At 30.4% G+C, this 130,034-nt stretch overlaps 3 protein-coding genes across 7 annotated transcripts in view; 2 read left to right on the plus strand and 1 right to left on the minus strand.

The window, feature by feature from the left end:
* The window catches only part of Jhbp12 (Juvenile hormone binding protein 12), an 18,757-nt gene extending 7,964 nt beyond the window's left edge, over window positions 1–10,793 (plus strand). Inside the window, exons 4-7 of the mRNA XM_075361709.1 lie at window positions 2,875–3,008; window positions 8,960–9,002; window positions 9,144–9,316; window positions 10,624–10,793. Coding sequence (XP_075217824.1) covers window positions 2,875–3,008; window positions 8,960–9,002; window positions 9,144–9,316; window positions 10,624–10,793 — 520 coding nt within the window. The remainder of the gene's footprint in view (window positions 1–2,874; window positions 3,009–8,959; window positions 9,003–9,143; window positions 9,317–10,623) is intronic.
* Window positions 10,794–26,602: 15,809 nt separating this feature from the next.
* LOC142322632 (uncharacterized) lies at window positions 26,603–27,007 on the plus strand. The gene has a single exon (XM_075361710.1). It carries the CDS (start codon window positions 26,603–26,605, stop codon window positions 27,005–27,007), a length of 405 nt encoding a protein of 134 aa, XP_075217825.1.
* Window positions 27,008–38,425: 11,418 nt separating this feature from the next.
* On the minus strand, window positions 38,426–104,580 carry Lztr1 (Leucine zipper like transcription regulator 1). 5 transcript variants are annotated; one of them, XM_075363207.1, is made up of 16 exons: window positions 104,442–104,580; window positions 96,048–96,215; window positions 92,303–92,474; window positions 88,554–88,690; window positions 87,273–87,390; window positions 81,776–81,939; window positions 79,169–79,481; window positions 75,792–75,992; window positions 69,232–69,367; window positions 63,832–63,896; window positions 59,952–60,228; window positions 56,149–56,327; window positions 54,743–54,892; window positions 52,040–52,174; window positions 47,703–47,842; window positions 38,426–40,920 (listed from the first exon to the last, which is right to left on the minus strand). In XM_075363207.1, exons 2-15 carry the CDS (start codon window positions 96,182–96,184, stop codon window positions 47,708–47,710), a joined length of 2,319 nt encoding a protein of 772 aa, XP_075219322.1. In that variant the 5' UTR covers window positions 96,185–96,215; window positions 104,442–104,580; the 3' UTR covers window positions 38,426–40,920; window positions 47,703–47,707. The 5 variants fall into 5 exon arrangements, with proteins under 5 accessions (XP_075219322.1, XP_075219321.1, XP_075219325.1 ...); XM_075363206.1 differs by having other exon boundaries at window positions 38,426–40,924; XM_075363209.1 differs by lacking the exon at window positions 38,426–40,920 and adding an exon at window positions 43,257–43,437.
* Between the last annotated feature and the right edge of the window lie 25,454 nt (window positions 104,581–130,034).

A 130,034-nucleotide genomic window follows, 5' to 3' on the forward strand; every position in this document is an offset into this window, starting at 1 on the left:
CTCTGCAAAATTAGTTAACGAAGATAACAAAAGAGGATAAAGCAGTAAGTGAAAAAACTTAATTTTAATAAAATAATTTAATTCTGCCGCTAAGGAAGCAATCTGCTGAATTATTTACTAGAAGCGAGCTAGATACAATATGACAATATAATTTTATATTATTTACACCATGTCAAATGAGGAGATGAATATATTTCAGCAATGCATTCTTCAATTCAAAATAAGTAAAAAAATTTCATACAAACATGGGTCTGAAAATATTTTGTTTTTCAGTTCTGGCTGCTGAAAGATATTTTCAAAATTACTACCATAAATTTAATTTAATTTAATAACATACCACATTTCTATGGATGTCAGTTATGGGGCAAATTTAACAATTTCAAATGAAATTTAACTTGAAGAATTTAAACAATTTAATCTCAAAACCATATCAGTTCTATTGAACGATAATTTATTTTACAAAATCAATAAAAACTATCCAAAAATTCTGCTTTTCTTTGGAGTAAACAAACTTTGTTAAACTCCCAATTCACTTAAAAAGCTTAGTTGATTTTTTTAAAAATATTAGTTTTTAATTATTCTATTTACATTAATTTGTTCAAAATCAATTCGGTACATACTTTTTGTTAAGTTATTAACAATTAGTCTTAACATAAAGAGTGTTATTGGGGATGTAAATAGCATTGTATTATAACATAGCATTGTGTAAATAAAATCTTTGGGTCCAGATTTTTTCAAATTAAAGTACACTTAAAAGCATAAAATTTATGCCATAGAAATGTAATGACATTAATTTACATTTACAGTAAAAATTTGGAAAAATCTTTTAGCAGCCATAAATGGAAAATTTTAATTGATTACCAACAATACTAATTGTACATCAATTAATTATTATATTAACAATATTAATTATTTGATTTTACATGTAACAATAATAATGCAACTATTTTATAAGTGAATTCATGGATTCAAAAAGCTTATAATATAAATTGACAAGTTTATATTAAAGTTGCTATTTTGGAGTTTTCATAGGTGATCTTTGTTAAAAATTATATATTTTAGTATAATTTCTTGCAAATCCTCACTGATTTGAAGTATAATTTTATCCTCATGATTTTTAAAGATTTCATTATAGTAAAATAATTATGAACTTTAAGGCACATATTTTAAATTCATTTGTATAGATTTCAATCTATGCAATATAATAAAATCTGATGGTATATCGGCGAATGTGATCATTTATTGGAGTTTTTCAACAACCTCTTTGTTTCATCGATAAGATTAAAATGATGGTGGTATAGTTCCCATTTAAAATGTATGAATTACCCCTAATCATCCCAAAGGGTGCTGCTTATTCCACATTGGGCCAAGCAACAGTATATGTGCCTCAAGGGGCAAATTATTCTACAGAGTATAAATTTAAAAACTTCACGAGGATAAATTTTATTCACAGTTAGTAAGGACTTTTATGCATATATTTAAAAAAAGATCTCTTACTATGTACAATTCAGAATTAAAAGTGGAAAAGTGTGATAATCTGGATAAAAGAAAAATTAACTCTACATTATTATATAAACTTTAATCAATCATAAATAAAAATTAAATACAGTGTAATCCTGCTTAACATAATCTAAGCAATGAGGAATCTCATTTAGAAGAGCTCGTACTTAACTTTTTGTGAAAAATTCTGCGATAAAATTCTAACATAGTTTAATAAAACAGATCCAGTACATATTTAATAACTATAAAATTAACAAGAAAATATATTGCAGCATTTTAATTTATTTTTGCAGCAGCAGCAGTAAATATGTAGACTCCTTACAGTCTATAGATAAAAAGATAAAAAATCTTGTACTGAAATAATGTCTTCTTGATTGTCAACTTAACATTACTTTTGTATGAAATAACATATCACATTAACTATGAAACTGTTAATTTATGTAATATAATGGTTAAGAATGACTTACATTCTTATCACTTCTGTAGATCAAATGAACAGTTTTCCTATATAATGCTGCTCTTTAAATTATCTGAATCTTCATTTATCTAAGACAAGTCAACAATTAGTTGTTTCTTTTTTTTGTAGGGGTATTTAATATCATAAAACTTTAGGAGTATTTTTAATTCCAATAAATCAAGCTAAACCAACATATTTTTAATACTGGTGTTATCACACAGTTAGGGAATATATGATGTATTCTCCACTAAAATGCAACTATTAATACAAAATAAAAATATGATAATCGCAATACTGACATACTTCTGGCAACACCAGACAGACTTCTTAATATGTTGACCATTATAGAACCAAATTATAATATTGTAGAATATTATATTTTCTATAATATAGAATATTATGGAACAAAAAGCCAAAATTTACCTGAGGCAAAAAAAAAACAACATATTTTATTGAAAATCTTTACATATTTTGTAAAAGTTTTGGGGCAAAAACATAATTAGCAAAATTTAGAAAAAATCCAGGATTTATAAAGGATATCAGGTAGACAGGGTCTTCACTATTTATCAACAGATTATGGAGACAACAAATTAATCAACAAAGCTAAAAATATTTATTCTTGTAGAAAATATATCTAATCTTAAATTTTGAAATTAATAAAAAAATTAAGATAATCTTAAAATTATCCTGAAAACTATTTTTATCACTATTTTATTAAGTGACTATTTTATTTTAACAACTTTTTACTCGCTCCTCAATGAAATTAATCTTAAAAGTTATGTAATATAATCATTGAATTTAATTCTTCAGTATTTACTTATATATTGTGTATTAAACTCTAAAACTTAATTTAAAAAAAAAACTTTCCTAATTTGTGTTTTTTAAATATTTATGTTTTTCATATATGGTTTTTCAAGGGCAAATTTGAAACAATACATTCTGGAAACCGAATCATATACGGATCAGCTGTCAATGGAAGGAGAGTACACAATTGCCGGCCAAATCCTCATTTTGCCAATTTCAGGAGAAGGAAAATCAAACATCACCCTAAGTATAAATTTACTTGGCACTTATACATTTTTCCATCTGCAACAATATTTTAATTTTATATTTCTGTGAAGACCTATTTGAACTAGTACATGTTTCAGTCCCAAATTGTGAAGTAAAAGTCAATAATAATACAGTTTATAATTCCAAAAGGTCAGGGTAGTTTTCCATCAAAGTATTAGCTTACATTCTGGTTCATATATACAACAGATAACTCCAAAAATGACTTACCACTTATAGAGAAAATTAAAAGCTGTTGCATAAGAGGCTGGTCACTTGATTAATTTTTGTACAGTTGACTGAAATCAGGCAGAATTTTCAGCTTTACAAATAAAGTAAGGATCCCTCGTGTAGAGTCTCAACTGAGTATGAGGACACACAGTTTTTTTAATACTTTTTGTAACTACAATTCTGGGTAATTAAGTTATTACTTTCTGCAGATATTACAATCTCACTGATCACATAGCATTCTAGAATTTAAAACATTTATTGATGTCTCCTGGATAAAAGAAGATACCCCAGACAAAAATTTCAATAGAGAATTCTGTTTAGGATATGCAAGTGTTAATAGAAACCATAGACTTAAATTTGCTGGAAACTGAAAAAGCAACATACTTTGAAGCATTTTTAAACATAACATTTTCATCACATACATATGAAAATTAAAATGTAAAATAAAAATCACTCGCAGCACAGTGGTTTTACGAGAATATCACCATAATTTCTTACAAAATAAAATATTAACTTCTTCCTTAAAAGGAATAGCTGTTTAGCAGCTGCTTCATTCTATTAAGGAAAAACTTATTTTCTAGTGTAAATGGCGTTTCTTGGCAACAGCAATGTAGTCAAATATATATTGGTCTTTTGAGATAGCATTTTATTTACTTCATCTCTACGCCATAACAATAATTTAGAGCAATACCCATTTTTCACATTATATGTCAATCCAAGAATGTAATCATTTATAAAAAACAAACTTCATATATTAAAATAAAACAAAAAGTTTTAAATAAATTGCAATGTAATATAATGAATCATCCTCTATAAACTTTTAAACTACTGAAAGATTTGGCCATTCAGGAAATGTTCCATAGGAGTAGCTGCCATTTAAGAGATAGTCCTTTAATGAATTCCTAAAGTTTTTGTCATTTATTACTATTTTGTTTACAAAGATTGCTAAAGAAAGAAGATACAAGCGTATAATTTTCAAGAGTACTTAGAATACTTAGAAGTATTTAAGTATCTAAGTACTCAAGAGTACTTAGAATACTTCAAAGTACTTAGAGTACTTTGAATAGGATAATAATAGTATATTTCTGCCTTGGATTTCAGTTGCTTCTTTTACAGCTGCATGCAGTTTTTTTTTTGGAACTTCCTATTTTACAAATGTTTGAAAATTATTTTCTAATCGTTAATGTAAGCAATAAATTATATATAATATATATATATATATATATAATCTTCACAAAACTAACTTTCTCTACTTGATTCACTATTTCTAATGCTAGTAGTAATCCAAGGTTTAAATGCATTTAAAATGTTGTTTCAACATCTCTTGTTTAGAAAATCTGATTCAAAATTAATTTTAAGCATACAAAAAATCACCTACAATATCATTTATGTTATCAGAACGTGAATTAAAAACCAAATTTTACTCGTTAATGGTATGAAAAATGCCTGAATACCTTGACTTCAAATGCTACATTGAATACAACTTAATTCCTTGTTTGAAATGCAAACAATTAAGAGTTACTGAAAAAAATCTGACAATAGAATTGTAGGACTTTCCCGTCACATGGCTTTTACCAATGTGGGTTGATCTGATGCACGGCTTATACACACAACTTAATTTAAAATACTTATAATTTTATTTAAATATTTTTTAGTTTATTTAATTCAATGATTCTAATTAAAATCCGCGTGTAGACCATATTTAATTTCCGCAGACAAATACAATAGCTGTACATCAGTGCTACCAACCTTTGAAATATTTACTAAATAAAATAAAATAAATAATTAATATTTAAAATGTAAAAAATATTCTGGTGGCAAGCCTGTGGAATTTCAAATTTCCCGATCCAAGAGTTTGCGGTAAAAGGGAATTTCCCACAGGGAAAAGGAAAATTCGAAGTTGGCTGACTGCAACACTAGTGCTCCTTGTGGTAACAGGGGTACTATTGAAGCAATATGTCCACTTAGGCACTAGTCTAGAGCATTTTTTGGGGTAGGAGTGTGATTTTACAAAAATTGTTAACAAATGTGCCTAAGAAAAATATTACCTTAATTAAGCGAAATCTTGCGATACTGAGGGTGATCTTGCTCTACAGCCTTGACTTTTTAATTTGAAATTTTAATGGCATCAATGCTCCGCATATAGAAGTAATCTGACCAAGTTTGGTTAAAGTAGGTCCAGTAGCTCTGGAAATGTAAGGTGATTTAGGGGTGAGCACTGAACACACACACATGTGTAGCTGAGCAGTTATAGCAAGGCGTTTGTGAAGGGGAGAAGACGTATGGCTGTAAGTAGAGGTAAAAGCGCCTTGCTAGAATTGCTCTGCTATACATACCAACATTAACATCTGGAAAATGTTTTGGTTCCTTAGGTATCAAAACGTCAAGATCTGGTGAAAACACATATGCCCAAATTGGACCAATTACAATGCTTTCCCTTCTATAGCTATAGCACTATCTAGACGGGATAGTAAAATTTATATTGCTATCAAAACTTCAGAAATTTATAGTAGCAATGGGACAAAGAAAAGCAAAGTTCAGATAGTACTTACCAGTAAAAGTACATATATAATTATAAATTAATAATTACTTAAAAATAATAATGAGAGGAAATATCCCATAATGGTATTAGCTTACTGTGCCTCCAGCATACATATGGAGAGGTCTGATAAAAGATTATATCTTAAAGCAGGTGGCAGCTCCAGTAGTTTGTGAAAATACAATCTAATTAAGAATCTATAAAATCTGAATAACAAAAACTTAAAGTGCAATGTTTGCTAGGCTATGAGTCATAGACAGTTGTAAGGGATGGGGCATCACAGTTGTAATTTCAATATTTTCTTTTGCAAAGAATACCTTCTTAAAAATTTTTGTTTTATGTTAATGTTGCAAGATTAAAAGGATTGGAGAACAAATAGTCCACAATATTCCGAAATTCTAACAGAAGTATTTTAGTCAGAATAGATTCAAAACCTAAACTGACTAAACTATTGTTACTAATACCATGGCCATTAAAACCACACTCAGAACTTGGCCTCATGAATACTAGGTGGTGAACTCTGATTTTCTATATTTTTCTCCCTTCATCCCATCTTTCCCATACCCTTCAGCACTCAATGCCAAATTTTGTTCCAACTTACTGCTAGCCATTTGCCTTCCAGTTTCCCTCACTGTGGTTCCTTTATTTAGGCTCTATAATCCTCTCTCTTTATCCACTCTACCTAATTCAAGCAAGCTTCCACTCTTGACCTCAGCCACAATATCCAGGTTATTGTATAGATCCTTTAATGCTTTGTTAATCTATTCTCCATTTCTCTTCTTCAAAACATCACCCAAGAGTTTTTCATAACACTTTATTCTAAAAGCTAATAGTGTCCTGTGACTATCAAATCAAAATCCAGTTTTCTGCAATATATAATAATATGCTACTTATTATATGCATATTTTGGTCTGATAAGAAAGTATTTTGAACTGAGACTAAACACCTGTGATTAAAGTGTTATAGGTTTATACAACTCTTAAAAGAGTAAAGAAAATCTGATAGATGGAAAAAATGTTTGATATCTTGGAGGAAGAGAAAAAAATTCATATTATCTGTGATAGGAAAGAACTTCAGTCTGAAAATAAATAAATGTAGATGATGAAATGTGGCAAAAAGGAAAATTATTATATGCTAACTTAACATACAGAACATAAGAGGATGATTTTCTTATTTAGGCAGTAAGCTCATAAAGACTATGACAAAAGCAAGATATTAAAAATAGATAACTGTAAGTAAGGGAAATTCCAAGCAGAGAAGAAATTTGCTGATATTAAATGTACATTTAGGATTAAAAAGAAAGTATATCTTTTTTCTAGAAAAATATCTGTAAAGAATGTAGCTTTACTGCTGTGAAATATAGATAACAGGAAAGTAAGAGAAAAAATGGTTCTGATATGTGTACCAGGAGTTTGAAAATCAGGTAAGTCAATAAAATTTAAAATAATGATAATGTTTAAACTAAAATTACAGAAAAAAAAAGATTGTGGCAAAGTCTTACTTGAACAAGTAAATTTGCAGGTCATCTATCAAGGCACCCAGTCATACAATTTATTATAAACAAACGTGCAGGAGGGAAAATCTATAGGGGAAGGATTAAAACATATAAAGCAGGTAATTAAATATGTATAAATCAGTCAATAAAATGATGTTCAAAAATTATAGCAGAATAAAAAGGATTAGAAAAATTGTCAAATTGATTCACAACTGATGATCACACAAAACACATTCAAATTAATACATAAAATATAACGACCTAAAATCTCAGTCGAGTTAGTTAATGGGCAAAATCGAACCATGGGGATGAAAATGGGGGGCTTTTCCCAAAAAACAAAACACTGCTATAACTTTCTTATTAAGAAAAATATTGAACTCGTTTAAAGTTCTTAGTATTCTTTGAATAAGGGCCTAAAACTTATCTAGTTTTTTGATATCACCAACCATTGGCCCAGGGGGTGGAAAAAATGAGGTTTGAAAGACAAAACATCATACCTCCCTTAATAGGCACAGTATTGAATCGGTTTAAAGTGGTGTTAGTCCTCTAAAGATTACCTAAAACTTTTGTCTGTAACAATTTTTGATATGACCAACCCTTACGGCAAGGGATGACCAAAATGTAGCTGGAATTGTAAGAAGATGGGGTTTGTCATATGCCAAACATGTGAAAATTTTTTTCACATGCAACCATTGTCGTATTGACTAAATTTGAAGTTTTTCTTAACTTTAAGGTGGAAATCTTTTTTATCCCCTATTTAGCACCAGTAAAATCTACCTCCGCCTTCCAGCGTGCTGAAAGGATTTTTTTTTTAATTTTTCTAGGTATTATAACAAAAAAATTCTAATAAAATAATAAAAAATATTCTAACAAATAAATTTTAAATATGAATAATTTATGGAAATATTTTTGTAAGCATTAATAATACTTATTACTTAAAAAACAACTTATTCATAAGAATTGTAATAAAACAACTATTTCTTCATAAGTTTTTTGATGTTAGCAAATCTCCCTTACTCATTCCAGTGAGTAAAGGTAAAAAATTTACGAAGTGACCATTTTCATGAGCCCATTTTTATATCATTATCAGAATAGGGAAAAAAATTTCACTACAAGGAGCAATAATTCCTCATTTTGAATGAGGCATTATTTTATGTCTATATTTTTTCACGGTCACTGTACTTAGACTCTCATTTCACTGTTAGTATTTTTACAAAATCTACAACTTTTATAAAAAATGAACAATTGAATTTCATATGTTTCACTCATTTACTGTGATATGTGATAATTTTAAAGCTATATTCATGGAAGAAGTTTCATAGACTGTTGAAGATGAAAATCAGGAAGCTGATCAGTCTATCTTGGCATGCATAGAATGTATGCTAAGAAGGACTTATTAATACACCATCAAATAGCAATCTGGCAAGGAACCTATGGCAATTATTCAATTTTTTTTTTTAAATAGGCATAATTTGTGTCTACTGTATCTCACTTCCATATAAAAATGAGTTTTCTTGGTCCAATATCTGTATTAAACAGGTAAATATAAAAATTATAAGAACGATATAAATGAAAATATAAATAAAAAATGTAGTATTGAAGAAATAATTTAATATCAGGACTGATGATTTACAAAAATAAATGCTAACATTAATTGTAACATGCTCTCAGAAATATATATTGTTTGCAGTACTGGGTGATGCTGCTGTCACAGCACAGTCTGAAAGTGATAAGTATATTTATTACACTATATCAAATTTATAAAAACTACAACCAATTGGGATTATGTAGTATTTAATAAATTAACTGGAAAAGATACATATGGACTACTAAAAACTGCAAAAACCATTAATGAAAAAATATTATTTCAACAGTCTTTTTTTTATATTTATTTCAGCTGAGCTTCACACTAATCATACTTTAATTGGTGAACCAGTTATGAAGGATAATAAATTACATATGATTTTGAAAGAATACATCGTCAGCTTTAAACCAAAACTAGTTACATTTAATTTTGAAAACCTGTTCAACGGTAACAAAAGACTGGGTAAGTAATATTACTAATATAATGACTGTATTTTTATACTTTTACACAGAATAATAAATCAATAACTTTTATAACTGATTCCATCTGAGTAAATGATGAAAAGCTGGAGGATGTTAAAAATAAAATTATTTCCAAAAGATTAAATACAAACCAAGCAATTCACTCTTTCGATAAATCTCTTAACATATTTCTTACAATAAGTTTATATACTTATTACACTAATAACAACTTAATTGTCACTGATAATTTTTTTTTATGTTTATACCATTGCTGCTACAATGAACAATGTAAAAAATTATAGGCAAGACCACCAAAACATATAAACTCTTACATAAAAGTAAATTTAAAGAATATTACTGAAGTGAATTAACAAATAATGTAGACAAAAAAGTACTTTTAAGAAGACGCCCGCAGCCAATCTGTAGCTGGTCAGTTAGTTGTTAGATGGCACTACTGAAAGAAGAAAATAAATAAATAAAAATTATAATCTAGCTTTATATAACAAATAAATATAATCTAACGATACTTAACCCACGCTCGCTAACCTTGACTAGCGAGCGTAGGTTAAGTTTGGTTCGATTACATTTACACTTTTCGATTTATTTTATAAATTTATTATACAGTGCACCTTCAATTTACGCGATTTCATTATACGCGGAAATTTTCCGGAACATAACGCCCGCGTATATTGAAGGTGTACTCACATTTAACGCAAAAATACAGAAAGTTCTTGTTAAGTAATACAGTAAATTACTGTACTCTGAAAATACTGTACTTTATTTTACTATTACAGTATCATTGTATTATTTCAAAGATATTACAGTACAATGTATGTATTTAAAATGAAAAAAATATGTGCTATTTACTTATTTTCTTCTTTCAGTGGCGCCATGTAACAACTTACTACAGATCCACACACAGTTTATATGTAATAAAATAAAACTACAAAGATCAAGATAAATTTTAGACCCCGCTGAATGAAACACAAGTTTCTTAAATGTTTTTTCAATATTTTCTGTTGGATTCTAGTGTTAGTTTCTTAATCTGTAATATATACTCTTGTTTCATAGTCTTTAATCTTAAAAAAAAAACAATAAAATAAAATGAAAATGTATTCTTCAACATGATGATTTGCGTGATCCATCAACCAATTCTCATGACTCAGAAATGGTTGGTTCCACCTAGAAAAGGGTAATTAATTATTCAGACTTTTAATTTTATTATTTATATTTAACATTATAAATAATTAAACCTACATATTTCCAAAATTCTTACTAAAATTTTTAAAATGTGTTTTATTATTTCAGGAGATACAATGAACAAATTTATGAATGACAACTGGCAAATTATGTTTAATGAACTAAAAGGACCATTCCAAGTTGCATTTGGTGAAGTGTTCAAAGAAATCTCAAACAGATTGTTCAGTAAAATACCATTTGATAATATTTTTATCAAAGCAAGTGAACACAAACCATAATACAAAATATTTATGTATACTTTCTAAATCTCATGGAATAAAGTTTAAAAAGTGTAAATCTAATTTAATTAAATTATTGTGTAAAACTATTTAACAAGATTTTTTTCTCCCTTACATCTTCACAATATAACTCTATTCTTATACAAACATTTTTGAACACAGCACTCTTTAACTATTCTTTTCCAATATAACAGTTTCTCGTAAGTATTCGTAAAATTTTAAAGTTTTTTTTTTATTTTCACCAATGAACTGCAATACTCCAGTCATTTATGGCTTGTAAAATGTCTTAATTGATATTCAATTTGTAACCACACAGCGGACTGACATTTTACTGTTAATAGTTCAAATCCCTTTCTTCACTTACTCTTTCCTTTATAACCTAAGTTTTGTAGCATATAAACAATGTTTTCATGACAAAGAAATCACAAAGTAAAGGTAAGAATAACTTAGAGATAAGGATACACGGGTGCTTTGACTTAATGATCTGTACATTTCTTATTTAATGCCTTGCCAACTATAACTTTAAAATAAAGTATAGCACCATTTTGATGGTAATAACGCTGCGCACATTGTCAAGTTAATCCATTATAGGTAAACAATTGCTAGTTAATATATAACATACAAATTATCATTAACACTTTTTTCTATAAAAAAGTCACATTTCTTGATTTTTTATTAAGCCACTTCAAACATTAGTTTTTTAAGCATATTCAAATGGGTGTGTCAATTTTTAGTTGCTGTTTTCATGAATTATGTTTAATAACAAATTCAGTTGAGTGAAAAGTTAGATTGGCTGTAAAAACCTTTTCCTTGTTTTGTCTAAAATCAAATAAATTATCAAACTGGGAACATTTTTTTACTTTCAGTTTGATTTCTTGCAGAAAATGAATATAATATATATCTGTGTAAAAGTTTTATGCAGAACTTTATGAACCATGGCTGTTTTTTGAATTTGTAAATGGAAACCTTGGTGAGAGATAGAAGCATTAAAATTCTTTATATGATTCTAACTAATGCATTCACAGTTTCTGATAACAATGATCTAATCACTGGTATTAGAAGACTAGTGATCATAATTATCGGTATCGCAAACAGTTAAAATAGAAACAGTGTAATCTTGTGTCCACTGTAAACCTGTTTCCTTCAAATGATCATATGGTTGTTGTACATTTCTCATGAAGTGGCTTTGTACCATACGTATACCAAAATGAATGTTGAATTGAAATCAATCACTAGAATTTAAATAAGTCATGATTTTAAAAATTAAGGATTAATAAGCCACATTTTTAAAAACCTATCACTTCCAAATGTGTAGTCTATTTTACAATAAGTATTTCCTACGAGATCACCTTTGATTTTAGTGATGTCAATTCATTTGTAAATTTTATTGTGCAACTTCATACTGAATAAAACTTATTAATCTAAAAAAAAAAAAATGGTTATTTGGAATAGGGCAGCTTTTTAAACAAGCTATGTAGGCTTCAATAAAAATATATCCCATAATTTTTAAAATTGATCATTAGCTTTTTTCTGAGAAACTGATACTACTAATTCTGTTATTTATTTAGTTTATTTTTTTCTAAGCTTAACCCTGGAAATCTAAAACTCACACATCAAAGGCAGTGAGCTTATATAATTTCATGCAGTTTCATTTTACCAACTGTTCAAATTAAAAACATTGTTTTTTTTTGTAAATTTTTCCTAGTGTAATTAAAAAAAAATTATTTTGATAAGGGATTACTTAGAAATGTAACTGTGATAAAATATTTTCAAGTAGGTTTTCCAAGAACATAACTGAAAAACTAAAGAAGTTACTTCAAAAAAAACATTTCATTAACAAAATGAAATGTCCACCCATTTTTTGAGTGGGCATTTGTTTGTTGGTCCATGAATTAACCCACCGGGTTGGTCTAGTGGTGAATGCATCTTCCCAAATCAGCTGATTTGGAAGTTGAGAGTTCCAGCGTTCAAGTCCTAATCAGTTATTTTTATACAGATTTGAATACTGGATCGTGGATACCGGTGTTCTTTGGTGGTTGGGTTTCAATTAACCACACATCTCAGGAAGGGTCGAACTGAGACTACACTTCATTTACACTCATACACATAACATCCTCAGAAGTAATGGCTGAATGGTAATTCCCGGAGGTAAAACAGGAAAAAGAAAAATGAAAGGATTATTAAAAGGAATGGTCTATGAATTAAAGTTCAACATGAAATAGGGTGGTTGAGATTGAGTGGTACTGAAAATTAATTTATAATTCAGTTTTCTTTGTTTGTTTTAAAAAAGTATCTTTACAGGATACATTAGTAAGGGACTGGGTTTTGTTTTTATATAGTATTTAAGTGATTGGTGTATATGTTATTTATTTGCGATTTTTTGGTTGTGTGGGTAGCCTTTATGGTTTTCTTGGCGACTTATATTAGTAGTTGTCACTGGGACTGACTTTTTGACAGTTTAGTATTAATTTATATTTAAGTTATAAATATTTAGTTAAATTTAAATCATTAATTTAATTATTATTTATTTTGGTATTTATTATAAGTTATTGTTTATTAGCAACCATTTTGTTTACATTGTTTTTTATTGGTTGCAATCTTAGTTTACTTGTGTTTCTATTGGTAGTTATTTTGTTAAGATGTTTCGCAATTGGCTGTTGTTTATTTACATCATTGTGCATTTTGTGTTTAGGATACTATTTTTGTTGTGTTTGTGATTGCAGAAACGTCTGAGATTGAAGGAAAAAAGGGTAAGTCCAAGTGGGCTAAACCTTGTGAGGAGATTTACAGAACCAATTGATGACCTTTTATCCTCTTCTGGGGATGAGGAGTCACGAGCAAGTGCTTCTGATTCTTGGCGGAAACTACTAAAACTAAGAAGATGAAGGATGAGTTTCAGGTTGTCCTTTGACAAAAGAGGCAGAACTTTAGAATTCGTAATATTAGAGAGAAGAAAAAGGGTTTAGTCATCATTGCTAACAACAAAGAAACTGTGCGGGTCATCTCTGACTCCTTTGAAGTTGGAAAGTCTGACTTAAAAGTCGACCATAAAGGCAAGAGGCTTCTTAAAATGATTGTCTATGACGTAGATTGACGGCTGTCTGAGGAAGAATTAATGACTCTCATTAGGAAGCAAAATATTCAGATGGATGCAGCTACATTCAAGTCTGAATGTCGATTATTATTTAAATCGGGTAGTAGCGAGGCAAAATGCTACCATGGGATTTTTGAGGTTAGTCCTAAACCTTTCAAGAGCTTCACTGCAGAGGGCAGGTTATTTGTAGACTTTTCTTTGTGTAAGGTCAAGAAGTATTTAGATGTCTAACGCTGCAGATCTGGTCACAGGGCTAGGTTCTGTGAACATCCTGCAGTTTGCACTCATGCGTGAGAAGTGTCCAGAGAAGTTGGAGGGTCCAACTTGTGTTAATTGCAAATGTCTTCAGAAAGATCATAAGCAACTGCCAACGGTAAAGATTGTGGGTTTATCAGAGCTCTCGATATGGACTATAATTCTATTTCGTTAAATTAGATTTGGTCAGTTAAATGCACAGGGTGCTTACATTGCTTAGGATGAGTTTGGAGAGATTGCATTATATAGAGGATTGGATATTGTTTTGTAGCAGCATCCATATATTGTGTCTGGTGATCTGCCAGGTTTTTCTTGTTGGAAGAGGTTCTGAAAGCATGTCCGCTGTTTTGTGCAGAAGGGAACTTGTGTTTTTATTCTACAGGTCTCGAATAATCATTATGTCACTGTCCATGTGAATGTTCAGAACTTGCATCTGTATGGTGCTAGTTCATATTTCCAGTATAGAGATCCTGCTAATCGTCATCTTGTGATCTGGGATAAAATCCTATATTCTCTGACATTGGTCCAGTCCTTATAGGTGCGGTTGTGAATACTAAGTCACTCTTGTGGCATAGTGGTTTCACCGATGATGGCAGTGAATTAATAGAGGGCTTTTTTGTCCAGCATGATCTACAGGTATATAATGTACCTGGTGAGTTGCCCACCTATGTAGATATGGTAGATGGACGTGGATTGTTTGGTGGAACGAACATCGATGTTACTGTTGGAAGGTAGTTTGATTGCTCAAGTGATCATCAATTGATTGTTTATGAGAATACTGGTGGCTTGAGTGAGCGCTACCAATGTAACCTTCTGGTTCAGTAGGGTCATTTCCTGCACAGGCATGCAGACTGGAAGAGATTTGTTGATTTTCTTTCGACCAGGCTCTGAGTTTTGGATTTGGAAGATCTGGCAGTTGGTTTGTCGGCAGCTTTTCTTGATGCCGTTGAGTGTTCAATTCCCCAAAGATCAGGTTGAGAGAGGATTACATCATGGTGGAATAGGGAACTGTCAGGCATGAAGAGGGCCATTTGTCGTTTGCGGAGAACTACTCAACGTGACGGTGATCCGGAACAACGGGCAGTCCTCGTTGCTGAATACAGAAATCTGAGATCTCATTGCTTTCATTAAGTCTGGACTGTGAAAAGGGACTCCTGGCATTCCTTTGTTCATAAGCAGAGGAATAGGGATCCCTGGGGCGTAGTGTATAAGGTGTTGGGACACAAATGATGAAAGGAGATTCTTCAGTCTGCTCTCTCGACCAGGTCTGGTATAATTTCAGATACTTCTGAAATTTTACACACATTACTAGACGATTTACTACCTGATGATAGTGAAGCTGTTGAGACTGCATTCCATTTGCGGGTGTAGTGGAGGTCACTCAGTTCCGCAGGGGTACAGTGTCCTTAGAAATTACTGAGTTTGAGATGCGTCAAGCTATCTGTAGCTTAGGTTGGGGCAAGGCCCCAGGCTTTGATGGAATAATGGCGGATCTTCTTGTTCAATCGGTTGGGGTGAGTATGAGGGGCCATTACCTCTTCGTATAGGCCCTTGATGTTGCTTCCGGTTATTGGTAAGATCTTTGAAAATGTTCTACATCTGCTTATAAATGAGAAAAATTGTTGTTGGAGAATCAGTAGAGGTTTTGTCCCGGAAAGGGTACAAAGGACGCCATACTTCGTGTGATAACGACCAGTGATACGGCATATGTCCTGGGGATTTTCCTGAATATTTCCGGAGCATTTAATAATTTATGGTGGTCTTCTGCTATTTACCAACTCCAAAAAAGAGAATGTGTTGTAAGTGAAGTTATTTCAGTCATCAGAATGTGCTACTCTGCGAGGGTAGCCATGAGGTTAGCAAGATGCTGTCCAAAGGTTGTCCCCAGGGCAGTTTGTTGGGTCCTTTACTGTGGGTGGTGTAGTTCAATTTTCTCCTGCGGCTGAGGTTGTCCAGCGAGTGTTGCATCATAGCTGATGCGGACGATGTGCTCCTGCTGGTTGAAGGAAGATTGAACTCCAAGCCACTCAAGCTTGCAGGATGCTTGAGCTGTGGGGTTATCAACACAAGATGACGTTTAGCCTGGAAAAGACCACACTGATGCTCTTCAAAGGCCGTTTGGCAGTGAGTCGTCAAGTCCGTGTTTCAATGGCAGGCCAGCGTATAAAGTACCTTGGGGTGTTTCTTGATGAGAAACTGCAATTTAAGAAGCACCTTCAATACGTCGTGGAGAAGGCCTGAAATGCCTTCTTTGGTATTCAACATGTGGTCAATCCTGATTAGGGTCTTAATTTTAAGACCATGAGCATTTTGTATAAAGGCGTGCGCAAGACTATTATGATATATGTGGTGCCTGTTTGGGCAGATAGGCTAAAGTAAAAGTTATCGTAACATATTATTAAGGGCTAAACCTAAACGTCTAATATTGTTAACAGTAAAAGGTGGCTACCGCACAATTTTTATTTATTTTTATTTCACAGGAGGCAGTCTTGGTGATTGCAGACGTGAAACTGATAGACTTGACTGTAACTGTAAAGCAGCAGCGGCATGTTGCTAAGAAGTCCGGTGAGTTGACTTAAGATAAAGTTCAAGAAATTGGACATGGCAATGCCTTATGACAGGCCAGATGGGATGAGACAGAGAGTGAGCATTATACGCATGATCTTTCCAAATGTAGTTGGTTTGCTGGACGCCTTTTGGGTACACCCTAAAAAATATGTGATGCAATTTCTTTCCAGACATGGTGCTTTTAGGGATAGACTGCAGAGATTTCGCTTGGTAGATTCTCAGTGTGAACAATTGGATGAAACCTACCGTGTCCTTTATGAGTGCTCGAAGTAAGAGTTAATGCGCACAGAGACCATCTGTCAGTGCTGGATCTCTGTGTAAACTGGAAGCAGCCAGGACGAAAGGGCAATAGTGTAGAGTTTTATTTTGTACTTGGCAAAGGAAAGGATTGCTGAGGGTATCTAAAGCCCTGCTTGGATTTCTCTTGTATTTTGTTTTTGTTGTATAAATTATGTTTTTTTTTCAATGTTATTGTTCTGTGTAATATTTTTATGTTTTGTGTTGAACTCACTTCTACCTTCTACAGATAGGTAGTTCAGTTCCTTTGTTTACTTAAGTCCTTTCAGTCTTAAGACTTGGTAAGATGTTTTGTTTTGAGTTCATTAAATAGTAGTACATGGATGGGAATATCACTCGTGACATTCCCATCAGTGGCATCCTGGCCAAGGCAGACTGGAATATGTCAAAAGCCGAGGTTTCAAAGATGACCTCAGGTAATGCCCATAAGGTGTGGAGGGTGTCTTCCCCTACAGGGGTCAGGATGGTCCATGAATTTGGCATACAGTGTAACCTTATGCCAAATTTCATGTTATCATAAAAACATGAACCATTAGTAAAAAGTGACTTAATTATCTGCATTTGATCAGTTACTTTAAAATTATTTGTAACCTAAATATAGCTAACTTTTTTTTAATACTATTGTGCAATAAATAAAACTTAATTTAAACATGGCCTTTATTGAAAATATTAATATTAAAAACACATTTACAAGATTGAGTGGAGTCCATAGGAAGTTGGTTGACCAAATTTTCTTTCTTGTTCACAGATTTTACAGTTTTTTTAACAAAATCTGTTTAAAATCTTTAAGAATACATCTTGTATTGATCTACATTTTCCCAAATTAAAAGTCATCATTTCTTGATCCTCACATTTTATCATCTTTCAGAACACAAGATACATTTAAACCTATGTATGTCTCTCTCAACACCCTTAAATAAAACCTGCACACAAAATGAGAAAAGAAACTCATCACAAAGGCATATTTTCTCATTCTCTGAAATTTTTATATTGAAAGCACAGCTTGAAGGTTCATACCCTAAACTTTTATTCCTAATATTTTTAGCAGAATTCCAGAAAACCAGTCTGTAGAGATAAATGAACATGCAGCAAAGGTATTGACAAACGGTTCTGACTAAAGAATCTTTTTTTTTTGACACAGAGGTTGTGTTCAGTGACAAGAATTAAGTTAGTTTTTAGAATAAAAAAAAACTTCTATTTTAAATTTCGCTCACTTTCAATTCACTTACTGCCTATAACATGCCTCACCCACGTTTCATCTCATATTTTTTACCATTCAGTACATTTTGTTCTTCCTCTATCCTCCTCAATATTTTCTTATTCTTCATTTTTTGTCCACTTTATGTTCAATGATTTTCTCCAGATCCAAATTTTGGATTCCTCTATCCTTCCTTCAAGCCTCAAGCCTCACAATCAAACAACAAAAACATTACCAATCTTTCCCTCAGCCTTAATTCTTATTCCTCAGAACCTTCCTTTTTTTTTAAAAAAAAAGCACTTTTGTTCTGGAAATCTCTACTTTCTGAAAATAAATTCATGGACTCTGGAAACTTTACACATATTATGTTTCTTTAGTTCATTCTATTCCTAACTGCACCTTGACAGATACAGTAGGGATAAACAGCACATAACTCACGTGTCTTGGAATTCCAAACCATTTTTACTCCCTATTCTCATTGAATCACAGCCTCTTTTAACTCAAATTCACATTATACCTTCATACGCATTAATTATAACATTATATTAAATATCCAAAATTATTTATTCACTTCTCTCTTCTGTGAAAGCAAGAGTAAAATGTGCTGTTTTTTCTATGATGAGTCAAATCAATGACCACCTGATATGTCTATCAGATGAGTCATTGATTTCATATATTCATTAGTTGCTCATTAAAATATAAGTCTAAAGTATTAATAAAAAAAAATACAAGACCTGTTATTTTGTTAGTGGTTACTATGATTTCTACTCAAAACAAAACACAATTTGTTTTTTGATTTGCTCACTTTAAATGTGTAATCTATTATTTCTTTTAACATTTTTCACTCTGATGTATTAAAGATTTGTAATGTAATGTTATTAAATTTGTTTATATTAGTTTTCTCTTTGGATACTTTGTATCCGCCATCCTCACTTGAGGACATTAAGTGCATGTCACATTTCTTAAATTTTAAATCAAAAAATGTTATTCATTTTAGGTCTTGCTAAACTGAATCTAAAATAAATAAATATATAATAAAACAATAAAGATGCACTTTTTCTCACTTTCTCTCTGTGTATGTGTATGAACATAATACTTTTACATATATATATATATATATATATATAATTCTATTCCTTTTTTCAAATATGCTCATGCTGTTCAATACCTAAAATCCTTTACCGAATGTTATTTGGTAACTTTTTTATACACAGAATACCTATTCACTACACTTATGTAATACCTTGTGAACAGAAACAGGCATCAGGTTTTCCTGTGTACAATAACTCCTTATTTCAAGGAGTAACATGTGATGGATTAATACGTCCATAAATTTTTTATCAGTACTTAAAACTCTAGGTTAAGGGGCACTTAACTAGACACTTTGTGGCCGTTCCACTCTACCACAAAGATTTAATTTTTTTTCTGAAAACCACCCTTTCCTTTCGTTTCAAATCTTTGTTCAATAGTGGAGGGAATTTTTATATACACTCTTACCATCATGTGTGAACAGAATCTCTTCTTTTTTTAAATCATTAAACAAATCATGGCTAAAGGAAATGTTATTAAAAGAGATTCTATCGATCTCATAAAACTATCAATTACAGACATCTTCTGTGAAACTACTCCAGTGTCACAGGGCTTTACATTAACACCTCCACTAAAATTTTTACTAAGCAAAAGAAAAAAATTATAATAGCAGCAATCAGTCCCAAAACCTTTAAAACAAACACTGCAAGTTTACATTTAATGAACTTTCACAGTATGTGCCAATAGTATCAAAACACAATTTCATCAATGACTATATTTTTATGTAAAACATGTCATTTTCTAAACGTTTCTTATAAGTTATTTAAATGAAGATTTTATTCAAAATGATTATCTTCTATTTTTTCAGCTTTAATGATATCAGTAAAATGAATGATGAATAATTATTTTTATTCTTTACTTCTGACAAATTGGACAGTAAATCATATTTAAAATAGTAAACTCTTTTGGTAGATAAAATGTGGTATTCAGTGAAAACCAATTTTAGCATTGTATTCTATAGCAGAGTACTCTGAAATGTTAACTGTGTTAACATTTCAAACAGAAACTTAAAAAGTTTATCACTTTTTTAATTATTGTGCTTTAACTCTAAGCATTTAGATGTCTTACCTTTTTGCCCAGGAAAAGAAAATAAACACAGGATACTCTGTTTTCTGTGTTCTTTAGGATAACTATTTTTGCAGATTCCTTTTATGTCATTAAACATGTTTATATATATGTAGTTTGAGGTTATAACTTACCTAGAATGAGAATGGGCACTGTTAGGTTAATGATTTTAGTCTCTCTCAAAAATTTATTTTGATTGTTTTAATATCAGGATTACTCAGGAAAACAAGATAATAAACTATTTCCTTGAGGGTATAAAACTCGTAAATTTACAGAGAACCAAGAGTAAACAAATAACAAACACCACTAACAATAAAAGCACTTTTATTCATAATGGCTATCACAACAAAAATTAAAAATATTAGAATGTACAAAATTATATAACAAAATAAAAAATTAGTAACCATCAGTTTTTTAAATGTAAACAAACTTTAAAATAAATTATCACAAGTGTAGTAAGATCAGTAGCTAAATTCAAACCATACAAAAATATTTTGAGACTTGCACAAACATACACAAAATCATTTTTTCATAGGCAAGCTGTTCTATTATCAGAAGTGCTAGACAGACGTCACATAATGGAATTCGGGTATAATGAGTACCCATTAAATAATTTTACTGGGACAATTTCTGACCTATAATAACTTCTGTCATTTTTGCACAAATGAAAGAATCACATGTTCAGAAACTAGAATCAATTCTGTTAATTTTAATCAGGATTTTAACAGCTACAGCCAATATAATAAACCATAGAGAACAATTTCTCACTGACATTTTGAGTGTTTATTTTACATTAAACATAAGTGAAGTATAAGCCATAAAGTACCTTCTATTATCCCCGATGATCTCAACCATTATACCTGTATTTGACCTGAATAATACTAATTTTACCCATTATCAGTGACTACACCATTATAACATTTCATTAGTTGTAACACTTTCTTTTTTTTTTTTTATGTTCACTAAATATGGTGAATTTTATAATGATAGTATTTCACATTCACTGTAAATTATAACAATGAACGAGAAACTGTACTGAAAATACAGTGAAAAAATCCTGTAATCAGTAAATAAAAATCCTGTTATGTTCTCTGTTGTGATGAGGCAAAGAAGAATTTATAACAATGTGCACATATGCATATTTGTATGTGTGTACAAGAATAAAAAAAATTGTAATAATGTTTCAAGATGGATATATAGATGTTATGCAGTGGTCCAGGTCCAATGAACTGTTACAGTGAAAAAAATGATATACTTAAGTTGTAAAAGTAAGTTGGAGCAATTTGAGCAACAGTGTCTGGAAATTAAAATATCAGAGTATATTACGATACACCAATGAAATTAACACTGATTATTTTTAAAAAAAGAAAAATTGGAAACTGAGCTACAGAATAATTTGCTGTTTATGAATCTGATGTAAGCAGAGGAACAAGGATTTAATTTTCACCAAAAAATCAAATGTAAACTCTTCAAAAGACCAAAGACAAGTAAAACAACTGGCTACACATAAATTCATAAGTTGATGAGGGTGTTTTACATTTTGTGACTGAAATGTGAACTCAAGTAATCAAGCATTCAAATTATTTTGGTATTAACACTTTTAAGACTACCAGAACTATGTGACTAACATAAATTGACAAGGACTCTCTAAGGCATCATGGAACCATTTCTAATAGATTTTGAAAAAACTTTAACATTTCCAACGTAGTTTTGTTCAGACTCACTGCATATTATTAAAGATTTATTTAAAAGGACTAAAATTTAAAGGTCTTTCTATCAGTTCACACTCAGCTGCTGTTGGCTGCACTCAGCTCCTGACGATTCAACAGCTCTGTACACACTATGTAAGCCAGCTCCGCACTACATTCAAGCAGTCTTCTTCTATCAATCTTCATCAACTCAACATACAAACTTACAAAATATAATATAATATATATTCTTTAACAATGTATCCTTTATGGAATTATTAAAAACATTTATATATACTCACACATAATCTTGTATTATTCATTCAAACATTAATGAATCATATCTAATTATGAAGTGATAAATGTCTATATTTATTTATTATTTGAACCCGCGGTAAATACATAGAATAATTACCCTAACCAAGGTAGATATTATCTCAACAATGTATTCAATTATGAACCAAGAAAAATTATACGTTTATTAAAACAGGAAATGCAGATTAATTCCTTTATTTTTTATGGGGTATAATTACACTGTAAGTTAAACAGTTATGAAAGAATTAGACATAAAAACTAAATGGTTTTAGAAAATTATATAACAATTATGTTATCATATGAATGTTATGAACATCAGTAGAACTGCTTACTAACTGTAAGCTAAAGTTTAGTTTTTTTGCACTTTGAACTAGTTTTTTGTAACAGAGGAACCCCTTGTCATCTCATTTATTTTATTTTATCATGGAACAAGTATTTAAGATATTAAATGAAAATCCTAAAGACTGAAAGTTAATGGTATCATTTCTTAAAAAATAATATTTGCTGATGATTTTATCCTTATAGCTTCTGGTAATGAAGACCTGATGTGAATATTTGATCTCTAACAAGGTTCCGAAGCAGGTTTAGAAATAAATTTTGATAACATTGTCTATGCTACAGTGATAAAAGATAAATCATACTAGAAGGAGAACATCGAAAATAGTCAGACAGTGTAGTTTATTTGGGTCAATTGATGCAGGACCTTATCAGTAGAGAAATTCAAAATAGAAAAATAATGGATAAATTTGGGAAAGGCCTATACTCAAGGACAGGCCTAGTTTTTTGTAAACTAAATTTTTTTGCTTATTTCAATAAAGGCTATTAATATTTCCTACTGATGGTGTCAGCTTGGGAGGGCTTGAAGGATAGTTCTATGAGGTGAAGGGTTATGCCGGCGGTAGCGTTGCTGCTGGCAGAGCCTCTATTGCCAGAATAGTCTGATTATAAAAACATCACCAGATCAAAGAGCATTGCAGTACAGTGATATAGCACAAGCAGATACAGCAATGAGAGTAATTATATCTGTGACCACCACCCTTCACCCTGAGGCACTGCATTCAGACACAATCCTGGAGAAACAGAAGCGAAAAGTGGATAATCTAACTACCATAATAAATTTATCAAACACCAATGAAGAGGCAGATCATCAAACACTCAAGACTGTGGCGTCCCCCCATCCAGTTTATGATACGGAGGATGATGCAATCCTGGCTAGAAGAAAGGAATATACTGTATTCCAGAAACAACAACACAATATCAGCAATGACATCAAGAAGTTGCTATCACAACAGGAGGAGGCATTAATGTCATTAAATTTTGAAGAACTACCCACAGTTTACCATTATATCCAAAGTAGCAAGAGAAATTGAAATCAAATGTACCTTTAACCCCAATCACTTTTCGGGGTGGGGGGTGGGGGGAGCAGCTTCTTCCTTTCCAACTGAGCAAAAGGAAGGGAAGGAAAATAAGAGTAATAATTACTCTAAGGGGACAGAAGTGATGTCCAGAGAAGTGGATTGCCAGAAAAAGTATATGCATTCCCAAATACTTCAAGAAGTCTCCAGCGCAAAAGATATCTCTTCCAATTGAAAAAATAAGAAAAAGACAAAGAAAGAAAAAAGAGGCTGGCCATAAGGCAATGACCTGAGGTAATGAGACCTGAAGAGGCTGAGAATGTGGTATGGACAGTTCAACAAACCAGGACTGGGGATGTTTTCATAGAGGTGGGGAAAGGCACAAAAAAAAAGGAGAAACTTGGACAAGTATTAAGGAACATCTTAAGTGAGAAAGCAGGCGTTTGAACTCTACAGCCCAAAATGTCCCTTGAAATATGATACATTGATACTTTCACTACAACCAAAAAGATGCAAGAGGATGCACAGGAAAAGTTGGAAATCCCAGAAGAAGAAATCAAGGTTGCAATAAAAAAAAATAAAATTTTAAGTTATTCGGACACGGACTTACTTTTTTATTAACGTTTTTCGTTATACAACTGTTTTCTGTGAAATAATTATTTTTATGTTATTATATCTTGGTTTTTATAACATATAGAGACGAAGTAAGTTATAAAAAGTACGAAGAAGTATTGTGACTACACTGAAATATCACATAAGTGAGTAAAAACTACCTTTTAAGTGTTTTTTATATAGTCTTTGGAGGTTTGAATAAGACATTATAAGCAAAAATTTTCTAAGTTAAAAGACAAATTACTACGAGCAAGTAATTTAACGTAAACAGCCACTTAGAGAATTTTTCAATATTTCTTATAAGAGAGGAATTCGAGTGAAATTTTTCTAAGTCAAATAGAAGTTTTATTAGGTGTGTTCCTTTTTATCAATAACTCCTGTACCTTACATCCTATTTCAAAAATTCCTGTATATAAATTCCGATCATAGTCTTCTCCAACCCCTGAACCCCCCCCCAAAAAAATTATATCATTTTTGGGTCCATACATTTTACCTATACCCCCCACCACCCAACACCCCAAAATTTTTTTCGGGGCACCACCCCGAGTGGGTACTCGTTCGACTCGGGATTGTCCCCTGAGTCCAACAGAACAGAATGAGACGACGAGACTCGTTGCCTTTATAAGGGACAACGTTCCAAAGCTCTAGCACACAAAAAATGCCAACAACAAAGAAAGTCGAGGTTAAAGGAAAGAAAAGGGCTAGGCAAGGGTCCTCTGAATAGGAGGAGATGCTCCCCGACACCCTTGGTAACTTGATCTACCAACTGGGTATAAAAATTGTGTCGTTAAAACAACAAATGGGGCCCGGTTTGGCGAAGTACATCTCAGTACATGAACAAGAGTTGAAAAGGATTTACGAGGGTCTAAACACCCTGACAGAAGTATCGCCACCGATAACTAAAATCACACAGGCCATTCAGACAGATTTAATATCAAAGGAAGATGATATGGAACTACTACTCTCCAGAGAGTTAGGAGACGATGAGCTCTTGGAGTTGCTGCCTCGAAGGTGGCCTAACGCCTTAAGAGGCAAAATAAATACAGTTACTGAGCTGCCCACAGATGCTGGGGATACTTGTGGTCTTAGCGATCTAAATAAGATACATACAGGTGTGAACGCTGAAAGTAGGAGAGTTCATTATAAACCGGGTGATATTCTTAAAGAAGAGCAGTCCATAATGGGCGACCAAACAGAAGTTAAGAGGTGTAAATATAGAATTTACTATGACTCCACGGCAGATGACAAAAGTAACATGGGTATCATCTTGAAGGCATTAAGGAAAATTATATCACATTCGCATAAGTTGGCATTTATTTTGCCAAATAACAATATTAGAAATTACACTAGGAAATTAGTGTCTTACTTGTTTAGAGATAGCGCGGATACGGTTAAGGTGCTAATTTTGCATGGTGACCCAAGGGCGACACAGACTAGACCTGGACAAGCACAAATTAAAAAAGCGACTCCTTCGGTAGAGGACAGCAGGACCGTGGTGATAAAAGCCACAGGTAAAACATATGCGGAACTCCTAAGATCCATGAAGTCCGCCGTTGACTGCGAGGAAGCAAAAGATGTTATTTCCTTAAGAAAGGGAAGAAATGAAGAATTATTTGTCAGAATACAAGGGGCACAGCGCGCGGCAGAGTTTACAAACACCCTAAGAGATAAGGCGGCTGATCTGCAAGTCGACCTTAAGACTAGAGCAGGCAGACGCACTGTGGTGCATATAAGGGATGTTGAATGCGATACAACAGAAGATGAGATACTGGCCGCAGTCATGGCGAGAATTGGTGAAAATGAGGAAGCCAAGATCACATCAGTAAGACCAGGTTTTGCAGAAACACGGAACGTTTCTGTAGTTACCACGTATAGAGCCGCTTGTAAACTTGTCGAGCAACGAATTCGAATCGGCTGGGTGAATTGCAGCGCGTATATAAGAGAGGACGGTGATAAATGCTATCGCTGTTGGGGCCCTGATAGGCTAGACTTGTGTTTTAATTGTAGTGGCCACAAGATCGCCGACTGCCAGGAGCCCAAGGAATGCCTAAGTTGTGACAGCGCAGAGCATTGGACAGGCGCTTGGCAATACAGTAAGAGGACTAATGCTTAAAGCACTTTTGATAAACGCAAACAGAAGTTCTCTATCACATGATTTGATAGGTGAACTTGCAAGGGAAAATAACGTGGATTTCCTCTTGGTTACCGAACCAAATATTCATGTGGCTGCCAGAGCGGAGTGGATTGCAGACACCGATGGGGACGTCGCACTAATGGATGTTAGCGGTAACATAGCATGGAGTTTAAAATACAGGACTAAAGGAATAGTAGCAATAGAGACAACATCGGCTTTGATAGTGGGAGTATACGTGTCGCCTAATGTCGAACACATCGTGTTCATAAGCTTCATGGATAGACTACAAAGAATAATAGTCAATACAGACAAGAGACTGATATTATTGGGTGAGTTTAATTCTAAATCGATTGCTGCCGGTAGTAACTATACCAATAGAAGAGGAGAGGTATTAGATGATCTCATGGAAACCGCCAGGTGTCATTGTATTAATGACAATGCACCCACTTACAAGGCCAGAGGGCACTCCTCCGTTTTAGACTTAACCATATTAGACAATAGATGGAGGAGTGATCAGTGGGAATGGAAAGTCTTACCTGACTAAACAGCTAGTGACCATCATGCTGCTATACTAAGTCTCAATGACTCAGATTTTAGAATTCGGAATAAGACCCCTTTTCTCAGATTAACCGCAGTCCAAATAAATGATATTGTGGACAGAGTTGCTGCTAGACTTGAAGGCACAGAACACCAAACACCTGAAACGATGTCCAATATTATAAGGCAAAAAATTGAAAAGAAGGCGAAAAGAGGCGAGAGGAAATCCACAGTATATTGGTGGACTAGAGACATAGAAAAATTGAGGCAAGAACTTCAAACACTTAGAAGAAAGAAACAAAGATTGTTAAGGTCAGGGTGCCAAGGTCTGCATGACATGGCACTTAAGTATGTGGCTGCCAGGTGTGCCCTCAACAGAACAATTAAGAAGGAAAAAATGGAAAGATGGAGAAGATTGTGTGAAGACATCGACAACGATCCATGGGAGCAAGCATATAAGATAATCACAAAGAGATTCGGTCGGAGGCTACCCGTCCTCTCCGTGGAGAATGCGAGACAACAATTAGAGAGGTTGTCCCCTTGCGTGCAGGTAGTAGAAAGCAGAAACATACACTGCGAGCCCAGAAGATTCAGCTTCACAGAACTATATAGTGTGGCGTCCAGTATGGCTAATAAGAAAAGTCCAGGCCCTGACAGAATCCCTGAGGCGATCATAAAGGGCCTAGTACAAAAAGCCTCTTGGGAAATGCTAAATTTGGCCAGCTACGGATTGGAAAATAAGATCTTTCCAAAATGTTGGAAGGAGGCGAGGGTGGTTTTCTTACCAAAAAAGGCAAGAGATGAAGGAGTTCAAGAATACAGACCCCTGAGCCTCCTTAATACAATGGGCAAACTAGTCTAAAAAATGCTGGCCAAATGCATTATCCAGGAGCTGGAAGAAGGGGTTGGAATTAGCCCCAGTCAATTTGGCTTTTGGCGTAACCGCTCCACTGTGCAGGCCATAATGAAAGTCATCAATTGGGCCAATGAAGTTAAGGCAGGTACATGGAGAACGAGAGGTACCCCTCTGATGATCTCTCTCGATAATAAAAAACGCTTTCGGATCGATACAATGGGATCACATTAAAGAAGCATTGGTATCAGCAGTTATTTACGAAACCAAATAGAGGGATACCTTTCAGAAAGAAGATGTACAGTGGAGGCGCAAGAAGACAACATAGAGGTCTATATGTGAGGAGGTGTGATGCAGGGATCGGTGTTAGGGCCGTTGTTATGGATAGTGGCCTTCGGTAGCATGCTACAGAAGGAGTATCCAGCTGAAGTCAAACTAGTGGCATACGCGGACGACCTCGCAGTTCTTATACAAGGTAGATCTATGCTGGAATTACAAAATAAGGCGGATGAGACCATGATTATAATAGGCCAATGGTTGGTCTCCAGGGCATTGGAACTGTCGGTTGACAAATGCAAATGCATAACATTTACAGGCAAAAGACATCTAGACCTGTTAAACATCAGAATAAATGGAAGCGTTATAGAAGAAGTGTCATCTTTGAAGTATCTGGGCGTTATCGTACAGAACAATTGCAAGTTTACAGAGCATATAGACAGTGTATGTAAAAGAGCAGAAGGCATGGTCAAGGGCCTCAATCTAATCATGTCTAAGCAGAGAGCGCCCAGAGCATCCAAGCGCAAGCTGCTAGCCACCTCTGTGGCATCTTCCTTGATGTATGCGGCACCAGTTTGGTGGCCTGCGATAAATATAAAAAGAAACAAATAAAGTTGACGAAGATACACAGAAAGGTACTTCTGGGGGTAGTCTCAGCGTATCGTACGGTCTCGTACGATGCGCCGTGTGTGGTGGCCAGGGTAATTCCTATAGATCTAACGGCAAGAAAACATGTAGAAAAAGCGAACGGAAAGGACGAGCAAGAGATTAGAAATGAAGTCATGAGCAGCTGGCAAAATAGGTGGATGGAGGCGGGAGTAGCGAGATGGATGAGGGGACTCATCCCGGACATTAAGACCTGGATTGAGAGAAAACATGGTGAGGTGGACTTTTTTGTCACTCAGTTTCCCACAGCACATGGTAATTTTAACCATTACCTGCACAAAGTAGGAAGACGCGTAGATTCGACGTGTATGTACTGTGAGGGACTCGATGACATCGAACACACCTTCTTTGCGTGTAATAAATGGGCCACCCATAGAGCAATAGCAAATATTCAAGGGAAGAGTCCCCTCGACACAGTAAAAGAAATGTTGGAAAATGAAAATAAATGGAAGGATATCTCCGATTTTATTAGAAAGGTATTAACACAAAAGAACGAGGATGAGTGACTTCTGGGTTTTTAGCGTTAGGGAAGGGTGGACAGCCTCAACGGGGAGAGTTGGCATGCCGAGGTATGCTGGTCTTGATGAACCGTTGGGGACTCCAAAGGGCTGGATAGTTGTAGGGGATACAAAAGACCTGGCACCACACCACTATGATCAAGGTATGGTGTGGTGTCAGAAAAAGGGCATCACGATAGTCTCAAAAGATCTGAGCCGGTAAGCCGACCTGCCATGCCGGTATATAGCTAGTAGGCGGGGAGGCTTATTAGAGTCTATAGACACTCCCCTGGGCGGCGCAATACCAACAAGTCGGACCGGCCCAGGGGAATAGACAAAAAAAAAAAAAAAAAATGGTTCAGGGGGCTTCAGTTGCACAGACAAGCTCTGACAATATCTACAAAATGGACTCCAAATCATCATGAGGATTGTACCAGGAGATTGTCATAGAAGTCGAATAGTGGCAGATGACCTTCTCTGTACTAACTTATTTCTAACCTTGACGTTGCTCTTCATAAGTAAGCAATATTGGGATAGAAAAAATAAGGGGTAGTACACAAAGCTTACAGGAACTGTGGCCATTTGGATTCCACAAACTGGAAACCTCCAGGTTGCACAACATGGGGCTAAAGAAATCTTAGTGTAGGTGAAGAGCAGAAGTATTGTATACTATAGCATATACTTTACACCAAATGAGAAGACTACAGATTTTCAGGTGAAAGTAAATGCTTTGGAAGTTACCATACAAGACAGTGAAGAACTTGCAATAGTAGCTGCAGATTTTAATGCATGCCCCATTTAATGGAGCATACCAAAAACAAACTCCAGAGGTAGATACATGTTACAAATGGCAAGAAGGCTAGCTTTAATAATCATGAGTAAAGGAACAATCAACACTTAGATGCCTTGGATACAAATGGACTATTCCCAATATCATCCTTGTAGTCAAGTGCATAGCCTAAAAGATTGATGGCAGGTTATAAAATTCATCAGAAGCGATCATCAGTACGTAATATATGAAGTACTCGTGGAGACTCTTACTCACATAAATGTAACACAACCTGTATGGAATGTGGCAAAATTAGATAAAAACAAATTGATAGCTGAAATCGAGAATGGGAGGAAAATGTGTTCGAAATTACAGACCCCTCTGACAAGATCATTTACAAGGTACAATGAGTCTTATTGTACACAATCTGTGTACCAGCTAGTACCATTGACCTCTTGCCCATCTGTGAGAGAGGACAATACCACATAAAAATGGCTAAATTTGGACAAAAAACCAGTTCATTGGTGGAATGAGGAGATTGCGGATCTGAGAAAGCACTGTCTACGGTTAAGAAAAGCAATGTCAAGAATCAGCAAAAAGAGAAAATATGCTACAGAACCTGCAGGGATTGAATACAAAGAGGCCAAGAAGACCCTAAGAAAGGCAATCAACCACAATAAGATATGGAGACACTAAAAGAAACAGTTAACAGAGATTGGTGGGGGAAGAGGTATAAAGTTGTGAAGCAACAGCTTGAGACACAGACACCAAGCCTAATAATGACCCCAAAAGTGGAGAATATCATGAATGCATTTTCCTGATACACCTAATTAGAGGGCAGGAGAGGTTTGTCTGAGGTCTAGGAGAAACACTATTGTTTATAAAGCTCAATGAGGCGACTGAAGCCATGCATAATGAAAAAGTCCCAGGCACATATGGCATCCTGATCCTGATTGAAGTCCTAAAAGTGATTGCTCAAGATTGTTGTTCTGTGCTTCTCAGGATATATAATGAATCCTTAAAAGAGTAATTTCTGTAAGAACTGGAAAATTCAATGATTGGTTCTAATAAACAAAGGAAAGGGGGCCCCGGAGACACCAACTGGATATCATCAACCATAATGCATGTTGGACATGGCAGTTAGTTATATGAAAAGCTCCTGAAACTAAGATTGGCAGAAGCAGTACAAAGAATGAGAGTTCTATCATACAGGCAGTATTGGCATTCAGGAAAAGGTGTTCAACCATAGATATGATCGAGAAGGTAGTTAAATCAGCCCTCTATGTTCAAAGAGGAAACTAATGTTATTAGCCATACTGATATTAAAAAAGCTTTTAACCTGGCAAGGTGGACTGATATCATGGAGACCCTGAGAAGTACCTTCAACATACCATATCCCTAACATATGATAGACAGTTACCTTAGGGATAAGGCACTGATCTATCAAACAACGCAGAGATTGCACAAAAAGTCATCAGTGCATGGGCAGCTCAGGGTTGTTCTGGGCCCTACCCTGTTGAACATGATATATGATGGCATTCTTCAAATGTAGACTACGAACAGTACCTTTACTGACTTGGTAGTTACAGTTCGTGATACAGAGGAAACCCAGGGAAAGTTGGCCAAATCATGAGGAGAGTTGACAGATGGATGAAAGAGAGCATGATCTGAAATTACCTAGTGAAAACAAAACTAGTAACTAATAATTAGAAAATAAATTCAGACTGGCGCACAATTCACTGGTGAAGAAAAGGTGACTTGCAAGAGTACAAAAAATTGGATAGGAGTGAGATTGTACACCAAGATGAATAAATAAGCCACACCACAGAAAAAGCAGTGAAGTATGACAATGTTCTACGGTAGGTTAATAGTAAATGTAAAAGGATCGACCCAAAGTAAACAGAAGCTCTTGATGGCGGTTACTCAATCAATATTATATTATATGGTAATGAGGTGTAGGCACAGGTTCTCCTCAAAGAGAAATATAGGAAATGTATGGCTTCCATACAGAGAATAGGGGTAATGAGAGTGACTTGCGCCTACTGCATAGTCTCCAGGCCAGTGGTGATGGTGGTAGCAGGGCTAATCCCTACTGAACATATGGCGCTGGAAAAGAGACAAATTTATATGGAAAAGACAAGCCTTTCTAAAGAAGCAATAAAGAAGAAAGCCAGAGTACAGACTATGAGAGCGTGGCAGAACCTGTGTGAAAAGGAGAACACAGGTAGATAAGGGCCATTTGAAATTTAATGGAATGGGTCAGCTGAAAATTCAGATATAATTTTTATATGACATTTCCTTTCAGGAAATGGATGCTACAATTCAGAACCTGTATAGAATAGGGAAGGTGGATATCCATAAGTGCATGTATGGGGATTTAGATAATACGGAGCATACAGTGCTTCAATATGAGATGGCATGAAGAAAGATGAGAGCTCAAAAATGAAATAGCCACTTTTACATCAGATAATACCATGGAAAAAATATTTCCAGCAAGACAACATGGGAAAAGAAACTGAGATTTATTGAAGATGTACTGCAGTGAAAATAAAGGGAATTAAAGGATGTGGCATTATGAGTCCCAAGGCAGGAGATAAGTGATGGTAGAAAGCAAAATAAAGGGCACTGCTGCGGTAATGCAGTGAACGGTTCCAGGTGGAGTATTTTGTCTACTGTGGAGTTTTAGGGTTTAGTGGGTAGGCTGAGCATTCAGAGTCCCACAAAAACCAGAGGACAAGTCAATTCACTGACAGTGGGTAATGCATTTCCTCCTCCTTACACAAAAATAAAAAATTATTATTATTATGTACATTAACATAACAGTCAACATTAATAAATTACTACTAAATTTGATACTAAACAGAGACTACTTGAAAAACAAAAACTTTCTAATGTCACTGTGCAAGGGAAATAAATGATCTGATTGCTAATAAATAAATGGAAAAATGTATCAAAGTCATTTACAATAAATATTGGGCATGCTTCATATCTCATACGCTAGTTAGTTATCAATGTTTTCAATGGCCACATGATGTTCTCATTTCTGCCACACAGCCAATCAGTCATTACACAAAGAACTTCATCAGTACTATACTGTGTATAGAAAATATCACTTTCTTGTTTGTTATACAGGGTTTTTCATTTAATACTACATCACACCAAATGAAATATTGAATAGCTTATGTGTATATATACATATATCAACAGAAGTAACTTTCCCTTTCTCTCTATAGTGTATTTATATTAATAGTGTTATATTTTTTGAATAAAGTATTACTGAACTATTTTAAATTACTCACTGGTGGTAGCACATTGAAAAATATTAAAAATGAAGCAGGATCTAGCAATGAAAAAAATACTCTACTCAATACTTTGAAAAATTGAGACCAATAATTTCTAACTACATCTTTTTTTTAAACTCAAATGATGCTTCTTAATAACATATGATCTAAATTGTTCATCAGCTACACAGCTATCTTCTTCAATTTTTGTGTAAGTTCAAAAATAAGTCAAAAACTTTATTTATATTAAAAAAAAACATATAGCTTTTACTCCTGAATCCAATTCATCTATCACTATTTCAATAAGTTACTAATGAAGTTTTCTGCAGATTTCCCTTTTCCAAACCAGTGTTCATTCTGCTAACAATGAATTGTTTTCATTCAGATGAATTCCAATCTATTAAACAGAATTTGCTCAAATATAGCATTTCTGAAAAAAATGGAAGCAAACTTATAGGTTTCTAACTTTCTGGTCTCATTTTAGCATTATTTATGTAATGGTTTGATTGTGAATATGTTTAAATATTCATGGACTACTTCTGCATCAAGTAAGGCAACAATTACATTTACTAAAGTAATCTCTTCACTAGAATTTTGGGGATGGTTGCATGATATATTTTTATTATTTTTCAGAGACCTTATAGTTGAATCTACATTTTTCTTTAAGACTGACTCTAAGACTGCTAAAGAACAATTTAAGAAAACAATCTAAAGAGAATTTGAATCTCTGTAAATTACCATACCCTAATTTTGCGTAGTATTAATTGCCAGTTTGAAAATATTTGTCAAATAATTTGGTAATTTCCTTACAATCTAATATTTTCACTGCAACCTCACAACTTTTGATAATCGATGTTTCCTGAATTAACAATACCTATTTCATTTATTAGTTTTCACAAAGCTGAGTTGTTTGATAGTGCTTTTAAAACTTGGGCAATTTGTATTATATTTTTTTTAAAAGAGCAAAACAATTTCCACATCCTAGTCAAGGTTAAAGTAAAATTATGTGCAGATTCTACCCACAGCAGTAGTTCTAGAATTATTTTTTTAATTAAATTTAACATTTTAAAGAGTATTAAATGTACGCAGTAAAATATAATTTAGCAACATGATCCAGGGCAAAGGCAGAGTTAAAATGCATAGATGGGTAAAAAAAAAGATCAGTTTCTACTACCAGATCAACATCAATTTCACAACCCAAATTTATTAATATTTATTCACACAGCTGTTAAATAATGAACATTTCATGTTCTTCAGAACTAAGGAAGTTGATTAATGAAAAATCATAATTACAAGATTTGTCGAACTATGCAACTTATATAAATAAAATATTTTGACCATTTCTTCTTACTTTTCCAGAACTTTGTATGAAATAGTGTAAAACCAAAATACATTAATATTTATGTTGGCCAACACTATGTGCTGTGAACTGGTTTCTAAATATTTTTCAACTATAATTAATATTATTGTTGCCCTTTTATAGATACTGGGGGAGCCTGGAGAATTTTTTAAATTAAAATTATTAATAGATAACCAATTGCTTGGGGATCCTTCGGGCCCCTCGCATCTGGCAACTGTGAGTTTACACATTACTCATAATGTACATCAAAATCATGGTCTTCAGATTCACAAAAATATAAAAAATAGTATGAGAAATCAATATCTTTCATTATACATAACATTTTATTTGCATTAACAGAGGGGATATAGAAATAGACATATTTTAGTTGTAAGTTTGTTTTTTTTATTACAACAGTTGCAAATGATTATTTTTTTACAGCTCAAATGCAGGTATTTTCTTTTGTTACATCAAGGTAGTTTGTTATGTATAATTATAGATTAAAAAAAAAGCTCTAATTATTTCTACTAATGCATATAAAATTTTCATTAGATTAAAAATTTTGATGTAAAAAAGTATCAGATTAAATTAATTTCTTGTAAACATAGAAAAGATTCATCTTTTCTATAGTATATTGAGAACTATAAACACAGCTGTGAAACTGATTAAAAATAATATTTACTTTAAAAAATGCAATAATAATAACTTCTACTTTATTGATAATTTGAAAATGCATAAAACAGAATTATTTAGAGAAAAAAAAAACTCAATATTCCAAGCGTCACTATGTAAGTACTAACTGTGCCTGACATTGCTTAACTTCGGCGATCAGATGAGAACTTGTTTATTCAACATGGTATGGTTGTTGGTGGGAGCAAAGGGCCAAAGGCCCCTAAGCATGAGCTGAGCCAAGCTAAGCAACTTCAGTTCAGCCAGACAGACATACTTCCATCAAAGTACATTATTAGAGTGGATTTAATAAAAACAAAATGTGATAGTTCGATGAAAAGTATGGCAATTTAAATACTGATATGCTCCAAAGTAATCACCTTAAAGCAATAAACTTTATTTTTCTCATAAACTCATATAGTTTAGTTATGTTCACCATCTTCAACCATTATTGCTGTATGTTCATTTAATATTGATAACTACAGCCTTAATCTTCAGATGATTCAGCATGGATTCTTAGGATCACCTTATTCTTATAATCGATCTTGAGAGTAAAACAATGTCCCTGAAATTTTTATGATCTTAACAGTATTCAATTATAAATTTATAAGTGAAACCTGGAAACAAGTTTTGTAGCACCATTGGTCTTAATACAGATTAAGTGCTCTTTATAAATATTTACCAGTACCATTTTGAATCTTTTTTTACCTATTATAATAATAAAAAAAACAATAATTATTTAAAACAATGATTTGATATTTATAATTCTAGTCTATTGACCTACTTTCAAAAAATGTTCTGTAATATAAATGATTTACTTTGTATTGTTACCTAACGTTATTTATTTTATTGTTATAATTTAATTGTATCAATGGGATTTTTCCCATATGCTTTGAAATAAAAAAATAGATTTCAGAAGATCCAACACGCTCAAAAAGCTTCAGTTCTTAAACTGTTTCAGTAAGGATATAGACAAAAAGATTATATCATACACAATGGTATCAAAATTACACAAATAAACCCCAGACAAAATCAAATTAGTATACCATGAACACGCTATACCATAATCTCAAAATAAATCAAATGCAGTCTGGAATACTATAAAGAAACTTGAATACTATTTAAAACTTTTACTGATAAGGAAAATAAAAGGCTTAAAGAAAATGAAAAGCCTGTAACTCATTCTAATATAGTTTCCGACTTTTTCAATCAAGGTCCAACAGATGTAATAGAAAGTATTCTTGTTTAATAAGAAAGAGAATTACTTCCCTAATCATTAAATTGCACTTCTGTATTCGAGTATATCTGTTCGATTAAAGAATACAGAATCGTGGAAGTTATGCAAGCTTATTTCAAGTATAAGTAGTATTTCTTACAAAATGATTAAAGTATCTCTTTCTTTCTTACAACCTCTCACTGCACATCTGTGTAACAAATCTGTTACAAAAAGAAAATTCCCTACCCAATTTAAAACTAAAATCATCAAACCATTAACCAAAAAATTTATATACATATAATCTATGAAAAATTACAGTTTAGACTTTTCTTTAAATTTTCAAAAATATTTGTAAGCGTAATGCTAAAAAACTCACTTATGAATGCTGATAACATGTTTCTTCCTTGGCAAAACAGTTTCCAGAAAGTAAGTCAAGAAATACTGCTCTTTATGATTTATTTCTGTTACTTTAAAGTAGACAACATAAAAATAACAGGAGATATTTTAATTGTTTTTCAAAAACTCTTTATGTTGTAGATCACAAAATTTAATCAATGAGGATGTTTAATTAGTGTTACATATTTCATTCATATTTAACAGACAACAAAAACTGATTGTTGAAATAGAATTTTATAATAAGTCACTGCATTCAATAAATAAATTCCATTCTTCTAATCAGTCAATTATGGTGTTGTTCTCACAATTCTTTTCTTGGTTTGGCCTTGTTTCTTCTTTTTATTTATGATTTTCCTGATCACCTTCCTGAAGTCCGATCGGTATTGTTTACTTATGACAAAAAAAATCTCTTAATTATTGTTAAAAACCAACATAAATTCTCTATAAAAATTTAAAACAAAATTTCATTAATGGAGAGTCAGTTGTTTGATAATTCTTGTCCTTAGAGATCAGCAAAATTTTCATTGTTAACTTTAGTACAGTGAATACACTTTTCTTAAATATTTCTCTAATTCTGAAATCCTCCTTTTATCTACCTGATCAAATTTTCAGGAATTGACATTACCTCTTCAGTGAAGTGGGAGAAATCACATTTAAGAACCATGTAAAAGTCTTAAAAAAATTATTTTTTATTAGGGTTTCTTAAACACTATTAGCTCTTCATATTAAAATCAGTTTTTCTTTGGGAGTTTTCAATCTCTTATTTCCTATATCACTTTCTGAGACGAAAAAAATCATAATGAAGATGTATGCAAACGATACGATTCCTGTTCGGGTTGGATATCATAATTTTGAAAGATCTTTCAACAGAAAGGAGAATTCAATATTATAACGAGTTAAATATAATGTCTTTGCCATTCTGGTACATTTATTGTTCCATTCTCTTTGTTGAAAAAAAAATGTTTAACTTTCTCATAAATTATTTAAATTTATGGTTATTTTACAAAGAAAAAGGTCATATCTGTTATCAAGAGGAACCACTTTCAATAGTAAAGGTGTACTTCATACCACCATCTTCTATAAAATCATGGCAAAATCTTTCTACACTGAAAATGGAAACAAAATGTTTTTCACTTGATCCTTTCTCTTCAGTTGATCAATTTAAATAACAGTGATCAGCATAAGAGTAATGTTAGTTTACAATGCTAATAATGAAATGAGTTTTATTTTTGTTCTTTTTATTGGCATTTTACATTATGATTGTTACATGTAAAAATCTAATTTTAATAATCCTTTAAATTACTTTTTTTTGGTCATATAAATGTGCAACATTTTAATTTTTTCTTTGTATTACAGTAGAGTATTATAGAGTAAATATTGCAGTATAAAAACAGTGTTTGCAATTAATTGGAATTTTATTTTTTAATAATAATATACGGTTTATTCTTTGACTAGTATAAAATTGAGAACAGAATGTGTCCATTACATTTACAAACTTCAAGCAAATTCAAAATAGTAAGCAAATCTTTTAACTTTAGAATATTTATGTCAACTAAAATATATTACAAGAATTAATTATTATATATACAAACTTTGTACATTAAAATATAAATTTGTCTGTCATTTAAAAAATTAAAATTAATAACTCCTGTAATGAATAAAATGGACTCTCCAGTAACTAGTCATATATGTTTTATTTTATCCATTTTGGCAGCTGTACTTTTAGCCTCAATTTATTAAACAGGTAACAACCATACCGATTGAACAATGGCTTGATCCCTTTGATGTATATTTAACCAAAGCCTATTTCTCATGTTATGATTACACAAATCTGTAATTTGCCAAAATTTTCCAATATTTCTCCTCATGTAAATAAGTATGATATATTATCATCATAAGATTATCTGCCTTGAGACAAGTTCCTCACAACGTGTCTCCATGCTCTTCTACTTCAAGTTAAACCATAGAAAATCTGATAGTTCCTATTTATTTTTTTTAGATAATCTATAATTTTTAATCTTTTCTGGCCTTTCTTCTTTCCATTTTCTACCATTGTTTTAATCAATCCTCCTCTTCTCCGACATGTCCAGCCAATTAGTTTTCATACTCCGAATTCTTTTGATTAAGCTTTTGCTTTTGCTTGTTCTTCTCAGTACTTCATCATTTTCATTCTACCCACTTAATTTTCTTTAGTTTCCTCCATACCTATGTTTTAAATATCTCCGACCTCCCTCTTTTCTTTTCCTTATGGTTTACATTTTACATCCATACAAACAACACTTCTTAAGACACTTCCTGAAGTCTAACTACATCTTGATACATAATAACTGATTCTTTGTATTAAATACATCCTTAGCCATTATTGTCATTTATGTTAGCATAGATGTTATTTCAATTTCACGTTAGTGATCTATTAACACAGTACCCAAGTATCTGTAATGTTTTACTCGTTTAATCATTCCTTCTTTTGTGCTGAGATTCATTGTTTTATCGTCTCCTATCCTTATCACTTTGTTTTCCTAACATTTTCATTTCGTATTATCATATTACCTTCTAATTTATCTTTCATTACTAAAAGGTCCGTGTCACCAGCAAATGTTAGACGATATATTTTTCTTTCTAGAATACTGATGAACCCATATATACAATCCATCTATGTACAATATAGTCTATTAACAACATGACTGAAAAGGTGAGAAGTAGACAGAAAAAGGTGTTTACAGTGGGAGGAGGGATTTATTTTAATAATGAGAAAAAGAAAATCATATTTTTTCATACAAGCTACCGGTTCTTTATTATACCAAGTTTAATTTTTAAGCTCAGATACTATCATTTTAAATAAATTCTTCATTCTATTTTTATTCCTTTACAAAGAATCAAATAACTTTCCATATTTCAATTTCACCTTATATTTAATTATAATTTCAAATTTAATCATGATTAAACATGTAATATGTTAATTGATCAATAAATGATTTTACTCTATTAGTACTTTTTTTATAACTTTTTATACTGTTACGGTTTTATCTTGTTCTTGTTTCTTTCTACCAAATATATTTCCCTATGCTGTTTTCTTAAGTTTGGTAAATGTTTAGATGTTCATCTTCTTCTTCATAGGTTTCTAATAATAAGCACCTTTTCCCTAACAGGACAAACTACACTGAAATTATAAAACTAAATAAGTTAACAAATCTATTTTGTTTCAGATCAAACTCATTTTCTTAAATCATATCTGACCTCATTTTTAACTGAGACAGACTACGTGGATACAATAGTTGTATTACAGAAATTCTGTTATTACATTATTAATCATCTTTTCACTATTATTTACTGAGAATTTTATACCTTGGTGTTCACAATTTGATCATTTTTATACAAATCTTACAGCAATTAAATTTGTTAAAATATTATTTATTATAGAATTAAATATACATATAAATCCTATTAACATAATTTTAAGATTTACATGTTTACAATCATATAGTTACAATAGCTTTGATATTTTGATATCAATTAAAATAATACATTTTGCTCAGATTTAATACTTTTTACATTCTGGAAGATGAGATTATAAATATGTTAAATGAATGCAACATTTAGTCCTAAGTGTAACTGAAGCTTTTGACTTTAAAACCTCTTCATTTTATAATATAAATAATCATGCATTGTAGTCGTTTTAATTATATCTTATGTGAAGATAAGAGTTTACAGGTGCACATTGTATTTATTCTCACCTGATAATCGTGCAGTGTAGCATCCCATAGAAGTCCATAATAGAACCTTTATTGTTTGTCATAAAGATTAATATTCGCATTTGACTTTCTTCTGAGCCAGTTTTATTTACCGATCATAATTCTTCAGTGGTATTCATCATCAAAGCAGTGCTCTGACTAGTGTCAGAGCTCAAAGTATTGCATTTAGAATAGTACAAAAAAATACAGTATTGATCCAACGGTTTCTTCCTTAAAGAGAATAAAAACATAGATCATGTCTTTTGGTCTCAAAAATGTAAATAATAATCGTACAAGTATTAAATTTGCAGGTTTTCAATTAGATACCATCCTTAACTGAAAAACTTATATTAAAAATCTATGTTGTGAATTTTTATAATTTTTTTTTGTTTTAAGAGTAAGGGCATCTATTTCAGCAGAATCTTTGAGCATAGTTTACATCAGCCCTTTCCAATACTGCAAAATTGATGGAGGATCTATGTATGGAGAGAATCATGTGATATTTCTATTTCATCGGTCTAAAAAAGTCAATGAAATTTAGTAAGGCTCTCATGTTTGTTTAGCATGTCATGTAAGACATCAAATAACGCTGCCAAAATCGTATGAATCAAGCCAAAATTTTATATGTAAAAAAAAATTTTCAATATAATGATCGAGTTAAATACTAATTCAAAATATGAAGGCATAAAATTTACTTACGGAATTTATTTATTTGTTATAAATTTTACTTTACTCATATACTTCATATTTTAACAAACATACTTAGTGTTATGTTGAAAACTTCTAAATTTAATTTTTTCAACCTTATTTTGAATAAATTTCCTTTAAGAAAAAATTTAAATATTTCTATTTCTAGACATATCTTAGAATAGATTAAATACAATAATTAAAAAAAAAAACTAAGGAATCAAATAAGAAGGTAAAAAGAAGAAAGAAAACAAATTAAAAAATTGAAAAATAGGGAAAAGAATGATTCAGAAAAAGAAGGAATCTTCTGAGGGGTAAAACTGGCTTGAAATATTTATTTTAACTGGCAAGCGTGAGTTTTTAAGTCACCTTAACCGCTTCAAAATGTGTGAATCTAAAATGTTGTATATAGTCATACCAAATAAAATTTTAAGTTAAATGTAACTGGCAAAAAAATTATTTTGAAATTGATTGATAACTTGTTATACTTAAATCAACCCAATGACATAATTTTTATTTTAACATTTTTACAACTGGCCATCAGAAAGTGGTGTTAATAAACACATACTTTAATGACATCTGCATGAACCATGACGATAATAAACCCAGGTAAGATCATAAACTGAATCCTTAAAATGGATGATCCCATAATGTCTTATGGATTAGCACCCTGGAAATTGTAAGCAAGAAGTAAGAATGAAATGCCAGCAGTTGAACCATATTTAATAAACCCGTTCCCAATAGAAGTTGAATGGTGAAGTGAAATGTCATCAAGTGAAGCTTCACAACTTGCTGTTGGCATTTTGGTACTTTAAAAATCATAATAAATGTGGAATTTTATTTGCATATTTTAAATGAGCTTTTTTCCAGTATTCTGATTTGGACAGACATCAAAAAATTGTAATGTGAGAAATTTTTCAGATGTTTATAATTTCTATAAACACTGTGGAAAATATATAGTAAAACAATTAGTTCTGTTTTCTACGGAAGAATGATTACAATCCAGCAATCTGTTCATGGGCTTTCAAGCCACAAATATTGACTCTGAAAAACACATTTTATTCTTCAAAAAAAAAAACTATGTTTTGTTGGTTTCATTTACTTTGGACAACCACATGAATTCTAATGATAAAAACTTCAAAGTTCATTTTGAAGTTGTATTATGAAGTCTGGTGTGAGGAAATGATTTTTGAAAGTAAATAGTCATGTGGATGAAGTATGATACTGACTTTCACCAGCAGTTGTAAATGTACTTATCAAATTAAAACCAAACTGACTAACAGAGATTTATGTACATAAAAAAAAGTATATACCTAAAACAATATCATACACATTCATAATTAAAAACTAGTATAGTGGTATCCTTTGCAATGGTTAATAGTGGGATTGTTTACCTTTTAAATGAAGTATTATGCTAAATTGCAATTATTTCAGAGATACACGGCATATTACATACTAATCTCTAATCAGATTAATTATATTTAGAGTTTGTGATTGCATATAGTCACTGATAGTGAAAAAATGAGTATTACTCAGGTCAACTGCAACATGTGATGGTAGAAATTCATGGGGATAGTAGAGCAATCTGAATGATGTTGTATTACACAGAAAACTGCTTACATAATATATACTGAAATTGCTATAAGACACAGTACAGTCATGAACAGAATAAGCATGGAAAAAGTTCAACTTAATAACTTTCAATTAGATTTAGTATTTTCAGCAACTTTCCAAAGAAGTTCTATGTATAATAACACTTGTAACCGTGTGTTCAAAATTAAGTTATAATACCACGGTGAATAGATTAAAAAATGATTTTTTTTACTGAATACAGCAAAGAATAACATTCAAAACTTACGCTAGAAAAAAAAAGAAAGTATAACAATTATATCACATAATTCATGTCCACAGAATGGCAAAATTAAAAGGGTATTATTCGGAAAAAAGTTAAAAATATGGTGACTAAGCCCTGATGTTTGATGTAAATAACCAGTACAAATAACATGGTGAATACTGGTCACAAAGCCGTCAGTAAAAAGCCAGCTACTCCTGGTAACCTGAAATAAAATCTATAATGAACTAAAAAAGTACAAAGAAAAAATCTGAATTTATGCCAACTATATTTCCTATAGAAAGAAAGGACAGATTTAATCCAAGTTCATAAGCAAGAGTGTCAGTTTATATCAACTTCCATTGTTCCTGTATTAAAATATCAGCCCAATAATTGCGATTATAGCTCTGTCACTTAAAGAATCACTGATGAAACAATCAAGTAACACCTAGTAAAAACCTGAATAATACAAATTCTTTATTTTCACACAAGGCAGATGATCCTGAATGAAAGTACACCAAATGTCAGGAAATTTTAATTATATTTTGGCATCAGTATCAGCACAACCCTACCATCAGTTGTATCAATAACACTACTAACCTCAAGGGTTTGACTGTCAAGAGAGCACTTCACAAAACACTTTTCTTTAACTTGAGTAATGGAAATCAAGCACTGCCATTTTTAAACTTCAATAACTCATTTACATGGAAAGGCCCAACATCGTTATACATTTAATATTACAAAATCTTCGTGACATTTAGTGATATCTAGTGACATTTGGAACATCTAGTTAAATCTGACTGAATCCTTTTTGCATAATCAAAACTGATACTTCCTTTACTGCTCCTTTAACATTTCTTCATTAATTACATTATGGTGCAATTGTTTACCTTATGTTAATATAATATGGCCTTTACTTTTTATAAATCGTCATGAAATATCTGATCTTTTGTTTTAACTCCAAATAATATACAAAGAAAATAAATTATGTGTAAAAAATGTATAGGGGATAGAAATTTAGTAAAACGTAATGCAAGCCTGTACAGCTTCACTAGCCACAATGTAAAATGGTGCAAAATCGACCTTATGAGAAGTCGGTACTGATGCGGTGAATAGTTCTGATTATCTTTAACAAAAAAAAAAGAGCACATAAAATGTAGATGGTAATTATAAATGGTTAAAGAAGATATTACACAAGAAAAATAGCTGGTGAAATAAGAAGTAACTTTATTATGGGTGCAAACGTTTAGTTTCTTAGTTATGGCTGTCAAAATATTTTGCCTCATTTTCTGTTTCAACAGTAAAATGATCCTACACTGAAGTTCTGTGACAAATTTTGGGGGAAAATTGATGGTTTTATATTTTTTCTTTACAACAGCATTATGTAATGTTTTTTTTTATGTTTCTTAAATAAATGACAAAGTATTTCCTATATTTTACTGCTCCGAAAACCAGCGTGATGGGAAACTTGTCTTTAGTATTACTAAGCCCTGGGCTACTCTGAACATGCTGAATAATTTTTCTTCTCCATTGATAAAACATAATTCTTGGCGCTCAACAGAATATGAAGATGATGGAAGTGATGAAGTGATTGTACATAAACAATGTAATAGAAAAGCAAAGGTTTTGGTGTTTGGAAGCCTCCTATTAGGAAATATTTCTTGGCATTCATGTTACGCAGCTAGTGTACTTCCATTACAAACCTGTATATAAAAATGTCATTAGAATAGTGATAGGATTTTTAGCCTGTAATGAGGATGCATTTATCTGTATTTATTCCCTTCTATAAACTTACAAAATTATTCAGATAAATTCAAAAAACATAATTGTAAAAAGCTACTAACATTTTCACTTAAGAAATAAAAAAATTTCTCAAATAATTTAATTTTGATTTTGCTTCAAAAGTTTTTTTTGTAATACCAAAACATTTTTTTTTTTTTTTTGAAAATTATAAATCTTTCCGCCAAATTTTAGTTTACTTTGTTTTAAATAAAAGTTAAGTTTCTTAAACTTTTATTTGTTTCAAGCTGACCTTACATTAATTCGCTCAGAATTACATTTAATATAAGTTTTTACAGATTTCAATGTTTATAGGGAACTTAACAAAAAAATTAATACTAATATTTAAAAAGTGTACTTTCAACTCCAATTAATTTTTCAGGTTTTATAAGAATTTTTATAGAAACTGGAACTATCTGAAGATATATTCTGATATTATTTCAACTTCTTTTAGAGACACTTGCAAATCAGGTAAGAAACTACAAACATTTCATTACAACATAAGAAACAAAGTATAACTGAAGGTAAACAAAAGTAATACAGGTAATAAGATATGATGGAACTATTAAATACAATTTGAAAAATAGTGCACAAAGAATACACCTACGCATTAGCTAAAACTAGAACTAAAAAGAAAAAAAAAATCCCTTTCGGCACACTGGAAAGCGGAGATAGATTTCACTGGTGCTAAGTAGGAGATAAAAAAGATTTCCACCTTGTAAAGAAAAACTTCAAATTTACTCAATACGACAATGGTTGCATGTGAAAAAAGTTTCACATGTTTAGGATACGACAAGCCCCATCTTCTTACAATTCCAGCAACATTTTGGTTATCCCTTGCCGTAAGGGTTGGTCATATCAAAAATCGTTTCCGAAAAATTTTTAGGTAATGTTTAGAGGACTAATGACCACTTTAAATTGATTTGATAATGTGCCTATTAAGGGAGGTATGATTTTTTTTTATCTTCAAAACCCCATTTTTTCCACCCCCTTGGCCAATAGTTGGTGATATCAAAAAACTTTACTTAGATAAGTTTTAGGCCCTTATCCAAAGAATAGTAGGAATTTGAAACAAATTTGATATTTTACTTAATAAGAAAGTTATAGTGATATTTTGTTTTTTTGAAAAAGCCCCATGGTCCGATTTTACCTATTAATGAACTTGACCAAGATTTTGGGTCATTATATTTTATGTATCATTTTGAAAGTGATTGGTGCAAAATTATGGCAGTTATCATGTCCACAAGAAAGTGAAATATATATGTATGTAGATATATATAAATGTATATATAAACTTTTGAACTGATGATGGTTTTGGGGTCTGGGGGATGTGAAACGCCAAGATATGTCAAAATTTTCCGGAAGTTGAATCATGGTACCCATTACAATAGGTAGCTTTCTTATGAAATCTAGCTAACATAGTTAATAAGCAGTATATTAAGAATAATGGATTAAGTTCTTTAAATCACTATAAACTGCAGTGAACTGCATACTTATAATATTATAACTGGAATGTAATGCACTAGTTATAATGATAAATAATTAAACCCTTGATCTGATAACTTCAATAATCATACACATTTTGCATCACCATAAATATTACAGTAAAACACTGTGGGATTCAATTTACAGATTTACTTATACTTTAACTACATATACGGTAGGATGTACACAACTGCATGGATGTATACTGCATGGTACTCTGAGATAAAGTTGTAACACGTTATGCACAAAAATTACATCAAAGCGTATGTAAATTAAGTTAGAATTAGAAAATCAAATTTTACAAATATGACCACAACAAACAATAAACACATACAGAAACATTTGTCAGTGGTGAAGACTAATCATATAAGTAGCATCTCAGCTTCTCATCTGGAAGTTCCCAGGCTTGAACCCTGGTCAGGCTATTTCTTTGTTCAGTCTCTATGATTGCACAAAGAAATCATCTTGGATTTCTTCCACAATGTGATTGTACAATGTACTCTATTCAAATTAATTAATAATCTCATAGAAAAAGGTCTATACTAAAATGTTATTCTCAATATAAAGAAAAATTCAGAGTGCATATTAAACTAAAAAGAAAAAGTTTCTCTTTTTTCTTGACTTCCTCTATATTATCAGCAGTACTCCAGATATAAAAATTTGGCATTATATTAAATTAAAAATCTTAAATGAATTAGCAAAATAGTTCAACACAAATGACAATCGATAACAATAATGTTGCAATGCCATAAACTGCATGACACAATGGAAGCAAAATAAACAGAAACCAGTTATTTTTACTACTATTATAAAATTGGGTACTTATTACTTCAGCCCAAGAAAGTTAAATAATTCTGCCACACATTAATATTTTTTTTGAAAGTACTGTTGAATAATAACAATAAAAATGTCACAATCATCTAGGCATCTCAGCCTACCTAAAAATACTTCATTCAGAAATATTCAAGGTTTGAATCCCAGTCTGGCTTGGCATTTTCCATATACTATAAAATTTCTATATCAAATTCCCAAATGCAAACACTGAGCGTACATGATTAATTAATCATCTAAAAAAAAATGACCCAAACTAGAGTCTAAATTAACTGACTTATTATTATTCAAATACGGTATAAAACGGCTATTAAAATGGCTGGTATAAATCCCAGAATGTCATAAATGACAATCAGTAACTGCATTGAAATTAAAAAGCATGATGCTGAGAAATACCTGTTTCATGAATCACTACTCAAACTGATGCTAGATACATCCTGGCAAATTTTGGAATCAGTCATTTCTTCAGCCATGGTATGTATTATGTCAATAAGAAGTTCTCTGCTAAGAGTCAATAACTTTGGTAACCAGGCAACCTAAAAGAAAAATTGACAATTTAATGTGTGATGATAATTATATTTTTAAACAAAACTGAAAAAAAGTTTAGAAATACTTGTTGGCAATTATAAATGCCACGATTTAAGATTTTCATCTTTACCCTTGCTACAGTCAGTTGCTTATCTTTCTGTGAAACCATTTGTAGTTTGCCTAATGCATAATCAGAATAAGAAACAAAAAAGGAAACTTAACGCTAGATGGGGTAAAAGTGGAGGATTTATATTATAACACAATAAATTTTTCATACACATGCACACAGTTTCTTATAAACACAAATCCAGAATTGATTTCAGTTTAAGGTAGAAAAATATTATATCCTGATTTTTACTCAACAGAAAAATGAAATTCTTGAGACAGCATTGGTGGTTTTACATGTTTTTTGAACTTAAAAAATTAAAAACAGTGGGCATCCTAGAAAGGTATATCCAATAGTTTCAGAGGAAATAATTGTTAAGTCCAAAAAATTACAGTAGAAAATTTCACATCTTGTAGCTTGGTGTGAAGATACTTTGTTAAATTTCCTATAAACAAGTAAAACTGTGTAATAAAGGTTTCGGAGAACTTAATTTAATTCTGAGAAAACTGATGTGACTAGTCGACTAAAAGCAAATAAAAGTTTAAGAAATCAACTTTACTTGTAAAAAAACAGACTGTTTATTTAGAGCAATAATATTTTTACAAACACCTGGGGAAAATAACATAAATTTCTTGCAAAATAACTTAGCCACCTCTTTTAAAAAATTCCTCCTCCAACAAGATTTTTTTCCTTTAGCAAATGTGACAGAGAACTTATTCAACTGATAGGAATAGATGTGGCAGATTAATTAATTTCCCTCCAAAGTCGGCTGATCTACTGCCACAGAACACTACTAACTTTGGGGGGGTCATACATTAACTTCAGTAAATGAATATAAAAGAAGAGTCGGTGATAAGAATTTACAATGCATTTGAGGTTATATGAATCACTCCTGACATAATACAGAAAGAGGCCCACAGAAATTTTAGATCAAACAAAAGGTTACATGAATTGTGATAAAGAACATTTTGAACAATTTATGAAATCCTAAGTTTGTAATATGTTACTTTTTTTTTTCATTTATTTTGAGTACTTAAGAACTTGAGTATTCTAGTTATATTTCTTTTTGCAATATTAAATGATTTTCGGTTTGGTTGAAAATTATAATATACTTTCTGCCATGTTTTGGTCTGATATGTCTTAAATAAAAGTCAATTTCTGTTAAATTTTATTTGATTTTAATTACTTTATTTATATCTATTTTCTCAGAATAAATTAAAATCTCAAAAAGCTTTGTAACACAGTTTTATTTGTTTATAAGCAAATTAAATAAAGTAACTTAATACCAAACCTTAAAACAAATGTTTCTTATCTATAATTTTTTGGACTTACTTGAAGACTACTGGAGATACAATTCTGGAATCCAATGTTTTTAATTTTGAAGGTCAAAAACATAAAAAACCACAGATTTCATCCACAGTTTCTGTCCCAATAATTTCAATAAACAGTTTTCTTATTTTACTGTTAGCCCAGAAATCAGAATGAAATTTTTTACTAACTATAACTGAAAACTAAAGTGTTTCCAAACATATGTTTCTACAAACTTCTTTTTATTTACTTCTTTTAGAAAATATCTAACAGGTATTTATATTTCTTAGCGAGACACTGCATAGAATGTCCCATATAAAATGCAACCCATTTACATCAGTAGGTACATTTAAATAAAAAAGGCATTTGTAAGTTGTGAAATTAAATATTTTATTTCCAAACTTTCCAATACTTTAAATTCTAGAGTAAATGCTAGAAGTGGATACAATTTTTATAAATTCATGCTTCCACTCTTTTCATTGTGTTTCTTGCAACTGTTTTCAGAGCTTGTGTGTTGATATTTAAAATAGCTTGTTTGATACTGACCTTCAGTTGTTTAAGTGCATGTGGTTTGTTGCTGTAGGCTTCTGGCACAGTCATATATGGAGATCTTGGTGATCATAAGCCACAACCAATAACACAATCAAAAAAGAATTTGTTAATAAAATCAGAAGTTGGATGTGCATAGTGTGATGTTGCACCATCATGTTGGAACTAACAGTATCGATCTTCCTCTTCCAAGTGCAATGACTTATAATAAAATATTCTGATATCATTCTGCAGTAATGATGTACTTGAAGAAAAGGGAACCGATAATTTTTTTTGTGATATAGCACACCATATGCCCACCTTTTGCGGGTGCAATTGTTTTTCATGATAAGCATGGGGATTTTCACCACTCCAAATCCTACTGTTATGGCTGTTTATGTAGCTGTCCAGATGAAACCGCACCTCATATGTGAAAAAGATCAAGTTCATAACATGAATACCCTCATGCATGAATTGATGAAACCAATGACAATGTTCTAGCCATTTATCTTTGCCTGGATCAAGAAGATCATGATGAACCATTTGAATTTGACATGGTCGTGAACAGTTGATTTTGGTAAATTAATTTCAGCTGACAAAGAGTCCAACTGATTTTTTGGCGAGGCAGTTAATCGATCTTTGATTTCAGCGACTGTCTGCATTCAACACTGTCATCGATATTTTATGTTCCTTATTAATAAAAAATGTATTTCTAAATTTAGTCATTAACTTCAGAACTGATGTCTTGTTAAGTGCTGGTTTATCAAGGTACTTACGGCAAAAAAATTCTTGCACTGCAACCACTGATCATGTGCTAAAGTATGACTCAAAAATAAAAACACGTTCGTCTTGTGAAAACACCATCTTCTTTCTATCAATGCACTGAGTGTTATGATCGCTTTGTTATGGCTATCAGCAGCAGTCTGCTGCATCAGCAAGATGTTCACTTGTTGAACGAGTCCATTCCAGTAAACAGAGAGTTGGGCAGTCAATTGAAATATATTATAGAAGGCTGATTAGTGGGTTAAATTTTAAATGGGACACTCTGTATATGTTATTTTCTAAAGAATTCTTCTGAATGAAAATCCAATTTTCAGCATCCTAGTAGTTAACCTTGAGACACACCATACATGTATTATATTCATAACAAATGTTAAGTGATTAAATTAATCATATTTTTAAAAATAACATACTAATAATCTCTATAATTTAAGTGCTGTAAACCATAATATCCTTTGCGAATAAACAAAATACAAATAAATAAAAAGGTTATATGAAATACAAACTGGAATCTGTGTAATCATCGACATAATTCCAAGATGATGCTAGTGAACCTGAGTTTTTCTCTCTCTCTCTCTCACAATCATATTTTTTCCTGATGAATAAATTGCTACAAAAGTTTTTGATCTTTAAATTCAACCACAGCCCTGTAGTACTTCTTTTGATTTCAATCAGCAAAATATGGAATATTATTTTTTTCATTAAAAAGGTAAAAAAAGGGAACTTTCCTAACAAGGAAAAGTACTCTATGATTTGAGATGTGTTCAGTAAAAGTAAAATAAAAGATATGGGGATAAGTAGAACCCAGATGTTTAATTAAATATAGTAAGCAGTGAAAAAAATAAAAATAAAAAGGGTCAACAGGAGGACTGAATTGCAATAGTTAATAGAGAAATATGGTTACCTAAGAAGAAATAACAAAACAAATAAGCATAAATGCATATGATCACAAATATGTGTATTACAGAATACTTCCAAATTATAAATAAATTAACAATTGTCATTTAGTGAAATTAACTTCTACAAAACACAATAAAACTGAACCGAGTGCTTCTTTAATAAGCACGTCTTCAAAGTTCATTAAAAAAAAAAATACTCTAATGCAGTTGTTCAGTATTTCAAAATGTGTTAATTATAAAATGTTCACAAAACATGAATGTACATTAAATATCTAAATGACTGAAGAAAATATAAAAATAAATTAGCAGAGCCATTGAAAACATTATGAAATGAACATATTATTCAGGAAGTTAAACTAGCCATGTGGTTCTGGATAATGCCCTTAATAATTATTAATAAATTAGTTCATTACTTATAAAAAATACTTTTCACTTTCAACTCTATGATTTATAGCCTGTTACATGATTCCCACTTGTTGGTTTATATACATCAACATGGAAAAAAAATTCATTTAACAGTATTTATTTTTTAATTAAAACAAAAAAATGCAGTGCAGTATAGTGTACAGAATAAAATTACTTACCTTTGGCAGGTGATGAACAATCAGTTTAAGAGCGTATTTTTTCATGTCAGATGCTTGCATTCTATCAGCTGCCTCAAGAATCTGCATTACATTTTCAAATGACACATTCATTTCTAGATTCTGCTTACAGAAAGCCTAAAACAGTTTAATCTTACATTATAATTTATTAATGCTAAACATAATGACAACATACTGATAAATCATAGAGTTTTCACCAAAACCCTTATTTGTTAATGATTTTTCACATATTTTAGAAAAGAATTACTATTCATCTTTACAGCAAAGATTACAAAGATTAAATTATTTAAAAAATACTCTAAGTACTTTACTATATCATAAAGCATTATGACAATATCAATAAGTAAAGACACATACATAAACTAATTACATAAAATTGATATGATCATAAATACTCATAGCAAATTTTAATTAAGCATTATTTTTATGATACAAAGAAAGCAAGAGTAGATAAATGAGAGAACTACCACAATATCAGAATATTTTATGCTTCTAGCATACTAAGTAAAATATTTTATAGGAGAATGAACATAAGGAACATTTACTGGATTACAACCGATTCAATTTTAGGCTAAGCATAAGAAATGAAAAGTGATTTTAGTCCTATTTTACAAAGAAAGATTTTAAGACAAAGTGGAAAAGAGAAAATTTGTAGCAGAATTTTGTAAAAAAAATCTGATGTCGGCACCACATGACTTCCTTTGTATGCCTATTAAATTATATATACACATTTTTTTAAAATGAAAAATACATAAAATTTTATTTCATTAATAACTTCTGATATTTTTTCTTTTTTTTTTTCTTATTATTATTTATCGTAAATTTTTTTTACAACAGAGGTTAATAATTATTAATAAATCAACAAATGTAAATTAAAAAAAAAGGAGATAAAGTCTGATTTGAAGAACTGATGTGCCTTCCCCTTCTAAGATCCAAATATTTCACTAATTAAAAAATCTCACTTGACTATAACTCGGAACCAATGAAAATAAGTAGCACTTACGACATATTGTTGAAAAGCTCTCAATGAGAGCTTATTAATGCAGTTAAGAACAGCCAAGATCCAATTTGTTTTTGTTTTTTGGGCTTTTTTGGACACTTTTGGTTTCAGTCAATTGCAATAAAAAAGGAAGATGCACAACTAGATGTTACAAAAGTCCTAAATCCAAAATTTCAACATCCTACAGCTAATCATGTTTGAGTTACATGAGATACACACGTACGTACAGACATCACGCCAAAACTAATCAAAATGGATTCAAGGATGGTCAAAATGGATATTTCCATTGAAATCTGAAAACCAAAATTTTTCGCAATCACAACACTTCCTTTACTTCGTACCAGGAATTAAAAAGAAGGTTAAAGTACCAGGCTATGATTCAGACTTCCAGGATTAAGTTTTATTTATTAAAACATAGTTAGAAAACTGAAGGTTTAGGATGTAGGAAGTATATAGACTGTGACTAAAAAAATTCAGTAATTTCTCAAGTACAACTGTTGAAATCAGCTATATCTAATAAAATCGATTCCTTTGAGATAATATTTCAGACCAAGTGGCATACAGTTCTCTGAAAACATCGCATTGAACAGTGCCGGTGCCAGCTTATGCCTCCAAGGATGATGAATAGAATAACCAATAATGTATCTACAAATTTATAAGCACAAATCATTACTCTGTAAATATCAAAAATGATTCTATTGTTTTTATGAATTAATTTTAAACAAAAACTACACCATCTATTCTTAATTTTACATCTACAATTCATCAATTTAATTTTTTTTTTTAATGTTTAATAGAATGAGAAATATGAGACTTTTATACGATATTTCAATAAACCTGAGAAATAATGGAATTTAGCATTCAGTTTCATTTCTATATAACACATGAATACATTAAGATAGTATTCAGAAAGAGGCTTAATCACTGTTTGTTTATCAAAGGAAAAAATTAAATCGAATCAGAAAGAATTTTTTCATACATAAATCACTCGATCTTACACAATCATATATTTATGAAGTTCTATAAATCAGTAAACTGAGCAATCAATTATTATTTTTCTAGTGTCTCCATTATTTCTTTGATCAGTGCTGAAAGATAATCCAGTTACATCAACAGACAAAAACTTTTCTAATTTACAAAAACTCATTTTTAATGTATTTATTGCACCCGTGTTATTTTTAAAAGTAGAAAGATAGCAATCACTATAAATTAATAAATTTTGAAGTGGTTATTATCATTTTGCTAAATAAGTCGGTTCATTTTTTTTTATTAGTAATATTTTTTATATTTTGTACAAAGGTTTAGTTTCTAGGCCATAAATATCAACTCTTAATTGTTTTCTTTTAAATACTAACCAAGTTCAGCTCATTAATGAAACACAATAAATTATGTTTTGCTGAATTAACATTTGTAAATATTGATAAGTTTTTTTTTTTGTAAGATTAATTTCCGCTTGTTATTGGTACTTATTTTCATAACATAAATTGTTGAAAAAGTCATGACATCTCAAATGAAAATAGTTCATTTCATCAAAATAGTTCATCTCAAATAGTTAATTTTCAGGACATTTTATCAAATGTCCTGAAAATGAACTATTTGGCTGTCCAGATGAAGGCAGCGATATCAATATTTACTATATTCTTTCTTACTTAATAAATAACAATTATAGTACAATGAAAACATACCTGGAGCCTATTATTAGTAAAGCCATAAAAATATGGAGCACTAAATAGATACAGAGAATCCTCAGGAGGCATATTTACATCGGCATAGTATATGTAACGTAGAAGAGAATCAAATGCTTGACGAGTGGGTATATTTTCCCCGATCTGGATCTAAAACAATAATAAATATATAAAAATTATAATTTTTTTAATATTAAATCAATCTAAGGGATGAACAGACTTACTAAGTAATGAATGTATCTATGAATATGAACTCCCAAGTAAGTTTTGAATATCCATTCATGTGTCTATAAAAAAAAGCAAATATACCACACAGTAGGCTTGGCTTGATGGTTTCAATTTAAACATTTTAAGAAAGTAATCAGTTTTCAGACCACCTACTTGGCTTTTTAAAAGGTACTACGGTTTATTGCTTTAACACTATACCTTTTCACCTTCTGATATGTTTTACTCTACTTCTTGAACTAAATTACTTTGTAAAATCTAAACTTGCAGACACCAAACTCACTAACATTACACAAGTAGTCACTGAAGATATATAAGAAAATGGCTATCTGTATTCAAAAGATAAATATCTCTGCTATCACCAATTTTTTATATTATTAAATAATATCTTTTTTATTTATACGGCTCTAAAACTGATACACATTCTGAGCTTAATAAATCTTAAACTTAAAAATAGAAAGGTTTAAACGTAACTAAATTTTAAGTGAATTTAATTTATTTTCTAACTAATAAAATAACAAACCTGTGAGCTAGCACGTAATAAGTTATCTGAGCATATATTTGTACAAATTTATTTTTTTTTACCCATTTTCTTTTTTTTTACTCTTTATTTCAGCTTTTTTCTTCAACAAAAACCAGCCAAATGAAAAATGCGCAAAGCATTTTCTAAGTTTGGTGACAACAAATAATTTCATTACTTAATAATTTAAGTGATCGATGATAAACAATATACTGAACACAGCTTTGACTGCTGATAATAAGCCTTACTTCAAATTACTTAAAATACTTTTCTGCAGGGTACAGAGTATGAAAACAGTTATTTTACAAGCTGAATTAACTGAAATATCACTGCCTGCACCAATTTTTTTTTTATTAATGAAGCAAATGTTACTAAAACAATTTCTAGCTTCAAATGTAAATCCATAAAGGAAAGAATTTAAAGGTGACCAGTTACTTGTGAATAGTCTTAATATGATGAATCAAAGAAATGTTAGCATGAATAGTTTCAGAACAGTAGAGTGAAGTGCATGACAAAGACCCTAAATCCATATATAATATTATGTATTATTTTCATCATATTATACTATCATTATTGCTTTTCCCAAACAGAACAAATAACATAAAACTAGTAACACTATAGTATTATATTAAAAACTGTAAAAAATTAGAAAACAACTTACATTAACCACATTATCTTCTGGCATAAAAGATCTGAAGAGTGCTTCAAAATAGCTGCATCTTGCTGCAAGTATAGATTTATGAGCAGGTATAGGGATACCGTCCAACATAAGCGTAATATCACAAAATTCTTTTCCAGAAGATTTCAGGAATGTTTCTAAATCTTGTTCCAATGTGGCACCTACAAAATTAATTAGCAATCAATAACCCATGTAACACTAATATACAGCAATTCACATCAAATAAGTTATCTAATCTGAAAGCAAGTATCACAATGATGCTGTCACTGACCGTACATAAGTCATAGGTAATATGAAACATGTGCTCTAGGCCAAGCCTGTGTAATTTTGGTTAGTTTCAAACTAATTAGAGATTATAGTGTTTAGTAGAACTGATGAGACGTTTCAATTTAGATCAGTAAAAATCAAAATTGAATAAGGAAATAACTAAGTGCCAGTGAATTTTCTGTTTTGACATGTTCAATTTTATTCACTTATTAAGATTCTGAAGAGTCCTAGGAAATAGGCTGGTAGGAGTACAAGAGAAGTAAATTGTTTTTCAAAATATTTTAAGACTACTTATTCATTTTGGCAAAAAATGTAACAAGACTTTCTTTAAAGGTTGTCATATTCTTTGCAATTTTGGTTTTGTTTTAGTCTGACTGATAAAAAATAGTGTTTATTTTGTTTACATTTTTGATCTCCTCACCCTGTGAAGTGTTTTTTATGCTAGTCTTTTTCAATTAATTTTATAACTGAGGATGCTATGAAAAAAACACTTGTAACTAAAGTTTAGAGAAATTATCTTTTACAATTTCCATTTTCTTTCTTTTTTATACCTTCAAAATTAACCAAGGTAAGGACAAAATGTGAAAAATATCTACAAATTCTTAAAGGTACTGTTTCAAGAATAACTTAATTTCAGAGAGTTTGATTAAAAAAATCTAAACAGCTTTTTCTTTCATTTTTAAGAAAGAGATAAATTGTTGAACTTTTTACTTTATATTACATATTTTATAAATAGAAGGAAAAAATGCCATTTTTTAATAAAAGTTTCATTTTTGGTCTACTATTACTGTTATAATTACATAAAATTAATCATATTGAAAAAAACACAGTATCATACAGAAATGAAGAATCCTCTGAGGATTATTTATAAAAAAAAAACAAAACAAAAAACAGTTATTCAATATAATAGAGACAATTGATCTGATATATAATTTTGTTTAAATATTCAACAAGCAACAATAACAAAAGAAAAACAATATAGGTATACCAGAAATACATAATAATTAAATATGTTGCAAATTTGCATTATGACCTGAAGGGCTTGTTCGCAGACATTATATAACCATTTTTTTCTTAGATTTATTTAAAGCAGTTTTCAAAATAATTTTCAATTAAATTCATCTTAGTGTTGCTCTAAAAGATTATAAGCATCATCATCTATATTAAAGATATGTGTACCAATAGTTACTATAATTAACAAAAATTTTAGGAGCTATGAGTTAAGGATTTAGGAGCTGAGCTGTTAGTATATCTGAAAAATTTGTCTGGAATTTTTTGTCAAATTTTATCATTTTATTACCAAATTTGCCACTAAATGTTTTGAGTTTTTACTTAAAATAATGTTTTCTTGGGGGAAGGGGTTTCTGAAAAAGGGATCATTCCCTATATGGAAGGAGCTAATCATGATTCTGCCAAAAGTACTGCAAGTTTCTAGGTAAATTGTAAGTCAAATTACTTTTTTAATATTTTGTCTTTGAGGCCTCTACAGGACAAAAATATCCAGGGTTTTGACCAAGAGAAGAAGTCACAATCAAATTTTTAAATGTTCCTTTTGTTTTGGGAAATTGACAAAAAATCATTTTCTTTTGTACTTGAGGCTTTTTTTTAAGTAAAACTGTATGAGAGGCTGGCCCCTTTCCTGGGTTTTGTCCATAATTATGTAATTTTATCTCCATTTCTCATCTTGGGCTCACAAACAATGATGTAATCCAAATTTTTCACCAGATTCAATCATTAAAAAATTTTTTTGATGGAATAGGGTCAATAAGGTCCCTTGATGAAGCACAGAAAGATTTGACCAATAGTATTAAAACTTGGTAAAGTCCAAAAGAATCTTTACAACTCTTGTTTTAAGGCCAGTTGTAAATTCAAAAATTCCAAAATTTCTATGACTTAAGGTGTTTGTAACCTATATTTGTAACTGTTTTCAATGGGTTTCAGATAGCAGAATAAAAGAAAACTATATCATTTTTCAGATGTGAGGCCACCTCTTTAGTTACGATGTCCATTTTCAAAGAATATTTATTATCAAGCACCCTCCTGCAAGTAGAACTCGATGTTTAAAATTTTTCCATTCGTTATGACCACGCCTCACAAAAAAGTTACAACTTTCATGTTCTGCAGCCTTTTATTTGTTTAGCTGTGTTCCCAATGGTACAACTTGAATCAATTAAGTTCTTATATACTTTCAACTGGAGGTAGATGTTATAATTTCTCAAACTGGTTCCACACTATGCACAAAAATGATACTTGGGTAGCTGCATCCTCTCTTCTGAGATTCACAATCCACAAATGATCTGATTAATGATTTCAAGACATTACAACTATTTCTGAAAAAAAGGTTTCTATGAGCTATTCTCTCCAGTACCATCTTCTGTGTTCAAATTCTGCTTAAGGTTAGATCCTGTAGAGACTCAGATTTTGAATTATAGAATTTGTATCTCTGAAATAAGAAATTCAATAACAAATTATGAAATTTTTATTTCATAGTTCTTATTTTCTTCTTTTAAATACTTTTCTTCACTTTATATAACATCATTTTTAGCCAAATTTGATGATTTAGTGTGCTGATGAAATGTATACAATAGTAACTGCATATGACTCAATGTAACACCAAAGTAATAGATATCTTCTACTGAAATGTTAAGATAAGTGTCACCAAAAAGGTTCACTGAGCAGGTCAGCTGTAATATGAGTGGGTCGATAATAAGGTTCATAAGAAATCTATATTTTTAGAATCTACAGTCTATACTAGAGAACTAGTATATATAATAATAATACATTAAAATAACACTGAACTGGAGTATAAAATACAGTGAAACTGAAACTGTTTAATCGATGTCAGAGAACAAATGTATTCAGTTAAAATGTAGTTTTGGGTAAATGGAAATGATACAAAGAATCTTTAGTACTAGTTGTAAGGACAAATAAATATACTGCAGTGAAATCCCCTTTTTTCATCCGACCTGTAGTCACTAACTTTTACAAATTAGGGAATATATCAATCAGTCATTACAGTGAATGGTCATAAGTGAGGTACAATCTTACATTCATCTGAAAAATACATTTATCCATTAGTATTATTAACTGAGGAGATTAAAAGTAGATCAACTCTTCTTGTAATAATTTATTTTACAAAGACTTTTAATCACTTTAAACTACAAATAAGAATAATCTATTATTAATTTTTTTTTTATAACTAAAACTCCCTTGATAATATCTGCTACTGATGAAAGTACTATGTGTATAAAAAAAAATACAAAAAACCTACAAATTAAATTAATAGAAAATAACCTGCAAAAGTAATAATTTTTAATAATTTCATAAAAAATATGTCAACAAAACATTTAAAAAAGATAATATATGATATAGTAACTCAGTTTAAATTATATTTCAGTGAATTATACTTTTCACCAGTGAAAGCACTATGATCTAAAGTTCAGTATTCATGATATTTATCTTTATAATTTAATAAAAGAATATATATATTTGAGAAATTAATTAAAAATAAATGGTACCTGTGTTATCAAACTGTGGTTCAGGAAGTGACCTGATCTGTGGAATTCTCTGTCTTCTGATAACTTCCACCATAAGTGGTTGATCTAAAGTTTCAAATTCCTTACTCATAATTATTTTATTATAATTGCTCTCTTTAACAATAAATTTCAAGCAAAACTCCTTTATGTAATAAAGTTTAAGTTGAGAAGCATTATGTAATGCCTCTAATACATTCTGATGATTGATGGTTGCTTCCAAATATTTTACACATAACTGTTCTAATCTACACATATGAAACTGTAAAACAAATGAATATGAGTAATAACTGCAATTCATAAAATATAAATGCACAATTAAATGTTCTAAAAATATTTACAGTAATACCACAATGACCTAACACTATATAACAAAGTGAATCACTAATCTAGTTATTAACAATGAAGTTTATTTGTAATCATAAAATGATAGAATAATCAAACTTTCAAGAAATTACCCATATGACATACATAAGATTTTTATATCAAGTTATAACTACAATATTGGTAATAAGAAAAAATATTAATAGTTTTAATTGGATTCAAAATACTTACAAAAAAAGGAAAAAAGGATTAGTGACACATAATAATTTTTGAACAAATATTATTGAATAAAATGAATAAATTGCGTAAATACAGAAAAGATTAAAGAATTAAAAAATGTTCACAAGTTCAACTTCGCAAAAGATTAAGGAAAGGTTTTACAGCTAAAGGATAAATTAACATAACATACCAGCACATAACACAACATAACCTGTCATATAAGCAAATAAAATTAAATACGCTCATTAAAAGAAAATGTCACAGTGCAAAAAAATAAACATGTTAAAGCACAAAAAAAAAAATAATTTAATCATATCAACAAAACTTAAGCATTTAGCATCTGGTTTTAAAAAATATTAATTCATATCATCTAATGATATCATCAAAATTTTAAATGAAATTAATTTTATCATTAGTTTTTCAATAGGTTTTAAGAATATCTTTGTTGCCACTGGGTGATCTGTAATTCCTAAAATAATAATCCCAATATATCTTAATCCCAAAATAATAATCCCAGCCCATATCTTCATTGTAGAAATGCAACATATTCTGCAACATGAGATTCTTCCACCCTTAAAGGATAAATCACATCAGTGAGAAATTATACTACAATGTTAGCGACTTTGTAGTATTTATTTTGATCATTATGGTGACAAGCTCTGTAGTCTTTGCATCTCTTTGATCAAGATTTATTGAGAATTAATGTGTGAACAGAATTTTTGAAAAATACAAATACTACACAACTAAAACAAAAATTCAACTTTTACCTACTTCAGATTCTTTGGTGGAACAAGTATTCAAAAGGAAAAATAGCAAGCTATATAAATTTTTTTTAATTAATTTGACAAGACTTACTTTTATAATATGTTATTTCGAGTGTGCAAGTATGTTAGCCAGGATGAAAATTTATTACCATCTTCATGATGTAGAGGGTATGAATTAGTTCACAAATATTTTTAAAATATAGATTATTACATTGTTTTTGCCATAACAGTCATTTTATTATTTAATACTGCAAGCATTTTTTTATATTAGAACAAAAATCTGTAAATTTTTTTTATAGTCTGGTTTTTGTATAATTAAAAAATTCAATTTTTATTGTTATAAACCATTAAAATGAATAAGATTGCATTTAAAAGATGCTAATCTAAAGATTAAATATATTGACTACTTTTTTTTAATAGTATAAAAATAAATATATTTTAAATATAAGATAAACTATTTTAATCATATAAATGCTTAAAGATGCTCTTCAGGCAAAAGTTTTCATTATCTTGGTGTGGTCCTGAACCAAACAATCTTCTCTTATAATAGAAGCAGTAAAGAATGTAGAAGACCTAAATGATGAAAGATTTATATATTTAAGTCTATAATATTAATGTACCAAAATCAAAATTTTAAACCATATCACTTGGAATTTATGATTCACCCAGTTACAGAAAAGATTTTTAAAAAAATTAAACAGAAAAATGAAAACCAAAGATTAATATAGAAATAAAAAAAATTACTAGTAGCTAATGACCAAGATTATTAAAAAAAAACAGTTTAGCTACAGAAAAGTTAATAGATAACAATAAATTAAACTATTGATTCAATACAAACAGAATGTCATGAATTTTTAAACAATGAATGTTTTTTTTAATGAAATTTCACCACAGAAGTTTTGAAGCTTATACTTGGGAATATGGAAATGGAATTTTATAGTGTATGAAAAATGCCATCCCTGACTACGATTCGAATGCAGGATCCCCGGATGAAAAGCCCAGTCACCACTCCGCCACAGAGATTGATGGATTTAATCATTTTAATTACACATATTAAATTATTCCTTATTTTTTTCATTTTACTTTGATTTTTTCCAACACATTTTCATTTTAATCAGATTCACTCCAGTAGTCATAAGAATCATTTAATTTTTATGGCTATTTCCTGAAAATTTTTCCACTTAACTATTTGTAACCGTCCTCCTACAAAATACTACAATGGAACAGGTACACAACATTAAAAAATTATATTTATCAAAAGTCCTACAACTTCCTTCAAAGTTTCAAAAACTCATTCTACAAATATCACAGCTTTTTATTTGTCTCTTTACGTGGTTTCTCAGTTACAGGACAAGACTGTTATAACCTTTTTGTTGCAAGATCCTTCAATAGCTTAATACGACTAAGTGGTTGTAACTGTTCTGTCATTTCTAATCATACTATCACTGAATCATATTATTTCTTTAGCATGACTTAATTTACTATAATATATAGCCATGAAAACTGCCCGCTAACAGTTAAATTAAAAGTTAGTACACAAAACAAAATTAAGAAAGAATAGCACCAAGAGATTAATTACTACATACTATAAAAAAAGGTCTCTTACAGGAAAATGGAGAGAGACCAATTAATATATGATTTATAAAAAAGATGACATAACAGACCTCAAAAATGAATCTTAATGAAACAACCATGTCCAAGAAACACACAATTTTACACATGACATAACAAAAAAAAATTAAAATTAACCAAGTGAGGTAGATTAAGTTTAAAACATTGAAATATGGATCTGCAAGATGAATGTACTAGTCTCTGTGCTAGCTAGATAAAGCAGACCAACATGATAAGGCAATATAACTTTTGTTTGAATTGCAGAGCAGGGTATGTTGTCAGATTCTGGTTTATTACTCTAGGCTGTATCATACATTGCACAACAGTCAGTTATTAGTTTTTGCTGTTATCTTTCTTCTACAGAAATTTGATTTTTCTTTTACTACATTTTTTAGACAAGTAAAAATTTTTTTTTAATATTTCAACATTCATATTGATAAAATATTACTTATTTTACTATTTTCTTCTTGGAAGAAGCTTAATTTATAGTGAATGCTAAGTCAAAAATAAAGTTCTATAGTCATTACCTTCAAATAAAGTGTACTGCAGTCAATTTAAAAACTATTTTATAAATTTAATTTCATCAATAATTAGGTCTTCTAGATTTGTATTTTATCTGATACATAGTTTTATGATACATACTCTCTTAAAAGAAACGTAACCGTACCAATGCTGTTTAATTTTATTATTATTAATTAGCAGTTAAACAGAAAACGCTAAAATAAAAATATAAAATTTATTAAAATATTTATCCCGTTTATTTTCACCTGTCATTGTTCAGTAAATGGAAAAATTATTTACATCGACAGGTGAAATAAATGGGAAGATTGAAACAGCAAATACGTTCAGAGGCAAAAGGTGAATTTAATGATGTGATTGCCTTTAATATAAATATATAATAATTAGTGAATAAATTAATGAAAAACATTTAACCACATAACACTAACCTGCACGGCTAGCCTGTATACATCCATCATAAGCAGTACAATTCTATTGCAAACAGGATCTTCAACTATAAAAGGCAATTATAATATATTACACCAACAATGTGATTAATAGTTGTACCTGCTTACATGAAATAATTGTATAAGACATAACATTACTAGTAAAATTGGAAAAAAGCATGAAGACCATTACTAATAGCAAAAACATGAAAATTAATTTTAATTAAGTTATTATTGCTGAATATAAACAGTATAACAAATTTTAATTAACTTATACTAGATTAATCTAGAACAGAACCAATTGAAACCACCAGTATGCGATTAAGACAATCTTACCATTAAATTTGTCACTACCTAGCATTCATTAATTGCAAAGATTATAGATTTAAAAATAAATTAATACTCCTTTATCCTTACTTAATAACATCCTTATAAATATAAATTCTCTTCGTCTCTAAGTTTTTGTAAATCCCCAGATTACTAGATAGAAAAGGTGTTTTTATAAGACAAAATTCCTGTGAATCAAAATAGTTTTCAAAATAATATTTCATCACCTTAATCACAGTAATGTGAAAAGTGACTCATATGAAACCAAAATGATAAGGAAATAACACAATAAAACAGCACCCAAGCCAAGATCTAGGTGACCCCAATAATGTGATACAACAAGAGAGAAAAAGTTTTATACAATAAAATTTTGCTCTCTTTTTTCATTATTCTTTAGTGTTACTGTAAAATGACAAGAAGTGCCTTGAATAATGGTGGCCTTGAAAAGGGCAATTTCAGTAAGTTAGCTACTGGGGTGATCAGCAGCGGTCAGCTGAGGCAGGCGGGCATCTACCTCAATAGGTTCACTCTTAGCCAACAACAGAGCCAGGCTCAGAAACTTTTCCTTGGATTAGATCTAACAACAATTTTGGCTTCCATCCAGCAGTTGGGAATCAAAAGCCAACCCATCAAGTAGGCTTTGAATATTTAAGTGATTCAGAAAGGAACCATTTTGGCTTGCCAGCAGTCGATAGCCTCTGACTCTGAAGTTGGCTGACTTCTTCTTCTTCTTCCCAAGAAACCACCTAGATCTCTCCACCTATAGTAATGTGGCTGCACAAAAATGCTTTCTATACAGCAGCAACGATTTGTAATAGGCATGTTCAATGCATGGTTTTGGTCAAAATAACAATCACTGTGACCATTGCATGACTTGATCACTGCACACAATCAATCAAAACAATAGTATCCCAAATGGTTACTTAGAAAGAAATTGATTGCGGGGTAAATATACTGGTAACCATGACCAGACTTTCAATTTATTTGAAGAAAATCAGTAGGAATTTTGAAAAATTGCAAATAAAAGTTACATTTTCAATATCTTTGTGACAGTGTAATTTCATCATTCTGTAACTTCCAAACTTCTTTAACATAACAGATTTTAAAAAAAAAGGTATTTTACAGAAGTGTGTTCTATCTACCAAATTTTTTTTAATTTTTTCAGTAATCTATTTCATTATAAAGTCCATTAATAAAAAAAAAAACTGCCGTCTTCTTCCATTACAGAACAGCATTTTCAAAACTATGACACAGAATATGAATATGCCCTAGATAATTTCTCTGTTGCACTCAAATGTTACGTCAGTATTTTTACTACTATAGAATTGTATTTATTTTTTTATCAATATTTTTTCTACTTTTTATTATTTTTATATTTGCAATGATGAACATACTTCATTTACCCAGTTTAGGTACATTTCATTTCATGGCATAATATTTACAATTAATGCGCTATTTTTAAAGAGATCAACCTAATTGTATCTTTACCATTGAACTCAACGAGAAAGGAATTAGTCAAATCCAGGTTTGTTATCAATTGTTTTTTTATTAAAAACTATGGCCTTAACTCAGAAACTCTCCACATTTTGTGAGTGGACCTGTACTACAAAATCAAAAAAAAATTTATCAAATGATTTTATTATGAGGTGTTGCTATTGGTGAAGAAAATTTCTGCTGGCTCTCCACTCTTCTGCAAACATAGCTGAGACTGGAGAAATTTATCAAGTTATTATCAGTAATAACCTATCTGTACTTCCATCTGCCAAAATATTACTGTAATTTCAGTTATCATCCTAAATGCAATTTTATTCTGTAATGCGACACAACTCCCTTCCTTTTTACAGAGCAATAGAGCCTTTTAAGCACCTGTAATCAGAGATAAAATGAAAGGAAAGACTCATGCTTTGGCAACTCATCCAGATTAATGATGATCTTTCATATTCAATTTTGGACTGTTCAATTTTGTGGTTGATAATTGATAAGTAGCTTTAAATTTTGAAGATTTCATTTCAATGTATTATATGTGTACTTGCAATGTACAATGGAAGCCTGGTAAGGATGGAGATTATTGCACTGATTTATGGTAAGTACTTAATAATTCAAATGAATTGGTTTACGTGAAAGATTGATTGTGGATGGAGACTTTAATGCTAGGATTAGCGCATTAAATCAGCTGGGGGATGAGAGTATAGAAGGTTGTTCACTAACTGACAGCAGACAATGTTGTGATAATGTAATTCATTTAACAAGGAAATTTTTGGTTGAGACAAAGGGCTTTTGATGTTAAATGGTCTAACTAAGAGTGATCTTCCTAGGCAGTTCACAAGTTTTCGACCTTATGGGAAAAGTAATAAGTGAACAGTTAACAGGAATGGTGCTATATATGAATCCAGCACCAGTTGCTTGCAAGCATTTCCAATCATTTACCTTACGGTTTGGAGTTAGGGCCTTCTATATGTTTCAGTAATTATACTACTAAATTGGAGAATGGAGGAAAGAGTAAAAGAATAAATTCTGATTCGTGTTTGGAAAATATTTATACGTTTGAAAGAGAAAAATTAAAACACCATGGTTTGTTAGTCACTGTTTTCAGGCCAAGAGTAAAGTAAAACAATGCAAAAGGCAGGATTTTCTTAAAAATTTATTGAATGATTTGTTCTTGGCTAAGAAGGAGTAAAGGAATATTGTTATTAAACTAAGCAAAAAAAATTAACAATTCTTTAACAACTGTAAAGGATTCTAAAGGTTTTTAAAATGCAATCAGAAAAACGAATGAAAAGTTTAGCAGTAAAATGGATTTTACAATTGAAGAATTAGAAACTTGTTTTAAAAATGAGCACCCTCATTAATTGTTATAAAGTACATCTTTGATATAAGTGAGTCTACTTCCAGATTTATCTGTCTGACAAATTTCTCTTTATGTGTCACCTTCTTAAAGATTACTTTATCTAATGCCTGATGAATTTTACAATTATTCCATGAAAGCCATGAAATAATTTGATTTTTTCCCCATCCTATGACATGCATCTATAGAGTCTTATGTATCAATATCAAGCACTTTTCCTACATAATTCACAACTGCTGGCTCTTGTGCTGTAGCTTGCATTTTCACAATATTGCTTTTGGTATACAGCTCCAAATCCTCTAGGCAATCTTTCAGATTTATTATTTCTTCTTTAGCTTAGTATATTCAGTTATTTACTCCTCTTTAAGTTTCAGGTATATATCAGCCTTGATGTTGTACTTCTACAGAGGCTTAGTTATTCTCTATCATCTGGGAAAGCTTCATATGATACATTGAATTCCTTTTCACAATTTATTTTTACTATTACTAATCCCAGTAACTGCATTTACTATATGAGGTTAACTTCCCTTCCCCAACTTCATTTTCAAACCTAGTATGGTTTTGTTGTGTTGTTAGAACATCTCCAAACAAGCCATCAGCAGTAATACATTCAACATAAGATGTGATTGCAAAGTTTTAAGACTGGGCTTATAATGTCAAAATGGCAGTATTTACAGGCTGTTGTGATGAATCTCCTTCAAAGAAGTTGCCTTCTGACTGAACACAACGACTAACAATGTTTACACTTTTGAAAGCATTCCTGGAGATTTCCTTTCTTAAGGTGTTAAAAACCCTCTCTGTATTTGCCTCGATGTCTTCAGTTGAATCAAATCAGTTCCTTTCAGCAAAAGCTTCAATTTAGGAAACATCTAAAATCAACAGGAACTAAATCAGGGGAACAGGAGGGCTGTAGAAGCACAGGAATTTGGAATTTAGCCAAAAATTCCAGAATCAATCACAGAGAGCCAGTGCATTGTGATGTTGGAGGACCCAATTCTTGTCCCACCAGAGTGCAAGCCTTTTCTTGCAAACACTGAAGGACATTTTTATAGTATTTCTCATTGTCTGTCTGCTCCCTACGAACAAATTCATAATGCATGATACCTGTAGAATCAAAGAAATCCACCAACATTGCCTTCACATTTGACTAACTTTTTCGCACTATTTTCAGTCATGGTGAACTTGGACCTTTCCTCTGCGATGATTATGCCTTTGTTTCTGGGTCATACCCATAAACCCATGATTCATCACCTGAAATTATCCTATTTAACAAACCATTTCATATTTTAATTTAAAAAGAAATGAGAAAAACAATAAATTACTTTATAGTTCTTTCAGCTGAAATACATTTTCAGATTTTATCAATTTAAATATATCTTTAAATTTCTTATATATGAAAAACAACAAAATACTCCTTAAGTTTGTTTTTTAACTTGAATATTTAGTACTAAGGGTTATGGAAAACAACAAAATATTCCTTAAGTTTGTTTTCTAACTTGAATGTTTAGTACTACAGTGCTGTTTCAATAATGAAAGTTTCATGGTTTGAAAGAATTTCAAAGCAGATTACACGTTGAGGTCACGGCTCATTGTTTATATTTGTGACAGTAAATCCATTATTAATATATTCAGGGTCATATTTTCTTACAACTTTCCATATTTTAATAAGAAAAAGATCTTGACTCACTGCAAACTCTAATTCTGAAGTAGATCTCAATGGTACCAGGGTTTTTAACTGACAATGTTTTATCTCTCGTTGCTCTAAGCCACTATCCATGTCGATTTATATTTTATGTTGACTAAACTAACTGATCTAACCAAATTAATTCAAGCAAAGTATGTAAATAAATATATATACGAGGGTAAGTCAATTATTATCCGCAATGTAGTTTTAAATTTTATTGCAATACAAATAGGAATCTTACATGTACATAATTTTTCAACATAGTTCCCTCGCATTACAACGCAATTGGTCCATCGTTGCACAAGCTTCCTGATGCCCTCATAAAAGAAGGTTTTAGCTTGATGAGAAATGTTAAAATTATTACATCATCAAATTTTGTGATGATTGTAAATATGATTCAAATGTGGCAATATCATGCAAAAAAAAAAAATCAAACATATTTTTTTAATTTCACTGTAACTGCTGTTTAGCCAATAAGACACACATGCACACGCATGAATTAATAACTAATTATCAATTTAAATGGATAATATGAGTTACAACTTACTCTTTTTTGTTGGATCAATTCTATCAGTATATATGTAATTAAGGACCATTTCAAAAGCTTCCGGTACAGCATCTTTAAGGTGCACTTCAAGTAAAGGTAAATCTTTAAAAGGCAGTTCTGTTACATTACTAAATAACTGCAACAACACCACACATGCACACACTTAGTAACAATTAAATGCAAAGACCAGCATGTAATTATCAAAGGTAACATACATATAAAAATAAAATAATAATTTATATAATGCAAATAACATGATTTAATAAACTTAATAAAAAATGAATTAAACTTCTGTCTTAATAAGTAAACTTCCTATCAAACATCAACATAATTAGAGGTGCTTCCATACTACATAACTGTTAGCATTAACATAACTGTAACCATTCTAAATTTTGTTGGTTACGAACGATATATATATTATGTCATAAAGAAAAAAGTTTCAATATTTTAAAAAGTAGTTAATATTCATTTGGCTTAGCTGATATTAAAAACAGAAAATAGGCAATAGTATTATATTATTTTAATAGTTAAATAAACGTAATTAGTTTGATAAGAAATTGTATTACATAACTTTGTTTTTTGATGTATGACATGGTCTGGATAGCCAGACGGTGATGTCATCGTGGACTGGTGTGAGCATATACATTTCTCAGAAAAAAGTGCGTACGTGCTAAAATACGAACGGGCGTCTGGCGGGGGAAGCCAGACTGACATTCTTTGTTTCGGGGCTAGTGTGAATTTAGCAGTCATGGAGTGGAGACGTGATTTGAATTGGCTCGCACGGAAGTGGTGATGTGTTCTTTGTTCGATGAGACAGGACAGTGAGACTGGGTAAACAGGTGTATTCGATGCGAGGTCATCATTATTTTTATATGTGCAGGAAAGTATCCTTATGTATATGAAGAGAAAAATTAATGATATGATTAAAAAATATATGATTCCGTATAATTCTGATATAAATAATATGTTTAACTAATGTTAAAAAAAATTATTTTCTTGTATTGTTAACGTTAATTACGTTATTTTATATATTTTTTAAATATGACAGACGAGTAGTGTGGAAATGTGTTTTCTATGATTCCATATATATGATTCAAAATAATTTTGATATGCTTAATATGTTCAATTTATGTTAAAAAATTATTTTTCGTGTTGTTAATGTTAATTATTCTTTTTAATTTTAATAATATACATGTGATCAGACTACATAGCCCTAGTACATTTTTTCGTTGTTCCCCCCTTAATTTGAATTGTTTTGTGATTGAGCTTTTATTTTATATTGATTCTACAATGAGCTTTTCAAATTAAATTTTCTTTTTTTTTTTAATTTGGAAATAAGCTCGCAACCAGCATGTAATTATCAAAGGTAACATACATATAAAAATAAAATAATAATTTATATAATGCAAATAACATGATTTAATAAACTTAATAAAAAATGAATTAAACTTCTGTCTTAATAAGTAAACTTCCTATCAAACATCACATAATTAGAGGTGCTTCCATACTACATAACTGTTAGCATGGCTAATTAAAATCACAGTTAAATTGGTATATATATATATATATATATATAATAAAAAGTAAAAGTACCTACTTAATAAAAATAAACAGTTCTGCTTCAAAATTTAACTGTAGTCAAATTTAAAACGCATCTAAATGCAGATCTAAATTCACAACAAAAATTATATAAATACAAAGAAAGAAATAAACCTTAGTTCAAGGCTTAGATACAAGCTGTTTCTATCAAATAAGACTGTGAGTCAACCTCTTAAAAAAGCAGTGAGAACTGATTGTGAGTTCTTTTACAGAGAACCTGGATGTGTTTGAACCTGCATGACAAACACCATATATATCAACCCTCTCGGCTGTTCAATTAATGTTGATTATGCAACAGTCTTTATCATTTACAGTAATTGTGTTTTCAGCAGTACACCAATGCTAAGTGCTAAGTTTAAATGCTGAGCAACATACTGATTTGAAATTTCTACTAACATTGAACAAAACACTGACAGAATATTTTAAATACTTCCTGAAGATTACAGGGAAGCAGACTATATCTCGTTCATGTGTGCTCGAGTACAAAAGATTCAGTGAAGAACATCAGAAAATGGAAAACAAAGACTCTGGAGAACTTTCTGCTTCAAGAATCAAAAAAAAAATATTTAAAAGATTAGTCAGATTGTTCAAAAAGACTGCCAACTCTGTGTCCAAATGACACCTGAAGCAGTGAAAATTAACAATGATACTGCTTGGAAAATTCTGTGCGAGGATCTCAACATGAAAAAAGGTTTTTGCCGAGATGATTCCTAGGGTTCTCACACTGGAAGAAAAAGATCACCATACAGAAATTTACACTGATATACTTGCAGCAACCTGATATTGACCAAACCTTTTAAAAAAAAACATCACGTGTAATGAAATCTGGTTTAGATTTCAAACACATGCACTAGAAAATACCATCCTCATGAAGAATGAAAAAGTTTGCCCAATTGAGTCAAATTCAAAGCTATGATCACTGTAGTTTTTGATTTTAGGAGATGTAATTTTAGAAGAGCGAGTTCCAAAAGGCACAACAACAAACCAGCATTATAATAAGGAAGTTTTGACAAAGCTGAGAGAAAGTCAGTAAAACACAACTAGAACTCTGAAAAAATGGTTTCATTCTTCATCAGGACAATAGGTTGCTCACACAGTAGTTTCTGTGAAGCAGTTTTTGGCTAACAAACACATTAACACATTGAAAAACGTTCTCCATTTTCACTAGATCTGGCACCATACGAGTTTTCTTTTCCTTAAAATGAAATCTGTACTTAAAGGAACACATTTTGAGTCGGTTCATGCAGTGAAGAAGAAAACGGCAGATATGTTAATATACATATGTGCGAGATGTGTAAAAACACACCTCTTGTTAATAAATTCAAGTCATAACCTAATTCTAAAGATCAGAGTTAAATAAACCTTATTATTAAAAGGTACTGTTTGAAACACTTAAAACACTAAATTAAAAAATTATCTTCAGTAACAACATGCACAACTTTAAAGTCAAAATAAAGTAAATTCAATCTAATAAATAAACATCTAAACAGCTTCTGATCTGACAAAATATTGGCATCTAGTTAAAAAATACTTAACAAATACTTTTATGGGTATCATCAAATGCCATCAAGTAGTCACCTAGTAGGTAAAAATTCCCACTAGTATTATTTAAATAATTCACAGTAATTACTTTACTAAATGCAGTTTTGGTCACAAATCCTTCAACTTTCTTTCGCTTCTTTTAAGATGTTTTTCTGGGTGGCAACACCATCACATCATAAGATATGTTTTATTGTACTGCTGAGGAATAAGCAGCTATTTAACATTTATAATTACTTAATGATAACTTAACAATACATTTTAAATATACTTTAACTTTACTACACTTTTAACTGTAATTGAGTCTAATGTTAGAAATAATAAGTATTTTCAATTCTCTCTGGAATTTCCAAACTCTGCTTACTGCCTAAGCAGTAAACTACATTTGAGCATTTATAACATACTTTTTTTTTAATTTTCTGTTTTACATAACACTTCACTAATCTGTATTGTACTCAAAATTACTCAGAAAATAACATACTATTATAACCTCCAAATAATATTAAAAATGCATGATAGAAAATTTGAACAATATATAATCCCCCACCAAAAAAAAAAAAATAACTGTTATCGATTCCCTTTTTTAGGTAAATATACATATTAAGACTTCCAAAAATTATCTACCAATAATTTCTGTACATACATTTGTAATTCGTTTTACTGAGAAAAAAGATATAATTTTTATATAAATAAAACAAAAATAACGTTGTCAAATATAAAAATACTGCATCTGAAATGCTCATTCAGTTTCATTGTCACACTGAAATAGATGTAAGGTGAATATCACTTGAAAGTTACAATACAAAAAACTATACAAAAAACCTATATATATATTAGCAGTAAACGTATCATTCAGTGTAAACATTAGTTTCATTTAAATATATATTAAAAAAATAATTATATATATATATTTACATTAAAAGTAAACACTTAATATTTAAATACTTTTTATAGAAGCAAAACAATTATCTTAAGGAAGAAATTTATTTTTTCAAGCTCATCTGATTGATCACTTTCTGAGTATGCTTTTATTTTAAAAAAGCAAATTACAAAAAAAAATTAATAACAAAAAAAAAGAAAGTTTTTTTTTTTTTTTGTCTTCAGTCATTTGACTGGTTTGATGCAGCTCTCCAAGATTCCCTATCTAGTGCTAGTCGTTTCATTTCAGTATACCCTCTACATCCTACATCCCTAACAATTTGTTTTACATATTCCAAACGTGGCCTGCCTACACAATTTTTCCCTTCTACCTGTCCTTCCAAAATTAAAGCGACTATTCCAGGATGCCTTAGTATGTGGCCTATAAGTCTGTCTCTTCTTTTAACTATATTTTTCCAAATGCTTCTTTCTTCATCTATTTGCCGCAATACCTCCTCATTTGTCACTTTATCCACCCATCTGATTTTTAACATTCTCCTATAGCACCACATTTCAAAAGCTTCTAACCTTTTCTTCTCAGATACTCCGATTGTCCAAGTTTCACTTCCATATAAAGCGACACTCCTCCTCTATGAATCATGAGACCTTGCCGTTGGTGAGGGGGCTTGAGTGCTCAGGGATACAGAGTAGCTGGACCGAAGGTGCAACCATATCGGAGAGGTATCTGTTGAGAGCCAGACTAAGGAATGATTCCTGAAAGAGGGCAGCAGCTCTTTCAGTAGTTGTTAGGGGCGTGAGTCAGGACGACTTAAACGGCCGTATCAACATCACTCAGTCCTCTTGAGTACTGCGCAGCTGAAAGCAATGGAAAACTACAGCTGCTTTTTTTTCCAAGAAAATGTGGCTCTCTGCATTTTCACATAACAATAATGGAGGCGCCTTCCTTGGTAAAAAGAAAGTAAAATAGTGTAAAACAAAGAAAATCAAAATTAAAGAAAAACAATACACACTACATGTACATAGCAGATATCAAACTCATCAAGCAAAAGAAGTCAGCAATATGAAATGGTATCAATAAAATTTCATTATCAAATATATATATACAAAACATAAAATGGTTAACAAAAAATTAACAGATATACAATCCACACACTGGAAATATTTTAAAATAGAATTTGTTGAGCCTACTGCTTTAAGTGTGCCAATACAATTAAAAAATTTACTTGTACCAGTTCTAGGGTTAATGCCCTTACCAAAACTTCTTTGGAAAAATAACTGTTTCATCACTTGTCAAAAATTTACGTGAGGATAAACATATGAGAGATGTCAAACATATATATGTTAAACATATGAGAGATGTCAGATTTTTTGTAATTTAGGAAGACCTGAATTTATTAGTGATATTATCGCTTTTGATTTTTTGATTATATCATAAAAATTTCCTTCAAAAGATGGAAATAAAGACATAAAAAAACTAGTGGCCATTTCTACATAATAAAAATGTTTGTTTGTAATTGCTATTTCTATTTTCATGCCACCACTGATAATTTAAAAATCACACAAATATGACGTAAGTATAACATAATAACAAAGAAGTTACAAAACAAAATACTTATCGAATCAAGTATTAAAAGTTATAAATTCTCAAGTAAGAACCCACTTGGGGAGCAAGACTTTCTAAGGTATCTGAAGAAAGCCATTAGATATACAATAGGGAAAAGGAAATATGAATTGTATAAATAATCTTCTACGGAATCACAAAAATTAAGTAATGTTTCTTCAATATTTATGAAGTGATAATCATAACAGAAGCAACAAATTTTGATAGTCATTAATGTGCCACAAAAATGGAAAAAGAAGCTTTATGAAATTCCATAGGCATTAATTGAATGTACACCATTTCATATAGAACCAAAATTCATGGAAAAAGTACTATGTCATTAATAGTTACGAGCTATAGCTATTAATTTACCACAGCTATTAATAAATAGCTGTGGTAGTACAAAAATCCTTATAGTTTTGCTAAAGCAATTTTTAAATGAAAAAAAATATAAACAGTTGAAGAATTTCTCTTCCTTTACAACAGATTCAAAGTTTAAGTAGTTTTAGTTCAAGATTTAAGCTAATTTCAATTCACGCTGTACACAGTACCGAAACACAAGCGGATGATATTAAAAAGAAAAACAAACTTCAAAATAAAATATTTCATCGAGAAAAAAATTCAAAATAGTTTTAAAACACGTAGAAAATAATTCACCAAAAATTCAAACGATATTGACTAATTTTGAATTTAAAAATTACTTTACTAATTTATTAATGAACCTTACAAAATAAGTTTAACCCGATCAGAGATTAAATGCAATTAATATCTCATCTACAGAAAGTTTGACTTAAACATTTCAGAAAAATTACAATTAACACCATCATGAAATTGTGACATAATATCATAATATGTAGGACATATAAAGATCATGTAAATATACAAATCTAGATTTTCATAATCAGTTTCTCTTTCGGCATATAACTACTAAAAAACATCACACCTTCTCTAAATGCTTTTCCCTTGCTTCCTTAGCTTGATGAATTCGACTACGTAACCACTGAGAACGAGCAGAAACCATGGCCAAGTGAGCTGGTATTTTTACTTCTTCAGTACCGACAACAAATTCAACATCACAGAATTGCTTAGATTCCAATAATCGTCCAAAATCTTCATGCAGTGTACACTTTGGGTAGCAAGAAAACTGAAACATCATCATTTATATAAAATTTACATGTCAATTACTCATGCAATCCATAATTATTATCTTACTATATTATAAAGAGATTCTTTCTCGGTATGTTTACATGTCTGGGCAATCTAAGAAACTATTGAAGCAATTTAAAATACACCTTCAGTACTTAGACTTACTTCTTTGAAAATGACACAAACTATATAGTAATCATATCTCTCTACACTTACCTTCTAATTTCATCTCCCCCATTATACAGTTCAGAAACTCTTGCACAAAAAATTCCCTGGCTGGCTTAAATTCACTAAGATTGAAATAGATGATCATTCTTTATCAGAATGAATTCTATTATCAAAAAGTGAGGTATAGTGAAAATACGATCTTACTGAAACTAAGATGATGGTGTCCATACATGACACAGTAGCGTCTATTCCATGATTATAAAGTGGCAAAATATTCTCAGACAGTTGTAAAACACAACATATGTTGACATCAAATACAATCATAACACTTAACAAACCAGAGACAGATGCTCAAGAGTTTGTATTATTTCTATACATAATCTTCCATCCATAGACGAATTAAAATACTACCACAGCTGCCACTTGAAAGGATAAAAACATCTATAAAAATTCTTCATAATGTTATTATAACTTCTGAGTGTCTGTCAGTCAACTTAACTTTTTTAAGTTTCAACTGCATAACTGGCTAATTGCCATTACAGATACCATATCTTCTGAATAGTAACAGCCATAAGTGTGTATTAAAATATTATTTTATTATAACTTAATTTTTTAGTTTCAATTCTTTACTTGTTTATTCTATTCTTCTACAGTGTCTACAGTGTTCATAGAGGCCATCACAAAACTCTCTGAAGTTTTGAGTCCTGTTGTCTGACTGCGTATTCTACAACACCTAGTATCCTTGGTTAACAAACAGCAAGAGTTTTTGTGATTTTCAAACTTTTTTTCTAACACATTCTATGAAAAAGGTAAGTAACACAAGAGAACCTGGGGAACCTTGCCATCCTAGAGCCCCTTTCAATTAATAAACATTGAAAAAAACAATATTCTATTACCATTCTTTTCAAAATTTCTTCTTTTGGAGATGAGTAAACGAGTAAACAGGGTTGAAATGCACAGGGGCTTCCTGGCACCTGCAACCACCTTTATCAGTTATGAAAGTGTGATAGACCATAACAACAATGAACAAAGAATTATTATTTTACAAAATTAATTATTAAAGAAATTATACTTTTGTGTACAACCCTAATGATTTTCATAATATAATTTTTTTTAAAAACTTCTACAAAAAAAAATAGATGCAAACTAGCCCATTTCATACCATTTTATATTGTTCATATTTACTAACATTCTGACCAACACGTAACAATAACAGACATGGCTTTATTTAAACTCATACAGGGAGTTGATCTCGAACATGATTAAAAAATAGTCTTATCGTAAAATGCTTACTGGAAATTCCTGCATTTAACAATTATTTTTTAATCATTCAGAAACATTTTTAAAAAATCAACTAAATAGACAAACTGTTTATAACCTTATAAAAACAACTTTTTTGAGATGCCAAACAGAGCTCAAAAACCAGTTCAATTAAAAACGGTTTGTTTAAGATCTACTTGTTCAGAATTCATTTTATAAACATGTGAAATGAAAATAATTAAGGATATAAAATTTGAAGCAACTTTTTTTAATTTTGGTTGAATGATCTCTCCTGTAAGTAATAAAATGTTTTTCAAAATTTTATTTTGCATCTATTCAGTTTTATACATTGTTTCTCTGGTAATAGTATTTACTATTTCTGTGTGAAGGTACCAGTGGCATACAACAGCCACTGGTACCTTCACACAGAAATAGTAAATAATAATTCAGTATTTTGAGTCACTGTACCATATACAGTGACTCAAATGCTGATACACTTTATTTTCAATGTCATATACTAAGGAACATTTCTGGCATAAACAAGCTGAATGTAACAAAAGAGCATTTACCACAAACCAAACTATTAAGACAGAATGTACACAATCCCATCTAAATAGACATAAATAACGGCCATACATTTTTATGGCCGGTTATTGGCAATAAAAAGTACACAACAAAATTTTTAAACTTCTATTACATTGACTTGTTATCCTTTACGATTCAAAGACTACAATACAATCAACCATTGAGGAAACAAACTAGTATTAAGATAAGGTAAAAATGATTGCTGAATTTCCATTGTCTGGCAAGGAATAATTTTTGTACAAGATTACTTCTTCCTCTAGAATAAAAGGTAATGAACCCATCGATTTACTTTTAAATTAAAGTGCACTAATGTAGTAATTTTCCCCGATGAAGAGAGGTCACGCAGTATTGTTTTCATTAACTAACTGGATAAGTACTATAATAATGAAAGATTAAGAGAAACATCAAACAGTAAGAAATAGAAAGATCTGTTACATGAGAGAATATTCCAAATTTTCCAAGGAAGTGTTTAGATCAACAACCAACCGTGACTGGTAAATGTCAAACACATTTCATTAGACACCAACGTATCGATCAGAAAGTACTTTTTTAACATAAAATGACACACAAACTACTTTTTTTAATATAAATTACTTTTTAAAAGTGTTTACAATGATGCAGTGATGGAATATTTGCATTGTCTTAGTTCTTTATCTAAATAAATATTTACAACAGAGCCGATGTGAGTCAAATCATAGTTCTGATGGTCTCACAACTCCTAGTTCATCTCAGGAATGATATGCATCATCCTTAGTAAATGAAAATAAACCCAAGTGCTTTCACACCAACATACAGAATTTATACCACATCCTTTTTCAGCATAACACTAGCTACTCAAAGAAGCAATAATTATCTCACGTTAATGCTGCAAGATTCATTACTTTTTTGAGGATAAATCCAACAGAAAGATAACCAACTATGAATTTATTATTGAACAAGCTATTCATAAAAGACTTAATACTGAATTATTATTATTATTATTATTATGAGAAAAACAATAAAATTTGATGGTAAAACCAGTATGCCAGTATGCAATTTAGAACCAATAACTCAACAAATACATTTACTACCTTCAATATTTATCCATGTTTATAAAAACACTGTTATATTTATTCATGCCATTTAAGAAGACTTTATTATTTAGAAGTACCTATCATTTACCTGAAACCTATACATTTCACCACTCCGAACATTATTATCAACAGTTCCTCCAAATACATACATCGCATCTCCTATAACAGCAGCTGCATGGAAAAGACGACCGGATGGAACATTAGAATCGGTTGCAATTATAACAACAGACCAAGTTTGCGTGTCTAAATCATAACAATGTAAATTATTAGGAAGTGTTGAATCTGCAGCACCACCAAAAACATACAGATGTCTATCGAATCCAACCATTGTGTGTCCATATCTTCGTGCAGGAGGAGGAGGTGCTCCACGTAATATATGTTCAGTGGAAATTCTTGTCCAACTGTAATAAAAAAACAGGTAAATTTATAATAAATTATAAAAAATTAATAAAAACAGGTAATAAAAAATTGTAAATTTTATAATAAATTCTTTTTACAATTTTTAATTGATAGAAAAACCAGTTTGTATATAACATCTCACTCCTTTTATAAAAGACACTTTATACTTATAAAAATACAGATCGCTTAAAATAATTAATTATTAATTCAGAAACTAAAGAGAAATTAATTATCAAATACAATTCCATAATGAATGATGGTGGATCCAAAACCACTGTGAGTGAACAGAATGCATAAAACAAGTAAGTTTATCAAACATATTTCTTTGTACAATTTAACATTAAAAATAAAATTTTACATGAATTTTATTACTGTAGTCAGAATAGCAGAGCCATGTAGGATAAAGTATGATCTATTTTCAAACTCTTCTTTCACCATCGAGTTTCTCATTTAACTTAACTCAAAACTGAAGTATCACAAGAATCCTCTAATCATTTAAAGAATATAATGTATTCAAGACAGTAAAAAATATTTCAAACATATTTTTAAACACAACTTTAATCATTATAACAAATATAAATTAAGTCTGAAAGACCAATATTATACCTCAAACTATTTGGAAAGCCTTTATACGTCAAAAAATCTGGAAGCCTCTAAATACACCCGTATGTATGTCTGTTGGTGTTCTCTTAATAGTTTAATATTTGATGCCTCTTTTAATGTTTTAAAAATTTTTTTAATGTGTTTTACACAGTGAAACAATAAAATCATCCAAGATTAAATTTCAATTGCATTGAGCAAAGTTGAATTTCTGAAATGGCATAATGGCTCGATAAGTCATTTATAGTTTGAATATAATCAAAACTTAGAAATGCAGTGTCAAAATACACAAGGATTCAATACAATTCTAGTAACCTCAAAAACCACTTATAGGCTTAAATGTACATATTCCTCTTGCTGATGATTACTTTTTTCTCACAATTGCTAAAAATGTATAGAAATACATAGCAGATGTCATTTTTTTTTTTATAAAAACAATGTTCCTTGCTTTAATTATACAAGTTACATATGAAGAGAATGATCTAAGTTACATTTCAACAATTTGCTGAAAAAAACAACAAGCTATGATAGATAATAAGCTCCATAAAAAACCCACTACTAGTTAATAAGATAAATACTTAAAGTTATCACATCATCCACAGAACATACACTAAATATTGACTAGCATTCTATTTGATAGAAAAAAAAGACAATTTACAGATGGACAGTTAATACATAACAGCTGTTACAGACTTTTTAAGAGCCTACTAATACTTGTTAAACTATGCATGCTATTATAGTAACAAAACATCAATATTTGAAGATAAACCGCACTGTTCAGATTAACTGCAGCACTAGGGAAATTTCCCATAACTTTTTATTTCTCAGACACCTTGTAATATTTTAGCACTTACTGCTAAACACAATCACAAAACTACTTCGTGCATATTTGGGCTGTTCTTTACCCATTGTTTATATTATTAAACAATATAATTCATCAGTTTTGTTCATAAGAGTTATGCCTTTTTTAATGTTTCTATGCATTTAATGCAGTCATTTTGATTAAATAATGAGAAAAATACCTCATAAGGGCAGCAATACCACTTTGCAACAAAGGTTAATATAGCATTTCTGTGGAGAAACTTTCAAATTACAATCGTGAAATAAAAACAATTACTTTAATGATTTGAATATAGTTTTATGATAATTAATCAAGAAACAAGAGTCAAAAACTGAACAAAACTGAAACGTTATTCAAAGAACAAAGATGACATAAGTTTTAAAATGAATGTCTCTGACAATCTTGTTAATAAATAATAAAACTGCCGTTTTCACAATGTCCTGATTAATTTCAGCAGTATTATATGGAACACATCAACCAATATAATTTTATGTATATTGAATAGTAAAAGTAATCTAGGATATTTTTATCCTATATATGAACCTTTTTTGAAGTTTATTACATTCAAAAGATTATTTCAACCCAGGTGAATATATTACATTTTAACTGAAAATAATATTAAAAAAATGATTTCATGTTGTCTTGTGAAATAGTAATGAACATAAATTTAATGCCATGAAAAAAATAAATGCCAATCAATTTATACTCTTAATTCATAATAAACATGCTATTATTCTACTCTTCTGTATATTTGTAATTATCTTTACTCTACAAGCTATGCTATATTAACTGAAGTGTAACTGCATAATACATACAATTTATCGATCACTAAATAATAAAAAATATTTACACTACCATTTATTTTTGAAATGAAACTGAAAGAGGCTATTGGTAATCTTGGCACCGCTCTGTCCGCTGAAGACAAACATAGATTCACGAGCGACAGCTACAGGAAAATTACAACAGGTAGGGGGACAATCTCCAGACTGCACGATTTCTTCCCAAGACCTTGATTCTCCCTGTACCAATGCATTGGAACATACAAAAAGCTGGTGTAGAAAATTTTACATTTTATATTCAGTATTATTTCTGGCACATTAAACAAACAAAATCCATTTAAATTTTATTTATAATAATGCATTTTTTAACAAAAATATAGCAACATTCAATTATAAATAATGATAGGGTTTCCCCCTCCCTGCTTCTCTCACTGACCTTGTAGCAAAGACTTCACTCCTAAATTTTATAAAATGCAAATGCAAGATTCATCAAAACTTTTAACACATTTCATTTCTCTCTGAAATGTATCTGATCATCTCACATGCCTCTATCCCCACATACATTATGTGGTGGTGCAGGTCAAAATATGTATAATTTTTTTTGTAATTGCACTGTACTGAAAATCAGAATTACAGACACAATCTTTCATAAAATGACTTACATCTCATAAGCATAAGGTCTAGTCTTATAATTAAAAACAAACATAAAATATAAATTTTCTTCAGATTTCATAACTGTTTATGACTCAATTCGCACTGAAAATAATGCCTAATTAGTAATTTAAAATTTTAGAAAATCTAAAATAGCTTGATGAAAATCAAAAAGATTATTACTGATTGTAGGTAATACGAAAAAATCATTAGCTGCTTTGATTATAAATGGCCGAGTAAAGACTAATTATAGTTTTGTATATAGTTTATAATAAATACCAAAATCTCAAAACAGTTGTGAAAAAACAGACTTGACTAACAGGACTGGTTCAATACTTTTCCTTATAACTTGCTTATCAAAATAATATATAGCCTAGTAAATTCAAATATTAAACATAAAATAGTTTTTCAATAAAATTTATAACAATATACTCAAAGGCTAAATCTTTCATCAAAATCCTCCTCTATTTTAACATACTTATTCTATCATTATAAAATTTTCATTATTCCAGTCTCAAAAAAACTTTTGGTTGCTAACGAAATGGCATTGATTCTCTTCCAATGACTTCATAATTACTGTTGACTTCTGCCCCTAAAATATTTCTTTGATAGTTAACATAAATAATCACATCCAAATCAGGACCGAGAAATGGATGAAACAGAACATCCTATTTGAATCAATAGATAGAACACAAGCACTGTCTTGAAGGAACAAAACTAATATATCAGAAAGTGTCATGACAAGAAATGTATCACAAATACGTCACACATGAAAGAGAACATAGTTTTCTTGTATAACTGAACCGAAATCTTATATTTATCCAAAAAAAAATCCCCTGTTAACCAGAGAAAACTTTTCCAAATCGGAAAAGCTAAATATAATATTTAATATATGTAAGAGTTATTTGTATTATGTATATCGGTTATTCTTAAGCTTAAGAACTGCTTTTCTGATATATGCTATATATATAGTAGAACCCTTTATTAAATGGAATAATGATGGCTGATTCATTCTGGATAAGCAGGATTTACAAATATAAATTCAAGATTAGTTTCATATTAAATATAAATGTATTGAAAAGTTTAAAATCACAAAACTATAAAAATATAATTAAACACAAAGAAGTATGCAAAAATATATACATTTTTTAAAATCCAATACAGTAATAATACAATACATCAATCATTCAGCAAATAAAAAAAAATAATCATTAACTTTTTTCTGTTTCATTACTTTTTTTTACAGAAATATTATATCAATAATTCATATATAAAACATTGGTTGGAATCAGTGACAAAAAAGCAGTGCTAATAATAACTTGGCACTGTCTTATAAGATTAGTTCTGAAAGCAGATTTTCTTTTGCTCTTTCTTACATGAACAAAAGGAAAAGTTAATTGTTAATAATCATCCCATTTTATTATTTTTAATTTAGATTTTGATCGATTCAAAGTATAATGTAGATAATTTATTTCTTGTTTTAATCAAACCTGAAGTTGTATGACTCCTGATGTTGAAACTGGTTGCAAAAATTTTTAGACATATAATAACCTCACCCATTTTTACAACTGAAAAATCAATATACTCTCATTCATCAGCCATAATCTCTGATTTACTTTATAACAAAAATTCAGCTAGCAGTACAGTAACACAAAAAAATTAAAAAATACTACTAATAATAGATGTATTTCATTGCTTGTTGTATTTCATTTACTATTGAACACAACAGTCAATGCCACTAAAAAATACATAAAAGAAAACAATTCTGGTAACAAACAGTCTTTTAAGTATAATAATGCACTAGTATTGGGAAATTCAGAAAAACACATATAAACTGACCCCAATTAAACTGAACACCAGTAGTTAAGTAACTGATCTGTTTAAACAGAAAAAGCAATTTATATATATTGCAATGCTGTATCATAAAAAGTGGTGAATACAGCCTACCAAACTGGTTTAGAACAGTATGCTATAAAATCTGTTTCTGTAAACTCAGCTTGCATCTAATCTTTATAAAATAAAAGTCTGCCATGACTCATACATATATTTCTAATACAAACCAAACACAAGTAGTTACAATACTTCTAATACAAACCGAACTGTAGTTCAGTGAATATAAGGAATATGTGTTTCTTTAACCTTTCCAAAGATTTTTTCCTATTTCCCTGAATATTGGAAATTTTGTAAAGTTTTATCTTTTATTTTCCTAACTCAACAATATTTAATTGTCGCCGACAATTCTTTATCATACTTGTTTTCTAAACATAGAGTCTAAGTCTTGAAAGAATGTAAAAGTAAAGTATATAAATACATCCCAGGCAGCCATTAAACCCAAGAGAAACATAACTTTCACCTCAGTTAAAATTCAGTTTATGAGATATTTAAGAGTATATAATTTATTAACAGAAACTTAAATAACTAAAACTTAAGGGTTTTTGTAAACTTAAATGAAATAATTAAATCTATAAGAAATAAATGACTAAATATTAAAGAAAAAAAACTAACAATGCAAACCAAAACTACAGTTCAAAGGTCTATAACAGAGAATCTTAAAAACACATATTTTTTATTTTACTACCCTACAACTGTGGATAACATTACAGAAATTGTTATAATGTATGAGTTTTGTGGTTTCAGATAAGTTAGTATTAATTATGTGAAACAGTAATCACCTTTCTTGAAGAATATTAACACACACTGCAATAAACATTAATGTAAAAGAATTTTGATGATGGACTCTCTAATCGTGATTACTAATATCCTTAAAAAGTAGTACACAGTGAAAGTTTAAAATAATCTTATCAGTCTTTTCTTTCACGTGTTCATTAATATGCAATATTCAAATACATACATGATTTTAAAAAATTGACATTTTTGAGTTTTGTGAGATGTTATTTTCTTAAAGGTTCTTAGATGGTTCATTCTTTGAAAATACACCTATTATTACTACATGAATGGCTGCTGGACTGGGTTGCTAACTTACTATGGCATTTTAATAACTAACACACAGCACAGAGAAAAAAGACTTCTGGTTTTATGTTACAAAAACACAAAGGAAATAGTTACTGTTAAACTATGGGGTTTCCGATGAAAATGCAAAATTATATTTGTTGTCTTGCACAAAGCAGTTATGAGAATTCAGGGGACAGTTCACCCCTGCAATATTCTTTTACTTGTCTTCCCTAATGCATTTACTAATGAAAAATGTTGTACTCTTATGGTTCTGTACTATAAAGTACTAATACTATTAGTTCTACTCATACTAATACTATTCAAAACTTAGTTAATGCTAGACTCCCTGGATAGAAGATTAATATTTCATCAACTGAACCTGTTAAATTTTAATGCTAAAAACTTCTCTTTACTTTTTATTACCACCCAAAATTATGTTGCTGGATAATAACCAACAATACATCTTGACCTAATGAAACGATATACTCATAAAATGCAACAACATACTCACTACATGAACAAGGGATATGGCTGCTTATAGATGCCAAATAACGAAAGCTCCACTAGATATCTAGAGATTTCCAGTATGTTATGTGAACCACTCAATCATCAAAGAATACAACTTTATACACCTGAGGGATATTCTAGTTAGCTTTAAGGCTCAGTCTTCAAAAAATGAGAAGAAAGTGATTAACAAACAAAATAATGCATCAAAAGAAAAATAATTACACAGATATAAAAAGATAAAACATTTTCTACATTTAGACTCAAGCTTAGTGAAAGATAAAAATAGACATGAATGCAGCTAAATAATACAGCAAAAGTGGAAATTATTTTTAACGAGTGGCATCAACTGTTACAGTAATAACCCATAAAATGCTAACAACATCCAGTACCTTATCGATAGTTAAACTCAGATGTTCTATGGAAACTTATTAATGGCTTTGATTATTAAAATTTTATTCTTTCTACATAACACTTTATTTTCCAAGATGTTACTTCTTATGGCATTTCATCTTTTATGTTACATCAATTTGTAAGCACAAGCAAATCACAACTTAAAATAATATTCAAGGCACAAAAATATTATCATAAAAAAATAGGTGCTAAACCTTATTTTAACAAGTATAATGCCTAAAAATATTTTTATAAATGCATACTGTGAGAATTACCAGCTATGCGATACACAATAAAAATCCCTTGATGCGACCATGCGAGGGTCAGGCTAAATAGTTGATAAATCAGGTGGATAATTCCACAATAATTTGCCACATAATTCCAAACATAGGCAAGGGTTTCCCTTAAAAAAGGCAGAGCCTGTTCTTAGAAAGAAATGCAATTTTTTGTAGCACATGTTTAACCTGATGTAAAATTTCTTATCAGTAATATGATTTCTGTCCCGAGTAAGAATATTTCGACCTCCTAACAGAATGAGGCTGGGAATGTTCCCATCAACTAGAAGGGGGCCTCCTCTAAGGACTACCCCACTACTCTTACTTTTTGTTTATCATCGACACCTTACTAATATAAACTTGAAGTCAAATTTTAAAGCAAAGATCAAACTTTTTTTTAAAATTAAAAATAGAGTTATTCTAGCAGTTTTGGGTTGATGCCAATTGGATGCATACTTACAGGTTAAGGAATTTCTGTCTTTGGTATTTACATATTCGATGAGAATGGCTGACAGTGCCAACTACCCTCATATGTAGGACCTATTCAGAGATTCAGTGGCTACACAAAGAGACTGACCTATGGTTAGTATTTACTGGGTAAAGTATGACCTCCTAATATAAAAGTAAATGATGTGCACACAACTTTATGCGACACCATAAGTCTTTTTAGGTCAAAACCTTAACCACTCATACAGTTATTACTGTATTGTACTTATTACACAATAACCATCCTAATAACCATCACTTAACAGATCAAATTAAATAACGCATAAGATCAAACTGAAAGTAATAACGTACAGCCTGTAGAGAAATTGTCCACATATCATTCAGTCTTGCATTTCCATCATATCCAGCAAAAATCCATAGTTTACCTTCATACACAGCTGCACCATGAGCAGATCTTGGGACTGGAGTTCTGTAACAACAATGAACTATCACACTACAAAAAATTAATTCATTAAAATTCATTAAAGTACAAACATTTTATCAGCAGATTTAACTTTTCTGTCTCAATTTAAACATAGATTTATAAATACAGGTTAAATATTTCTGCAAATGGGAAAATTATAATAAACACTAAATAAAATATGTTGCAATCACACCATGTTAATTTTTCACAGGCTTTCTAAATTATAATGCTTCAAATAAGATGTAAAGCTATACACTCAAATTCTCTTGTAACAAAATAATTAAAATGTTGTATTTAAGAAAACAGGAACAGAAAAAAGGCAAATTAAAGAATATAATAATAAATATGTTAATTATCAACATTCTCAGAGGACTTGTTTTCAAATATTTTATTAACATTAATAAAATCACAAACAGAAAGACCAAAATACGTGTAGATAAAGAGAACTGCACACACTAATGATACCACAAATAAGTTAAACAACACATATTAACTTTTAACATATATTTTAATATTAGATAACAAGATAATGAAACGTACATTTATTTAATGAGTTAATTTTCCAAGCAGTCATCTCGGGATTTATCCCACAAAAAAAAAAACTCATAACATCTACAGCAACTTCTCTTATTACATTAATTATTAATAAACAATTTGCAAACAACCATAATAGAGATTTTTATTTACTTTTTTATTTCTTATATTTTTAATTTACATTTACTTTAACCAAAGCTAATTTAAAAAAAAACTAATAAAGTGTGATATTAAATAAAGTTAGAGTGAAACAGATATTATTAGACTATGTTAACAGCAACATAGAAAACACAGTCACCAAATTTTTTTTTTTAAATTCAACTAAAATTTAGATTATCAAATAAATATCTGTAAATGACGGGAAAAATGTTCAGCAAAGAACAATAAAGAATAAATTAATCATTTATAAATAAGAATATCATAAGTAAAAATAACTGATTCCTAAGCGAAATGAGCACAAGATAGCATTGATTCCTGTAGTTACTGATAAGCAAATACAACAATAAGCAAACTACATTATAAACTATACATATCATAGAGTTAAAAAGTACAACTAAGTTTAAAAAACAAATACATTTAAATCAGGATATTTTTTTCTGATTTTTATCTTGGCCGACAGAAAATTACAAACAAACCTTCCTTCAAACTTCCATTCAGTCCACTGGCCTGTTTGAAATTTGTACTCAAAGAGGTCATCCTTATTAGTAAGGTTAGAGTTTGAATGAATATCACCGGTATATCCTCCAAACACAAACATTGAATTATCATGAACCTAAAACAAAAATTTTATGGAAGTAATGGAAATGTAAAAGCATGCAGAAAAGCTGCTTCAGCTAATTCCTCTGCTTAACACTAAGATATTAAATTAATATCATGCAGATTATAGAGTATAATCTAATATTAAAATTAATGAAATGGATCATACCGGTTTAGTTTCTGGAAAATGTGCAAAAAAATTATTAAAACAATTGCTAATTTCTCTATCCCTGACCCTATAAATTCCCTTCCCTGCTTCTTTATGCATTATGTCCTAAGCAGCTTTCATTTTAATGTTTACATGTGCAATATTAATATAATTTTCCATTGGTAACTCTAATGGTTTTCTTAGGCAATTTACAACACTCCTTTTAATATTCAACACCACTTTTCTTTACTAGTACAAAATCTAAAATATTTAAAAAAATGTTTGTTATCTCTAAAAGATATTTTTAGGTTGTCATCAATCAATAGTCATCCTTCGCTTGTTATTTACATAAGATCAATGATTTTACTGTGATAACAGTAAAATCACTTTTTTTTCTTGATCTTCAAAAAGGTACGATTTGAGTGAGACATAAGATAACTTTATATAAAAAATGTCACATCCCAGATTAGTCAGCAGTACTACTTAACTGGGTCCATTTTATTAATGTAACAAAATTCCCAAAACATTTGAAATTTCTAACTGAAAATTTTCTAAAATAAAGATGCATCAGATTCCTTTTTTATAATAAATATTTTACTTTAAACCAAAACCACTAACTGCACTAAGCAATCCCAATATACAATTCAAATTTAAAAGCCAGTTTTTCCTCATTATCATTTTCAGTAATAACATAATAAAAAGGATATGAGAATGAAATGTCATTCCAGTTGTGCCAGCATACCCTCATACAACTGCTGTTATAACAGAAGTGCCATCCATTGTAGTGCACATTTACACAAGCTATCTGGTAAATTTAGATATGGTGGTAAAATATCTGCCTCTCCTGCAGTCTACATACGAAAATTACAGTGCATTTATAAAGGTTTGTTTATAGTGCATACAAAAATTAGTTGAATTTTAACTGAAATTTTGGAATAATTTTTTTTCAGCTATGTGCTTGTTGCATATCTTATAAAGTAAACCTTTTCCAATGAAATATTTTTAAAAGTTTATTATGAGTGTCACAGGTAAAATTTCAATGAATCATTTGATGTGATCGAAATAAAATTCTGATAAATAACAGCCAAGCAATAGAAAACAGAAATCAATTTAAATTAAATGATTGAATTTTTACTTTGATGCAATATATTTACTTAATTATATCACAACAATAATTATGAGGAAAAAAAGGATAAGAAATATAAAAAGAAATGCAGAAAGGTCAACATAAAGTTGCAAATACTTATAAAATGCTACCAGAGAGATCAATTTTCCTTGGCAATTCAAGTTCAATTAATCTAAATAGTTTGTCATCATACATACAGGTTTCCTTCCTTCAGAAGTTTTTGTGTCGTTTTTTCTTTTTAAATGAATAATAAGACTGGAAATCCTGCTGTATGCGATTTAATGTTTTAGCCTTCAGGAACTAAATAAATCCACTCCTTGTCAAGCTGAAGACACAATAACAGATATGTATTGCGAAGTGCTAAAGCAATCGTAGAGAGCAATTCAGAATTGCAGGAGGAACCAGCCATTTGCTGATATAATTCCTCTGTACAACAATAATTGGTCCATACCACCAGCTAAACATGACTCTTTGAATATATCAAATAGGAAGTTTTTGAACACCCATCAGCTTGGACTCCATCCTCATCAAATTCCATTTTTCACAAAAGTGAAGGAGATACACTTCAAAAGTGATAAAGTACTGAAGAAAGGGTTCACTATATTTTTGAGTAGACTGGTGATGGATGAGTATGAAAAAATACACAAAACTAATTACAAGTTACGGCATAAGGCATAAATGTAATATGACAGTGTGGGAAAATGTCCTATGGTATGTAGAAGTAAAATAATAAATTCTGTTAAAAACCTGATACACAATCATAAGTCTCCTAGCTGACTGACCTCATAATAAAACTTTTCTAAAATTAATTTTTTTTTTTTTTTTTTACAATATTAAATCTAAATTCAATTATTTTGTTTTATCTTTTTTATAAGTATTCATTTTAACTCTGGCTTATACTTTTCTAACATGACACTGTGATAATAATAAATTGTTTTTTTTTGTTTTTTTTTTTTGTAAATTAAATTCTACAGACTTCAAAGAAGCATAGGAAGACTCAAGGAACATCTAATGTTCAGCATCTCAGTGTCTCTAAACATCTGTCTACACAAATCATACTTATGGGTGCCAGATAATGATCTGACAGCCCATTTTCTATTTTAAAAACATCTTTTAACTTTTAGAGGGAGCCCCAAGAGATGATATTATACTTTAGTAGGAAGTACATGTAGGCATAATAAATATTTAATAATAAAAACAAGCTTAGTGTTTCATTAAAGCGCATCAAAGAAAAACAGAATGATTTGATTTTATTACAAATGAAATCAACTTGACTATCCCACGAGAACTTGTCATATAATAAAATACCCAGAAATTTCAATTTATGGACAACAGAAATACTATCATTATCATTAATGTGAGTTCCATCCACACCAACAGCAATGTTATGTCTACCTGAAAACCACAATGCAACAGTTTTATGCAAATTTAAACTCGGATTACTTATAATACATCTAAGGAATGATTGAACAGTTATTGTACAATTTTCAAATTTCTTTTAAATAATTATCTTCAGACATACATACAGTTGGATCATCTGCAAAGATGATTAAAATGAATGGCTCAAGATTTTGAGCCAAGTCATTAAGATACAAGAAGAAAAGCAAGCGGCTGAGAACACTTGTCTAATGCACTTTGTGTTCTACATCTTGAATTAAAATAACTAAATTTTACATGTGTATTCCTATTAAAGGATGAAATTTAACTTCTTTACAAATGATAAGGCATGACTTTAACCAACTGTAAGCAATTCATTTGATACCGTATCTATTAAGTTTTATCGTTAGTAAAAGTATGAAACTGAATCTTTATTTATCATCCTTGTCATAAAAGTCAAGTGAAAAACATCACTGACTTGAATGAATCTCTCCTAAATTAGTTTAAAATTCAAAAATTATATTGTACTATATATATTATTATTATTATTATTACAGTAATTTCAATTAAGTTATTTCAATATAAGTACAGTGTTTAAGTTGTAACTGCTCTAAATTTTGAAAGATTTTTATATTAGATTGAATGTTCTACTTTAGTAAATAATTTTATCATATCATTTTAAGTACTACATGTTTATTAATAAACATTTTATTGATTTTTCAAACTTACAACCACATTTACAACAAATTATTATTATTAAAAAAAAAGACGGAAACTCAAATTATCTATGCTTTTTAATTAATCATGGATCTTGTCCCTTCCACCAGGCAAAAAATACTTTATGCACATCTATAAAATACTAAAATAAACTGGAGTCAAATGTTGGGGATTTAACATCTGATATTTGATTCAAGCAATATAATTTTTTGCTATTAAAATATAGATAATTCATAGTCAAGTAATCAAAAAAAGCTTACAACAGCTGAATGATGGTAGCGAGGCGCTGGAGGTATGCCTGTAACGAAAGCACGACCCCATGATTTCTCTTTTACATCAAATCGTAATAAATCATTTAGCATACTTTTTCCATTATCACCACCAAATACATATATTGCTTCTTTGTATGCAACAACAGTATGTTTGCTCCGTCTGAAAAAAGAAATTATGCCTATGACATAACTCTCCTGTTTCATAAAATAATAAAATATAATAATAATAATAATAATAATAATAATAATAATAATAATAATAATAATAATAATAATAATAATAATAATAATAGTGTGCAAATTTTAAAGGTACAGTTCATTAAAAACATCACACTTTTCAGTTCACGCAGTAGGAAAGTTTACAAAGCAAAATAAAGAGAACTTGATGTGTCTTTATTGCAGCTAACTTCTAAACTACACTAAATGAGATTGAGATATTTACAATGAATTAAAGGCAAAGCTTTAGCCAACTGGGACTTAACCCACTCGCTCAATTTTTTGTTCAACACCCTGATACAAAACAGAGTCTAAGCTAAGTCCAACAGGTAGATTCATCTCTGTCACCGATCCTAATTAAAAAATGGCTTCTCCACCAGCTACTAGAACATGCTGGCACCACAGAATGAGCTAAAGCTTTTCTCACAGACTAAGGAACTGATTTTTATAAAACTGATAATGTAATAAAGTAATAAAACTGTGGCTAACTCCAGTTCCATGGTACCCATGCAAAAAGGATTAAAAATAAGAAAGACACAAGAGTGTAGGAAGGGGACAATGAACTCGCAAAGAAACTGTCTCTGACTATTTAATCCAGGACTCAAAACAAAATTTACCACCATCTTATCCAGTATGACAAGCACAACCTAGATAGAGGATTTTTAAATCCATTTAAAAATCTGTACACTCTTCATCAGTATCTCATATACCGATTAAGTAAATGTGCATTAGTACATCTTAAATTGTAATATTTTTCCTATTATATTGCATTTACTACCTCTGTTGCCACAAATAAAATTATCATGTCAGAAATGAATTTATTATTCTTTGAGGAAATATAAGAATGCTTTATCATGCCGAAATAACATACTGCCATCATAATCAGTATACAATGGCACATCATTTAGACACATCTGCAAACAATCCTTGGTATATTTATAATAATTGTTAGTCTGTTATAACATCATCTATTGAATTTAAACAATCAATTGACCATGTCTGTAATTCTATAATGATCAAAGGTGTTACCTAAACATACAAAGTGTTCATCATGATGTATGGTTAAAACATTTTTTTTCAAATTAAAACTGTAATAAATCAGTGGCACAGTACAAAGGTACATGATTTGAGAATGGAAGACTCCACCACCATTCTATAATATTCCATATTCTAGTGTTTGTTAAAGCCATAGCATCAAGACCTGTTATACACTGAACTACATACAGCTTCTCACACACTTGTAGATTTGAATAATTATTTTCACAAGGTTTTTTTTCAATGCTTCTGTTCAAATTCAAAACCTAACAGAGGGAAAGACAAAATAGTAGAAATTGATGAGGCAAATACAGAACAAAGGAAATAAAATCAAGGGTGTAAGATTGAAAGCAATCAGGTGCTTGGTGGGATACACACAAAAGAAGGATTCCTTGTACATCAAGGGGTTGTGCAACACCACTTCTAATAAGAAATACACACTTCTTTGCACAATGATTTTAAATAACAATTGGAAAATATACAACTTCTTGGTATTTGAAGGTTACAGGCATTTTTCAATAAATCACTCATATAATTTCATGGATCACAATACAGGTGCCCATACCCAAATAACTGAAAGTGCGTGACACAGAGTTTATTTAAACATACCTAATTATGAAAATATGAAATACTATTTCCATAGATACAATGCTAAGTAACTGTCAAGCATAAATTTCATAACCCTTAACCCAACTGCATCAATTGTGGTGCAGACTTATATGTAGAAGAAACATTTGTAAGCGCAAAAGCAATGATATTCAACTGTGTCAACGGAAACACATGAGTATGAAGTAAATAAAAATAATTTTCCAACATTTACAATTAAATTATACAAAATTTTTTGCATGTTTTACAGACTGCAATTGCATGAGAAGAATATTAGGGTTGAGAATGTGTAGCTACACAATTACCAGGGATTGAAATAACCAATTTTTAAAATTACATTAAACATAATTTTCAAAGTTTTTAGTTTTGTCCTTTATGACTTTCTTTGCCATTACTATATCACTACAAAGTTCTATATGCCGATAAATACAAGGGTCATTCAATAATTAAAGAGACAAATGACTATAAAAATTATTTTTTCTATGAAAATGAAACTAAAATTACTTTTCAATATACTTCTTGGCAACATTTAGGTACCTGTCCCATCTTTCTGTGAACTTTCTTATTCCAGTAGTAAAGAATTGTTCACCTTTGTATCTGAGTCATTCTTGTACCACATCCTTGACCTGCTTATTGTTGCCAAATTTGGTCCCATATAAAAACTCTTTGAGAAGACCAAACAAACAAAAGTTTAATGGTGCAAGATTGGGACTGTAACAAGGATGTGGGAAAACCTCCTGACCCAACTACTGAATAGCTTCCTTTGTATTTTTATCAGTATTTTATCATACAGAAGAATTACACCTTTCGAGAGAGAATTGGTACATTTCCTCCTAATGCAGGTTTCACTTTACATTCTAGAACATCACAGTAGTACTCACTGTTGATTTACAAACAACATGCAAATAATAATTGCAAATGATTCTAACAAATTGCAAATATTCAAATAATTGCAATATAATGAACCTTTATAGTTGTTCTAAACCACCACTAGCATCACTTTACCTACTGACATATACGTTTTGCATTTTTTCCTGGCCGGCAGATTACGATTTTTCCATTCTATACTCTGACAATTGATTCACTCACAATCATGAATCCAAGTTTCATCACAAGTTATCCAATCTAAAACAGCATTAGCTCCTACTAAAAATTGTTGTTTAAGTTCTGTACAAATGAAAATAAGGTACCTTTGTGATTTTGGTCAACTGTCTCAGAATCCACAATGAACACATTCTATGGTAATTCAGCTTATCATGGATAATGAAATAGACAGTGCCATTATTAGCACATTTAAGCAATTTTCCAAATTTTTAAACATATTTCCTTGCGAAAAAAATCAGCAGTGTGAATTTGCAAAGTGTACATCAAATCTTCCACACGTCTTCAATTACAATGAGAATCACTTACAATTGTTTACTCGATTTAAACACTTTAATCTACTTATAAATATTTGAACAGTTAATACATTTTTTACCATTCTGTTTTAACATTTGTAAATGAATTTTTACACTTCAGAAAATAAAAATCATATTACAACATACTTATATATAAGTTTCAAGCAGAGCTGATATTTTTAAATAACAAAAGCTTTTTGAACAACTAATATTTCCTTTGTCAGTTGGTGCCAACTTGAACATCAAATAGTTTCACTTTATTCTATTAAACAGTTTTTCAACTGTTGCCATCTATCACTTTAATAACTGAACAATCATGTAACTTTAAAAAACATCTCTCTACTTCAAAAGCCTGTATCTTATACCAGTACATATTTACTTTGCATCATAACATACATCTTTGTTTCAATACAAATTGTAGTAAATTTTCACTGCCAGTAAGAAAAATAAAAAAATTGAATAAATACAATAAAACCTGCCTAGCTCCTACAAATTCATCACAATCAGGCATACGGGTCCATCTATGCACCGTTTCAAAAGGTCCAAACTCTAAAGTTAGAAATTCTCCAGCTTCAGTCCAGTTATGATCAAATTCAACATGCACAGACTGAGCCATCTTCACCTCCCAAAGTACATTTTGCCAAACTCTAAACACAGAAAATTCCATTGAAACAAAATACATAATAATGATGTTTTATTTTGTACTATTTATTACAATAAATGCAATATTAATTCAATTACAGCCATGTCAAACAACAAAACTACATAAAATACTTATAGCCAACAGTATGGAGTTAACTACATTCAACAGTGTTTAATAACCTAAAGGAACCAGTTTATAAATCATTTCAGTAGTTAACATTCAACAATCATATTCTTTAACTACTGGATGCTACTGCTTCAGATATTCTAGAACTGAAAAACCATCATACTGTAAGTGAAACAGTTAACAGTTAAAACACTAAACTGCATCCTCGATTAAGTGGCTAGACAGCTAGCTACATTACCTTTAGCTATTTATAGTTGGTGACTACTTATAGTGTATAAGTAGGTATTTGATACTACCATGTGTGTTACAGCCAATTTAAAAAATAAAAAACTTTTATTACATTCTATTGAATGTATTGAAAATAATTTATAATCAACGCAATTTTAATTAATTGCAAGAGTAAAGATTAAATTAGTATGCACATATTTATTTTTAATGTTTAGTGTTTTCATAGCATCATGATTTAATGCTTATATAATGTCCAGAAACCTACATAGTATATTTTACAGTTAAAAAATTATCTTTGATACAATAGTGTTAAGGAAGATCAGCAATGGAATATGATAACCCCAAAAGATCCTTATTATTCAGTTCATTGGTATATTTGAGGGTGGGTGCAATACAATATGGTATTTAATTTTGTGATTTTTTGATAACTTATTAACTGGATCCTGCATTTTTGTGAAACTAATCTCATCTATACATAAATCAATCTGGTACTTATGTATTAACGCCACCGCAGCTACAGCTGCTGTTTAGGTTATGTTGACTTCGTACGTATATGTTGACTTCGTGTACTGACAAATCGTACATATATGAAAATAACCTAACTAAATATAACCTACGCTCACTAACCTCTTATAATTAACATTAAATATGCGTAATATATACAACTTATTAATAATATAACCTTAATGTTATAGCAACTAAATCCAATTGATGTTAATCCACCGAAATCCGATTGACTACTTTGTTTTTAAATAAAGCTGTAGCTGCGGTGGCGTTAATACGCAAGAGGTTAGCAAGCGAAGCCAGCGTAGGTTATATTTAGTTAGGTTATTTTGATATACGTACGATTTGTCAGTACACGAAATCAACATAACCTAAACAGCAGCTGTAGCTGCGGTGGCGTTAATACATAAGTACCATCAATCTTATACCAATATAATCATTTCTGAACATAATTATGGATGTTACGTTCTGTATAATTTTATAAACATAGAATTATTGCTGGTTAATTGATATTTTTCAATTTATAAACTGCATGTTTATTTTTATCTTTTTTAATATATTCTTTGTTATAATACAATATTCTTTGTTACAATAAACTATTATTTGTTACTTATTAGTAAAACTCCCATATCATCAGTAACTTGTTTTTTTTATCTATCGACTACATGCTGCTGAAATTATTCGCAGTTTATCACCAAATCGATTATATAAAAATCTTTTTTCCACTGCATATATATTAATAATTGGGCTTAGTTGTTACTGTTCAGGTTCAGAAGTTTCTCAGGGTGCTTCTTGATGAAAATTTTCGTTTTAAGAAGCTTTTACAGTACATCACAAAGAAGGCCAGTAAGGCCTTTGGTATTCAACGTGGTTAATCTAGATTGGGTTCTGAATTTTAAGACTATGAGTATCCTCTATAAGGGTGTGTGTGTGAGGTAATTATGTTGTAAACCGCACCTGTTTGGGCAGGTAAGCTAAAATTTAAAACTGGTAGGAACAGTTTGTTGAGGGCCCAGCGTCTTTTGCTGTTAACAGTGACAGGTGGTTACTGTACAATTTCTCATGAGGCTACCAACCAGCCTCCAACAATCACCAGGATAATGATTGCTGGAGTAAAGCCTATTGATGTTCTTGTGTTTGAGCATCAACAACACTATTTTGCAAAGAAGTTGGATCAAGTAGCTTCTTCTAGAATTAGAGATTGAGAATAATGGATTTCAATTGTGGCAGACTAGGTGGGATGAGAAGGCTGTAGGCATTGCATGCATGGTCTTTTCCCTAATGTGAGGAGTCTGTGGGTGCCTCTTGGGTATCTCCTAACAAGTATATAATTCCGTTTCTTTCAGGCCATGGTGCTTTTAGGGGTAGGCTGGCTCATTTCGGCCTGGCTGCTTCAGATCTGTATCCTTGATGTGGCAAATCAGATGATGGCTTTCATGTTATAATATATATATATCTGTTTTAATATATATCTGTCATTGGTATGATGAAAGACAATTAGAGGTAGTGAGGCAGCTCGGAGATATTGGGTCTACTTTAGATTTAAATGTTAACTGGAAAAGACAGGTCTACTGGTCAATTGTGGAGAACTTCATGAAATATTTGGTTCTTCAGCAAGTTACGAGGGCACGTAGGATGCGGAGTTTCAGTTACCCGGGTGGTTAGGGATCACTTGGGTGTTCTCTTTTTTCCAAGTTAGGCGGTCCATATTTTTGTTTTTGTTAGGTTATTATTTCATGATGTGTTTCTTTTTATTCTGCTGGTAGGGCTACAGGTCAAAATGTAATAATTTTATTTCTACTCAGTTCTGTTTGTTTGAGTAGTTTGTTTTTGTTTTGTGTTTATTGACAGTATGCTCTTACAATGATGGAAATGTCATTTGTGGCATTTACATCAGTGGCATCCTAACGGAGGTCAAGCAGTTAGCTGAGAGATGTTATTCAGTCTGTGGGTTCAGAAGATGACCTCTGGTAAAGTCCATCAGGGCTAGGTACAAAGGTGGGGGTATGACGAGTGGAATCGTCACATAGTGGGATTTTCCCCTTCAGGGTCAGGATGTTACTGAAATTAAATCTTATCCCATGCCAAGATGTATTTTAACAAAACGATTTAGCTTTGAAGCCTGAAAATAATATCCAGAAATAGGTCAAGCCGACTGTTCAAAAATATGAATACTTCATCAGTTTTATTCCTGGTACATATCCTAAGCACATAAAAAAAAATATTGCAGAAGGTACCAAAGGCATTACGTACCATTTTGAAGCTCCCAGAGGAAAAATGTATACCAACAATAGCACTGATCAATAATAGTTTTGATAAAACCTCAATTTTTTTCAAAATTTCATGTATTTTCGGGTACTGATTCTGAACATGAAGTCAAAATTTCTCAATTGGCTTCAGTTTTTTACCTTCTTATTTTTCAGCAAGTACTATGCATAAACTCAACATATATAGAATTCAGAGAATTTAAATAATACTATTACATAGACAATTTTAGTTTATTTATTGTGTCTAGACTGATAAATCAAATGGAGTAGCTTGGATTAGACACTAGTTAAAAAGAACAGTTATGGATTATTCATTACTTATTTTCTTTCAAATGTAAACATTTCATCAGTGAGATGTAACAAAATGTTTATCCTTTTATTTCCATAGACTGGTAACTCAAACCCATAGAAAAGGAAATTAAATAATAAACTATCACGGCTAGTTTCATCATTATCTAATTCAACTGCAAGTTCTCACATGAATAAGATTCAGTGTGGCGGGTAGTTTTCATATCTGTTTTTGTTTTAATATATTTTTTTATAAAGCAAAAATGGGCTTGTATATTACAGCAGTGTGTATTTATAAAGTGTCAGTTGTTACCATATGTTAACTAACAATACCTTATAATTGTACTAATTATCTTAACAATTAAGATATTTTTTTTTTTTGCCACAACTGCTATGTGGCAAAAAACATTAGTCTCAGGAAAAGATATAACTCCATTGATAAAAAAGTCATATTTTGTTTTATACAAATTAGGAAAAAGCTGTTGACTGGTAGGCTAAATTAATCTAGTTACATGTCATCTGCATTTCCAATGGTTTGGAGAGAGCCAAAGGATCACTCCACAGACTGTTATTTTTTTAGATTTTAATTTCTTAGATTACAGGTAAAACTAGAACAATGTTAAATATTATGATATTGGTGAAGGATTCCAGTTTCTGAAAGGCAAGTTCCCAAATATAAATGATGCTAAGGTAAAAGAAGGAATATTAGTTGTACATCAAACATGAAAACTAATAAATAATCCAGCGTTTAATTGAAGTTTACGTTGCAGTACAAAAAATTGTTTTGAAATGTGGTAAACAACTCAGAAACTATTAAGTGGATAATTATAAAGAACTTGTTTGTGAGTTCCTTCAAAACTACAGAGAACTTGGATTGGATATAACATGTCTCTCAAAATTCATTTCTTACATTTGCATTTGGATTTTTCTCCAAAACCTTGGTACTGTTAATGAAAAACATGGAAAACACTTTCACCAAGAAATACCCACCATTGAAACACTACCACAGATGAAATGAAGCCCAAAATTTAGCTGACCACTGTTGGAATCTAAAGAGGAATCTAACTCAAGCCAATTACAACAGAAAATCTAAATGAAGTGGATTTTACTCAAGTATATAGTGCGTGTAATGTATTATTATGAGGTCTGTTCAGAAAATAACCAAAGATTTTTAATTACCCCCCAACAGAGATATTTAGTGATGTATGGTTGGCAGCACTATGTTCTGCATAACCTCCTCTGTAACCACATGCTCTTGGATTGTTGATATCTTGTTTAGTTTTCGTGTAACTGTTTTTTAAGTGCAACGTGTTTAAGAGTTACTAGCAATTTTTGTAATGTGTGGTTTTCAGAAGCAACAATACAATGTAAAATTTTTCATGAAACTGGGGAAAACTTTCACAGAAACGTTTCAACTTTTGAAACAAGCTTACAGAGATGATGTTCTGAGTCGTATGCAATGTTATGAATGGTATTCAAGATTTAAAAGCGACCATCAGTCAATCAAAGATGACCCTCAACCAGGAAGGTCTTAGACTTCAACTGATGACACCCATGTTTAGAAAATCAATGATCTGGTGTATGCAAATCGCTAATTGACTGTCAGAGAACTTGTAGAAGAGGTTACCATCTCAATTGGATCATGCCATGACATTTTAACTGAAAAATTGAACAAGCATCAAGTTGCAGCCAAGTTTGTTCATCATTTGATGACTGAACAGCAGAACACTGAGTGAACGTTTGTCTGCAACTTCTTGAACAAGCTAATGACAATGAAACATTCATCCAAAGGATCATAATGAGAAATGAAAGCTGGGTTTACGGTTATGACATTGAAACAAAAATTCAATCATCACAATGGATTGGCAAAGGATCTCCACATCCCAAGAAAGCACATCAGTCTCGATCCAATGTCACAGTGATGCTCCCTGTTTTCTTGATTTTTTAATGTAATTGTACATTTTGAATTATTACCTAAAGGTGATTCAGTGAACCATGCAAACTATCAAGGCGTTTTGCAATGGTTCCATGAAGAAATCCACAAAAAGAAACCAGAGTTGTGGCAAGACAACTCACAGTTCCTTCACCACGACAATGTACACCTGCACATTCAGCTTTGTACCAAAAATAGGATAACTGTCCTCTCTCAGCCTCCCTACTTACCAGACCTTGTGATTTTTTCTTATTTCAGAAATTAAAAAGTGATGAAAGATGACATTTTGAGACTATTGATGACATTAAAGCAAATTCGTCACAGACCTACAAGCCATTTCAAATGAGCTATCCAGGACTGCTTCTCGAAGTGTAAACACGTCTAGGAAAAGTGTGTGAATAGGGGAAGGGAGTACTTTAAAGGGAACAAGGACCAATAATCTGTAAAATTAATAATAAAAATTAAAAAAATAAAGTTCTGTTATTTTCTGAACAGACCTCGTATATTACCATCGTTTTAGTTGCAACAAATGATATTAATTACAAAGAAAGCTAGAGCCATTAGAAAAAACATATTTGAAAAATATTTTTATTATTTACATATTTGAAATTAGTACAAAAAAGATACTGTAACAGTTATTCATTTTCATTTTACAGATAAAAATTTTAAATTGTTGTATGACTAAAGGATAAACAAGCTAGATTTTAGATACAATAATAAAGACTTTAGATGCGAGATATGGGAAAAAGGGAATAAACAATTGAGAATCTAAATTTTCAAGATTCCAGTAAGTAGGCCTCATCTCTCCTCAGACATTTTATGGAAACTCTTTTACATCATGAAGAAATATCAGCCCAAATTTTACAGTAACTTCCAATATAAATTTGTCAAAACACCTACACAACAATAATTTCATGAAAGTCACTGTAAAGATTGTCAAATATCAGCATCACTCTGATGGAGAATACCATACTACAAATTTCATTAAAGCTCAAAAGACTAGGAGGTGATGATGATTACCTAATGTTTATAAAGAGTAGTGGATCATACAGCCAACAACAGTTATTAATTTTTATAATATCTTTACTAAGGGAAAACTTCCAGCTAATCCAGAAAAATTATTACAATTTTGAAATCTGATAAATCATTCACTAACTCAGTCAACTGGGACATACAATAGAATCAGCTTCAAAAAATTACTGGAATGGATAAAATTTCAAGGGGTTAAATGCTGTGCCAATCAAGTAATTACACTCCTTCATCTTTGGAAGAAATAATAAATAACACAGCAGGAGATAGTGTTCACCTCAATAAGAAATAAGTAAACCAAGAAACCTAAACCCACAATTGCACATTACACTTTACTCTTTAGATCGGTGATATACTGCTGACTGCTTGTCAAATATTCATGTGTACTAATAACATAGCACTAAACTCAGAAGGAGTCTTTTGGGGAATGTGAAACAGTACTCATATAGAATCTACAAATTTTTATCAGCTATTTCACTCAATGTAGTTAAAACCCCATAAGCATTTCTTGTTTAAGCTATCTATTTTTTTATTCTTCAATCTTTTTATTTTATTCTTGTTTTATTTATCTTTCTTGTTTAATCTGTCACATCTACTTAAGTGACAGTTCCATAAAATAACAATATTTTAATGTAACAACAAACAGACCAAAATATATAATAAAATAAAAGATAAACAAGACTTTAAAAAAACTACCCTAAAAAATTAAACTTTCTCAATTCTTCAAAAGATTTTCATAATCTTCAAAAAGATTAGTGAATTGTTTTCATCTTAGCAATCAGTACAAATATGAATTTTCAAGACAGACTGTATGATAATATTTATATATCTAAGTTTCAATGTGTCACCATAGATGGAACATAAACATTTAAGAGGCTAAATCAACCAAAATTTTCTTTGGCTTTATCTTTGAAAGGCCAAGGTTTTAAAATGTTGAATTCCTATCATTCCAACAAAGTACACATAGACCATAATTCGACAGAGAATTACTACTATAACAAAAGTCTCCCAAACCCCATTAAAATGGTTATCTGTCCTTTTAAAAATAAATACCTCCATTGTGCAAACTGAAAAATAGATCTCTTCCTATCCCTAAAATAACAAATTAGGATATTTTAAACAAAAAGAGGTTACCATATTCAAAACATTCATAGAAATCCCTGCCTGACCTTTTGACATCAGCGAGTATCTACAAATCTGGAAAAGCAATAAACCAGACTGCATACATCTAATAATCAATGCTACTGCTTATATACCAGGGATGCAATTTCCTCAAACTATGTGGATTTAACTGAATCGGATAAGAACATAACACAGCTAGTGCAGTGGCATGTTTTAAAAGTTACACAGAGCATTCATCAGCCTGAGACTGCAGTCACTAGTCAGGTAGAACATATAGTTACAAAATGCTCAATAAACCACTGCATAGTCTGTATATTTAAGTGTTAATATTGAAAAAATTAGTTTATGAGTTGTATATAATACACATAAATAGAGGATTACCTTTTAATAAAAACTGTTTAACCAATAATCTGGTTAACTTTTAAAAATAATGCAAAAATGGGTGAAATATTACTCAACTTATTTTTAATTAACGAAATTACAAAAACATAATTTCAAAATTTTTACACACACATATTTTCCCCTTCAAAAATTATCCTTCAAACTAGGTTACACTTTTTGTTTTTAAATCGACTAATCGTGTAAATTAGAATTTTGCAGTAATTTTGGTCAACAAAATAACAAAAATCAACAACTTAAGTAAACATGTGGTTTTTACATTATATTAAAAAAGAAACTACACATAACCTAACAATTACCATCACTGTAAATTACTTTATTATGATTTGAGTACCTATTGCTGTTGGTCCAACGAAGATAAGGGTATTAACCCAAATAACAAATGTGCTCGTAGTTCCAAAACGTAAACCCCGACAATCGCTTACCGACGTCGATACAGTGCGTATAACCGACAAAACTAGTGTCAACACACAGCCTCATCAGTCTGTACAACCAAGCAGCACGTCCAAGAATATTCCCGTTATTTAGTGTTCTAAACGCTGCATCACTGTATTTCAACAACCCATAGTTGTAAATCAATCGAATTGTAATGAAATAGGTGGCGCGATATATTCCTGAAGAGTACTTCTGAATTGAGCAGTCCGTTACCTTCCAACTGACGGAACAGTTAGCAGCGGTTTGTTATGTGGTATATTTCCAGGTTACGGCCGGGAAATTTCAGAAAATAAAGCTATTGCAAACTGATTGACTGAGTTTTTGACTGTTAACCGAAATTTGGGAAGGAATTCACTGATTTATGGTTGCTGAAGGTGGTTAACAGAAATCGATTACTGTAATATTAATTTTACGTATTGACTGAACACTACGATATCATGTTCTATAATAAGTCCGATGGCAAAAAGTTGTAATATGTTGTAGCTGTACCCACTCAATCCGTGGTTTTTACAGCAAAATGAAATAAACTATGATTGAAAATTTGTTAGGAAAACTAACACACCACAGTCAAAATTTCGAATCTATTACATATTTTAAAGTTGTTTGACAGATTTTTTATGCTGAAAAATGAATCATGTAAGTGGAATTACCTCGTAGTAATTATGTTACTTTTCTAGATTTCTTTTGAAAGTAAGCCAGCCCCAAAACAATGAATTTTAGTTGGATTTCCGATGAAATAATCCTATCAAAGATATATTCTTGCATAGCTAAAGGCTACTGTTCTGCCTTTGCTCTCAACCATCTTTTAATCTGAGGCCACGTTGAAGAATAATTGAGTGCTGGGTAGAGGGTATCTGCCGGGTGGTTATTTTCTAATGGAAACAGCCGCACACATTTCCCGCTCCACTCAGTCATACGTGACTGTAGTACAGCAAGATGAAGTCGTTAGTGAATTCAATCCACCCTCCACGCTTGTATAGTGGTGGAAGAGAAAATTACTGTAGTAATTTACAGGGGTAAGGCAACGTGAGACCCTTCCGACAAGCTTTGAAGAAATATGAAAATTCTGAATAGCCTAAAACAGAAGTACCCAAAGAAGCAGGAATTGAAATTTAACGGTTTTTTGTTTGCTACAGCTAATGTGTTATTCTGAAACTTCTTTATTTTAGCTGTTGTATAATCTTGCTCATTTCCAATAGAAAAAAAAACAATTGGGTCTCCTGAGACCGAGAATCTTGAATTTCGAAATATAGCACAATTACAAAACGAGTGTTTAGGCTACATAGAAAGTTTAATAAGTAAATAAAAAAATTTATTCCCGTTTGATTCTCATTAATAACAGTATGTTTATTTCTTTGTGTTACAGCGGAAGTGGTAAATTCTTCAACCAAATAATCTGCGTATTTGATTCTAACCGAACTACGTAAATTGATGTGATTCGAAATGAAGTGACAGTTTCATAAAATTACAAATTCTTAATCACACTTCAATCGACTCCTCTACCTTGCATATATTGTTGGAAATAATGATGAATCAAAAGACGACAATCAGAGCAACCTACATCCTGAATTAGAATGGTCTCAGGAATTTAGATCAGAAAATAAAACTGCTAATGAGAACCAAGATATGTAAGTAAAGTATAGTAATCCAAAAGTTTTCCCAAACATCCAGAATAACGTCTGATCTTTTCCAAACTCCAATATGTCAATACAAACGCATTTATACGGAACAACTTTATGTGATTTTATTTCAATGTTTAACATTTTGTTTGACTACTGAATAGTATTACTGTTTATGTTTATTTGAATGTGATATTATTTCTTTGTTTTGTACGTTTTATTGTACAAACAATATTTTGTAAAGTTTCTGCGAAAGGAAAATGTAAAAATAATGAATAAATATCTGTTAAATAATTAACGAATGATAGAGAAAGGCAGTAATATTAAACTGTATTATATGATGTACGAGGGTTATTTTTTTTTCAAGATCTGATTGATCATGAAATAAAAACCCGCACAAAAATCGGATGAACCTTTGCGCATATGTGTTGCGCAGCGTCTCTAGTATGGCCTTCAATCACGCCGGGTCACTTCGTTTAGTTCTGAACACGCAGCTAGCACGTAAACATGTCTACAACAATAGCATCTCCCGCCAAGTGTGAAGTGCGTGCGGTAATTCGATTTCTTCAGGCTAAGAGGTGTAATGCAGCTGAAATTCATCGACGAATAAGTAATGTGTACGGTGAAACTTCAATGAGTGACAGCAAAGTGCGACAATGGTGAAGGAACTTTAAAGCAGGACGTACAAATGTTTATGGTGCAGGTGGTCAGGGAAGGAAGCAAGTGTCAACCGATGATCTCGTTGAGCGAGTGGGTGAGGCAATTCGAGAAAATCGTCGGTTCACAATTTCTGTATTGAGTGATCCGTTTCCTGAAATTTCAAGATCAGCTCTCTACACCATTGTGAGTGAGAGACTTCAGTACCGCAAACTGTGTATGAAATGGGTTCTCAAGATGCTGTCCGACCATTACAAAAGAATGAGAATGGACGCCTCCTCCTTAACGCTTCTCCAGCGCTAGCACAATGAAGGAGAATATTTTTTGAACAAAATTCTCACAGGGGACGAGACATGGGTCCATTTCGAAACTGAAGAAACAAAAGAACAATCCAAACAGTGGATGCATTCTCATTCTCCCAGTAAACCAAAGAAGTTCAAGCGAACCTACTCCAACAGAAAGTGTATAGCTACTGTGCTCTGGGATCGGAATGGAGTTAACTTGGTGGAATCATGGAACGTGGCACGACCATCACTGCAGCCTCATACTGTGTGACTCTTCAACGTCTATGAAGGGCAATTCAGAATAAGCGGAGAGAAATGTTGTCATCAGGCATTGTCTTTCTCCATGACAATGCTCGGCCGCACACTGCAGCTGTAACAAAGAAGCTCCAGCAGCGTTTTCGTTGAGAAGTGTTTGATCACCCACCATACAGCCCGGACTTAGCTTCATCCAGTTTTCACCTCTTTGCTCACATGAAACGCTGGCTAGGAGGACAACATTTTGGCACAGACATCGAGCTGCAGACCAGCGTAGAAACATGGCTGAAACACAGGCGGCTCCGTTCTCTGACGAGGGTATTGGAAGGTTGGTAACACGCTACGACAAACGTCTAAATCGGAGTGGCAACTATGTAGAGAAATAGCGTAACTATGTAAGTAATTGTTACAAATAAAAAAATTTTTATTTTCACTGTAGTTTTAATTTCGTGACCGATCGGACCTTAAAAAAACCCTCGTATTTTGTCGATGTAACAGTAAACATAATAAAATATATAATAAAACTAAAGATAAATCAGACTTAAAAAAAAACTGCGCTAAAAAATTATACTTTCTCAATTCTTCAAATTTTTACATTTGGTTTTATTGTTTGTAAGTTGGTGATAGTTGACTTTGTTCAGCGTCTACATCAAATAAGTAGTCAAATTTAAAGGAAAAATATTACTTTTTATACTGTTTTAAGTCGATTTTTTAAATGTTTCTGTTATTTTTTTTAATTTAAGATATGAAAACATACCATGCTAATCGAGATTCAAACACGGGACCACCGAATGAAACCCCGAGACACTAAGGAAATAAAAATAAATAAGCCACAACCAAGTATGAACTAAGGTTTTCTGTACGAATATGTGATTTTTAACTTCGTTTTGAAAGTAAAAAAGAAGAAGAAATTAAAAAACTATGTAGACAGACAGCTATTGAAAGTGTTCCAATATTCTCTGGAATGCGTGAATATTATCTTCTTACGTATTACGTTCTTACCCTAACTTTTAAATATTACCTACCTTTATTTTCTGGTGAAAATAATTTAAAAATATCAGGATAACATCGGGTTGCGTATCATTATACTATAATGACCCGCTACTAATAAAATTAGAAAAACATCGTTAAATCGTCATGTAGATAATGTAATTGCACGTTAAATGTTGTTTCATCAAGTTCGTAAAAAATACTTAGAACTAGCAGAATATATTATTTTACAAAATAATAATAATTATTGATGAAACGTGAAGCTTGAAAAAAATAAGAAAAAGTAATCAGGTCGAATTGAGAACTTCCTACTTTACTGGCTATTTTATAATGTTTAAATTCAATAATTAAGGTCTTTAATTTTACTTAATAAACCCAATGTACTAAGCTTTTTTTGAAAGAAGGGTCTTCGGCCTATATCATTCTAAACAAATACTTTTCTATTTGTTTATATGAAAAGTATATTTTGGTTTTAAAAAAGTAAAAGTACAAATTTCTGAAGAAAATTTTTTTTTTTTTTAAATTAACGTTTGATAAGTATTTGTCCACCAGCATTGCGTCGATTGAAAACCAGTCAATAAAATTACAATTTTGGAAAAAGTAAAAAATTAAAATTTCAATTTTCTCATTGAATTTAAAAAAACTTTTGCTCTACAAAGATATTTGGACAGGATATTTTGTATAACACAATTGTTTTTTGAACCAAATTTTGCCAACAACATACCAAAGATTAAGGGATTCACCTTATACATGAAAGAGAGAAAATCACCGCAAGAAGCTACACTATTACTTAAAGATCGATTAATTCAGACCAGTGGGTAGCTGCATCCTCGTTCTGGTAATGAGTTTACCTGATATCTATGTATTTCCACGCTAGGATTTGTTGTTTGTTAGCATGCGACTACGAATGATGGCTAAGAACACTATCGAGGAGCTAGCGTTAAAATACATGTTTCGGCCCGCACTCGAATTATCGGCCTCCCGCACGAAAGGCTAGAACGATTACCGTTTGTGCTACTCTTGACACTCAACATAAATATAATATTACCAACGGTCAATTACTTTAGTAATGGAAATAACAAAAGAAGTTACAAATAATAGGGGATGAAAAAAATTGCAGTACTTACAGAAAATTATAGAAGATTTAAAATGAAATTAAAAGATTAACGAAAAATATAAAGAATGGAAAAGCGTTTAAAATTAGTCACGATCGAATGTCTGGTGACACGTAAAGGATATTTTGTTCAGAACTTTTTACTGAGAAAATGCAATGCGTTACAAAGCATTTATACCGTTTAACTGGGGGTGCAATAAAAATTTTTAATAATTAATATTTTTCATATGATCTACTACAAAGAATGGCAACAATGAACACAAATCACCTCATCGAAAAACTGCACATAAAAGTTTCATAAATCCTATTTACTCTGAATCCGATGTTGCATAAGCAGTTTATAAGAACTTAAAATCTCAATTTGTAGAGAGATCGTGAAAATTTCAAATTAATCCCCTCCCACGACGGATTGAGGGGGTCGATCACATCCCAAAAAACTACTGTGTTTGAATGGGTGATGAATTTTTGTAAACACAACATGCAATTCTAAAAATTTCATTTACTTATTTTTAATCTACTCTAATCCTTACACTCTGAAGAATCATATGTCACACATCGCTTGTAATTATATTCTAGATGTGGTTATTATAAAAAATTGATTACGGTATGTATTTTACTTAATGAAGCGAATAGATGTTGGCGATTTATTTTTGCTACTTGTGTTGTTTTCATTTAAGGCTTTGTCATAAATAGTCATGTAATTTTTAATATTTCAATAGTTATTTTCTCTTAAAATGATCATGCTAGTTCAAAACCTTTTAAAACATTACCTTACCTTTTAAAAGGTATAGTAGTTTATTTGACACGGATGCTTTGAGGCTTTTAATAAATTTTATGTAACCGAAAACTGCATCCGTACTGTGAAGAGAATTATGAAAAAAGCCCGCGAAAATGAAATTAATTTTAAAGGGAGTGAAAGATCTTTAAGGAGAATATTACGAAAAATGGGATTTAGATGAAAAAAGACAGAAGACAACCGGAAAATACTGATAGAATGGCATGACATTAAAATGCAAAGAATAAAATTTCTACGACAAATTTCCCTGCTACGCGAAGGAAGACCGATTGTATACACAGATGATACCAACATTCACAGTAGTTATGCGACACCAAAATCGTGGGTAGACACAACAAACCTTCACGAGGGACTGAAGATACCAGTATCCAAGGGCTCACTATTAATAATTGTTCATTAACAATGCTTTACTTATGTATGAATCAAATAAGAAAGGAGATTATCACAAATCGATGGATTTCGAAAAGTATACTAAATGGTTACGGAAGAAGTGCATTCCCAACTTGCCTCCTCGGTTGGTCATTGAACTAGATTACGCCACAACATTCTGCTACAAGAGCAGCCAAATTCTAACTCTTTAAAAAGCGATATGATAAAATGGTTAGCCGAACAACGAATTAACTGTTCTCCTGCATGACAAAGATTGAATTATATATTATAAAATTACACAAAGAAATTTACAATAGATGACATTTGAAAATTATGGTCACAGTTCTGCGGTTGCCACCTTATCACCCTGACTTAAAGTGTCTGAAGCTGAGTAGAACAATGTCTGCGAACATGTTGTCAACGTCGAAAAAATACATTGAACATGAAAATTTATATAATGTGCAGTTCGAAAATTTTGTGATAAATGTGAATTCAAAATTGGACACGAGCTCTTTAGAATCTACCCACGACAGCGACTTCGGAATTTGCGAGCTACAGCAATAAGGTGAATAGAAAAAATAATTATTTAAAGTACTTTAAAATAATAATATTAATTGGGATACTAACTAGTTTTAATTAAATAGTATCGAATGTATCTTTGGTTATAAATATCATTTATATTAAACTGACAATGTTTTCACTCTGCCTAGTACCGTGCCAAATGTTTGCTGAATGCTAGTAGTTTTTTGTGCTAGCTTTCGTGCCGATATTTTACGAGATATAATTTCACGGTGGCTTGTTTGCTGCAACATTAGGGCTGTAGAATTTCAACCTAGTCAGTCTGCTACGATCTTTTCTTTTTTTAATTGTAATTTATTCAACTCATCGGCTGTAACACAGCTGTTCTTTGAAACCGAGGAGCCATTCGACTTATCATTTCATTACTTTCAAATCGTGAAATTTAAAAAAAAAAAATTCAATTAATTTCCGTTAAAAACCATATCATTCAAAGTATTATTCTATTCCTCGTAATCTTCAGAACCAGTAGCCGCATTACCGAGGAATGTGCAAAAAAGAGGTTTTTTTTCTTTTTTTTTATAGCAATAGAACATCTTTTTCCTAACCTTTCAATTTAAAACATTTATTTTATTTTAAAATACAGTCACTCTTATAATAACAGTGGTCTTTACGTTGTTTAGTATTCTCACAAACAGAGTGGATTTCATTTCATTTGTAATGAATTAGAAATAAAATGAAAGATTAACTCTTACAGTTTATTCCTTGTGTTGAATGTGAGCACTTTTTTTTACCATGTGCCACACATTCAACCAATAGAAGAGTTTATCCCATTCATTAACCAGCATGTCTGAAGTAATGAAAGAGGCATCTGCTTCAATCCTTTGCCTCAAATTGGTTACATCAGTAGGTAACAGAGGTAAATATAGAATATCCTTTATAAAACCCTACAGGAAAATATCACATGGTATAACCTTGGAGGCCACTGCAAACAAACTGTCATTGGGTCCATGCCATCAATCCAGTGGTTAGGTAAAACTTCATTCAACCAATCAGTTAGCCAGTGAGGAGGTGCACCATCTTGTTGCCAAATAAAATTTTCTGGTCCATCTTGCAATTGAGGAAAGAGCCATGTATGCAGCATATCCAAATAAGCAACTCCGCTTACGCTTGCTTCAGTGAGAACATACGGTCTGTAAAGTTGCCATCAGGATACTGCACAAAAAATATTCATTTTGGGGAGTCCCTTTTGCATTATGAGTTCATAGGGATCTCTGACCCACAGATACAGACATTACATGTTAAATTTTCCACCAATATACAATGTTCAATGAGGTTTTCAACTGAGAGATTGGTAAGCTTCAAAGCCTCTAATAGCTATAAACAGTATGAATGGATATGCAAGCATTTCCTTAAAACATTCCACATTGTCATCAGGCATTGCTAGTTAACAGCTTGCCTTCCTAACAGATTTTTTAGGTTTACACAGTAAAGATTCCCTGACAAATTCAATATTTCCTTCAGACACCCTTGGTCGTCATGAACCTTTACACAGACATCTGGTCATTTCTAACCAAATATGCCATCGATGAATGTTATTCTCATTTGGAAGATCACAATTAAACTTTTTACTCAAAGCAAGTTGAATTGTAACTACAGATTCACATTTACTAAAGTGCAAAACACAGGCTTTCTGTTCAGGAGTCACCATTTTTGCTAGTGGTGCTGTCAAGAGGAAAGATATAGAATCAATCTATGGATATGCATGCAACTAAAACTGCTCTTAATTCTAGCCTTAAACCTTATCCAAAAGATGTAACAAATTAAAATCCCAATATTCTTTTTTGTACGTCTGGTATACTTTACTGGAATCTTAGATTGCTGACAAAACATAGAACACTCCATTTTTATCTTAGCAACAAAGACCCTAGTCTTGTTCATAATTTTCTGGCAACAATTTCTCCACTATGTAACGAATAATTATTTGCACTTGTCTGTCTCCATTCTTTATACACCTTCCTTTCAAGAACTCACATATATGTAGACATGGTTATAACTAAACATATCATGAGCATGCTACCTCACAATTTCCAAAAAAATAAATAACTTTCTTACCTTTTTAAAATTATTCTTCTTTATTCACAAACAACCCAACAAAAAGTGGGCTGTTGTATCCATGCAATAGTAGCAAAGACCTGACTACTGGCACATAGAATCATCAGGGTAGTCAGTGGAGGGAAATAACACTAATGCTTAAAATTCTTTCTGTGGGCTGAATGACTATTCATGGCATGAAGTCTCATAAAACATCATGGGTCTTATGGATTCATCCATTCACTATTCATATCAGTGACAGGAGGGGATGGGAAGTATATTTTATGCAGATTCCTTTTGAATTCTCTTATTTGGCTGGTAAGGGATAGTTTGAGGAAGTCCTACTTTCTTCCTGGATGTGGATCATTTCAGAGGCACCTTCTCTTATGGGTATACTCCTAAGTGATATACTAGGTGGAGTTGGTTATTAGTCTCCAAACACTATTAAACACACCCTCCTTGAAAAAGAGCAAGTTCTTCTATACCTTTCTGGGGCCAACCTTTTGGGAATTGTAGATTCTCCGACTTGGCTGGGAACATTCTAGCAATCTTAGAGATGTGAAGTCCTATAGACAAGTCAGTTTCTTTGGAAGTGCACAAAAAGCCTCATGGCTGAAATGCCTTGGGTATAATAAAGCCCCACTTCCTTTCATAATAGCTTTAGCAAATTTGTAGCCAGCTGAATTGACTTTCTCAACAGCAAGAAAATATAGACTGTAAATATACTCGGTAACTAAACATACAGTTGTTATAACCATTCAATAGAAAATCGGAACAACAAAAATCAGAAGACAAAAACATTTTTTGTCTTCTATTTGCAAAGTCAAAAATCAATTTTAAAAATAATTTATTAATAGAATTTACAATTGTTTCCATTTTTTCATATTAAATAGCAAAGTTATAATCAACAATCACGTGTAGTATATTGATCAGTAATTAAATTAAATCAGAATGGGAAATAATTTACAAATTAAAGAATTCCAGATTTTGAAAAAAAAATTTTATCATTGCAAAAAGTGAGTACATAAAAATGTGACTCGTAAAGAAAATGCTTTATTGACATTTTATTATTTATTGACAGAATGTTTCAATTATCTTTTATAACTTTTTTAAAATTATATTGCATACTGATAAACAACTGAAACTTTATAAATTTTTTACTACTACATTTAAATAACAACTACACTCCTTGGTTTTTATGAGAATCAATACAAAAACAGTACAAAATATATCTAAATACACAACACAATCTTAAATATTACTGATAAAAATAAATAAAGCAAATTGTTACAGAATTAACTAAATTCAGTATCACAAAAATTTGTGCAGTCTTGTTTGTGACTTTTTAGTTAAAAAAAATAATAATGAGATTCAACTTAACTGTTACCAGTGAAAGAATGGTTTAAAAATTTTCATTATTCATTATAGAACTAGTTTAATAAATGATATATATGCAACAAAATCTGTAAAATTACTACAAAGGAGTTAAAATGGAATTAGGTCATTGTTATAAATTAAATGGTAACCATTAGTGCTTGAATTTTCAAAAATAAAATTGGAAAACTTTCCTAATAAAATAAACATAACTTAGAATTTTTAAGATGAAATTACAATTACTAATTTTAAAAATAAACAAACATAAAATTACAGATGGATCAAATATAATTTAATGGTAATTTATCCTAATTTTGAGTCAAAGTTTCACTGTGTGCAGTTTTTCTAACAGTGATTAAATTTTCTCCTAACATGACTGACACCCAAATACATTACTTTAATAGAAAAAAGATAAGTAATAAATTACTGGGAACTAAAACTAACAAATGGCAGAACTTTCAAATGTGAAAAACCTCCTTATAAATGCTGCATGATCACTCAATGTATGGCATTAAGAAACATATTTACTCTATCATTCTACGACAGAAACATGGACCTTAGAAGTGCAACCCAAAAATTATTCAGAAATTTAAAAAAAAGTTATTTTTTTAAATTCAAGGTAGAATTGATATCTACCTTGCACGTGGATATCAAAACGTTCAAGATACCATGGACAGAGCATGTCATGAATCTTCAACACACACAGTTACAGACTTCGAATTGTTAACTGTAACTAAAAAAAATTGTTTACCTCGGTTCAATCTTATGAGTAAAGAGAAGATGATTTTCTTATCTTCATTTTAGAAGGAAAAGTTGAAGGAAGGTGTGGCCTGGTTTAGAAATACAGATATGTACACTCTTCAGAGGATCTTTCAATATAGACAACAACCTCTGGCAAGGGAGATAACATGTTAAAAGCAGAATGATATTGTAGGCTTACTGGGTGTAGAAATCTGAACAAAACTAAATATTATAAAATAATAAGTTGCTCAAAACTTTAAACCAAACATTCTGTCTACCTGCACAGATACAATGTTTGTCTAATATAGTTAAATATTTCTACTTCAACATACTTGTAAGGGTATTTTTATTATATTTTTTTAATGTATAATTTTTAAACGGGAATAAAATCTGTTAAGTGAATTTTATATTTTAAAAATTTTTCATAAATTAAGTAATTAAATTTTTCAAGCTGATCATGAGGAAATAAAAATAACATCATACTGTATTATGTTAATTACATTCTAAGTCATGCTGTCATTTTAATCAGTACGTCTTCATAACTGACATATTTGTACTCGTGTTATATTTGAAGTGATTAGACATTTTAAATTGTAAACAGATCCTGAAATATAAGTTTACTTTTTGACCCCAATTAATCACAAATACTGAGATCCTATAGTAATAAAAAAAAACTTACAACCTAAACCAGGCAGTAAGCATCTATATTCTAACAAAAAAAGTCCTAATTAAAATTTAATATGAATATACAGATTTTATCATGAAGTTCTCCTAGGACTTTCATAAACTAATTTACTTGTGAAAATAATGGTAAAAGTTCATATAAACATTTATCCTAAAATGCTTCATTTGCGAGCTATGACTAGTGAACGATTTTTTTTTTTCAGCTACCCCAGTAAATGAACTGAAATTTTTAGGATGTTAATTAAGGAGCAGAATTAGTGATTTCTTATGGTTTTTGTCCTGAAAAATCAAATAAAATAGGTTCCAGAACCGTAACTGCAGTAATTTTTGAGAAATCTAGGAAAATCACTTCTCTTGTGCTGTTCCACTCACTTAAATCATCATTTCCCGGAGAAATGGATCGGTTGTGGAAGTCTATATTCCTGGCCACCAAGATCGCCAGATACAACTAACACCTTTGGATTTTTGCATTTGGCAATGGATGAAAAATATTATGCCAAAACAAAAATACATTCTCACAAGGAATTAAATGTCTGCATTATAGATGTGGCTGAGCAACTTAAGGACAGCCCTGAACTAAAAAGGGCGACAAAAGCAGTGCAGAAGTGTGCCATGAAATGTGTTGAAAATGGCGGGCTCATTTTTGAACATTTATTATAAAATCATACACATAATGCACTTTGGTCTAGTGTACAGTTTCTAAATAAAATTCAAATTTTTTAACTTTTCTTTGATCTACTCAAATTATCTTACACCATTTTGTTAAGAATTAAATTCTCTAAAGTTTTGTTTAAAAGTTTATGCGTTTATTACCCATTTAACAAAATGAATGTCAAACATAAAACACAGACGTTAAACATTAACATTGAAGTCAAACATAAAAAACAGGGTTTTTTATCCTATTTTTTTTTTGTTTTCACCCTAGATTTCCCAAAAACTACTGCAAATACAGTTCTGGGACCTATTTTATTCAATTTTTCAGGTCAATAACTATAACAAATCACTAAGTTTGCTCCTTAATTAATGTCCTAAAAATTTCAGTAAGACCTCATTTCACCAAGGTAGCTGAAATCCAAGCAAAATTTTTCACTAGCATAACTCGCAAACAAAGCATTTTAGGATATATATTTATATGAACTTCTTCCATTTTTTCATGAATAGAATAATAGGTTATGAAAGTCCTGGGAGAACTTCGTGATACAATCTGTATAATGGAAATTTAAATAAAATATTTTTTTATAGAAATGTAATCTGTTGAGCAAAGCAACTGTTTTAAATACAGTTAGCATGACTGCTATACACTGACAATACTAATATCAATCAAAATTTTCACTTGTTTGTTTTTAATAAACAAAAAATTTTTACCTTTATGGAAAGAATCTCATGCAAATTCTATAATTAATAATAATGATTAAGTTTTATTATTATTATTATTGTTTTTTTTTTAATAGTACATATCTAGTAATTTATTAGAAATCTAAACAAATCAGAAAAGCCAGCAGCCGCAAACATGATTTCACTGACAAATCTAATTTAGTAGAAGCACCATGTTTATAAGTCATAGTAAAAAAATCCCTTTTGGCATGCTGGAAGGTGGAGGTAGATTTCACCGATGCTCAGTTGGGAATAAAAAAGATTTCCACCTTAAAGTTAAGAAAAATTTCAAGTTTACTCAATACTCAATATATAATGGTTGTGTGTGAAAAAAGTTTCACATGTTTAGCGTACTATAAGCCCCATCTTCTTACAATTCCAGCAACATTTTGGTTATCCCTTGCCATTAGGGTTGGTCATATCAAAAATTATTTCAGATAAATGTTTTAGGTAATGTTTAAAGGACTAACGTCTACTTTAAACCGATTTGATACTGTGCCTATTAAGGGAGGTATGATTTTGTTGTCTTTGAAACCCCATTTTTCCACCCCTGGGCCAATGGTTGGTGATATCAAAAAACTTTACTTAGATAAGTTTTAGGCCCTCATCCAAACAACATTAGGAACTTTAAATGAATTTGATATTCTACTTAATAACAAAGTTATAGTGATTTTTTTTTTTTTGAAAAAGCTCCCTCATTTCCACCCCCATGGTCCGATTTTGCCCATTAACAAACTTGAACGAGATTTTGGGTCATTATATTTTATGTATCAATTTGAAAGTGATTAGCGCAAAATTACGGCAATTATCGTGTCCAGAAAAAAGTGACATATATATGCATGTAGATGTATATAAATATATATATACTTTTGAACTGACGGTGGTTTTGGGGTCTGGGGGATGTAAAATGTGAAGATATATAAAAATTTTCCAGAAGTCGAATCATAATACCCATTACAATAAGTAGCTTTCTTATGAAATCTACCTAATATTACAGAGGCAAAGTTGGCTTTATTTTGTTTTAAATACCACTATCTCTAACTTGCCAATTAATACAATGAGAAATATGTTTACATTAAATAAACAAAGTTCTTTATCTGCAAAGAATAAAAAATGATGGAAATTGATTAAATAGATAACATATAATGATTGTTTATTTTCATAAACTGAAATCTGCTCATTTCATTATTTTATAGCCTAACAACTGCACATTTAAACAAATAAAGATTTCATTAAATTGGAAGACACAGTATAAGAAATCAGTTCTGTTTTACATGTAACATACACATAAAGAGTTTCAGTAATGCATTATATAAAAGTCTGGCAAATGAAAGATTTCTGTTTAAAACTGCAATAATTTCTCGATAAATCACCATAAAAAATGCAATATACATCAAACCTTGTTTCTTTAGACATCAATTTATAAAGAATTTTTTCAGACATAAACACAATGTTTACATTCTTAAGGAAAACAAAATCTTTACAGCTTTTTTTTTCTATCACTATTTTCAGCCTCTAAAACTGACAAAATTTTTTTGTAGAATGTATGGTTTACACACGTTAAAACACAGACCCCCTATCTTGATCCTTATCAAACTTCAGGTCTCTTAATTCAATATTCCAGTAACGGCAGGACTTTTAAAAGAACTGCTATCATCACATCCTGCTGCAGTATCAATATTTTTTTTTTACAATAATAAACAATTTACTTACATTCAAAAATGTAACTAATCTAACTGCGAATAGAGCAAAAATAATTATAATCATTTGAGATTGTAAAATATCAATCTCAAAACACATTAAATAATTAACTGATGCAATAGCTGCTGAAAACGGCACCAAGTATTAAGACTACCTCCATATAGCTGCTAGTATAATGAAATAGAAATAACTTGGGCCCACGTTAAGTATTACATAGCTGCCAAAGATAAAAATTTTAACAAAAACAAACAGGGAAAAATTTATGACACATTAAAAAAAAATATTTATGAAGCCTGGACGATAAGACTTTGCAAAGAAAATGTTGAAAGATTTGTTGTAACTGTTGATAATGTAGCATCTGATCATATAGATGGTAATGAAGAGCTTAATGAATTTACTTATTGTTAATTTGTGGAAGGTGAACACGAGCTCAATTAAGTATAAATTTACAAGTTTAAAAATAATAATATTATGCCACAAATATATTTTATTGTGATTGTTATAGTGTTTAAAAGTATATAAAAAAAAAACAACATGTTTTTAAAAGTAGCATCCTTATTATTATTAACTACATATAAGGTTATTGTATGATGATGTTTTGATGGGGTTTCCGTAGTTGGCTACAGTTTACACAGAGTACTTGATTCTCATCTATGAACTCTTGAAATCTACATAAACATCTTCATTTAACTTCTTTTTTTTGCTATAGATTTAGGATTCATCCTTTACGAGCAGCCAATTTCTGTTGTAAAAGTTATTATTGAAAAAAAAAAAAATTTTGATACAACTGTATACAAAGATAGCAATTCTATTCCTCAATATTGCCAAAATATTGGATGAAATGATCCAAAAACTTGATGAGGGGCAAGATACATGTCCAAATTTTAACAAATGTAAATTGAACATTCAACAAAAATCTTTTGTTGAAGTTGTACAGACTGGAAACAGTACATTAAAAAAGGCTGTAAAAATTACGTTTTTCATGGTTTTCCTAGACAATGTAAATGATTTTAGTTGTTTGAATAAGTTCTTTATAATCTACTGCAGATAGGAGCAAGCTTTGGTTTGACATAAAATGCATTTTTTTTATGATGTCTATAAATAATTTATTGATGTCTAAGTTCAGGTGCACTCTTTCATTTGTTAGACTTTAGCTGTTCAATGATACTCATAAAACAAATGATTAAAAATATTAAACAGATGAAATAAAAAGAAAATAATGGATATTAGTTTTGATGTCAAACAATATAAAAATATAAAATTTGTGATGCTGAAAGCAAATATAACTTGTAGAAAAAATATTTAATGTAATAGTCCATTCCTTCAAAATTTGTCACAACCAAATGTACTTGCCAGACAAACATGGAAATCTACAGTTATGATAATCAAACATTGTTAACTTAGGTAAGAAAACTGATGGCAAATACATTCTTTAAGAGAAACATTTCAGAAAAAGGAAGACTATTGTTATAAAGCCTGTCAGTAGCAAAACTTATGCTTATTCTAGTAGACAGAATTTTAATATTATTCTGAAATTATTATCGATTTCACCTATTCTTGAAAGATATCATCAAGCTGAATTGCAGCCGATGGGACAATGACACATGCATGAGAACTGGATTATCTCAAAGAGCTTTTTTAGCTTTTTCCTTCTGTGGTTTATGTTCTATTGAAAGCAGTAAAGCAAAGTTCGTAGAATAATTCAGGCTTGAACAATACTGAGTCTCTAAAAACTGAATAAATATAGTCAACTGATTAAATGTTTTCTGAAACAAACTGAAATGCGTTAAGAAATATATCCATAAAAGATCACTTTCAACATCTCTCATAAAATTTTCTATATTAATTTATAAAAAAAAAATATCAGTAAGCATCTATTAATTTTTAAATCAAGTGCATTGTGATTTTGCATATGCACTGAAATAAAACCTGTAAACTTCAACTGATACATCCAAATCTGACTTTTACTTTAATGTAATTGATTAAACAAACAGTAGCTGTAATGTATTTGAACACTTTATCATTTTAGTTGCATAAAATAATAAAAAGGTTAAATAAATGTAAAGACGGATGGTTCAAGTAAACAAGAGTGAACAAATGAACAGTTCGCTGATGCCAGCTCTTTTGAAATGAATGGAAAAGTAATAAAAAGGAACTATTGAAACCGATAAGCTGTAGATGTTTGTTTGGCTGTTTCGTGGCAGAGTTCCTTTCAACTGTGATAGATTCCTATAGCCAGGAGGCAGATAGATATTTAGGGTTTGCATGAAAAAACATCAGATCTCACCACATGAATGTGGTCACTTGAGGAGTATTTTGTCATATAAGTCTGTTGAAAACCATTGGTAAAGCAGGGAATGTATTTTTAACTGCGATGCATTTACTGATGGTCGATTTAAATAAAAAAGTAAAGCCTTTCAGCTGAATGTTAAGTGTTTTTAAAACCAATGTAAATGAGATTAATAACTTTGTTATTTTGATAATACTGAATTTTTTTAAACTGAACCTTTTAAATGTTAGATTAATATCAAAATGAGGTCACAAACAATTAACGCTTATTTATATAATACAAACATACTGTACACGTAATAACAAACTGTCATTAACAAAGACAATTGCAATGGAAAATTCTTCACATAAGTAATCTATATATTTTTAAGTACAAATATAAAAAAAAACAATAGTTATAAAATTTTTTTCAGGTACTCAGTGAAAGGTAAAAATGTACACAACTACATACTACATCGACAATTCTATAACAAAGAACAAATTTAATAGTTTTAAATTGTTCCTCTATTCATATTTGTTCTTGTTATTTCAATTTTAACTTTTTTTTCTTAATGATAAATATAGAAATATAGTTTACAAACTAACATTATTAACAAATAATTGGCTATTTAAAATCCTAATTTATTAATACTTAAATTGTTTCTTTAGAGTAAGAATATTGTACAAGATACAACCTAAATACCCATGACAGTAACCATTAGAAACATAAAAGTAATATCCGTATGGATAACTACTACACTATAAAAATAAAAGACTAAGTAAAAATGAAAAGTTACACAACTGAATTAATAAAGCAGGCTTGCATTTTACAGTTCATAAAAATCAATCTGTAAATAATTGAGTAATAGTAGCAGTAAAGTTTTACAATCTATTATCATTACCATAATTGTACGTATAGTATTTTGTTAACCCATTCCATATTTTAACGACAAAAAAAATTTTAATATTTTTTTTTATTATTTTAACCCTGTTCAACATATTATGTGGAAAACACATTCATCAATCATCAATATGTGAGACCCGGGTAAGATGGTAAACTGCATCCTTTTAACAAAACACCTAGAAAATTTTGAGGAGCAGAATCCTACTAACTGAAGAATGTACTTCCATCTAGAAGATGGATCAGAATTTTAACCTAATATAATTCTACACTTGAAATGCAAAACAAAAATGTTTCTAATACAAAATATACAGATTTCTATCACAACTTTAACTATCTAAACAGATACACATTCAACACACAAATTACCACAGGCACTGCTACAATTAAAAATAAATAATACAAATAAACAATCTACCAATACAGTAAGGTATTTCAGTATAATATAGCTAAAATTTACCTCTTACTTTAAATTATATGAAACTAAAAATATGTTCATTGTCTTTCAGCAACATCTCTATCATAAAGATAGAATATACGCAATTTCCAAATATACTGAAAAGGCTGATTTTAAAACTCTTGTTACATAGATATAATTTAAGATCTGATAGTGTAATAACAAAATCATTTCTTAAGACATTCAACAGTCTGTGTAGAAAAATTTGAGGAGAAACAATTTTTCTCAGTAACAAATACTACATGCCATGAAACAGAAAAACCATACACATCTGTTACAATTTAGAATACTGTATGAGGGACAAGTAGAAATTATACAAATAAAAGTATACCTTAAAATATAAGTAACTTTTTTTCTATTAACAGAACAGATACTACTACAAGATATATATATATATATATATATATATATAGAATATAATTATTACTCCTTTTTTTATATAGAAATATTACAATTTTCTCAACCAACTCCAACTTAAAAAGCCAGCTGAGGGCATGTTTCTTTTCCATAAAAAGTGAAAAACACAAAAAATTATAAACCAAAGCAACCAGACGTTTTAGTAGATTCCAATATTGCAGTTTTTTACTAACAATCTACAGTTTTTATAACAACTTTGCCTAAAGGCTTTTAATGATTTTACACAATATTCTTAATCATTTATCAATTTTATCTTCATATCTGTACACACATAAAACTGAAAATATCTATTGATTATCTCTCAATTCCTTAAAGATTCAAACTTAAAAAAATAAATGATATGGTCCTTCTAATTGGTAGACACAGATTAAAAGTTTCCCAAAATTATGAACTTTATTTAGAAAATCTTCAGAAAATGTAATTTTTTTCATATTTCAGAATAAATATTTCGTTTCCTTTTTCCTCCTAACTTAAATTGGAAGAAATTGCTTAAAGCAGGAAGAATGCAAAGTGACAGTTTGATTTAAGAAATAGTTTTTTACAATGATTTTTACCTTTATGCTTTGCCGAAAGAACATAATTCTTACATTCACATAATGAATGAGTATAAAAAATTATTTTTGTTGTATTTGGTAAAAAATAAATAAATTAAATAGTAGAAACAAAAAAAAATTTTAAACTAAATTAATTTTCCTCATGACTGCTACAGTTATTAGATACTGATTAAATACCAATATGCTCTGAAATTGCAACTGTCATCGTTAACTTCAGTGTTCTTTGGAAATGATTTATTAAACTCGATTTTAGCTGACTTATTACCACACTGATTTGTGATTTTTTCTGGCACTTAACATAAGTAATAAGTCATTAAAAATTAAAATAACAGTACATACACTCTAATCTACAGATTCATTTCCAAAGGTCACGTAACTCACTGAGTGATAGACTTCTTTTTTCAAATTTCTTAGAATACCAAAGTCTACTTTTTTAGTGTAACAGAAACGTAATACTTTTGTCACGATTCTGCAGTAAACAAAGTGATTTGTTTTAACATATGACGATTCAAATCTTTAACATTTGATGATTCTAATTCAAGGAATTGTGTTTTGTTAACTGTGGGTTAACTTGTGGGTATTATAAAATTTCTGAAAATTTAAAAATACTACTAGTTTGGAGATCACAGGAACTGAATTTTCTACCACAACCCAAAGAAAAAATGACAAACATACTGCTTCTATTTTTTTTTTAAAATCTAGCCTGATTTTCACAATTTAAAAGCATCAAGTGATTAAATTAAGGAAACAGAATTTAAAATTTAACAGAAATGAACTCTTTTCAATGCAATAATTAAATTAATTGCCACCTACAACATGCAGGTCCATAAAGAATGGTGATTTTAAATAATAATAGTAAAACACTAAATTATTCGTCCCTTAATGATACATTTGTTAAGCGACTAATAATCAGACAGAAAGGGAAAAGAATACGTCAGAATATGTAATACGAAGTACATTCAATTAAAACTGAATAAAGTAGATAGATGTACAATAAATATTGTAAATACAGAAAAGCATCTGACATAAGAAAGTCTTTATTAGCATCAGTTTTGTTCATCCAGAAAGATGTAAATCCTCACCGCTATCTAAGCACATGAATAAACTGAATACATCACAGTCCTGACTTTTAAACACAAAAAAATAAGGAAAAATTGTGAAAAATCCAAAAGAGAGTAGTCTAAAAAAAGAAATGATGGAGAAATAAGCCAATATGAAAAAAGTTGTTATCCAGTCTACTTGTTTGGTACTATGTGTACAAACACACACACACACACACACACACACACACACATACACACAATCACCATATTACACATATTTACTTAAATCATTAACAGTAAGAAAAACACAAGATAAAATTATTTTCAATGTAGCACAGCTTACTAATTTAGTTATTAAAATTACTTAACTGTTCATTATGTAGAAAATAATATTCTCTTAAAAAACTATACAATTCAACTCTTAACTAATGGATAAATATCTTTCATTTCCTAATTATTACAATAATAGCAACTGAATTATTAATGAAACAGTTTACACACACAATTATACATTATTAAGCGCACTTATAAATAAAAGTTAGCTAATGAAAATAACATAACATTGTAAGAATTCAAAATAATTAACTTGACCACTTTCAGCCAATTGAAAACATTTTAACTGTCATGGGTAGTCCGCTCATTACAAAAATATCAATTTCAATGAACAACTTTAATAATAATAATCAAGAATAGTAAAAATAATAATAGTTTAAATCATAGACCTGTTAAAATAAGGGCCAAAACAAAAATAAAAATAAATCCATTGTGTAACACATTAATACAGTGGGAATCAAATCATTTTTTATTTATTTAAAAAAAAAAAACAATAAATAAGTCAACACAAGTTTGTTATCAAAACAATTCATGTACAAATTATCAGATTTAAAAATTTTTTGTTTGACAGATTCTTTAGAATAAGAGAACAGATAAGTAAATACAATCTCGTATAATTAAAAATTAAGAGGTTTTTCTAGGGAGAAAAAATAAGACAATTTTGTGCTATTTAACAAACTATCATAAAAAACCAACATGTGTTGCATTTGAAATACTTTTGTTATAAATAATATCAGAAACATAAATCATTAAAATATTACTAGACACCTTATTTTAAACAAAAAAATTTTAACATTAAAAAGACACATCTGAAAAGTAAGTACTGAATAAAATACTTGTGAGAGAAAGAAGAGTAAAAGTAGGTTTTTTCCTAAAATAGATGTAAAAATTAATACAACTATGAAAAATCTATAAAAAAAACTGAGTTCAAAGCCGATTAGAAGATTTTGATACAAAACATTTAATAATTTTTCTTACAAAGAAAGATGTTTAAATGACATTTCAGCATATAGAAATCATGGTTAAAAATGATCATTAAATATTAAAGTATGCGTTACGAAAGAAAAAACTTGTCTTTGAAATGTTATATAGCTTATGAACCACAAAATGGAAAAAATAAATTTTACATCATATTAAACCTAGTTTTTTCTGTTATATTCAATGTTAAACATTTATTTGAAGTAAACCTGCAATTATTAGAGCAAATTATATATAACACATAACCTGTTATAACACCTACTGTGCTTTTGTGAAATAGTAATGTTCACTTTCCTAATACACAGTAGATGTTCCTGCTCATTTTAATAAATATTTTTTTTAAAATCCTTTTTCTTCATCAACATAATAAAGTTAATTTGAATTATGAAGGCACAATAATGAATGTAAAACACATAGTTCAGCGCAAAAATATGGTATCCTAACCTATAGTTGATTTAATAACTATTTTTAAACAATTGCCATACTAAAAACTTACATTAGAAAATTTTCAAAAAAAAAACTTAAATCACTTTTAATACTCTGTCACAAACATACTTTATATTAGTTTTTTATACAACTTATTTATGATGTTATGAAATACTGAAACTGCACTGCTATGATAACAGAGTACTTAAAATATATAATTGATGTAATTCCTACAGGTTTATTTCAAATAAGTTAAAACTATTATCAACACAGAAAAGAACAGAGTTTAATAAGTTATACAAACCAAATTTTTTTCGAGTGGTTTGTAAACCACTCACAAGAATACATAATTCTTCAAAGATGCCTTTTCTTTCTTGATGAATACAAAGCATTGTACAAGATATGAAAATCTTGATTCAGCCTCAGAAATCATATTGCATTTTACTAATCATTAATTAAATAGTTTTCATTTATATGAAATCATAAAATTTAAACAATTCTGTACACACATAATCACATCAGACTACAGATAATAGAGAATTGTTTTACTGAATGATATGTTACTTTTCATTTACATTTTGCAATAATTATATGAAAACATTTATTTAATAAACACTAAAAATAGCAAGAATCCATTATTTAAGAACCAGAAAAACTTTCAATACATATATGTCTTGCAGTAGCAACCTATGGGTGACAGAAAACAGAAAAACACTGCACAAAAGTGTCTAGAGAGGCTGTAGAAAAGAAAAATGGTAATGTATTTGACAGAGTAATAAATAAAAGTTTTAAGATAAAAAAAAAAAAATTACTTAAATAGGCTATACTGTCACCAACTCTCACAAAAAATTTATAATTTGTTAAAAATTTCTTGTGTTGCAGCATACAATAACCACAATTTTTAAGTTTTACGTAACAAATATCAGATGATAGACCCCATGTCAAGGTCTGTTTGATATCAAGAAAAGTATTAAACTGAAGCTGAAAATGTATTTTACTGCATGCTAACATGATACAATAAAAGCTCAAGAAGGTGTTGATATCAAGGTTGTTATACAAACAACAGGGGATTCATTAATAATACATTTAAGCAAGAGCATTAAGATTTTTTCTTTCTTTTCCTCCTATGATTAACACGTAATGTAAAAAAAATTAAGAATTTTACATTTTTCTTTAAAAAGATTTAAAAGTAACGAGCCGATTTATATATAACCAAATTTTCAGAAGTATGAAATTAACTATTTTTTAATTAGTATGATTATTTTTTGTTTATTTAAAAAAATGCATTCGTTACTTATGACTGGCAGTGATACAGTTTGAAAAAATTATTACAAATAAAAAACTAAATAAATTCCTGTAACAACAGTTATACTGTTACTTGTAAGTGTTTTGAAGGAAACATAATGACAAGAGAGACTGAAGGTAATTTTACAGAATAGTTGCATCAACAAAAGTAATATCATAATAATCATCATTACAATGATATCATAATAATCATATCATTATTATATCATAATAATATATCATTACAATATCATAATAATCATCATTACAAATCATAAATGTAAAATTTAATTCTAGATAGGTGCAAACCACACCAAAATTTAAAGAAAATTCCAAGTTTAAAACGGCAGTTGTAATAGGTATTATATAGTTTTTGCAATGCCAATTAAGACTACAACATAATATTAAAGGTGCCAAACACAGAAAGATTTATTTGGAAGCAATGATGTTTTTATATCAACTGGTAGCCACACAAGTTTAGTGATCAAAAGCAATTTTTATCTAACTAAAACGGTTGGAATTTATATAAATACAGCATTATTCAAAGAAAATAAAAGTATGTAGTTCATTATTTAAATCCTGAAGACAAATATTTTTCAGTCAGCAATATATCTTACAGCAAAAATACCTTCTACATTTTATGAAAACTATAAGAATGTTTACTGTGGAACATATATTTCTTTCAGTCCAATTGCATTTTATACTCAGATTTATTATTTAGTATGGAGCAACACATGCCTTGAAATAACTAAATGGCTTCATTTAAACTTGAAAAGTATTTAACCATACAAACACTCCAGTAAAACATGGTAGCATACTATCAAATGAAATCTCCTACTTCGAATGAAAATTATGAGTAACTATTTAAAACTATATTTACACAATCAACTTTGTAAACTTCCATCATCTGTTCATCACAAATTTATTACTGGGAAATTACTTATTAATAACAATGCTATTATTGCTGATAATGAAATAATCATCTGAACTATATTATTTCTACTTTTGCTCAAAAAATTCTCATTTTGTCTCCAGATAATGCATTTGATGCGTGAAAAGAGTACATTAAGTGGCTCCTAAAATTAGAACATTTTTTTTTATTTTATTGTTTTTTAAAGGGCTCCCACACTCCTACATCCCGCTGATATGAACAACAACTATTTGAAAAATTAGCTCATTACAGCAGTATAATTATTCTTCATCATTATAATTTAGAGTAAAGTAAATAATGTTGAGAAATTAAAAACCTATTAATTCCTTAAGTTTCTAACAAAAGAAGCTTGAAAATGATTTTGTTAGCTATTTAAGATAAAAAAAAATGTTTTATTTAACAAAATACTAATTCATACAAAAACAAAGTCAGTCACAATTTCTTATCAGCCCCTTTCACACTTTCTTGTATTCTAGTTTTCAATTTTACAATCTTAAAAAAATTATTACCATTAATATTTAATAAAACTTTTAATGGAATTTAAAAAAAATATAGAATGTACAATGACTGTAAACATTGCAAAATTAAGAAATTATAAATATATTTATAAATATATATATATATTTATAAATATATTTAATAAAAATATAATATAAATATATTTTTATTTAAAGTTTTAATACCATAACCGACCTCAAGTCCAGTAGTCGAGTGATTTCAGAAATCAAACTCTTGTAAGGAACTAAATGTATGTCATAAAAATAAGTTTTTTAGAGTTATTATCTTATAAAACACTCAATGAAAGAAACAGTTTTATCTTGTTATTTTCCCTGTTATCATTGTGAGTTTCAATTTCTTTGACAAAAGCCTGTAGGGATTATGGTAAAATTACAAAAAAGGTGTCCATATTTTTCCTACTTTCATTCTACAATTTCATTGAGAGATGGTATAAAATATTAGTATTTAAAAATATTTAAGAAAAACTTGACTTATCATTTAAATATTTAAAAAAATATTTTAAGATGGTTGATTACAATACAATGATTATTTAGAAAACAATGAAATTTTGGTTCAAGTTAATTTTTATATACTGTTTTATAATTATTATAAGTCCATAACTTCATAATTTTAATTAGAAACAGGATGGAATAAATGTAGTTAATGAAAAAAACTCCTTTTAAACTGCTGGAAAAATGGGCTATTAGAAAAAAGTACAGTTGCTCCACAGAACCAGACAGCAAAAAAGACAGATGAATGAATTCTGTACTCTTATTATATGCCTAAATCAAGCCACTGTATATTTTTCTAAAAGAGGGCAGAGATTCCCATCAA

This window comes from Lycorma delicatula, chromosome 4 (assembly GCF_047948215.1).
Source record: "Lycorma delicatula isolate Av1 chromosome 4, ASM4794821v1, whole genome shotgun sequence".
NCBI classification, from domain to species: Eukaryota; Metazoa; Arthropoda; class Insecta; order Hemiptera; family Fulgoridae; genus Lycorma; species Lycorma delicatula.

What these genes read in the sequence shown, in the direction of transcription:
- LOC142322632 (XM_075361710.1), top strand. Translation starts at nt 26,603, where the DNA reads ATGGATGTTAGCGGTAACATAGCATGGAGTTTAAAATACAGGACTAAA.
- Lztr1 (XM_075363207.1), bottom strand. Translation starts at nt 96,184, where the DNA reads ATGGCTCAGTCTGTGCATGTTGAATTTGATCATAACTGGACTGAAGCT. An exon ending in GTGAAATGTATAGGTTTCAG is followed by an intron (nt 75,993 to 79,168) that starts GTAAATGATAGG and finishes ATGATGTTTCAG; the next exon opens with TTTTCTTGCTACCCAAAGTG. An exon ending in TATACAGGCTAGCCGTGCAG is followed by an intron (nt 60,229 to 63,831) that starts GTTAGTGTTATG and finishes TTTGTTTTACAG; the next exon opens with TTTCATATGTGTAGATTAGA.